Consider the following 144,179-nt stretch of genomic DNA (forward strand, 5'->3'; position numbering starts at 1 on the left):
TGTTGGCGGGGATGCGGAGAAAGGGGAACCCTCCTACACTGTTGGGAATGCAAGCTGATGCAGCCACCCTGGAAAACAGTACGGAGGTTCCTCAAAAAGTTGAAAATAGAGCTACCATATGACCTAGCAATTGCACTTCTGGGTATTTATCCCAAAGATACAAATGTAGGGGGCGCCTGATGGTTCAGTCGTTAAGCAACTGCCTTCGGCTCACGTCATGGTCCCAGGGTCCTGGGATCGAGTCCCATATCGGGCTCCCTGCTGCGCAGGAAGCCTGCTTCTCCCTCTCCCACTCCCCTCTGCTCTTGTTCCCTCTCTCGCTGTGTCTCTCTCTGTCACATAAATAAATAAAACCTAAAAAAAAAAAAAAAGATACAAATGTAGGGATCTGAAGGGGTATGTGCACCCCGATGTTTATAGCAGCAATGTCCACAATGGCCAAACTGTGGAAAGAACCAAGATGTCCATCTACAGATGAATGGATAAAGAAGACGTGGTGTATATATACAATGGAATATTATGTAGCCGTCAAAATGAATGAGATGTTGCCATTTGCAATGACATGGATGGAACTGGCGGGTGTTATGCTGAGCGAAGTAAGTCAAGCAGAGAAAGACATGTATCATATGATCTCACTGATATGAGGAATTCTTAATCGCAGGAATCAAACTGAGTGTTGTTGGAGTGGGGGGTGGGGTGGGAGGGATGGGGTGGCCGGGTGATAGACACTGGGGAGTGTATGTGCTGTGGTGAGTACTGTGAATTGTGCAAGACTGTTGAATCACAGACCTGTACCTCTGAAACAAATAATGCAATGTATGTTAAGAAAAAAAAAAAAGAAGAAGAAGAAGAAGGTAGCAGGAGGGGAAGAATGAAGCGGGGGAAATCAGAGGGGTAGACGAACCATGAGAGACGATGGACTCTGAAAAACAAACTGAGGGTTCTAGAGGGGAGGGAGGTGGGAGGATGGGTCAGCCTGGTGGTGGGTATTGAGGAGGGCACATTCTGCATGGAGCACTGGGTGTTGTGCACAAACAATGAATCATGGAACACTTCATCTAAAACTAATGATGTAATGTATGGGGATTAAAATAACAATAAAAAATTAAAAAAAAAAAAAAGAACTCATAGTGACCAAAAAAAAACTGTTTAGCAGGGCAGACTGTATCAGCAGCAGGAGTACTTTTAACTATATTAAATAAGGAGCACCAGCACTCTGGGTACACGAGTTTAAGATCTCAGTTAATTTCATCGCCTCCCAGGCATACCTTAAGAATAAAACCACTGGCTCATAATTCTATTCCCTTCTACATTTCCGTACCCACCAGCCGTGCTCTAGTTAAAAAGTTGTCATTATTTTCACTCCATTTCATTTGTATATCCGAGATGCTTTCCTGCACAGAGTTATCGCACAAGGTGTTTAAAATTGTTTTTGTCAGTGCTTGGTCTAGAAATTTGTATAGGCTTTAGTACAACTCTGTTATACCATACACTCTTAGTTTTATCACATAGATTTAGTAGATCTTGAATTTTTAATTTTTATTTATTTTTTGTAAAGATTTTATTTATTTATTTGACAGAGAGAGACACAGCAAGAGAGGGAACACAAGCAGGGGGAGTGGGAGAGGGAGAAGCAGGCTTCCCGCTAGGAAGGAGCCCAACGTGTGGCTGGATCTCAGGACGCTGGGATCATGACCTGAGCCTAAGGCAGACACTTAACGACTGAACCACCCAGGCGTCCCATAGAACTTGAATTTTTTAAAGAACCTCTGGAGGGAGAACACTTCTGCAAACACCTTGATTTTGGACTGCTGGCCTTCAGAACTTTGAGAGAGTAAGCTTCTGCTCTTTAAAGCCACCAAGTTTGTAGTAATTCGTTACCATAGCCACAGAAACTAATAGAATTTTACTTAAAAAAACAATTTACAGGAGTAGACATTTGAATAGCTTCTCTAAGCCAAGAGGTGGTAGGACAGCCCTACTGAAAGACTTTCCACACACCCTGGAATAGAAAAAAGGCATTTCCCAAAAGGAATCTGGGAAGTACTAAAAAACAGATGATGGAAGGATTCTGGGAAGAAGAAATAAGCAAATAGACAAAAGAGTTCTGCTGAATTCATGAATTCAATTATTAGCACTTGCAAAATTAAAGTGATTTTAAATGTATCCTTCAGAAATCTCTTATTCAAAACATTAAAACTGGCATTATGGCAAAATCTTTAATATCTGATCCATCTATTTTAAAAATAATAGTTTGATATTACTTTAAGAGATATTAAAATACATTTTATTACTTTTTTTTAAGATTTTATTTATTTATTTTAGAGAGAGAGTGAGAGAGAGAAAGAGCACAAGATTGGGGAGCGGGAGAGTGAGAAGCAGACTCCCTGCTGAGCAGGGAGCCCGATGCGGGACTCCGTCCTGGGACTCCAGGATCATGACCTGAGCCGAAGGCAGTCAGTCGCTTAACCAACTGAGCCACCCAGGTGCCCCATTTTATTACTTTTAATTGCATATTTTAATGTCTCTTGTTTTCAACTTGGTTACTTTACTGACTTTAAAGAATTGATATCTCAAAAATAGAAGGTTTATCAAAAGCACCATTATGATCTTGTGATCACTAGTTGCTGTTCAATATTAATCTTTAAGAAAGTGGAAAACAATTTTTATGAGTTTTGTTGATTTTGATGTTTTTGTGTTGCTTATAACCACAATTCTCTCGTTCAGTTTCAAAAAAAATGCTAGTGATTGAACTTAAATATCACTATGATAATATTTCACACCTTTCTTTTTCCAATCTTTTTCTCATAATACACACCAAAATTAGGATCATTTGTATCTCCTGATTAAAGAGAATATATTTGAAAAGAATGTTAAGTGTTTCCTATACTTTTTAAATCAATTGCCACTTACTTCTCATTTAATAACTGTAGTTGGGGGCTGTAATAATATTCTTTATTGTCATGAGTGGTATGGAAAACTTAGGGTATGTGTGTCTGTCAAACCTCACAAATTTTTCAGAATATTTTAATTTTCCTAATTATATTAAGCATTTTATTTTCAATATACATTGAAGCTTCCTCTTCTAAGTATGTAATTTACCTTTAAAAAACAGTCTTTACATTTAAACATACATCAAAATATAAGCAAAAAATTATACAAAAACCAATTTTTCCCCAAAACTCATGTTACAAAATATTTAAGGCAATAAAGCATATTCATGTGTATATAAACAAAATAATAAAATAGTCATTTGCACAGTCAAAAATTATATAAAATATATTCAACAGATATACTTATTTATCAAAATACTACCTATTTCAGCCAAACCACCAAGATTCGCACATCTAAGCAAAAAATAATTTTAAGTTCACATAAATTTGAAATTATTCCCATACCTTTCAAGAAAATTGATGTTTCAAGGGACATATATTTTGTTTGCACTACCATATACACAAGTAAAGGTTTCTATGTCTAAGTTTATCACGAAAAATTTTTGAAAGCATAACCTATTTCTGCTCTTCTAGTAAAGTCTGGTACAATTTTGCAATAAATTTCTAAAGATCAAGTGTGATATCTGGTTAACAATACGGTGTAGATTCACTGTTTTTTAACAGTGGATTTATTGATTTCATTGAGATGATATCGAGGTTGCTCCATGTATTCGAGGTGAAAGCCAGTACATACCACTGCAGACACCCAACCTGCTTCAACCAGAAAAATACCCAGTTTTACCTTTCTCCTATGATATTGATATAGCATTCATACTTTATTGGTAGTTTTTCTAAGATTTTTATTGATAAGTGTCTTGATTTAAAATTCTTAGGAAAATTAGGGACGCCTGGGTAGCTCATTTGGTTAAGTGTCAGACTTTGGCTCAGGTCATGATCCCAGAGTCCTGGGATCTAGTCCAGCTTCTGACTCCTTGCTCAGCAGGGAGCCTGCTTCTCCCTCTGCCTACAGCTCCCCTGCTTGTGCTCTGTCTCTTTGTCTCTGTCTCTGTCTCTGTCTCTTTCTCTGATGAATAAATAAAAATCTTTAAAAAAATAAAATAAAATAATAAAATTCTTAGGAAAATTAATATAGAATTTTGAATTTTGTTTATACTAAGAACTAAAACTTGAAACTAGGACTTACATATTCTTGCAGTAAAAAAGGGGAAAAGCTGAATTGAAATATAACCAGCCTAAACCCCTAAAATATATATTTATTTTTCAAACCTAAAAAATAAGTGGTAATTATGGGGCATCTGGGTGGCTCAGTCGTTAAGCGTCTGCCTTCGGCTCAAGTCACGATCCCAGTGTCCTGGGATCGAGCCCCATATCGGGCTCCCCGCTCCGCGGGAAGCCTGCTTCTCCCTCTCCCACTCCCACTGCTTGTGTTCCCTCTCTTGCTGTGTCTCTCTCTGTCAAATAAATAAATAAAATCTTTAAAAAAAAATAAAAAAAGAAGTGGTAATTATATGTTGTTTAAAAAAGACCAAGGAAATGAAACTATCTTTAAAACTAACTGGAATGTAGGAAATACACACATTAAAGAAAAGCAAAAATTTTATAGTTATTTTAGGTAGAAGCCAATGATAGAGATACCAGTCCACTAAGCTAACAAACATAAAGAACGGGAATATATACTCCTTCATGCCACCGAACTATTGAGAGATCAGGAAACATGTTGAAATGACTGCATCCAATAATTCAAACCATGTTTCTCCCTTCCTCTCTCTTGCTCTTGTTGTCCTCTCCATCTTTGTATTTCATGTTGGCATATGTCTAATTCATAGCTTCCACATGGTCTATCGAAATTAAGTTTTCTACATTTTGCAAAAAATAGGACCACAAACAGTTCTGTGGTTAAATCCATACTCTTCCAATCTTTATAATCAGAGAGGAATAAGAAGTATTCCTGCTAGCCTTGGTGAATGGGTGAAGGAATCTGGTGGAGTCTGATTGCACTGGCTTGTCCATCCTTGTATCAAAGTTCAAAGGCTAGGATGCTATGATTGGTTCACCTTGTGTCATTCACCCATTCTTGTGAAAAATGGCATCTGCTTCCCTAGGAAGGACTGGAGTGGCAGAGAAAAAAAAAAAAAAAACATATGGCAGTTGTTATACCCGGGAGCACTATTATTATAATAAATAAATCAAAACTATATTTTATTGTGCTTTGATGATCAATTGCTTGAGAATTTGACTTAATCAAAGGAGCAGAAAACTCCATCTAGTGAATCTGTTTCTTTATTGACAGGAGAATTGCAAATGGAGGAGTTTTTTTGTTTGTTTGTTTTTATTTTTGTTTTGAAGATTCTGTTGGCAAAAGCCTTAGAGATGTTAATTCCCTTTGGCACAACTTTTAGAAATTTATCCTAAGGTAATAGTGTTAGGTAAATCCAGGCTTACTTGTGGTATTTTTCTTTTTCTTTTTTTTTTTTTTTTTTTTTTTTACATTCTCTTAATACAGGAGCAGGTAGTGGTGTATAAATAATTTTCTTCCCTGATTAGATATTTTAATGTTAGATAACATCTATTTCCCCTAAGGCCCTCATGAGACAAATTTTATTATGCATTTCTTTCTTCATTTCCTTGCCTTCTAAACCTTTTGTATAGCATTTATTTAACATTATCTGCCACTTTTTTTTCCCCTAAAAGGTGGGAGAAAACTCCTTTCACAGTAAAAAAGGAACAATCTGTCACCTTTTTACAGATTGAGGTCAGTATGAGAATGTTATTCCCATTAGTCCTCTAAAAACATCACTTTAAAAATCAGGTTTTTTAAAAAGTTATTTTTCTTTTACAAAGTCCGAAGTAGGAATAGTACCTTCTAGTGATTGCTAGGTTAACAGTTTTACTCACCTTATCTCCATTATCCTCTTAAGGACTAGATTTTTTTAAACAACTTTACTAGTATTCCTGCTGTGTAAAGCCATTTTCTTCTTTTGAATTTGATTGTGAAGGCCTATCTTGAGTTTCAACACTGAACAATGGATACTTGATGGTGGGAGCAGATAATAGTGTCCTGGAAAGATTTTAAGGACTTGACTATGTCTCTCCGAGTAGCCTTTAACCTAGCACCAGACAAGTAAGATTCAGAGATTAAAACAGATACAGTAAAGCATGGAAGGGAAGAAAATTATGCATCACACATGCATGCAGGAAATCAGTAAAATAAATGTGAATAAATCTACCTCTTCCATAGTTTTCCAAACTTACAATTTATTAAAACATTATTATAAGGATATTTTTTTTTCAGCATATACATGTTATTCAGATAAACATGATTGGCAAATACTAGAATAAGTGTCACTTTATGATCATGATTTAAGAGTCTGTTACCTCTAATTAGGTTATGTTCACATTTTACAAATTCGGGGTATTATTCTTTTAGTTACACCGAAGCTATTAATGGCATGTCCAAAATTTCATCACAAGAGTTTGGGTAATAAAGGGGTTTTTACTGTAACAGACTTTGATATTTATTTTTCTAAGCCATACATTCTACTGTCACATTTAATTTCATTGTGAGCTTATTTTTACTAAGCTGAAATGGTTATTGTTTGTTTGCTGGCTTATTGTTTTAAGGCAATTGAAAGTGTGCCACTGTCCATTTAAAGGAAGGTGGGGATGGGGATAAAGAAACACATACATGGTAAAAAGCCTTGAAAAAAAAAATAAGAGTAATGACTGGTTAATTAATCCTGCATAATTTTGAGGCAAACTTGTTGCCTTAAAAGCCAAGTTTACTGTTCTTTGGAATTTTTCATTTCCTTTGCCAAGGCCCAGAATAACTACAGAAAGATTGTTGATTAAACGCTACTAAAAGTCATATCTTTCCAACCTTATTTATGAAAAACTTGGGCAATTATAGCCCCAAAACATTGAATCAGGATAGGAAAATGTCCAAAAGACTTCTAATCTTCCACTGCTCTTCTTACTTGAAAGTAGTAAATCATTTAATAAAACTTTATACCAATAAAATGGTGAACTGACAGTGATTCAACTAAATTTTAAAGACCCACTTTCTCCACCTCTCTAAATATATTGTACTCCCTTCCCCCACCACTATCCTCTCCATGTTCACAATAGAACTTAGTGAATTCATTTCATCACTGTGGTGAGGAAATTCTGAAAGGTTCTGAAATTCCTGGATTAATGAAATTGGGGTCTGAGAATGGTGTTAATGCATGAAGGACGAAACAAAAATGTGGGATATTTTCCTAGCCATTTTAACACAGAATTAAACATTTTTGAAAACAGAAATGACTGAAAATTTAGACTATATTGTGAAAACCGTAAGTGCCATCAAGTAAAAACAAAATAAGGTAGATTGGTATAGAAAACAAATGCAGGAATCATGATTTTAAATTTGGTGAGCAAAATTAAGGGCCTGAGGAAGGAAAACAGATTTCGTTCAGCCTAAGAAAATGGACTGCTCTGTGGATTTAAAAAGCTATTGTGTTACTTTTCTATCAAATATATTAGGATAATACAAATTTGGTGTGAGTTTTTATATGTGTGAGAGAAGTGACAAAACAAGTTTCTTTCATTTTTGTTATCCACAGATTTGCACAGATTTTCTTGCCACCATAATTACTCAATCAGATTTTGAGATTCTTCTTCTGTATGTCTGCTTTTTGCCTTGAGTTGCAGTAGTTTGTTAAAAACTTTATTGGCCATTCTGATCAACAGCTAAATTTGAGAACAACATTAATATGCATAAAGAAAACATGGCTATTACATTAAAGATACAGCCTTTAGGGCACCTGAGTGGCTCAGTTGGTTAAGCAACTGCCTTCGGCTCAGGTCATGATCCTGGAGTCCGGGGATCGAGTCCCGCATCGGGCTCCCTGCTCAGCGGGGAGTCTGCTTCTCCCTCTGACCCTCCTCCCTCTCATGCTCTCTGTCTCTCATTGTCTCTCTCTCAAATAAATAAATAAAATCTTAAAAAAAAAAAGATACAGCCTTTAATTTGTACTTTCTTATACAAACTACAAAACCCTTTTTTTTTTTTTAGATATTCATAACATCTCCAAATACATAGGGGTTAGTGTAATCTATTATATCAGTTATCTCACACTATTATCATCCTCAACTTATTTGTATAAAACAATATGAAACCACTGTAACCCCTGATAATTTTATTTTGTACATCAAAACACATAATTTCATCAATTGAAAAGGTAAGATTAGAGTGTAAGAAGATAGAATTAAGTGAAGTGTTCTTGAGTTTTGTGAGAAATTTGCTACTACTTGAACACTGCTTGAAGCTTTGATTTAAATATTTTCCAAGAAATGCACATTTCTTGAATTTCCATGAAGTGCCTACTAACAAGCTGAAATTTTACCCATATTTTGGAAAATAGAGGCCTCATCGTCTGTGCACATTTTTAAAGTATATGATGTAGGCATTTATTGCTATCAGCTTTTCTCTTAGAATTGTTTATGGGGCATCTCAGAAATTTTGAAAAGTTATATTTCCATTTTTGTTTATCTCAAGGCATTTTTTGATTTGTCCATTTATCCTCTGGCCCATTGATTTCTCAGTAGCATGTTATTTATTCTCCACATATTTGTGAGTTTTCCAGTTTTCTTTGTGTAATTAATTTCTAGTTTCATACCATTATGGGTAGAAAAGATGCTTGATATGACTTCAGTCCTCTTAAGTTTATTAAGACTTCTTTTGTTGCCTAATATATGATCTATCTTGGAAAAGCATTCATGTGCACTTGACAACAGAATGTGTATTCTCTTGCTTTTGTTAAGTCCATCTGATCTAGCATGTTGTTTCAGGCCAAGGTTTCCTTATTAATTTTCTGTCTGGATAAACTATCTATTATTGTAAGTGGAGTACTAAAGTCCTCTTCTACTATTTTATTGCCATCCATTTCTTCCTTTATGCCTGTTAATGTTTGCTTTATATATTTAGGTGCTCCTATGTTGAGTTCATAAATATTTATAAATGTTATACCCTCTTGTTGGATTGACCCCTGATGTAGTTTTGGAATATAGGTGAGATTTGGTGGGGTGAGGTCCAGAGCCAATGGCCAAGAAAAAATTCTTGAGGTGTCTTTGGTGCAAAAAGGTGGTTTTATTAAAGCATGGGGACAGGACCTGTGGGCAGAAAGAGCTGCTTCACCGGGGTTATGAGGAGTGGCTGATTATGTACTTGGGAGTTGGGGGAGGTAAGGAAAAGGGAGGTTTCAAAAAGATTTTTATGTGTTAAAAAAGACTCACAGGTTATTTTTCCCTCTAGCAAGGCATTAAGACAGTTTGGAGCTTCCTGGATGAATGTCATACATATTCCACCCAGGAGTGGGGGTGTGTTGGGGGGTGGTTGCAGGGTGTCAGCTTGTAATTTGTGCTTAGCTAGCCTTCTGCTCCCTCTTCAACCCCTTTATCATATGAAACACTCTTCTTTGTCTCTCTTTAAGTCTTTGTTTTAAAGTCTGTTTTGTCTAATAGAAGTATAGCTACTCCAGTTTTCTTTTGGTTTTCTTTTCATTGAGTATCTTTTTCCTCCTTTCACTTTTAGTCTGTGAAACAAACAAACAAGCAAGAAGTCTCAAATAATCAGCCTAACCTTATACTTCAAGGAACTAGAAAAAGAAGGACAGTAGAAAACCAAAGTTAATAGAAGGAAGGAAATAACAAAGATTAGAATGGAAATAAATGAAATAGAGACTTAAAAGACAATAGAGAAGATCCATGAAACTAAGAGCTGGTTCTTTGAGAACATAAACAAAATTGACAGACATTTAGCTAAACCTAGACTTACCAAGGAAAAAGAGAGAAGACTCAAATAAATAAAATCAGAAATGAAAGAGATGTTATAACTGATACCACAGAAATACAAGAGGTCATAAGATATTGCTGTGAACAATTATATGCCAACAAATTGGACAACCTAGAAAAAAATGAATAAATTCCCAGAAACATACAACCTACCAAGACTGAATCATGATGAAACAGAAAATCTGAACAGATCAATTACAAGAATGAGTTTAAATCAGTAATTAAAACATGCCAAGGAGCAAAATTCTAGGACCAGACACGGTCAGTGGTGAATTCTATCAAACATTCAAGAAGAATTAATACCAACCCTTCCCAAATTCTTCCAGAAAAAGAGGAGGGAACTCTTCCATACTCATTTTATGAGGTCAGCATTACCATGACACCAAAACCAGACAAGGATGCCACAGAAAAAGAAAGTTACAAGCCCATATACTTGGAGAACATAGATGTGAAAATCATTAACATATTATTAGCAAACCAAATTCAACATTACATTAAAAAGATCATTCACCATGAGTGGGATTTTTTCCAGGATGCAAAGATAGTTCAACATTCACAAATCAGTCAATGTGATATACATCACACAAACAAAATAAAAGATAAAAAAAAACATATGATCATCTCAATAGATGTAGAAAAAACATTTGACAAAATTCAACATCCACGTGTGATAAGAACTTTCAACAAAGCAGGTATAAAGTGAATGTACCTCAACATAATAAAGGCTATTTATGACAAGCCCACAGCTAACATCGTGCTTAATGATGAAAGACTAAAGTCTTTACCTTTAAGATCGGGAATAAGAAGAATACCCCATCTTACCACTTTTATTCAAATCATTATAAGAAACCTTAGCCAGTGGTATTAGGCAAGATAAAGAAATAAAAGGCATCCAAATTGGAAAAGAAAAGGTAAAACCATCACTATTTGCGGATGTCATGATATTATATCCAGGAAACCCCAAAGACTCTATTAAAAAATGTTAAAACTAATAAATTTAGTAAAATTGCAGGATATGAAATTAATACACAAAAATCTGTTGCATTTCTTTAATAGTGAACTATTAGGCGAAATTAAGAAAGAAATATGGTGCTAGGAAAATTGGACAGGCACATGCAAAGAATGAAATTGGACCACTACCTTACAACATACACAGAAATTAACTCGAAATGGATTAAAGACTTACATGTAAAACCTGAAACCATATAACTCCTAAAAGAAAACATAGGCAGTATCCTCCTTGACATCAGTCTTAGTGATTTTTTGTATTTGACTCTAAAAGCAAAAGCAACAAAAGCAAAAATAAACAAGTGGGATTACATAAAGGCAGAAAGTTCTGTACAGCAAAAGAAATTAGCAACAAAATGAAGACGAGCTATTGAATGGGAAAAATATTTGTAAAACATAGATTCGATAAGCAGTTAACATCCAATATATATAAAAACTCAACTCAGTAGCAAAAAATAACAACAAAAAAAACTGATTAAAAAGTGGACAGAAGAGGGGCGCCTGGGTGGCTCAGTCGTTAAGCGTCTGCCTTCGGCTCAGGTCATGATCCCAGGGTCCTGGGATCGAGCCCCGCATCGGGCTCCCTGCTCGGTGGGAAGCCTGCTTCTCCCTCTCCCACTCCCCCTGCTTGTGTTCCCTCTCTCGCTGTGTCTCTCTCTGTTGAATAAATAAATAAAATCTTAAAAAAAAAAAAAAGTGGACAGAAGATTTACATAGACACTTTTTCCAAAGAAGTCATACAGATGACCATTTCATATACATGAAAACATGCTCAACATCATTAATTATCAGGGAAAGCAAATCATAACCACAATGAGATATCATCTCACATTTGTCAGAATAGCTATTATCAAAAAGACTAGATATAATAAATGTTGGAAGGGTTGTGGAGTAAAGCGAACCCTTGTGCACTGTTCGTGGGAATGCAAATTGGTGTAGCTGCTATAGAAAACAACATGGGGGCTCCGTAAAAATTTAAAATTAAACTACCATATGACTCAGGAATTATACTTCTGGGTAGTTATTTGAAGAAAATAAAAACATTAACTGGAAAAAGTATCTGCACCTCCATGTTTGTTGCAGCAGTACTTATAATAGCCAGGTTATAGAAACCACCTAAGTGTCCACTGAAGGATGAATGGATAAAGAAATTGCAATATAGGGGCACCTGTGTGGCTAAATTGGTTAAACACCTGCCTTCAGCTCAGGTCATGATCCCGGGGTCCTAGAATTAAGCCCCATGTTGGGCTCTCTGCTCAGCGGGGAGTCTGTTTCTCCCTCTCCCTCTGTCTCCTGCTCCCGCTGCTTGTGTTCTCTCTGTCAAATAAATAAAATCTTAAAAAAAAGAAATTGTAGGGGCACCTGGGTGGCTCAGGCATTAAGTGTCTGCCTTCGGCTCAGGTCATGATCCCAGGATCCTGGGATCGAGCCCCGCATTGGGCTCCCTGCTCAGCGGGGAGTCTGCTTCTCCCTCTCCCACTCTCCCTGCTTGTGTTCCCTCTCTCTCTGTCTCTGTCTCTGTCAAATAAATAAATAAAATCTTAAAAAAAAAAGAAATCGTAATATATATCTATATATACACAATAGAATAGTATTTAGCCATTAAAAATAATGAAATCTTGTCATTTATAACAACATGGTTGGACCTCAAGAGCATTTTGCTAAATGAAATAAGTAAGACAGAGATCAGCAAATACTATTTGATCTCTCTTATATGTGGAATTAAAAACATACCAACAAACAACAACAACAGTAACAAAAACAAGCTATAAGATACAGAGAACAGGGTGTTGGTTGCTAAAGACAGGGCCTAAGGGATGGAAGAAATGGGTGAAGGAGGTAAAAAGATTAAATAAAAATTTGATTTTAGGTATAAGATAAAAATAGAAGCAATAGAACATACTAATTACCCAACTGAAGAAAAATAAATAAGACCTTGAAATAAAAAATGCATATATATGATTGCCAAAGAATCTGAATGACTCGCACATTCTCATAAGAATGTTGAATGGTACATCAACTATGTACCATCCAAAATGGTACATCCATCTGACCCAGCAATTGAACTACTGGGGATTTATCCTGAAGAAACAAAAACTATATTCACACAAAACCTGTAAATTGATATTAATAGATTTATTTCATAATAGAACCCACAGAAAAACATTGACCTTCAATAGGTGAATGGATAAACTACTGTGGTACATCATACCATGGAATACTCTTCAGCAATAAAAAGAAAAATTATATTGATACACATAACAGCTTGGATAATCTAAAAGGAATTATTCTAAATGAAAAAATTCCAGTCTCAAAGTATGCATACTACGTGAGTCCATTTATATAGCATTCTTAAACACACACAATTATAGAAATGGAGAATGAATCATTAGTTGCTAAGGGTTAGTGGGGAAGAGGAGAGGTTGGATGTGGCTATAAAATGGTAGCACAAGGGATCCCTATAATGGAACTGTTCTGCATCTCATTGTGGTGGTGATCATATGAATCTATACATAAAATTATATAGAATTATATACTCACAGTCACACATATACACATGGGTGCATGTAAAATCTGAATACTTTTGATGGATAGTATCATTTGTCTGTTTGTGATATTATACTGTAGTTTTACAAGATGTTACCATTGGGGGAAAAATGGGAGAAGGTGTGTGAAATTTCTCTATTATTTCTTAAAACTGCAAGTTTATCTGAACGTCTCAAAGTAAAATTAAGTAATATGGCTATTAGAAAGCAAAAATTAGTTCTTTGAAGGCTTGTTTATGACTCATGAAAAACGTTACACAGTTTAACCTGTCCAGTTACTCACAAACTTTTTCGCTTATTGCAGTAACAGCAACTATAAGAACGGTACAATGTATGTTGTAAAATATATGAAATATTTGGAACAGTCCATTAGCCAAGCTATTAGATTCTGTGGTAGATTAGGTCATTGTTCCACAAATATTTTTCCCTTCCTCTTTCCTCTATGGATTTTGGCCATAGGACTTACTTTGACAAATAGATTGATAGAAGAAATGTGAGGAGAGGCTTGAAATGTACTTGTGTGGTTGGGCTTGCCCTGTTCCACGTCTGTCTTTACCCTGAGAAGAGCATGAAGAGTATGTCCCAGGAAACCCACTGGTCCCAGAAGAATGGGAAATAACAAGGAACAGACCTGAACCAAATGCACGCGTAAGAATTGATCACAACCTTAGATCATCTCCAGCCAAACCACAGGCATAAGAGTACGAAATCAAATCTTGATTTGCATGCCACTTCTTTTAGAGTGGTTTGTGATGCAGCCTTATTGTGGCTATAGTTGACTAAAACAGAATAATCAATGAAAATATATTTCAACACTGTGAGAATATGGCTTAGCTCAAACAGAATATGGTATAGAAGCATATGTCGTAACTGACAATTACCAAATATCTGCCTTCTCACAGTTGAACATGACAGTTTTCTTTTTTTTTTGATTTTTTTTTTTATTTATTTATTTGAGAGAGAGACTGAGATAGAGAGAGCATGAGAGGGGGGAGGGTCAGAGGGAGAAGCAGGCTCCCCGCTGAGCCAGGAGCCTGATGTGGGACTTGATCCCAGGACTCCGGGATCATGACCTGAGCCAAAGGCAGTCATTAACCGACTGAGCCACCCAGGCGCCCATATATGACAATTTTCTAACTATAGATCTTGATTTGGTAGTCTTTATTTTCCTCTCTTAATGCTTTATTTTTCCCCTGCCCCTAACTTCAAAGGCTTTTCAAAAATTTTATTGGAACTATGTTTACAGTTTGGTTTTTCGTTATGAAAGTAGAAGAACAGTATGCAAATTGATAACCTCTCCCTCAAACAGTTAATTTGATTTTTACACTGATCTAAGTGCCATGAGAAAATAACTTTGTCCATTCTGTTTACTACAGTGTCACCAGTACTTAAGCATTTAATAAACCTAAATATGTATTGAAAGATTATTCAGTCTCCTTAGCTTCTTGCTCCCCTAGTTTTTTTACTGAGTTGTTTTTTAATATTTCACTCCATGCTTCTATAGTCTATATTAGTGATATGAAAATTGCTTGCATTTTCTGGAAAACATTGTTGAAAATTTTGTTTTTTGTACTATCTTGTAAAATCACCTACATGGCAATTTCTCTTAATTTTTATTGGAAAGAGAACAAATATTTCTTATGATGAATTGATGTGATTTATCCACCAATAAAAGAAACAAAAAACATAGCATTTTCTAGTTTGTTTTGGCTTTTAGGGATATGAGTCCAATTTAATGCTCAGTAATAGTAACTCTGCAGTGCTACTAAAAATATAAGAAGCATATTTTTTTTAAAGATTTTATTTATTTATTTGAGAGAGAGAGAATGAGAGAGAGAGCACATGAGAGGGGGGAGGGTCAGAGGGAGAAGCAGACTCCCTGCCGAACAGGGAGCCCGATGCGGGACTCGATCCTGGGACTCCAGGATCATAACCTGAGCCGAAGGCAGTTGCTTAACCAACTGAGCCACCCAGGCACCCAAGAAGCATAATTTTAATTGCCATTATTTATTGTAACTAAATGGAATAAAATATTTTACTAGTTAAAATACTTATAAATAAACAAAAACCTTGAATTATTAAACTTTCTGAAATAAATATTATTTTATCAGTATAATGCTTTTATCCTTCTAAGAAATACTTCTGAAGACCTATGGTTTGTCTCAAGCACTGTGCTAGGCTGTAAATGTATTGAAGTAAGCATAACAAAATCATGGAACTTACTTTCTTTGGGGCAGACTAAAAAATAATATCTGGTATGCAAATAAAGGATTATGTGATTTTTTAGAAGAGAATAAAATGCTCTTCAGATTACCTGCCAGGGAATGTGGCCTTTTGGAATGAATATGGGAGTTTGGATCAGGCAGAGTATGGCAGATTGAGATAACACTTGACATGTGAAGGCAAGACAAAAGAAAAGGAAAAACTTGTGAAAAGAGTTGTGCCTTGTTGAGAGAAGTAGCAGAATACAGGAAAGCTGTAAGCTAAGAGATGGGTTGCTTTGAGAATTGCAAAAAGATACCTAGACACTTGTATACTAAATCAAGGAGGAATATTGTTTGAGGTAAGGTTGGAAAAGTAAGCCCCGCTAAGGTTTTCAGTTTAATTCTAAGTATAAAGTGAATCTTTTGAAGAAATCTGAGTAAGGAAATTACATAAACCTACTCACAGTTTCTTAAAGTGACTGCCGATTGTGGGGAAAAATTACTGGAATAGAGTAAGTAGGATTCTCTTGGAATCAGGAAATGAAATATTATGTAAAGCTTAATGTTAACAATGGATAGAAATTGATAAAAGTTGTTTAGTTGAAGTCTAGAAACCGGCCATTTTGTGGGGTTTTTTTGACAGTTCACGTGATGCCTATTTGTTGATTTCTTTTTTTTTTTTTTAAGATTTTATTTATTTCTTTGAGAGAGAGCATCAGCATGAGCCAAGGGAGGGGCAGAGGGAAAGGGAGAAGGAGACTCCCCTCTGAATGCGGAGTATAGGGGCGGCTGGTTGATCCCAGGACCTGAGATCATGACCTGAGCTGAAGTCAGATGCTTAACTGCTTAACCACCACCCAGATACCCCTATTTCTAGTATGTCTTGGTAATTTAAAAAACAAAACACTTCAGATGAAATTTTTTTTTCTTCTTGTGAATTTCTCCATGTGTGATTTTACTGTCTAGATGGAACATATTAACAGCATATGGTATGTAGAATATGAACTCTTCCGGAAATGTTCCCCATACAGACATCTCTTTTTAACATTCCCTAAACTATATTGTAATATTTTCAAACATCTTCCATTTTACACTCTTCATAACTTCAACTCTAAAGTTGAACTAGAAAAATACTTTAAAATACTTGCTGCATTTAATTGCATCTAAAATGTGTAGCTTTAAGTCACCTCCAAAGTGATGTGCAGTTAGCCTAGTGAATATATCAGTATACAAATGAGTGGAAACAGACACTTTTGTACTTTTATGGGTGCATTATTCAGACAACAGCAGGTGCGTTCAAGGTGGTATGGGCATAGACAACACACTATTCAATTGTACAAATTTTACTACTACACTTGGGCAAAGATCAGTGACTTTTTTTTTTGTAATGTACCTCAATTCTTTCATGAGATTTAAATATCAAACTTGAGAAACTTAAGTGTCAATAAGAAACTTATTGAATCAATTGATGTTTATCATCATCTGAGTAAGTTTTACATATTTAAAATTCATTCCAGAATAGTTACATGTAAAATTTTTATATCATTTTAATGTTATGTACATTTCTTAGAACCTAATTTTAAACTCTGAATAATCAACTGCCAGATTAGCAATGACCTATATGGTACTTATTTTCCATCACTGTTGCTGAAATCACCATTTTCCTATGGTACCTATAGATTGATCTCTTGTTATTTGGACAGTTACTGTTAGTTGAAAGTATAATAATAACTGAGTATATGTTCTTCCTTTCCTCAATGACTGATTCATGAAGGAACTTGAAAACCCTTGGAATATCAAATTGAACTAATGAATCTTTCATTATCCGTTCTATTATAAACTTTTTATCTCTTGAGTAAATACCTAAGTTAAAATCTAGCATTCACCAAGCAGCCTACTGTTCGTTCTTATGTTAATGAGGAGGCTAATTGCAAATTTCCCTAGGTAATCTCAGTGTCAATTATTCATGAACCACTGACAACAGACATGACATTTTCCAATGACAGCTCTCAATCCTTTTGCTTACAAGTTTTAATATGTGCTAGGTGATTTAAAAGACTTTAAACCTAAAAGGTGTCAAAGTAAGTTAAAAGGGGGAAAAAGTTCTGAAACTTGAATACCTGATAAGTTAGTTTTGAATTTATAAGGCTAACATATTTTAGAATTTGAAAAGCTTTTTTCTTTTTAATTTGAAAAGCTTTAAGGGAAAAAAGAGGAAACGTTATTTCAAACTTCTTTTTAATCACATTGTTGGATTAGTGTTCTTAAATAGAAAATATGCCATTCCAAAAGGATTCTGTCTAATTGATGTATGTAACTACAGCTTTTTTCCTGAATCACAAATAAGATTAAATTGCAATGTAAATTAATACAAACACCTAAGTGAAACTTGGCCCTATAATATTCACAAGTCTTTTTTCATATAGCTGCTTTTCTCTATAGTCCACAAGTTCTGAATGCTTCTATTTGTTGCATCTTCTGCTCTAGCGCTGCTGCATGCAATTCATGGTCTGCTGTTTGGAAGATGAATTTGTCTTCAGCAGTAGTTGTTTTGCATTGTAGTTCCAAGTTCTTGCATTCCTTTGGGGCAATTTCATGCTTGCCACTGTCCCTGAGGTTCCTTGGTTTTCCGTGATATTTTTAATAATCTTATGATTTAAAATCTTGCTGGCACTGAATTTAAAATTTGTACACTACACTTTTGTCCTTTGATGGGTCCGGTTCTTTTTCCACTCTTAGAACATTATCAGATCAGGGGCAGAGTTTTTCTGGTCTGCATTTCAAGCAGTCAGCCCACTGAACGAATATGAGTTATTTTGACTTAATGTTTACTCTACAATATTTTTTTTTACTACTGATTTAGCCAGCATTTTTATAGCTTAGTGTGTGTGTGTGCTGGTGGTATGCATGCTCACATGCATGTTGAGGGGTTCCCTTAGTGTTTTCTGCCATATTGATTCGAAATCTAAAAATATTAAAAATTTATTTAATGTTCTCGATAAGGACAACTAAGCAAATTGTGTCATCAAAAAATGTTTTCAGGGGCGCTCGGTGGCTCAGTCGTTAAACGTCTGCCTTCTGCACAGGTCATGATGCCAGGGTCCTGGGATCGAGCCCCACATCGGGCTCCCTGCTCCGCGGGAAGCCTGCTTCTCCCTCTCCCACTCCCTCTGCTTGTGTTCTTGCTCTCGCTAACTCTGTCTCTGTCAAATAAATAAATAAAATCTTAAAAAAAAAAAATGTTTTCAGGGCATGAAAACATAGTTTAAACTTAGTTTGTTTAATCAAATAAATTTATAGAATATTTTAGTGACTATTACAAACTACTAAAAATCCACTTCTTTGGCCCAAGATATGTGGAATTTATAAATTTTACATAAAGGGCGGTGGATTATGATGTGGACATGCCTAATTATGCTGCAGCTCAAACCACTTGTTTGTCATCCTATTGGCATAGGCCAATAGTTACTGAATCTAAACTTATCTAGATCTTTGTATTTAGTCATATTTCCAGTGTTAGTTTAATCCTCTGTTTCCTAATTTTTTTAAAGATTTTATTTATTTATTTGAGAGAGAGAGAATGAGAGAGAGAGAGAGAGAGAGAGCACGAGGAGGGGTGGTCAGAGGGAGAAGCAGACTCCCTGCCGAGCAGAGAGCCCGATGTGGGACTCGATCCCGGGACTCCAGGATCATGACCTGAGCCGAAGGCACTCACTTAACCAACTGAGCCACCCAGGCTCCCTGTTTCCTAATTTTTAATTCCTGTATTTGTGATACTCATGGCCATCGATCTTTTCCTATTATAATTTATTAAGAAACATTTTTAATCAGATATCCATGATCATATGCTTAAAGTCACTGCCATTTTTTAATATATACAAATGCATAGATATTAACATTTCATGAATGTTATGTAATGTTTTTACAGAGGGTGGTGAATATAGTTTTTAACTAAATATCCAAAAAGAATAACAAAAGAATATAGTTGAATGCTTATAATATTCAAGAATAGAATCATACTATATTTGAGTTAATCCTTAATATACCTCGAGGGTTAGCTGCAATTGTTCATTTAAATGTGAGATAATGAGACTTAGAGATTTTAAAGAGTTTTCCCAAAGTCTCATAGTCAATAGCTAATAAATGGATGAGACTCTATTAAAATTCTGATCACTCTAAAAACAAACACTACATTCTCTTTCTTTTCTCTCTCTCTCTCTCTGTATTCTGACTAACATAAATAAATATGAATTTATTGGCAATATTTAAGAAAGCTAATAGAGGGGCGCCTGGGTGGCTCAGTTGGTTAATCGGCTGCCTTCCGCTCAGGTCATGATCCCGGGATCCTGGGATCCAGTCCCGCACCGGGCTCCCTGCTCCGCCGGGAGCCTGCTTCTCCCTCTCCCTCTGCCTGCCTCTCTGTCTACTTGTGCTCTCTATCTCTCTGTCAGATAAATAAATAAAATCTTTAAAAAAAATAAAAAAATTAAAAAATTAAAAAAAAAAGAAAGCTAATAGAATTGAGGAAAGCCTAAAGTAACCAGGTCTCAGGAGACATAGGAAAAAAATGGAAGACTAAAGCTTGCAGAAGCAGAAAACTGCCTTAAGAGTCCATTAAGGGTGCTTCTGTTTTCAGTGCCTTGGCTATTTCACTCAATCTTTGAATTCCCAGGAGAAAGCATTTGATTGGCTTTTGTTTGATAATCTGACCTTCTTTGAACCAATCACCAAGGAGATATGGTGCTTTAATTAATCAAGCCTGAGTGAACCTTGGGAAAAAAAATAATAATAAACACACACACATGAAAGGATAATGTGACATGAGAAAAGTCCCCAAGGAAAAATCTAGTTCAAGACCAGAAGAAGCACAAGACATGTTAGATAATCAAGTAAGTTTTTGGAGGGATTGGCTTTTTCTTCTCCCTAATGTAGTGTTAATCTTTTTCTTATGGATATATTATAAAAATCCCAAATATCATAATATTAAACATTTTCTTGTTATAAATGTCAATATTTTGTTATAAGTATTCCAAATGTCTTTTTAACTTAGTTGTCTTCTTCCCTTGATGTGTTAAAGATTTTTAAAAACTTTTTCATTTAGGGGCGCCTGAGTGGCTCAGTCGGTTTAAGTACCAACTCTGGATTTTGGCTAAAGTCATGATCTCAGGGTCATGAGATTGAGCTCTGAAATGGGCTCCACACTGGATGTGGAGCCTGCATAAGATTCTCTCTCTCCCTTTGCCCCTTTCCCCTCGTGCTCTGTCTCTCTCTCTCCCTAAAATAAATAAATCTTAAAAAAACCCTTTTTCATTATTCCAAATTTTTAATTCATCTTTTTGTAGTTCCTGGAACATTGTACTTTGAAAGAAATTCTCCTTCAACTGTCACATAAATATTAATGTGTAATTTATCCTAGTTTTTTTTTGTTTTCATTTAACTTATATATTGTCAATTTTATTATGACGTAGATTTGTTTAAACATATAGTATGTGATAAAATTCTACCATTCTAAATACCTAATGAATTTTGACAGCACAATGTATTGAATAATCTTTTCATTCCGTAATGATTAGAAATATAAAATATATTTTATGAATTTCAAAGGCATACTAGAATGTGTTTTTAGTTTTTAAAAATATTCTCCATTTATGTGACTTTAGCTAATTATGTAAACATAGGTATAAAGATAGGAAAATAGGGCGCCTGGGTGGCTCAGTTGGTTGAGCGACTGCCTTCGGCTCAGGTCATGATCCTGGAGTCCTTGGATCGAGTCCCGCATCGGGCTCCCTGCTCGGCGGGGAGCCTGCTTCTCCCTCTAACCCTCCCCCATCTCATGAACTCTCTCTCTCTCATTCTCGCTCTCTCAAATAAATAAATAAAATCTTAAAAAAAAAAAAAACTTAAAAAAAAAGATAGGAAAATAACATGTGTTTCTTTTTATCTTGGAAAACATTTGTTCTTTGAATGTTCCTTTGTTGTATTGTGATAACTTATTATTGTACTAAGTTATTTCTTTTTTCTGTAGGAAATGTCTCTAATCTCACTAGAGATATCAAGTATAATTATACGTAGATTTCTTTTCCCTAGCTGGTTACTCTTCCTCATCTTGATCTTTGCTTGAAGAGTTAGTTTCTCTCAAATGCCTAATGAATCTTGACTTTTTCATTAAAATTTATGTACAATAGATAGTGTGGATTTACTCATTTGGGCTGGTGTAGTTCACATGTAATAGTCAAACTGAGCAAGAACTTTGTGTATATTTTAGAGTACGTGGATTAGCAGGCATCACTCTATACTGAAGAAGTAGTGCTAAGACATTTAGATTGTCCTGCTTGCTGTCATGTGAAAAAATAAGGAGAAATTTACTTTGGGATAACAATATCCATCTCAGAAATTCTAGTCCTGTGGAGAATCATTCAGTTCTTCAGTGAGCAGTTCCGCTAACCTTGGGGAAAAGAATAAGCATTGGCAAATATTCCCTTTGTAGTTAAAGAGAGGAGAACAGAGAGAGAGAGACAGTAAGGGAGGATCTGACCAGCCCCGTTGTTCCAAAAACATTCCTTCAATTTATTCCCATGATGACCGTCCTTCATTTTCTTACTTTAAAAATCTGATATAGTTATTTCAAATGTGATGTCTCTATAAACTCAACCAGAAAGACAAACTTTTACATATTCTGTAGGCTTCCTTGAAATTGTTCTTGAATATATACGTATATATTTATATATATCTTCAGTCCTGTTCTGGACTCTGGAATCCTTCAGAGACCCATGAAGACCTCTGTTCACCTTATGGCCTTTTCAGATTCTTAATTATAAAATAACTACTTTTAGATATCACTATTGCCATTTCAAAAGTATTTGCAGAGAGGGGAAATACTCAGTTGTCAGTTTTGATCCTTATGATTTCTGTCTAGTCCCAGAGCAGAAATTACAAGGCCTTCTTTCATGATTGCTTGATTTTTTTTTCTTTATTTACTTTTTCTTACTCAAAAGGATGAATATGGAAAATAAAATTTATAGTTGCAAGCCCAAATTTTCCCTTCTTTTCTTTTGCCCTCTTAAGGAAAAAAAATAAAGATCGGGTAAATAAGATATGATTGAATTAAATCTGGCTTGATTGATATAAGTCCAGGTAACCATTACACACACACACACACACACACACACACGTATTTTCAATATAGACTTTGGAAACAAGGAATATATCATGGAGGGGTATACATATGTAAGTACTGTACATATTTAATTGTTGTGGGAATAGGCAGTGATTAGAGAGACATAGGTGACCATTCTGTATACACTGTATAAAACTGTTAAAGAGTGACCCACCCTAGGGTCACCTAGGTGGCTCAGTCAGTTAAGTGTCTGCCTTCTGTTCAGGTCATGATCTCAGGGTCCTGGGATCAAGCCCTGTATCAGGCTCCTTGCTCAGAGGGGAGTCTGTTTCTCCATTTCCCTCTGCTCCTCCCTCCAGATCATTTTCTCTCTCTCTCTCTTTCTCTCTCTCTCAAGGAAATAAATAAAATAAGAAAAAAAAAATGAGCGACCCACCTGAATGCAAACTGGTGCAGCCACTCTGGAAAACAGTATGGATGGTTCTCAAAAAGTTAAAAATAGAACTACCCTATGATCCAGTAATTCTACTACTGGGTATTTACCCAAAGGATACAAAAATACTGATCTGAAGGGATACATGCACCCCAAAGTTTATAGTAGCATTATCAACAATAGCCAAATTATGGAAAGAGCCCAAATAACCACTGACTGATGAATGGATACAGAAGAGATAGATAGATGATAGATAGATAGATAGATAGATAATGGAATATTATTCAGCCATCAAAAATAATGAAATCTCACCATTTGTAATAATCTGGATGGAACTTGAGTGTATTATGCAAAGTGAAGTAAGTCAGAGAAAGACAAATACCATATGATTTCACTCATTTGTGGAATTTAAGAAACAAAACTGATGAATTAGGGGATAAAAAAAGAGAGAGGCAAACTAGGAAACAGACTCTTAACTAAAGAGGACAAACTGAGGGTTGGTGGAGGGGAGGTAGGCAAAGGGATGGGCTAGATGGGTGATGGGTATTAAGGGGGGCATTTATTGTGATGAACACTGAGTGTTGTATGTAAGTGATGAATCACTAAATACTATACCTGAAACTAATATTATACTGTATGTTAACTAACTGGAATTTAAATAAAAATATGAAAAAGAAAAAAAAAGTGACCCACCCCTAAAATGCATTCTCAGTTCTCAATAACAGATTGGTAAACTGACAAAAGCTATCATTTAAATAGCTAATTTAATTAACCAAACCTACCATTTCAACAAAATGCCTTTTTTTTTTTTTTTTTTACTCCAACCATAACAAACTACTTGTAATTTCTCATTCATGGTGTGGTACTTCATATTTCTGGGCTTTTGCATAAGCACCTCACACAGAAAGACCATTTAACTATCTTACATCTAATTTAACTCATCCTAAAACTTCTGGAATGTCACCCAAATAAACCTCCATACAAAATGTACATAGGTTTCCCTCTTTAAGGCATGCTGTCCAGTCATCTGGAGTTGGCTTTTTTGTTGTTGTTGTTGTTCCTCTGATTTGTACTCTCTTAGATAGAAAGTCCCATGAAGTCCCGTGTTTAGATTGATTTTGCAGCCCCAGCTCCTGTATGGTGTTTCGTACACCATACTCTTCAATAAGTTTGCATTGAATAAATCCATCAATTGTGCTGCTGTTATTTATTATTATTTTCTATCTGTATCCATGTTTGCATGTTCTTGCAGTCTATGTCCTTTCCTTGTTACCCCATGCACCTAATACCTACATTTGTCAACCATGTGATAAATCCCCTGGCTATACTAATGCTGCAACATTAATCTGGCATTATTCTGCTTCTCTTTACCTCTTGTCTCAATGTTACATTTTCACTTTGCCCAACTACACATTAATAATTCTCAGGGCTTAGGGGAATTTAACCTTTGGCCATGGAACAACAGTTTTAATTATCTCACTTTTCATGTTAATGGTCTTCCAGGGACTGCTCAATGACCACAGAGCTACAAGGTCTTGCACTTTTCAGTTTGTATACTCATTTAATTTATGAAACACCTTGGCTACCAAGATTAGAAATCAAAATGGCCACTGTAGTTACCAGTTTCTATAATACAAACATATTGAAACAAAAAGCTTAAAGTGATAAATTAAAGACCGCTTCCATGCAACTCTTCCCACCTTCTTTCTCTTTAGAAACTGAAGCATATGCATATTCACCCACATAAACACACTCCCTTTCCTATTCTGCATTTTGAATAAAGAAGTAATAGGAATGAGTTATGTGTGTTTGTCTATGTGCATTCATTGTTGCTACTGTTTAATGACAAAAGGAAATGTGCCCTGAAGAAGAGTAATGGACTCATTCTGACTGCCACACCTCTCTTATCTCTCTGAAATTTTGTTCGATTATCCCACTCTTCTTTGTTATAAGCAAGGTGCAAAATGTTATTTATCAAACTATTGATAATAATGCAAGTATCAAAAGCCTTTTAACTCTTTCTTTTAAAGATTTTATTTATTTATTTGACAGAGAGAGACACAGCGAGAGGGAACACAAGCAGGGGGAGTGGGAGAGAGAAAGAAGCAGGCTTCCCGCGGAGCAGGGAGCCCGATGCGGGCCTCGAACCCAGGACCCTGGGATCATGACCTGAGCCGAAGGCAGACGCTTAACAACTGAGCCACCCAGGCGCCCCTTAACTCTTTCTTTTAATAATGAATCTATGTTAGAGTAACATTATTAGTTTTATAAAATGAAGTTGGGTGAGAGTTAGTGTATTTTAGTGGTTATGTGCATTGGTAAGAAGTCAAATAAATAACTCAAATGTTGACTTTTATGCTTAAATGTGTATACTTGTGAAATTTTCCTAAACTCTACCTCTGTTTCTTCATCTGACAAACTCAGATGACTATAATAGCAATCTTTACACAGGATAACCCTAGGGAAACGAAGTCATTTCAAGGGAAACTCAGTCAGGAATTGTTGCAAAGAAAGCAATTTCCAGATGCTGACCCCCAGAGGTACTCTTTTATAAAATTGACTTGACTGAAAAAAATTCTTGTGATTAAGGCCTCCTATGGATTGTCCTTGCTCATCTCTGCTTTCACAATGTTCTCTCTTCCATGTTAGAAGAGAAATCCATACTCCTCACTCAAGTGGAATGTTACCATATTGCATTTTCCCAGGTGCAAAAACTTGAGGTCATTAAAAGAGACTGGGAAATACCTATGTTTCCTTTAAGTAAGGCACCATATCTGGCCTCATTTATTCTCATTAAGAGATGCATTTAGAATAAAATTTACTTGTGTTAAATAATCATTTACAAATTTTTAATCTGTGCATACATGTTTGAGTAATTACATACTAATTGTTATTATTAAACTAAATCTGGTAGGAAATTCTTTATTTCACTGAAAATTCAACATTAATTATAATTTAAGAATATGTTTGTGTTTCAGAGAAGTATGGTATGGTAGTTGATAAGATTTTCAGTCATAATAGAATAGAGTTAAATTCTGTGGGAAGAAATGGAAACGTGACTAAAGGGAAAGTTAAAACATACAATGTCATTTGTTAATAAAGAGCTTTTTTTATTTTAAATGAGTGGTGTTTTGCATCAGTTTGCTATGGCGTTTACATGTCACTGGATATTATTTTTAAAAATTGATGTCAGTATCTAATATGCTCATAATTTTGCTGTTTTGGTTACATGATATAATGCATACAAAGCAAATGACACAGACCTTAGCACTTATTAATGCCTACATGTTTATTTTTTTTAAGATTTATTTGTTTATTTCAGTGAGAGAGAGAGAATGCAGGGGGTAAGGACAGAGGGAGAGGGAGAAACTCAAGCAGACTCTGTGCTAAGCCTGAAGCCCAACGTGGGACTCAATTTCATGACCCTGAAATCAGACCCTAACTGAAACCAAGAGTTGAATGCTGAACAGACTGTGCCACCCAGGAGCTCCCGTTTACTATTTTTTTTAAAAACAGTAAACTAAAATATAAAATATATATATATATATATAATTAATTTTAGAAAATAAAATAACATGACATTAAAAAAGACATATTTAAGTGCCATCTAATAATATAAAATTCATAGAAGTTTCTTCCTTTAGTTAATTGGACATGTTTTAGAAATTCCATGAATTCCATATATTTAAGAATGATATTCAGCTTCAAAGTGTGACACTAATCATTCCTATTTTATAACTTTTGATCATAAAGTTATAAATATTGTGGCAAGTAAGTATGTTTCAGTCTACACAACTTCATTTAACTTATGCGTCTTAAGTATAGCTCTGTTTCCTTGAACAACTTGTCCTCCCCAACTCCTTCCATTAGTTTCAGGTGAAGCTGCCTATTACAGAGCACAGGGATGGGCCTATGTCCTCTGTTTTGCACAGAGCTATGCTAATCAGTGTCTTTATATTTTTAGGTCAAGGATATAAAGATGATCCAAGCCATACTTATACAAAGTTTTCCCTAGAATTTTTAAAGTAGGGCTAGTGAGAATATGTTCTTTTCTTGTTGGTGGTGCAGTAATTAAAGAACAGATTTCAGAGGTATTCTGAATATGCACCAGGGAAAAGTCAAAAGCAAAGCTGGATGATGATGGCAAGGGATTGAAACACAAAGAAATTGAGTGAGAGGGACAGGCAGAAATCAGAGTAGCCTTGGTAAAAAAAGGAATTTCGTATAAATGACTTATAATTTGAACAGAAAAAAAAAAAAATTAGTAACATTCTATCCTCACCGTAAGATCTTGTTTGTTTTAGATGCTATCATGTGCTTTGTGTTGGGAGTCAGAAATATTTGGTTCCATCACTGGTCAAAATTGACTTGATTTCTGACAGAGGGAAACCTGTTTCAAAAAGGAAATGTAGCAGTAATGCAATAGTGAAATCATTATTAGATATTCTGAATATTTTACCCTCTAGAACATCATGCCTTACAATTTACTCACCTTTGAAACATGAACATAGCATACAAGAAATAATATTAAACAAGATGAATTGATAGTTTATCAATCTGCTCCTTGAATCTGTACTCAATCATTGAATCTGTATTCAAATAATTAACCAATTGTACTATTTATTTAAATTAATTCATAAGAATAGTATACTTTACTTAATAGATAGAAACTATCAACAAACCATAGGTAAGTGCTATTATTTCCTGAATGATCAGAATTACATTTTCCATATTTTAATTTATAATACAAAGAGAGTAGCATACAAATCAAAAACCATAAAAATATATGTGAGATGCTGAAATTATTACATTAATAGCCATAAGTTATAGTCCATGTCAGTTTGAAAATCCTGCTCATGGATTGAGATCAAATGATATTTCTAAATCTTAACTTGAAATTCCACAATATATGGAAATATGGTCTATGTGGAAATAAAGACCAAACTAGCTTGGTCAGAATATTCATTCAAATAGAATAGAATTATAAGATAGAATCTATTCCACAATGAAAGAAGTTGATTGAAATATTCAGCCTCTATGAGTCAGAATATATTAAGGAAACTAAACCAGTGGCTAAGGATACTTAAATATGTAGGGTACTTAAGTGGAGGAGTGAGTACAAGTATTGTTGTTTACTTATCCATCAATGTCACTTAACTACAAAGAGCCCAAGAGCTTTGAAATTTGCTACATTTGTATCTGTCTACTTTAGAGACTACATAATCGGATTAGCAATTAAGGGAGTCTAAAAGAAATGAAAAGTGTACCAACAGCCCAACGTGACTAGATTGTTTTATAATATCCATTTGTACTGCAAATTCATATAGTAGATCTGGTAAGTTTACTATTCAAGGTTGTAACTAAAAAATATTGGCCTTTTAAACAGTCTCATTCTCAGACTTAATTATGCCTATAATTTTAATCTTCTTTTGCACTGTAGATTAACAATAAATGTTTTCTAATTTTTTTAGATAGTCCTTTTAAGAGTTTTTGAAACTACCGCTAAGAAATTAAATACAGGGTTGACTAGGTGGCTCAGCTGGTTAAGCGTCTGCCTTCTGCTCAGGTCATGATCCCATGGTCCTGGAACAGCCCTGCATCAGGCTCCCTGCTCAGTGGAGAGCTTGCTTCTCCCTCTCCCTCTGCTGCTCCCCCTGCTTGTGCACACCCCCCCCCTCTGTCAAATAAACACAATCTTAAGAAAGGAAATTAAATACAATAAGAGAGATACCCATGTAACTGAAGTTATTTAAGACAAATATCATTCAGAAACTAAATTATACGTGGGTCCACATGTTTTGAATTATTAAGCACTAATAGTTAAGTCTGAATCTGCTCAGTTATCACATTTATATAATGAGACTTTTTAAATGACACTTTCAAAGAAAATGACTTATGTTTTTTGGGGGTAGTAAAATTGAGGTATATAAATATTGATTTTTATAAATAACTAAGGATATTATAAACATAATAACATTATTACTGATGTAGCATGTAACTAATGCCACTATTCTAATTTCTTTTTTAAAAAGCACTATATTTGATTCTAAATTTTATTTACTTAAAAATTAAAAAAAATATTACCGTTTTAAAATTGGTATTTTTATAATATTTTCTTTTTGACATTTTTCTTAGAAACAAGTGTGAATTTATTACACCACATTGTATTTAACAACATTTACTATAAATGTTTCTCTACATCATTATTTTAAACATAATACTTTCTTTAAGCAAACAAAACTATTTTACCCAATAAATGAATTCACACCAATGATTTTAATTGTTGCCCATGGAGGGGAGCTATGATCTGACTAATCTAATTGACTAAAATAGAAGTTGTCCTAACTACACTATACTTACAAACCTTGGACTAATCTGGCACTCAGAAGGAAATCATCATCTCAGTTGTTAAGAGAGAACAATAACAAATGTCTCTTTTTTGAGATCAAATGTGGCAAAAATATTTCACAATTTGAATAAAATAGCCTTAAGTTTGCTGTTAACATATTCTTCAAACCTCTCTAATTATCTGGATATTGTCTCAGTGAACTTCACCAGTAAGACTTGTTGCAGAACGTTTAGTAGAAACCAAGAAAGGCATAAGGGGAAAAAATAACAATTTGGCCAAATTATCATTTGAAATTGAAATTTGTCATCAGCCAATTAAACATGACCCAACAAAAAGAAATCTTTGTCAAATTGGAAAAAGTAAACTTAAAGAATGACCATTGACTAGAAAGATTATGAATATCTAGATTGGTAGATTGTTTTGGTTATTTCAAAGGAGAATGAAACAAAATGAAAAATAAATATAGGTTAGAAATCTGACTTCCAATATATAGGACAGCTTATTCATAAGACAAATAATTTAATAACCAAATTCTACAGTGCCTCTACAGTGAATTGTTTTGTGATTCAAATAGATTATTTAAAAGCACACTAATCTAGAGGATAATTTTTCTCCTTTACCACCATTGCAAATCCAGGTGAATAAAATTCTTTTTCCGAACAGAATCAATTTCATCAAAGAACAGGCAACTTACTATATGGATGAAAACTAAAACTGCCAATCAAGTAAGAAAATTTATAACTACAATCCTTATGCTATTAGGAATAAGCTGAAATGTGAAATAAAATATGTTGGGTTTTCCCGATTAAGCGGAAGCAATGAATTTGAATGCTTTACTTTCTTTTTACCCTTTTAAAGAGTTTTTCCAAAAATTTGTAGAAGACATGTAAGTTGCTGAAGAACATTATTACAATCTTTACAAGTTTTATTCTAAAATTGTAGTACTAATATGGGACAGTGTTTCTTAAAAAGGATGATTTAATATATATAATTATATTTAACCTAAAGCAAATGTTTAGACTATGTGTTTTTACTGGGAATAACATGAAGTATTTAGGACTTGAATCACATTTTTAAATATTGGCTACCTATAACAAAACATTTGCCATTTTTATATTATCTCTTATAATGCAGTTCAAATACTCCTCATATGGTATTGTTTTTGGTAATATCCCATATCATTTTGCTTAAAAATACAATATCCTTAATATAATACCTTAATATATACAGCAATGTGAGATATAGAAAAAAGTATTAATAAAAGAAACAATAGAGAAGAAATTCAGCATTTCTAAAGAAACATTTATCTTTAGAACTTGATCGACAAGTAATCCTCCACTATATGGAAGAATTGATTATCATAAGAATATAAGAATTAAATCAATATAATTCTACATGTCAAAATTCTAATAAGAGCCTCTTAGGGATGAAGAATCTTGGAATGACAACTCCATATTTATCATAAATTTAAAGCGTGGGTTACTCCGTTTGAGGGAAGAATACATCTGCCTGAGTTTTCTAGGATTGCCGTAACTCTGTATTATAGATGAGATGGCTTAAAAACAGAAATCCGTTTTCTCACAGTTCTGGAAACTAGAAGTGCAAGATCAAGGTGTCAGCAGTTGTTATTTCTTCCGAGTGGCCACTCCTTGACTTGCAGCTGACCACATCTTCACTGTGGCCTCACGTAGCCTTTCTTCTGTGCAAGGGCTTTCCTGGTATCTCTCTGTGTATTCTAATTTTCTCTTATTATAAAAACAGTCCGGTGGAAGGAGGGTTCACCTTAATGACCTCATTTACTCTGTTACCTAATCTTTAAAGGCCCAGTCTCCAAATACAGTCACTCTCTGAGGTACTGGAGATTAGGACTTCAACAAATGAATCTGGAAGAAAACAGTTCAACCCATAAAAACATCTTATGTTGTTTGCATTAAGGAAATGCAAATTGCCTCAATTGTTTTCTTAGATACCCTCCAACCTGTGATACCAGAAGGAAAATAGAACAGTCAGGAAATATTTGCAAGTACCTTCAAAGAGTATTTAAATGACTTTAAATTTTGTTTTAGAAGATCTGACCACTTGTTTAAGTTGATTATTTTAATGGAAAACAGTAAAAAGAACATTAGAAAAAAGCTGGTAACGCTTTGTTAAGAGGTGACAGTAAGAACACTCATTCCAACAGATGAGCCTGGTACTCTCTTCTACACATCAAAGTTGAGAGATATATTGAATCTTCCTGTATCACATACAACCTATAAATTATTACCTTAATTATGACTGAAAAATACAAAGTACATTGGCCTAGTTCTGAAGACTGGGGAAATGGTACAGGTTGTGACCCAGAAGACCCATCTGAACCATGGTATCTTTCACAGTGCTTTCCACAATATTTGGACTCCCACCATGAAAGACTGGAGTTCTATTTGATAATCTAACATCTTTTAGGAAGTGTAACATGAAATGGGCAGCTCAGAGTGAATTCACATGTCATGAAGACATTATAAATAGTAAAATTTAGGCAAGAGAATCTAAAGTCAAATTATCGTACACTGTAATTGCATACATTTTGTGGTGCATGCTATCATCCACTTTATTCATTATACACTAATTCTTCTGTTTTTTAAAAGAAATATAAGTGGCTATATGAAAATCTAAGATGCAAAGTTGAAAAATTGTTTGAAAAATCAGTTGATTCTTCTGCATAAAAAGGAACATGAGTTACAAATTTCTTCATAGCATTAAAGTTGAAAATTCAGGATTCAGGGCTCTGAACTAAGATTGAGATTGACCCTCTTTATTCTCAATTTGATTAAAAGAATTAAGTTTATATTGTATTTATCTATTTATATATATTTGCATTAGATTTCCTTCAGAAGTTGTATGGAAATTGTTTAGTGCTTTGGACGTCTTAGTTGACTTAAATAATATGAAAATGTTCTGTAGTAACAGGTGTGGATCTTCAGCATAAGAATACATAATGATACCAATAAGTGGCATTACAATTGCTATTATATTGCTACAAAAGTATGTACTTTTTTCCTTCAAGATACAGAAACTCAAGCATGAGAAAAGATTTTCTTTTGTAAAAAAGCAAAAAGATTTTAAAAGGCAATTTTAGAAATAAAATTATGTAGGTTATTTAAAATTAAGGAACATTATTTTTATCTGCTATTACTCATACAGAATATATGTAGTAAATGTTAATACATACATTTAGTGCATTTAGTACAGCATCTTTACAACCTAATTTTCCCAAAGTTAAACTTCATAATCATACTCTGAGAAAACATATTATCAGGTACAAAAAATATATTGCAAAAATATTTTCCTAATGGCAGATAGAATTGTTATATACTTAATGTTTGTGTGTAAATGTTATGTTCACTATTATAAAGCTGTAGCTATTACAGCTAATACATAGAATGCTTTAGAAAACATCCACAATCAATAGAATGTTTTCTACCATACTAAATTTTGCACGTTTCAGAACTAGGTAAAACATGGTTTCTTATTTATTTATAACATTATAAAATGAAAGGAACATAAAGCTTTCACTAAAGGTATATTTATATATACTTCTGCTTTTTTATAGAAACTGAAGAATATCGCTTCTATTTCCTTTTCAAATGTTTAAATCCCCATATATATTTCTTAAAGTGCAAGAAAAGTCAAATTGCAGAGGAAACTGATTTAACTTTTACATTAGTTTCTTGTGTGTGAGAGAGAGCGAGCAAAAGTAGGTAAAAAGAAAGATAGGCAGACACATAGGTAAGTAGATTTCAGATTGAAGAAAAATGTACCTTGCAAAGAAAAGTGGTCCTTTAAAAGTAGTGAGTTAGTGTCAGTTTATTACATACATGATTTCAGAGAATATTTAAAAGGTAATTTGATTTTAAAACTTAAATACATAACTTAATATTATGTTGCATGTATCAGATATCTATTACTACAATAAAGCTATATGATAAAGTACTACAAAATCTAAGTACTAAATATATAGTACTAAATATATATTAACTCATGAGTCTGATTGGCCTGGGTTTAATTGATAGCCTGGGCTCACTCAAATATCTCTGATCAACCATGGGTCATCTAGATAGCTCTGTTGACTACAAGTGGGTTTGCTCACTTTTTGGGAGAACATCTGTTAGTTGACTAAGATGTCCTTGGCAGGAATGACTAGGGAAACTTAAAACACTGTAATTCATATCCCATTTTCTGGCAGATTGGCAGGCACAAGGTTTCATAAAAGAACAAGAATGGACAGATCCAATCAGGGAGGTGTTTTTGAACCTCTATTTGCATTATATGTGCTCATATCTTGTGAGAAAAAGTGTCACCTGGATGAATTCAAAGTTAATTTTGAGTTCAAAATTACCAGGAAAATATATTTCACTTTTTTTGTTTAGTTTTTGGTAAAAGAATAGCATTGTATGACAAAGGGCATGGGTACAGCATGAGGTGAAGAACTGAAGCCAGTAATATAATCTACAACCAGAAATTAATCTGACAATTTTGGAGTTCTTTAGAAAGCCAAAAAAAAAAAAAAAAAAAAGCAAGCAAGAAAAAAAGTAATAGTAATATCTACTAGCTTTCACATGGTCAACTCACTAGATTCCTCAAAAAAAAAAAAAAAGAAAAAAATTTTCAGTATAAGGGTATGGGTTTTAAGTATGTTTATTTATAATAGAAATTTAATTATCTGATATTTATTGAGTACATGTGATGGAAGTACAAAAGTTCCTGTTTTTCTTTTGTTTTAGTCTTTAAAGAAATACAATTTTCCAATGGCTAAAGTTTTTATGAAGAGGATAAAAAATACAAAAAAAAAAAAAACAAAAGATTTTTAAGACTTCCTCAATTTCAGCGACCCTAAAATGATGGTATTTAACATTTCATAACAAAATTGTAAATCTTTACCTAGGCTTACATACTTCTAGAAATAAGGTGAGTGAGTGGATGGATAAATAATTGGAAGGAAATAAAAATAAAGCCTTTTCTAAATTTGGAATCACACTATAGTAAAAGATATTTATATTTTTTACAACTATTTAAAGGATATTTGTATTTAATAAAAGAAAAATAAATGTATATCATAATAAATTTTCTTCATATAAAATTTTCTTTATTATTATTTGCCTTTATAGGTTAATTTTATATAGAAATAGAGATATATAGAGGAATAGATAGGTACAGAGATTCACAGATGACTATTCTTTAAGACTATATATATATTTTTTTAGAACAATTTTAGGTTTATAACAAAATTGATGGAGAAATACAGAGATTTCCCATATACCTTCTACCTCCACACATGCACAGCCCTCCCCTTTATCAACATCATTCACTAGAGTGGTGTGGTATTTTTTTTTATACCAAGGATGGACCTCTGTTGACACATCATAATCAACCAAAGTTCATTAGGGTTCACGCTTGATGTTGTACATCCTATGAGTTTGGACAAATTATCAATGTAATATCATGTATAGTATTTTAACTGCCCAAAAAATCCTCTGTGTTCTACCTATTCATCTCTCCCTCCCACACCTGACAACTACTGGCCTTTTCATTGTCTCCATATTTTGTCTTTTCCAGAATGTCATATAGTTGGAATCATACAGTGTGTAGCCTTTTCAGACTTGCTTCTTTCATTTAATAATACCCATTTAATGTTCCTCTATGTTTTTCATGGCTTAATAGCTAACTTCCTTTAATGCTGAATTGTATTTTATTGTCTGATGTACTGCAGTTTTCTTTATTCATTCACCTACTGAAGGACATCTTGGTCGCTTCCAACTTTTGACAATTGTGACTAAAACTGCTATAAACATCGGTGTGCAGGTTATTGTCTGGACATGAGATTTGACCTTCTTTGGAAAAATAACAAGGAACACAATTGCTGGATTATATGGTAAGATTATGTATAGTTTTGTAAGAAACTATCAAACTGTCTTGCAAAGTGGATATATCATTTTGCATTTGACCAGCAATGAATCGGAGTCCCTATTGTTCCACATCCTTGCTAGCATTTGGTGTTGTCAGTGTTCTGGATGTTGGCCATTCTAATAGCTGTAAAATAGCATCTTGTTTTAATTTGCATTTCCATGATGACATATGAAGTGGAACAAGTTTGTATATGCTTATTTGCCATCTGTATATCTTCTTTGGTGAGGTGTCTGTTAAGGTCTGGCCCATTTTTTAATCAGGTTATTCTCTTGTGAAAATAAACGTTTGTTTATTTATTTATTTATTTATTTATTTATTTATTTATTTATTTATTTATTTATTATTTACTTACTTACTTACTTACTTTTTGGTATATTTGGACAGTAGTCCTCTATCTGATGTGTATTTTTCAGATATTTTCATCTAGTCTGTGGCTTTCTTCTCATTTTCTCAACGCTGTCTTTTGCAGAACAGGTTTTAATTTTTATGAAGTTCACCTTACCAATTATTTCATATATGGATTGTATCTTTGGTGTTACAGCTAAAAAAGCATCACTATACCCAGATCATTTAGGTTTTCTCCTCTGTTATTTTCTAAAAGTTTTATGGTTTTGCATTTTACATTTAGGTCTATAATCCATTTTGAGCTAATTTTTGGGAAGGTTATAGGTCAGCATGTAGATTTATTTTCTTGCATGTGGATGTCAAGTTGTTTCAGCATCATATTGAAGAGGCTATCTTTGCTCCGTTGGGCTACTTTTGCTTTTTGTCAAAGATCAGCTGCATGTATTTATGGGGGTCTATTCTAGACTCCCCATTCTGTTCCATCAATCTATTTTTTTGCCAATACCAAACTGTCTTAATTACTGTAGCTTTATAGTAAGTCTTGAAGTTGAATGTTGTCAATTTTCCGAATGTTGTCAATTTTCCAGCTTTGTTCTTCTCCCTTAATAATGTATAGGCTATTTGGGTCTTCTATATTTCCATATAAGCTTTAAAATCAGTTTGCCAGCATCCATAAAAGAAGTTTCTTGCATTTTGATTATTGAGTCTTTCTATCTGTGAACATAGAATATCTCCATTTATTTAGTTCTTCTTTAATTTTGTTCATCAGTGTTTTATGGTTTCTCTCACATAAGTACTGTACATATTTTGTTAGATTTATACATATTTCATATTTGGACATGCTAATGTATGTTTTTAATTCCATTTGTTCATTGTTACTATATAGGAAAGCACTTAACTTTTGTTTCCTAACCTTGTATCCTGAAACTTTGCTATAATTGCTTATTAGTTACACAAATTTTTGGATGATTCTTTCAGATTCAGATTTTCTACAGACAAAATCATGTCATCTGTAAAAAAAAAATCACTTTCTTAAATTTTTTCCTTACAATATGTATACCTTTCATTTATTTTTCTTACCTAATTGCATTACGAGGACTTTTAATATTAGCAAGGACTTTTGAAAAAAGTGGTGAAAAAAGATATCCTTGCCTTGTACCAGATCTTAATAGGAAAGCTTGAAGTTTTTCATCTTTAGGTATGGTTAGTTGTATTTTTTTGTCAAATAGTCTTTATCAAGTTTAGAAAAGTCCCCTCTATTCCAAGTTTATTGAGTGTTTTTTATCATGCATAGGTGTTAGATTTTGTCAAATGCTTTTTCTGCACCTATTGATATGATCATGTGATTTTTCTTCTTTAGCTTGTCGATGTGATATATTACATTAATTGATTTTTGAATGTTGAAACTGCTTTGAACACCTGGGACAAATTCTCCCACTTGTCATGACATATCATTAAATAAAATGCATAAATCTTAACTGTTTAATTATATAAATAGATACACCTGTATAAATTCCATCCCTATCAAAACATGTATCTTCTTGTAACAACCGAGCACATCTCCTCCAATAAGTGAATCCAATCACCACTGCATAACATTCTTACACCTACCCTCCCTCTTGCCTATGAGACAATTACCTTTTTAATTTTTTTCACCATTGATTAGTTTTACCTTATAACTTCATATAATAGAATTATGCAATAGGTACTATTTTTTCTCTAACTACTTTTCCTCAGCATAATGTTTGTGAAATTTATCCAAGTTGTTTGTACCATTGGTTTGTTGTTCCAGTTTTTTTATTAAAAATCCATATTAATGGACCAAATATTTCAAATTATTTAATTAATATAATTTTCCAATTTTGCATTTGCTTTATTTTTCACTTACTTTTGTATATATTAGCCATATTTTAGTTAGGATATTAGAAGATTGTTGGGTACAATGAGCACATTCTGATTGCTTATTCTGAAGTCTTACAAACTTGAATACCTTCATTTTGTGTACTCTAATTCATGGTCACGTTATTTGTCTCAATATGATTCAGACTGTCATAGTTGTGTGAATAATGTATTTACCTGGCTATCAGAGTGATTAGAGATTAATTAATGTATTTTACTATATAATAAATAATTGCTACTTTTCTTACTACAAAAGATATACTGTTACTGATATAATATAGTTTTCTTTTTAAACTGGGCTATTGGTTTATATTATAAATTTCAAAATACGTTTTTTTTTAATAAGGGTGCACTTTCTGTTCACTAGTAGCAAAAAAAAACATATGTGTTGATTACTCAGCAATGGTTAGGATAAAGCAGTTGGATTCCTTTAGAATAGTTATGTTGGTTAAACCACATTTTGTTTCCTCAAATATTCCATTATTGGAATTGGGGAATGATAAAATGTTTTCCTACTCAACAAAATTTCCTTTGAAGTACATATTGATTAATCTAAAGCTTTTACCTACAGCATTTTAAAATGGTAAATTAAATGGTAATAGAACCATTATTTCTTTAATCATGTATTGAGCTTCTAGTTTATAAAAAGTAATAGACCACAAAATATCAATTTAAGATGGAATAAACTAAATTTCTATAAACAAAGGGATCACAGGCAGTGAAGGAAGTAGACATATAAAATGGTGTTACAGAGTCTCAAAAAAGGCAGAAGAAAAAATTAAACTGGAGCACTGAGTGAAATACTCTATAGTTCCTTGTGTGGTACTTGTTGAAAGTAGTCAAAGTGGGAAAGTCAAAAAATTGGTAGGAGGGAATCCAAATATTTAACTTGTAAGCTAAATTTTTTAACAAAAGTAAGGGTTTGCAGGACAGTGAAGGACCGCGTGTATCTGTTGGCATTTGTACGTGTATGTATGTTGCGGTGTGGATGACATGATCTTTCTTTAAAAAATAGGAAATTAGGTTTTGGATGAGAAAATAGACCGGGACATAATTACTGATAATCTTAATAATCTAGAGATTTAATCATTGGGAATTGGGTCCATAATAGTATGAAAATATTTAGTCAGACTTAACCACAGTAATAGTAATTAATCATTAATTAGTAGAGCCAGAGAGACAATGGCTCAGGGCTCATTTTATATATTTAATGCCAAGATATCCTTGATCTCAGGGTTAGGAGTAAAGCATGGCATAGGTAGGGTTGAACCTACAGGTGATATCAAGTCCTTACTCTGAAGACTGCATTGATGCAGAGAAAAAGATTTAAGCAAGTTCATATTTAAAATTTGTGAATAAACAATGTATTCACATTGTAAATATTAGATATTTGATTTTATTCAGCAAATTGGGAAAGTGCTATTGAAAGAATAAAGTTAAAAATTAATATAATGAACATGGTACCTAAAAGGTGTTCTTTTTCTAATCGCAGGCTTATATATACCAATCAAGAATAAAGTTATGATTCATAATATTTTGTTTTATGAGTACAATTTCTAGAGAACTTGAAAAAAAAGACTATTAGAAATAGCTAAGGACAATTACCTGGAGCTTATTATACGCCAGTTGCTGAACTAGGCACTTTATAAATTAGTTCATTTATAGAATAACTCAAAGAGGGAGTCAGGTTCAGATACTCAAATCTGGAGTGGCAGAGATCAGTGCCACAAGACATCCAGTGTGGTAATGTAATGGATCTCATAGGAGCTGGTGCGAGCCAGGAGAGAGTTCTCCTCTTTATGAAGGGCGGGGTGCCCTGGAATGGGTTTGCCCCGAGAGAGGGGCCCATGCCTTGGAAAAAAAAAAAATATTTTAATTAAAAAAAAGAATAACTCAAGGAGACCATGTACAGTTAGTATCTATAGTAATACAGATATGGAAATATGGAAATATGGAAATTAAGTTAGAAAAAAATCATTAATTCACCAATATCACACTGATTTTGGCAGTAATGAAAATCACTTTTGAGATTCAACCTTCAGATACAGAGGCAAAATAAAAGTGCAGTTGTGCTATTATTACAATAAAAGCTAGTTTAGTTAAACACATTGAACTTGGCCACAGTTTTTTATCTTCCCATGAGTAGGTGTATCTGTTTTCATGTTCCTTGAATCTGGCCTGTCTTAACTTGCTTTGGTCAATAATGAGGGGCAAGCGACATTGCATCAGTTTTAGAGCTTAGGTCTCAAAAAAGTTATACAACTTCACTTTCTATTTATTTGCAACAGTGTCCTTTGTCCACCTTGCATAAACAACCCAAAAATAGAAGAGAAAGAGAGAGACTGAGGAAGAGATCAAGAGAGCCCCAGTCACGGAAGCCGGTCCATCGGAGCCCTGCTGCCAACCTAAGCACCAGCTGCATACCACCCCATGAGGATGTCCAGGTGAAAGCAGAAAAGAAACTACCCAACCAACCCTCAGAAACTTTAGAAATAATACATTATTATAGAGCTCAAGGTTTTGGGGTGGTTTGTTATCAGTTATTGATAACTGAAAAAGTCACTTTTTTGTTTGTTTTTTTAAAGATTTTATTTATTTATTTGACGGAGAAAGAGAGAGCGAGAGCAGGAACACAAGCAGGGGGAGTGGGAGAGGGAGAAGCAGGCTTCCCGCTGAGCAGGGAGCCCAATGTGGGACTCGATCCCAGGACCCTGGGATCATGACCTGAGCCGAAGGCAGTCGCTTAACGACTGAGCCACCCAGGCGCCCTGAAAAAGTCACTTTTTAAAAGAGGGATTTTAAATAAAATAGCAAAGAAATTTAGGCATGATTTCAAGAGGCAATCTGAGCTCCACTTTCTCTTCCATGTTTTTTTTTTTTTTTTTCCATTTCTTAGAAGTAACTACTTCAGGTGATAGAGTTAGTGAAGATGAGATATTTTATCTTACTTTCATTTCCATAGTAAATCAGTTGAGATTAGTAGAAAATAAATATCAGAAATTTATGATCTTCCTTCTTATCAGACCAAGTAGGTGCGAATGTGAAAATGATAGAGAAGAATATATGTAATTGTTTCAATTTCTTCAATGAATTGACTAAAATATAGAACAATCTTCTAAAAACTCAGATTATTAAAATGATGTTTATCATTGTGTTTACAAATTAGTACACAATAAGAACGTTTTAAAAATGACAAACATTTAAGTATATTTAGTTAATTAAGTCATACTAATGAGATAATATTTAATGTATAAATTATTTGCTTTATGTTTATAATTTTGTGTATATATATCCTATATATACATAAATTTTGTACATACATTACATATAATACGTGTACATTATATGACATAATATACACATAATGTGCACATAATCCTACATATATAATCATATAAATGTTATGTACAATTTGTTAGCCTCATGCAACTTCTTCTGATACCTCTATATCAACATTTACTTTTAATATGTGTGGTGTTTTTGTTTTTGTTTTGTTTTTTTTTAGAGAATGTTGGGGAGAGGCAGAGGGATAGGGAGAGAGAGAATCCCAAGCAGGTTTCATGCCCAGCATGGAGTCAAGTGCAGGGCTCAATCTCACAAATCCAAGATTGTAACCTGAGCCAGAATCAAGAATTGGACTCAACCAACTGAGCCATCCAGGCACCCCAATAGTGCATTTTTGATATATCATTGCCAAACCCTCAAAGACATTATATATAATTGTACATATATAAAACAAAATTCAAACTATACTTGATTAACAATTTTTAAAATTATATTATGTTGTTGATATATTTAATATTTTTCTATTAATTAGCTATTTATTTTACTGGTTCTCCCATAAAAATAAAAATTTGATTGTTTTTATTTTCTTGACTAAACCAAGGCAGAATCTTCTAGGCATTTGAAACCAATTTTTCCAAACACTAGTACTCTCAACTCTCTAAGCATAAATCTATGGAAATACTTAAGTGAAATACACATAAAGTAGTTGTCAATGCAAGAGAACTGAACCATGTACTATGCCAATTGTTTGGTTTATAACATGAAAATAGAGAAAGATTCTAAGTAGAAGAAAAAGAAATGAATATTCACAAATTAGAAAAAGAGCAGTGAGACAAATTTCATAGGATAATGGAATTGTATTGAATATTAAACCTATTAATATTCATAAAACACTTAGAACAGTGTCTGATATGGGGTGCCTGGGTGGTTCAGCTGGTTAAGCATCCAACTTTTGATTTTAGCTCAGGTCATGATCTCAAGGTCGTGAGATTGAGCCCCGCATTGGGCTCCACACTTGGCACCAAGTCTACTTGAGATTCTCTCTTTCCCTCTGCACCCCCCCGTCACTCAAATAAATAAACAAATTAATTAATTAATTAATTAATTAATTATTAAAAAAGAACAGTGGCTGATACATATGTAGTGCTATATACATATTTGTTAAATAAATTAAATAATTCCAGAACAATGAATAGAATCAATAGGGAATAAAATGATTAAGAAAGCATTCTTGCAGTTATGTATAAGGAAGAGTAAGCAAGAAAACGTAAGCCCAGAAACTATTATATAATCCATTCATGAGTCAAAATAGACTATATTCAATCAGATAGTAACTTTTTTTTTTTTTAAGATTTTATTTATTTATTTCACAGACAGAGACACAGCCAGAGAGGGAACACAAACAGGGGGAGTGGGAGAGGGAGAAGTAGACCCTCCGGGGAGCAGGGAGCCTGATGCGGGGCTCGATCCAAGGACCCTGGCATATTGACCTGAGCCAAAGGCAGTCGCTTAATGACTGAGCCACCCACGCGCCCCCAGATATTATAACTCTAATTATAAATAGCTACCTCAAAGCTCAACTAGAATTTTTTAGAATTTACCTGTCTCATGAATTCACTTTAAATTGACTGAAACAATTCTAACTAAATGTTGCTTTCAGTAAAGAATGGATTTTGAATAATAAAAAGAAAATTGGGCAATGAAGTAAAAAAAAAAAGTATTAAATCATGGAATAAGCCCTTGAAATTAAGATACTATTAAATAGAATTGATTTGATGACTCAGGTGTCAAGAGCTATAAAACCAGAAGACAGGGACAACTGGTTTATTAAAACAAATCAAATTAGGGTGCCTGGGTGGCTCAGTTGGTTAAGCGACTGCCTTCGGCTCAGGACATGATCCTGGAGTCCCGGGATTGAGTCCCGCATCGGGCTCCCTGCTCGGCAGGGAGTCTGCTTCTCCCTCTCTCGCTCTCCCCTCTTGTGCTCTTTCTCTCTCTCACTCTCTCTCTCAAATAAATAAATAAAATCTTTAAAAAAAAAAACATCAAATTATAGGCCACAAGCTGGAAAAATTCATGCAAACTATTGTACTAGTACTTGAAAACCTGGTTTTATGATTTAAAATCACATAACAGGAAGCACAGATAGAAGCAATGATAACATGCAAAAATTTCCACTTGAAACAGACTATGTTCAATAATCATAGTAGACTTCTAATGTATCCAAGCACACACTCTAAGCAGTAGAAGCAGCTTGCTTGCCTCTCTCAGTGATACATGCTCTGATTTTGTGTGTCATTGCATCTCATTTCAGATGTTGGCAGCATGTAATAATTTGATAATAAATGAGAACTTCTTTAAGCACATTAGTTGGATGCCAACAGCAATTGGTAACCTTCCATATTTATTTTGTTTCATTCCATTTATAGTTACACTTGTAATCAAGAAGGGAGTAAACCAATGATGCTTGGGCAGACATAACAGCATAACCTGAAAAATAGTGGAAGCCACTAATCAAATGAAAATTTTGTTTAAATGTTAGTGTTTCAAATAAAACATATTTGTATTTGAAACCCTTTTGGTTGGTAAGGTCAAGTAAAATATATTAAAAATGTTATGTCAAAAGTGAATTTAACCAAAACATAAATCTGAGGCAAATGATATTATGAATGATTTTTAGTATAAATATACTCTTTGAAATATGCTTCTAACTGCATATAATGGATGCAACAATATAGAGGATAGCAAACTATTCAACGTTTTTCTAAGATACAAAAGTTATTATGGAAATAGAATGTCATAACACAAGGTACTTAAATCAGTATAAATTATGAATACTAAATATTAAACTAAATTATAGTTCTTATGTCCTTTTAGAGGCTACATTTTCTTTCTGAACTGTATTGCTTCAGTGGGTTCCATTGTGTAATGGTTAGCAGTCTGGACTCTGAAATGTATTGCATCTACTGCTCTTTTACATTGAACCAATCTGAATAAAAACACATTGTGCTTAATTGAGCAGCTAAGTATATGAAAATGGCTGTCAATCAAGCAATAGCAAATGGCCAATTTCAAAATAAAAAATGGTTTAGTGAATTTGACTATCTTTTTTTCTTCACAACAGTTTGTATGTAAACAATTTCATAATTGCTATTATTGGTATGGTTTCAAAATGCAATCCCTATATGCCATGAATGTTAAAATTAAAGCTTACTTTTCTTATACTGAAGTATAGTTAATGAATAGTAAGATATTTTACAAACAACATATTCATCTCAAAGTAGATATTAAAAGAGATATCCATATTGTCAATACTTATTGTCTAAGCTTTAACATCTTTAGAGAGCTATAGATTCATTAAAATTATAAGAAATGTCCATTTTACCTCAACATATAAAAAACAAAAAAGATTTTAAAATAAATATTTCTACAATTCTTGGACCTGGATAAATAGCTCTTGTTAGAAAAAAAAAATTAAGGATACACACTTAAGCATTTCACAAAGCAAATTCCCTCTCTGCCCCCCAATACATATTCTAGGGGATTCTTCTTATTTTGTGCTGAAAATATAGTTTTTTCCTTTACTACATCTAGCATTAAGAATACTCAGATATGATTCCAAAATTTGAGACACTTGAACTATTTTTGGTATAGCACACGAAATTCTTCAGGATCTTGTCTACTCTCCATCATCACATCCCATTACTCTTTATATGTACTTCTAATATAATCATTTAATAATTAAGTAGAAAACTACTTTTGCTTCCTTAAATGCATCACGTTATCTCTTGCTTTAATATTTTATATATGCATGCCTTCTAGAATGTCTCCCTATGAAACAGCCATTGAAATAGGTTTTGTGAATTAAATGGCAGTGGTAAGATCCTGAAGCATTTTGGCCATAATGAAACAAGTAACTACGAGACATCCAAGGGGCCTGGTTACCATAATGGAAGTTAGCCTAAAGAAAAAAGTGGCTGATCAAATCAGAATGGTTTAAGACAAGTAGAGTTGACCCTTGAATAATGGGTTTGAACTGTGTGGATCCGCTTATATGCAGATTTTTTTTTCAACAAATGCAATATAGTACTATAAATGTATTTTCTCTTCCGTATGATTTTCTTAATTACAATTTCTTTTCTCAAACATATTTCATTGTAAGAATGCAGTATATAACATATATAACTTACAAAATATGTGTTAATTGACTGTTTTTGATATTGATAAGACTTCTGGTCAATGGTAGTTAAGTTTTGGGGGAGTCAAAAGTTAAAAGTGCATTTTCTACGGGAGGGGTGCAGTGCCCCTTAACTCCTGTATTGTTCAAGGGTCAACTATAGATCTTTGTCAGTTGCCACTCCTGAAAGTGAAATAAGCTGGCAAACATTTGAAGCTTTACTTCATTTGTATATGGGAAAACAATTCTCTATGCATTGTGAACAGAAGTTTCATGTACCAAACCATAATTTTGTGTGTGTGTGTTTATGTGTGTGTATGGTATTATATATATATAAAATGACATTTTGTCACAGATCTAGAAATTAAGGGGTAAAAGATAAAGTTGTTCTTCTCATTATTACCCTTAATTATCCACTAGAAAAATTGGTTTATAGGTCTTAATATCCAAAGGAGGAACAATTTTAACAGAAGATACAACAGCATTTTTATTGAGCTAGAAACAAACAACCTTCTGTTACTTTGGGCTACATCTGTCACTGAACCCCAAAGAATGTGGTTCCTATTTTGACTTGACTATCCATTCTAATTATCAAGTGGAACTTGGGTGTTACTTCATAATGGCAGCCAGAGTTAGTAAGTAAGAAATCCAGGAGGATCTTCTGAATTGCTTCTTTTTTTTTTTTTTAAGATTTTATTTATTTATTTAGAGAGAGCATGACTGGGGCACTCACAGAGGGAGAGGGAGGGAGAGAATCTCAAGCAGACTCTGTGCTGAGTTTGGAGCCTGATGTGGGGCTCGGTTTCATGACCCTGACATCATGACCTGAGCAGAAATCAAGAGTCAGACGCTTGGGGCACCTAGGTAGCACAGTCGGTCAAGCATCTGCCTTTGGCTCAAGTCATGATCCCAGGGTCCTGGAATCGAGCCCCATTTTGGGCTCCCTGCTTGGTGGGGAGTCTGCTTCTCCCTCTGCCTCTCACTCGTGCTCTCTTTCTCTCTCATGCTCTCTTTCTCTCTCATTGAAAGAAAGAAAGAAAGAAAGAAAGAAAGAAAGAAAGAAAGAAAGAAAGAAAGAAAGAAAGAAACCTTAAAAAAAAAAAAATTCAGATGTTTAACTAACTGAGCCACACAGGTGCCCCTGAGTTACTTCAAGTTGAAGTTAGCAACTGCTAGCAGTTGAAGTTACTGGAAAACTGTAACTCAAAACAGTCAGAACCACTAATGCATAGATACTTCACAGATGAAAATTTTGTTTATCTGGTAAGTTAAAGAACTATAAGTCGATTAGGACTGGATGAAAACAATAAGAAACTAGAAGTATAATGGAAAAGAGAAATAATACTAACTTCTCATAAATTCATGACAAGTGCAGAAATGAGAACTGCTGTATTTATGCATATTATCTTGCTCGCTTTGATGTGTATATATCTGGGCATTTTGCTGATATATTAATTATATATATTTGTATATTTTATATGTTATATATGTATGTGCATGTATAGTTATATATTTGTGTATATATACTAAATATGTACATACTTATATATACTTTACATGTACCTCATTGTTATATATGAAGTATAAAATACTTCAGTAGCATTAATATATAATCATTTGTAATATATACACATTCATTGGTGATAAAATTATTTATAGATGCATTTGTGCAAGTGTTTATACTTTCCAAAACTGTTATAAAAATCATAATAGTTGATCAATGGGAAGCAGAGAATATTCTCTCTTTCTGAATTATAGATAGAATAATCACATTTAAACATCAAATTTATGTAACATCACATCAGAATTCTAAACATCACAATTTATTTAAACATGAACTGTTCTGTATAATATATGATCAAGTCATCACATAAAATCAGTTTATATAACTGTGTTTTAATAAATTATTTTAAAGATAAATGTAAACATTTTATTTTTCTTTTAATTTTGCTTCATGTATTAGTAATAATCAAGTAGGAAATAAACAGAGTTGTGGCATCCTGTTTGGCACTTGCATCCAAGGTGTTGTGAAGCATTTCAAATACTGAGTGTTGAGTATTATGAAACTATTGAAAAGAGAGCAAAAGCATATTCTTAAATCTGTTAATGAGAATGGCAGGTGGACAACTTTTAGATAGATGAATCCAATCATACTGAAATTTACTGGGAAAATGAAACTTGTTAAGAATGTGATGATTCTACTTCTTATTTGTGAAAATAGTTCAAACTTCCTTTCTTATTTTTTTCTTCTTTTATGTTCCTAGTGAAAAATAATATTTATTTTCCTACTTTGTTTTCGATTATTGAATACACTTGTACTTTTTCTTTAAAAATCTTGGCCTTAGGATTCTACTTAGTTATCAGTATCAATAATATCTTGATTTCATGATTTCACGAAGATTTACATATAAATGTTTATTAAAACACTAATATAAAATTACAGATATTTTTGGAATGAATAAGATCACTGGCAAATAACAATTAGCTTGGAAATAATCGTTTGGATAGTATTTATTAGATTTTTTAGTTTTTAAAAGGATTTGAATTTCTTTTAATAATGTCTGTTAAATCTATTAATAACATAGTTGTAGGTGTTCTCTGTCCTAAAAAAATATCTGCTTATTTCTTATCTTATGATTAGTATACTAATTTTCTTTGCCAGAGTGATTGAATATGTGACCTGACTCAATAACTTTAACACACTTCACACTTTGGAAACTCAACTCAGTATGTATTTTACTTAATACTTTATATGAAATTGGCCCTGTGCGAAGTACTGTACTAAAGTGTGGGTACCCAAAAACAAGAAACATAATCATCCCCCTATAGGAGATGTTTGAAATAATGATACGATTACCAAAGGAAAAGGATGTAGAATAAGAAAAGGAGCTAGACTGCAGCATAATTCTATGGGAAACTAATGGATGTATAAGCATAAAAATTATTGACATTTTAGTCAGTAATAGAAAACAAGTCAGTATTGCTTCTATCAAAATGCGCTGAGAGAAAAGAATCGCCAGACTATCTGAATTGGCGTTCTCAAAGCAAAGTGTTCTTTGAAGAAAAACTGCTTTCCTTAATAATGAGAGGTCATGGAGAATGTTTATCTGTGTCAATGAAAAGAGACCTGATCTTAGAATTACAGAAAAATTTTCTAAACACCAAAGTTAAAGGTAAGTACAAAACAGATATCCAAACTGGGAAGAGGAATGAAATATATAAGAATTTTTGTCTGTGATTAAAATAGAATCAGAATTTCATCATAATTTTTTTTTTCTACAAAACTGATTGCTAATAGAAAGGAACAAAAGTTCAGATATCCAAGGGAAAAGAAGTGCGGCCCAAGATGTGTTAGTGTTAGGTAAAGATATACCTATGTAGTACCTGTTTGTCGTATTAATAAATAATCCATAATATCTAAGTAAACTATCGTTAAGATAAATATATTGTAGAAAATAATTTCAATATGTTTTAGAAATGTATCAAGACTTTTATTTCCAGTCATGACATAATATTTTGTATTGGACTAGGCCTCTCCTAAAAAAATCTATATAAACTGACATAGCAAAGAATTGATTTAGTTCTTCTTATGCTGGGAAATAACTGTTTAAGTACCTTACAGTATGCTATTTAATCCATAATGGAAAGCTCCTGCTTTAGTATTAAAGAAACTGAGATTTAGAAAAGCTTAAAAACTAGACTTTCTTTCTATCTATCTATCTATCTATCTATCTATCTATCTATCTATCTACCATCTATAAATTTTGACAAAGCTGTTACCTGGAGTTTAGTGGGAATGGGTGGTCTTACAATAAACAATGTTGGACCAAATATCACGACTGAAAATAAAAGTAAGCCATTATTGCTACATACACAAACATTAATGCAAACAGAATAATAGTCTTCTATTTGAAAGCTAATAAATGTCTAAAATATAAAATATAAAATATAAAAGAATATATTTGACTTTGTGGTTGAAAATATTTCTTATAGCATACATGAAAACCACACTAACAAGAAAAGAAAATATTCATTAATTAGACTTTCTTAAAATAAAGACTATCGGGTCTTCAAAAGACACTATTTAGACGGTAAAAAATTCAGGCCATAGATTGGGATACTATATTTGAATACCTATATAAACAACTAATTCATATGCAGAATATATAAATAACTTGTTGAGCTCAACAACAAAAGAGAGACAATTCAGTAAAAATATGAGCAAAAACTTGAATGGACACTTCGCCTGCAAGAAAATGAAAAGGTTCTTAATATTCGTAGACACCAGGAAATCCAAATTTAAACCACAATGAAATATACCATGTACTGAAAAGAATGGTTGAAATTAAATTGATTAACAATATCAATACAGAATATTGGCAAGGATGTAAAGCAACTAAAGTTTGAATCCATTGCTTTAGGTTGATAAATTGATGCAACCACTGTGCAAAATGTTTGATATAACAACTAAAGAGAAACTTACAGACACACTCTTAACCATTAATTTCACAACTCTCCCACGCATGCATACCAGGGTTTTCATAACAGCTGCATGTTTTATGAAAAGACATCAACAGCTTTTGTTCCAAATTATCTTTTTAAGGATATTTATATAGCAAAATTCTTGCAAGATAGAGATGGTAGCTCCCTGCAGGACAGAGCAGATTTGTTTCCTGATGAAGATAATAAAGGAAATTTCCTCCTCTGGGACAAAGATTGGGCAGAACTTCGAAAAAACCCTTATGAGTTTAGGTATCCTAAACCCATCATTCTTCACCTGTAACACAAGCCCACTTCATGGGCATTACCCATGTGGGCCTGTCTTGGCATCATGCCCATGGAACTGGGCTGGAAGATGGCAAAGAGAACTGACAAGAACATGAAGCTCATACTACCTGCTCTATCATGAGAAATAAAGTCCTTTTTCTCTGACAGAGGAGTATCCTGTCTTCTGCCAGGACAATAAGACTACAGCAGGCTAACTGATCAGCTTGCAACTAGGGTAATATCTCAGGTCTTTCATAGTTCGTTTTTTGTTTGTTTGTTTGTTTGTTTGTTTGTTTTTAAGATTTATTTATTTATTTGAGAGAGAGAGCATTCATGGACAGGGACAGAGGGAAAGAATCTCAAGCAAACTCCCGCTGGGGGCTTGGTCTCATGACCTTGAGATCATGACCTGAGCTGAAATTGAGAATTGGATGCTTAACCAACTGAGCCACCCAGGCACTCCTCTTTCATAGTTCATTTTTTTTAAAGATTTTATTTATTTATTTGATAGAGAGAGAGACAGTGAGAGAGGGAACACAAGCAGGGGGAGTGGGAGAGGGAGAAGCAGACTTCCCACCAAGCAGGGAGCCCGTTGTGGGGCTCGATCCCAGAACCCTGGGATCATGACCTGAGCCAAAGGCAGCCACTTAACGACTGAGCCACCCAGGCGCCCCTCTTTCATAGTTCTTGACACAGGAAGTAATCCAAATGGCCATTATGGTAAAATTAACAAACAGCTACATTATAGCATACACATATAATGAAATTTAACATAATAATGATTTTTTAAAAAAATAAATACTTCTATATCCCAAAACATGGATAAATATTGAGTAAAATAAGATAGACAAAGAGTAATTTGTGACTCATTTATATGAATTTCAACAATGGACATATGTAATATATTATGATGAAGATCAGAATCATGGTCATTTTTTGCAGTCATTAATAGGGAGAAAACATGATGAAGACTACTGAAATAACAGAAAGAGTCTATATTATATCATGAAATATGGTTGGTTGTGTTTATCATGCATAAAAACTCATCAAATCCTATAATTTAAATTTTGTACCTTGTATAAGTTGTATTTAAAAAATTAAACAGAAAAGTATGAAAATGAGAACCTTATTTACCAAAATATATATGATATAGTCAAACTCCTTAATGAAAATATTCATTGCCTAATGTCTGTCCTTAAAAGGGAATGATAAAATTATAGTAAGTCTTCAGCACCAAGGGTAACTTTTTTAAAAAAAGTGAAGAGAAAAGTAAGAAGACACTATTTATTAAATAAAAATAGATAAAATTCTACTTGCCATTTTTATTGCCATTATAGCCAGAACTCTTCTAAGAATGTCAATGATAATATTAAATAATTAAAAAAAAAAACTTTTAAGGTTAAAAACTTGAAAAAGAATTTTATGGAATGTAAGACAAAAATCAGTTTCACAGTTCAACGAGTTGTAGAAAGATTATTATATATTGCCAGTTTTTCTTTAAACATGGAACACCTTAGCATCTTTATTTTGCTAATTCACATTGCATATTTGTTGATACTAGCAAAATTTTAGAAACAAAAATCTATTATAGAGGGATTGGCTAAATAATTTATAACACCTCCCTCGTAATAATATATACTTCAGTCACAGTAGTGTTAATTTTATTCCATATTTCTTAATATGTAGAAATGACCCTAAAATTTTTATTTAAACTTCAGTTTAAAATTTCAGTGTACAGGCATGATTTCTTACTTATTAATAAGTATGTAGGTGCTTGGAAAGATATCTTTACATATAGAAACACACATGCATTTATATATAAAGAAAGTAAAAGTAGTAGTACACAAAAAAAGGATGTTGAATACAGTAACTTAGTATATTATTTTAATTTCATAAACCTGATTATTAAGTTTAGTGGATATATTAAGTCTAGATCCTTCAAAGAAATTATGTATAATGTCAAAATATATTATTTGGGCTTTCAGACATATTTATATTCTATATAAACAGTTACTTATATTAAATATTTACATTTTATTATATTATTTTATAAAGGAGATTTATAATAATCTATAGCATTAATAAGTTTTGAGTAGATAAGTTTTAAATCAGTTAAAAATCTGAGTAAAATTTCCAAAATAATAGCAGTATTTATATTCAAAATTTAGAAAATATTGTATTATCTCATTTAAATATTTTTGTAAATTTATTTACAAGCTACCTATATAATTTCAATAATTCAAAAATCATTTTTGTTTAAATTTGGAGAGTAATAACATCTTCCAGCTGGATAGAACAGTAAGGTAAGATGAAAACAGCAAGTAAAATGAAAATAGAAAAATAAATTAGCAAGTAGCAGGCAATTAATACTTTTTTAAAGATTTTATTTATTTATTTATTTATTTATTTATTTATTTATTTATTTATTTATTTATTTTAGAGAGAGAGAGAAAGAGAGCGTGAGCGGGGCGGGGCAGAGAGAAAGAATCTGAAGCCTACTCCGCACTGAGCAGGGAGCCTGATGCGGGGCTTAATGTCATGACAGCAAGATCATGACTTAAGCCAAAACAAAGAGTCAGATGCTTAACCCATTGAGCCATCCAGGAGCCCTAAAAATTAATACTCTTGAATCTGGGAATTTAAGCAAGTTAATTTGATACTTTAAAATTCTTTCATCCCATTTGTTTGGGTGTAGAACACTCCTATCTATAGAGTAATATGACTGGCTTCTATCTCCAACATCTAGTTGAACCATTTACTACTCTCAGAGGAATAAATGAATTGGTCTATTTTTTGACCAACAAAAAGAATTTTAAACAGTGATTCTGGATATAAATAAGAAATATCCATATGGTTCTGCCACTTTACTAAATCTGATTTTTTTTTTTTTTTAAGAGTTGACTCTGTGGAGAGCTTTAATTTTAATGCCCTCCAAATTTCTTTGCTTTAGGTACATTCTATTTTTTATGCCTATCCTCCAATACTCTGTTCGTATTTTCTCATTATGAACATTTACAATACATATAACTAAGATAAATAAAAATATGTTTTACAATATCTTTGGTGCTTTTATTAATCTCATAAAGTAACATCAAAGATAGGAACCATGTATTAAACACTTCAAGTTAACTCAAAAGGACAGATTTTTACTGTCATATATGTTGCAGAACCTTCTCTCAGAAGAAATAGCAAGGGGAGAGGTAATGGCTTTTTTTTCTCCAGGATATGATATTCCTCTTAACAGCCTCTGAGATGTAGCATTATCAATAGTTAATTGAAATTTCTAACCATTTTAATTGTCCCCTAATACCTCTCACTGCCTCTATTTGTTTTAAATAGCCTACTTCAAACATATCGACTTACTTAAAATTTACATATCTGATAAAAGCACCTAGAATTTTTCATATCGGAAAAAGGAAACTAGGTTCCTAACTTAGAATATTTGTTTTAATGCTTTTGCTCATCATTTTTGTCCCTACAGCAATAGGCACAAAATCTGCAGAATATAGAATCATCAAGTGTTGTTGGTAGAATAAATTTGTGAATGAGGAAAATGCAGAATACATTAGTGGTATTTCAAAGCAATTAGCTGAGAACACAAAACAACCAAAACAAGTCCATTATGTAATCACCTAGCCATTCAGAGCTGATCTGTATTGAGAAATGACATCAGATCCCGGCTAAGGAAATGAAGAAAGAGATAGAGGTGTGAATTGATAAAGTATTATCATATTGCAGTTCAGTTTTCTTTAATAATGGGATCTCTCACTAACCCTCATTAAAAATTAAAATCTTGTGTGTATGTTGAATAGTATTGCCTGCATGAATGATAAGGCACCGTAGAGGAAATTACCAGCTGATGTTGTAACTGAGAAAGGAAAAATCTATGATGTCATTTGGCATGTCATGCACAGTGAGATTGGGAAATACTGTTCTCTGAATAGGGAAAAATGCAATTAAATGATGCCAAGCCTTCAGTAAATCAGGGGACTTTCTAATGTAGGGTAAACATGGTCACAGAAGAGAAACAACCAAAAGTCAGTGAATGTCAAGAGTCTAGAAGTACTATCTACATTGGCTGTGCATGCCTCTTTTTCACAATCTAGTTTTCTTTTTCTTTTCTGTTTTTTTTTTCTTTCTCTCTCCTCTCTCTCTTTTTTAATAATCTGGTTTTCTTATTCATTTTAATTCACTATCCTAAAATTGTCTTTTTCTGAAATTATGTATTAATAATAATTGGCAAAAAAAAAAAAAGAAAGTTGAGAAAATCTAATTTAAATTTAGCCTAAACACTAATTTTGTCCAAAAAGCAAACCAGAAAAATGTCATAGATATTAACGTTTTCACTGGTATTTATTGATCTATCTAGTGTTGAAGTCAGTATCGTTCCAGTTTGCTTCTGAAACTATTTACCAACATTCTCCATCTTACAGTAAACTTCCATACTTCTTTCTTATTATTAGCTTAATTAAATGATGCTAAAAATTAACTATTATTAAGGCATTCTTACCGACTCTTTTGTTAATTATGCATTTGTGAATATATTTAAGATTCTGGTTGTAGATTTTCTGCCATTAGCAAACTATGTCCTTCTGTGCTGTTTAAAGTTGACAGCTGTAAATATTACATAAAGATACACCAGACCCTTCTGAGTTAGAATCCAAGAAAATACAAACTGGTAATGGGTTTTACAGAGCAAAACTAAAACATAAAGAAAAAAGTTCAGAAAGATCTAATATTTTCTTCTTAAACATTCATTACATTAACTATTCCTCTTTGCATTAAAAATAATTCAATAGAATGCCAATATGATGTTTTCAATATTTTATTACTCTTTCCTTTTCCCTGATTTTTTTCTCCCTTTGAAGATAAAAGAGGTATTTTAATTGGGATGCAATGGGAATAAATTCAGAATTAGCATATGTTGGTGTTCAATAAATGCAGTTTTAATTATAACCTTTTCCTGTTTGTTTCAAAGATTCAGGAAAAAAAACATATCAGAGGCAAAACAAATATTTCTAAACATTTTATATTTAATGATATACTGCCCTGAAATTCACTCTGATGTGTGTATGCATATATATTTTTTTAATTCTTAAAGCCTGCTTATCCATCTAGGTGGGGAGGAATATCAAAGAATATATAGAAGTCTACTCATTGCTTTACATGGACTAGGGAGAATGTTTCTCCCCCTGAGCATTAGAAGAATTGGTCTGTAAAATACTCTCATGAAAAAGACCTAGAATTAGTCAATCAGTGCCCCAGGCACAGTCCATGGTGGTGGAAGCTGGAACTAGAAGTCTATCTATAAAACTCAAAGACTATAACGGACATTATTAGGATTTAGAATTTTTTTTCTAAGGCACTTACACAGAGGAGAATAAAGTGAGTTCAAGCATTTCTAGAAATTTTAGAACAACTCAAGAAAATTTTCTTCACAATTTTGAAAGGCAGAATTGAGGCTAACAACTACAGAAAGATGTCTGTGTATTTCTATTATACCAATTTAGAATTTCAGATAAGTTAGTTCTGAATACTTACATGCAGAAAACTATGATATGTTGGATATGTATTCTCAGTTTCAAAATGCACGCAAACATCTAGATTTTTCTTTTTTATTTCCCACCTATTTTAATATTTTACATTGCCCTGCCTTCAAATATCTTTATGGTGGACATCTTTGATTTTATTGATAATGGGGGGGGAGTCAGCAGGCCATTTAAGGAATATTAGCAGACTTTTGATAAGCCATGATGAATTAAACAGAATAAAGTTTTAGTCTCAACCAATTACATTGTATCTAAAAATATAGATTCAATTTTTCTATATATAGCCATACTAGGGAAAATAATTTAAGTTTAAGTTATATGAAGTCATAAAGAAATAAAAACCTTTACCATATGATTTAACTAATGTACCAATGATTTGTTTCTAACTGTATTCATGAATTGGGTGATTGGATCTCATGAGGCATTTAGACATAAATGCAACATTACACACAGTTTCTAGGTTTCCCAGTTTGGCAATTTATCATAAATTCCATACATTTGCAATTAAAATTGGAGAAAGGAAACAAATGCAGTACTAATGAAAGAAAAACACATTACAATGAAGTTAAGAAAATAAAAGTTTACTTTATATAAATAAGCAATTTAATTTAATTTGTTTAAGGTTTTTAAGAGGACTTTGGGCCCTTTAAGAGATTCAGAATTGTATTAATACTTTATATAAGGTTTAATTGGGCTTCAAAATTTCTAGCTTTTATTTAGCTAAAATCCAGATCTATCTCTAGAACTATCCCAAAACTTTTTTTTTTATCATGATCACTGTATTTTTTTCAAAACTGTATGTATATATTTCTAAAATTTTAAGTATAAAAATAATTATAGAATATATGTTTTCACAAATAATATTAGTTTTCCTGGGAGAGAACTGAATATGTTCAATTTTGTGAAAAGGAAAGCGTACAATACTATCTTTGCATCCTCTCTCTGAGATTGAAGAAACTCCCTTTCTAAATAAGCTTTCTGTTTACCTTTCTGTGTACTGCTTTTTGTAGTACTACCAGCAAAGAACAATCATATTTTTATACAGGAAAAATGTAGAAGGGATTGTGAGAGTAAGTCTGACCTAAACCAGGAAAAAGCAATTGCAGGCTGCTCCCTGAACTTTTATAAAGTCAATTTCCTAAACTTCTATTAGCCAGGGCTCTAAAAATCCCAAGAAAAGAATAAAGTGCATCTAATATTCTCTCATAATTTGACAATGTGTTTAATAGATTGAAAGTAATCGATAATTTTGTTACAGAAAGAACCATGGTCAGAAAATAAAACAGACCTGCTAAATATGCTCTTTCATTAAAAAATTGCAAATCAATGATGTTTCTGTTGTATAGTGTCCAAGTAGAAGTGACTGTAATTTCTAATTAGAGTTACTCGTTCAGTATTAAACATGGAGGGTAAATCAGAATACGTTTTAAGAAGTTGGCCCTGGGCTCAGTGTTATAAATATTTAAATCACTGATTTCTATGATAGAATATAGTATATTTTTAATAAGTTTATACATGACGGTGGCTTAGAGGGAAAGGATAACACCTTGAGTGAGAGGAATACAGTCAAGAATAATCTTGATCATTTCAAAAAAATTAGTAATTTCCAAAAGTGATAGATGGATACATAGATCATTTATTTTCTTTTGTCAGTTTGAACGTTTTATGACTAAGATTAACTAAGTCAATTAGAAACAAACAACTGGTAGGAAAAAACTTTAATTTTGGGTGTTATCCAGTAAACTACTAATTATTGTCCTTTAGCATTCATTCATAAGTCAGAGTTTGTATACACCCATTATTATAGGATTTATCACACTGCATTATGATCACTTCTTTTTTACCAATTTTCAGCAGTTATAGGAGTATACATGGTACTCTAGGAAAGGGTTGGTTCTCTGCTTTAAACCATAGGGTGGAATCTCATTACAGAAAGGTGTTGAAGAACTGGGCTGAAAATGAGCTTTTGTCATTTTGTTTTGACTTAGTTTGGTTTTATCTTTCTCTGCCTTCTTTAATACGATAGAATCCCTAAAACATGACCAAAAGTGACAACTGATGACTGCCACCCAGAAACCATAATGCAGAACATTGGGGACGGTATGTGCTCTGGTAAGCGCTGTGAATTGTGCAAGACTGTTGAATCTCAGATCTGTACCTCTGAAACAAATAATGCAATATATGTTAAGAAAAAAAAAAAGAAGAAGAAGAAGGTAGCGGGAGGGTAAGAATGAAGCGGGGGAAATCGGAGGGGTAGACGAACCATGAGAGACGATGGACTCTGAAAAACAAACAGGGTTCTAGAGGGGAGGGGGGTGGGAGGATGGGTTAGCCTGGTGGTGGGTATTGAGGAGGGCACGTTCTGCATGGAGCACTGGGTGTTATGCACAAACAATGAATCATGGAACACTTCATCTAAAACTAATGATGTAATGTATGGGGATTAACATAAGAATAAAAAAAAAAGACAAAGAGAATTTTGAAAGCAACTCTCATGTATAAGGAAACACCCATGCTGTAGATTAAATATTTGCTTCATCCCAAAATGCATACACTGAAATCCTAATCCTCAATATAGTAGTATATGGAAGTGGAAACTCTGGGAGGTGATAAGATTATGAGGGTAGAATATTCATGAATGGGAGTAGAGCCCTTACAAAAAGACCTCTGAAATATCCTTCATCTTTTCTGCCTTGATCTTGGACTTCCCAGCCTTCTAAACTGTGAGAAAAAAATTTCTGTTGTTTATAAGACATCCAGTGTATGGTATTTTGTTATAGCAACCCAAATAGACACTTTGGCTATAGACTATCAGCAGGTTTCTCAGTATTACCTAGCAGAGCAGACGGAAACAGGATGATATATTTAAAGTTCTAAAAGAAAAAACAACAACAGAAAACTACCAAGCAAGAATACTTTACCTGGCAAAACTGTCCTACAAAAATGAAGGAGCGATAAAAACTTTCCAGATACACTGAAGATAGTTCATCACAACTAGACCTGCTTTATAAGAAATTCTGAAGATAGTCATTCAAGTTGAAACAAAATGAAGCTAAATAGCTAGATAAAAGCATCTGAAAATATAAAGCTCATTGGTAAAAGTAAATATACAGACAAATATAGAATATGGTAATACTGTAATAGTAGTGGATAAATCACTTTTAATACTGATATAGAAATTAGAATACAAAAGTAAAAAAAAAACTAAAACTATAAAAATATATTAATGAATATACAATAGAAAAAGATGTAATTTGTGATATCAGTAATAAGGTGTGCAGGGGAAGAAGTTAAAGTATAATGTTTTGTATATGATTGAACATAAACTGTTACCTTAAAATAGATTGTTATAACTATGTTTTACTCTGAAACAAATAATGCAATATATGTTAAGGAAAAAAAATAATAAGAAGAAGGTAGCGGGAGGGGAAGAATGAAGTGGGGGAAATCGGAAGGGTAGACGAACCATGAGAGATGATGGACTCTGAAAAACAAGCTGAGGGTTCTAGAGGGGAGGGGGGTGGGAGAATGGGTTGGCCTGGTGGTGGGTATTGAGGAGGGCACATTCTGCATGGAGCACTGGGTGTTATGCACGAACAATGAATCATGGAACACTTCATCTAAAACTAATGATGTAATGTATGGGGATTAACATAAGAATAAAAAAAACTAATGATGTAAAAAGTGAAAAAAAAAACAGACAAAAGAAAATGAGAAAAGAATCAAGACATGTAAATATTAAAAAAGAAAAAAAAACAAAACTGATGAAACACAAAAATACAAGAGAGAAAGGGGGACAGAAGAACTGCAAGACAAAAAACAATTAACAAAATGGCAATGGTAGGCCTATCTGTATCAATAATTACTTTAAATGTAAATGGAATAAACTCTCCAGTCAAAAGACATAGAGAGGTTGAATATCTTTAAAAAAATAAACTATATGCTGTCTACTTGAGACACATTTTACATACAATGACACATATAGGCTGAAAGTAAAATGGTAGAAACAGATATTCCACGCAAAGAAAGAGAAAGGGTGGCCATACACATATCAGACACTGTAGTCAAAAACTGTCACAAGAGACCAAGAAGGTTATCATATAATGATAAAAGAGTCAATCAATCAGGAAGATGTAGCAATTATAAACATATATGTACTCAACATTGGAGCATTCAAATATATGAAGCAAACATAGAGCAGAAGAGAGAAATAGACAGCAACATAATAATCGGAAAATTTAGTATCCCACTTTCAATAATAGTGTATCCAGACATAAGATCAGTAATGAAAATGATTTGAATAACTCTATAGACCAAATGTACCAAACAGATATGTATACTGAACATTTCATCCAACAACAGAAAAGTACACATTCTTCTCAAGTGTATAAACATCATTTTCCAGGAAAGATCACACATTAAGTCACAAGTCTTACCAAATTTAAAAAGATGAATTTATACCAAGTATGTTTTCTTATCACATGGAATGAAACTAGGACTATATAGCAGAAGGAAAACTGGAAAATTCACAAATATGTGGAGATAAAACAATATACCATTGAACAATCAATGAGTCAAAGACAAATCAAAAGGGAAACTAGAAAATATCTTCAGATAAAAGAAAATTAAAGCAAAAAACATACCAAAACTTTTGGGATCCAGCAAGAGTAGAATTAAGAGGTAAGTTCACAGCGTTAAAAACCTATTTTTAAAAAAGAAGGTCTCAAATAAACAAACTAATTCTATATCTCAAGGAAGCAGAGAAAGAAGAACTGAGCCCAAAGGTAGGTGAAGGGAGGAAATAATGATTAGAGCAGAAATAAATGAAATGGAGTGGAAAAATGATAGAAAAAAACAAAACCAAGAGCTGTTTTTTAAAGATCAACAAAATTGAAAAACCCTTCATCTAAATAAACAGAAAAAAGGGAAAAGACTAAAAAAAAAAAAATCAGACTCAAACAAAATCAGATATGAAAGACATCACAACTGATACTACCAAAATAAAAAGGATTTTAAGAGACTGCTTTGAATAATTACATGCTACAAATTGAATAACCTAAAAGAAATGGATAGGCACATGGATACATATAACCTATCAGGACTCAATCATAATGAAATAGAAAAATCTGAACAGACCTACAACTAATAAATAGATGAATCAGTAATCAAAAACATCCTAAAGAAAACCAAGACTAGATGTCTTCACTGGTCAATTCTACCATACATTTAAGAATAAGTAACATCAATCCTTTTCAAACCCATCGTATAACACCAGCAATAATTACCCTCATACCAAAACCAGAAAAGAACACTATAAGAAAAGAAAACTACAGGTCTGTATCCTTGATGAATATAGATGTAAAAGCCCTCAACAAAATTCTAGCAAACCAAATTCAAAAGCATATTAAAACAATTATATACCATGACCATATGGGATTTATTCCTGGGATATAAGGATGGTTCAATATATGACCATCAATGTGATATACCATATTAACAAAATAAGGGATGAAAAATCACATGATCATCTGAATAAATGCAAAAAAAGTAACTGATAAAATTCAAAACACTTCCATGATAAAAACACTTAACAAATTAATAATACAAGGAAATTGTCTCAATATAATAAAGGCACTATATGAAAAGCCCACAGCTAACATCATACTCAACAGTAGAAAAAATAATGCTTTTCTTATAAGATCAGGAAGAAGGCAAGTATACCCACTCTTGCCACTTCTATTCAACATAAGTCCTAGCCCTGGCAATTAGGCAAGTCAAATTAATAAAAGGCATCAAAACCACAATAGAAAAAGTAACTTGTTGGCAGATGACATGAAGTTATATGTAGAATACCCTAAAGATTCCATAATAAAATGGTTAGAACTAATAAACAAATGCAGTAAAATTGCAAGATACAAAGTCAACATGCAAAAACCAGCTGTTTCTGTATACTAACAATGAAAGAAGGATACAAAAGGAAATTCAGAAAATTTGATTTACAATAACATCAAAAAGTATAAAATATATACAAATGAACTTACACAAGAGGCAAGAGACGTATGCACTGAAAAGTATAAAACATGCCTGAAAGAAATTAAAGAAAATACAAATAAATGGAAAGACATCTCATATCCACAGATTGGAAGACTTAATATTATGAAAATGTCTATAATCCCCAAAGTCAACTATAGATTCAGTGCAATCTTTACCAAAATAGCAGTAACATTTTTATTATAAAAATAAGAAAAACAATCCTAAAATTCATATAAAACCACAACGAATCCTAAATAACCAAAACAATCTTGAGAAGGAGAAAAAAGCTGGCAGCCTCGCACTTCCTGATGTTGAGATAAATTACAAAGCTAAAGTAATCAAAACAGTATGGTCCTTACTGGCATAAAGATATTAGACCAATGGAATTTAATAGAGATCCCAGAAATAATCTACACATGTATGGTCAGATTATCTTCAACAGGATGCTAATAATATACAGAGGGGAGAGAATAGCATTCAACAAATAGTCTTAGAAAAATTGGATATGTGTTGGGGAAGATCATCAAGAAGATATCACTGCCAGTCAATTCATGAGCTAGATCTGGGCAATTGGAGGTTACTCACTTTCTCCCCTATCCTTGGAATGTGTGTTCTACTTGTCTTCCCTACACTCAGAAGCCGCTCCAAGGATACAGCCTTGAGATAGAAATGTGGTGTTGAGGCTATCAGAACTGGGTATGTGACTTAACTTAGTTAAGATCTCTATATAAACTTTTAAGATTCTGGCAAGTGGGTGTGGAAACTACTTGTCTTGCAGCCATCCAAGACAAGCCTGGTAAATAAGTTGCCTTGTTCATTAAAACTGTCACCTACCAATCTGGAGTGTTCTGCCCCTTTTTTTGGTCTCTCCCTGCCTTCTGCTTTCAGATTACCCTAGGGAGGCCCCCTAGAAGGTTGCAAACCAGTAATAGCTATACATAAAATAATGAAATTGGATCTTTATTTTACACTATATACCGAAATCAAGCTAGGATGGATTAGGGCTTAATCTTAAAATCTGAAACTATCCTTGGAGAAAACATAGAGGAATACTTGGTCTTGGCAATAATTTCATGAATTTGACACCAATAATACAGGCAACCAAAGGAAAAATAGACAAGTGGGACTATATCAGACTAAAAAGTTTTTATACAGAAAAGGAAACAAAGTAAAAAGGCAACCTATGGAAGGGAAGAAAAGTATTTGCAAACCATGTATCTGAAAAGAGGTTAATATCCAAAATATATAAGTAACTCCTATAACTCAATAGCAAAACAAACAAACAAACAAAAATAACAACCAATTAAAATATGGGCAAAACACTTGAATAGACATTTCTTCAAAGAAGACACACAGATAGGCAAAAGGTACATGAAAATGTGCTCAACATCACTAATCATCTGGGAAAAGCAAATCAAAACCACGAGGTATACCATCACACCTTTTAGGATGGCCATTTTCAAAACAACAACAACAAACAAACAAAACCAAAATAGCAAGTGTTGTTGAGGAGGTGTAGAAATTGGAAACTTTACCACTATTGGTAGAAATGTAAAATGGTTCAGAGAGTATGGGATTTCCTCAAAATTTTGAAAATAGAACTGCCATATGATCCACGAATCCCACTTCTGGGTATTTATCAAAAAGAATTGAAATTAGAATATCAAAGAGATATATGCACTCTCATGTTGACTGCAGCATTAGGTAGAAACAATCTAAATGTCCACCAGCAAACGAATGGATAAGGGATATGTATCATACACAAACAATGGAATATCTTTTCATTATTGAAAAAGGAGGAAATTTTGTCATATGTTACAACATGGTTAAATCTTGAGGACTGTATGGTAAGTGAAATAAGCTAGTCACAGGACAAACACTGCACGGTTCCACTTTCATGAGGCATCTAAAGTAGTCAAATTTGTAGACACAGAGAGTAGAACGGTGGTGTCCAGGGGCTGGAGGAGTAGGAAATGGGGAATTACTGTTCAGTGGGTGTAAAGTTTTAGTAATGCAAGATGGAAAATTTCTAGAGTTGTGTTGTACAGCATTGTGTTTTTAAGTTAATACCGTAAACTAAAAATTTAAGAGAATAGATATGTGTTTTTTACCACAATAAAAAATAGTAGTATATTTAGATAAACCAAGTTTTTTTTCACTGTGTATTAGTTATTAACTAAATTCTTAGAGTATCTTTTTTTTTTTAAGATTTTATTTATTTACTTGAGAGAGAGAATGAGAGAGAGAGAGCACATGAGAGGGGGGAGGATCAGAGGGAGAAGTAGACCCCCTGCTAAGCAAGGAGCCCAATATGGGACTCGATCCCGGGACTCCAGGATCATGACCTGAGCTGAAGGCAGTCGCTTAACCAACTGAGCCACCCAGGCGCCCATACTTAGAGTATCTTTATTTGTACTAGGACTCTAGAAAAATATGAATTTTGTATTGACTGACATTTTATGAAAATCAAGCACTTTCATTTTATTCTATAATCAGTGTTTCTTTGTTTTAAAATGTTTCTTTTTAGGCTTGTAAAATTTATTTCCTGTCTCTTACTTAGAACTTTATACAAGAGTTTTTAATGATTGCTTCTTTCTCAATTGAATATTTTATTGTCACAGACTTGGGATCTTGAGTGATTACTTCATTTAGCTTGATTATTTTCTTGTCCATGAACAATTTGTAGAGATTGGCTCTAACACAAGATAGAGTTTTAAGTACAACACTAAATCTTCAGGACACTTATAATACCATTTTGCTCAGTGTCCCTTGACAATCCTCAGAAATACGATTCCCCCCCTCGCCCCACTTAGGACCTAATACCAATGTTATGATACAAACATGCCATGAGTACTATTTACAGCAAACAGATGGTTAATTCTGTGATACTATTTTCAACAAATGTTACTACTTTTTTAAAAAAACAGATTTTCTAATCAACTTTATATTCAAAGTTGTATTACTATACTTAAATTTATCCATTTGTTTGAGTAGTATTTATTGAGAGTCTACTATTGTCGAGCAATATTTGAGGTCATATGATGTGAATTAGTTAGGGTGTCTGCCTACCTAGTTTATAGTGACCAATGAGGTGACATGGAGATATACATTCTAGTTCAAAGGCAATTACAGCACCGAACTCTGATAGGAAAGTGGACAAAAGGAAGTGGATTATTTAGAAATGTAGTTCCTTTAATTATAGAATAAAGCATTTAGATGAGATTATCTCTAAGGTCACTTCTGATTTTATGATTTGATGAGATTGTGATATAAGGATCACGGAATGTATAAGTACTATCTGCTGGTAGCACAGGATTAGATAATAAGAATGTCAGTTACAGAATTTATCCAGACACAATTTCTCCTGAGAATTGCTTTGATTGTTAACAGAATGATCTTATAGTAATAAATAGCAATAAAATGCCTCTTTTTCCTAAGTATTGTTCAAAGTTATAATAACTTAAATGAATTAACCAGCTTTGGAAAGGTCACTTTTCCAATAAATGGCAAATTAAAAAAAAAAAAAGGTTAATAAAATGATCTAGACTCATTTACTGTTACTTACAAGGGTTATTCTGTCTGACATCTATACGTGCATAATTATAGCCAAAGCTTTAAAATTGTACAAAATGCTTTTTGCCTTTTTCCCCCAGTCAGCAGAGCAAAGATTATATCTAAATGCTGCATTTTCACATGTTTGAAAGCAACCTCTCTTTTCATAAATGTGCAACTGTTTTGGTTGGAAACAGCTGCAGCTGCTGCTAGACATTTTCTGCCTAGAGATGTGCAATGCGCAGACAGAGTGAAAAATCTAGAGTGGTCTCCACATTGGGAAAAAGGGTCTTGCCTGGTGTTGAGAGCAGGTTGCTGAAAATAGGAGCCTATCATAATAGGTAAAAAGAAACAAACAGAGCCATGATTCATATTAGGACTGGTACATAGATACAAAATTTAGAATCCAATTTTTTTTCATTTTTTCCTGCAGATTTTTTTTATTATGTTAATCACCATACATTACATCATTAGTTTCTGATGTAGTGTTCCATGATTCATTGTTTCCATATAACACCCACTGCTCCATTCAGTACGTGCCCTCTTTAATACCCATCAGCAGGCTAACCCATCCCCCCACACCCCTCCCCTCTAGAACCCTCATTTGTTTCTCAGAGTCCATAGTCTCTCATGGTTTCCCCCTCCGATTCCCCCCCTTCATTTTTCCCTTCCTGCTATCTTTTTTTTTTTTTTTTAACATATAATGTATTATTTGTTTCAGAGGTACAGGTCTGTGATTCAACAGTCTTACACAATTCACAGCACTCACCATAGCACATACCCTCCCCGATGTCTATCACCCAGCCACCCATCCCTCCCACCCCCCACCAATTTAAAGAACAAAGAAACTGATGTCACCTGTTGCCTCTTCTTGCTTGCTGCCACCTGGGTATTTCATTAGGGGCTGGATCAGCAGCAAGAGCTACACTAATGGATGATTTTCATTATAATCCCTAGGAAAGCATTGGAGCTTCCTTTGAGGACACTTCTCAATTTAAATTCTTTCTGCAGGAAAAAAAAGAAAAATAAATTAGATCCCAGCTTGAAAGAAACTGTGTTTGTTTATGATTTGTATATTATTGTAAACCCCAAAATTGGTATAAAAGTTCTGTCTTTTTTTGTAAGGAAATCTTATTGAGTAACATGGAGAATATTCATCTTTGGAAAACAGAAATGTAAGGTACCAGATTTAGATCCAAGGAAAAGCCTCAGAGGCAGAATAGTGAGACTGAGTTGAACAACACCTTGTGTTGGCCATCCTGTTCCCTTACTGGGCAGTCAGGGAGGTGGAAATAGAGACAGGGGGATAAAGAGGTTGAGATGGAGTTAGAGAGGCAGAAATAAGAGATAGAGAAAGATAGAGAAAGAGATTGAGATTGAGAGAAACTAAGATATCTAAAATTCTAATTATATAGCAGATACAGGGAATCAAAGACAAGTAGGACATAGGCCCTAAGATAGTCACAGTGAATACTGTGTTAGACACATGGATAGATAAATCAGAAATCTGCGGTTGATTTTATTGTGGAAAACTAAAGGGGCCACACGATTGAGACTGAATGGATTCTAATGTAACTGTAACATGAGTTTGGAAAATGGGCCAGATTTATTCAGCTAAAATTGGAGGAGTATTTCTGGATTTAATAGTGAGTTAAAACTTCCTATAAAATCCCTTTCCTGGGCGCCTGGGTGGCTCTGTTGGTTGGGCGACTGCCTTCGGCTCGGGTCATGATCCTGGAGTCCCGGGATCGAGTCCCACATCGGGCTCCCTGCTCGGCAGGGAGTCTGCTTCTCCCTCTGACCCTGCCCCCTCTCATGTTCTCTGTCTCTCATTCTCTCTGTCTCAAATAAATAAATAAAATCTTTAAATAAATAAATAAATAAATAAATAAATAAAATAAAATCCCTTTCCTTCCCCCAACTGCTATTATTAGCAAATATACAAGAAAGTGGTGATTATTCCCGTTTAATAAATAAACACATAGAAGTTTATATAGTTGAGAATAGAGAAAAGAGGAACAGTTCTACTCTATTTCTATACATCTGAGGCTATACTAATAAGTCAATCCAATGCTCGGAATTTTAACCTATACCTCAAAAATGTAAATCTGGGTTCTGAGTAATCTGTATTGTTTTCTCTTCACAGAGGAGTAATAAGAAAAGCTCTAGAGAGAATAAGTGAAACAGAAAAACATTCCCACTTCTTTCCTTTTTGAGTCTTGTGCTGAAATATAAGAAGTCCAGGCTACCTTGCTGGTGAGAGAGACCAGGTGGCATGTCAGCCAGGGACCAAAACTTTGAGTAAAAAGCCACCTGAGGTCTTCCAGCCTCAGCAGTTAGAATCATCTCAGTGAAACCCCACATCTCTTGCAACAGAGAGCAGCCATCCTGCCAGACCCTATCTGCATTCTTGGTCCACCGAATGGTGACAAAAATAAAATGTTGACTGTTTTGAGGCATTAGGTTTCAGAGCTGTTTATACAATAATACATATTTAGAACAGTTTACTTAATCAACATACTATTTAAAAATAAGAGCAACAAACATTTTCAAATACTGTCTTTTAAATGAGGGAACACAGTATCTATCAATCATTTTTGGTCAAACTACTATATGATCAAGATTGAATTAAAGCATTTACAAATGGAAAAAAATAGGATAGAGGAAGTACTAGTTATGAGCATTGAATTCATTCAGAAATAATGATGCTACTGAAAATCAGAATTTAAATTATATGAACTTGGAAAATGTTAAAGTAATAACTAAGCAAATTGACAGTGAGAGCAGAGGAGATTAGAGAATTAGGCAATTGCTATTATTATCACTTTTCTAAGTAAAGAGTCAATTAAACCACAGAGCTTACATAAGAATTGTAATGACTACAACACCTGAATGCCTTTCAGACATTCTTAACCTTAGTGAGTCTGTCAGAAGTGGTACTCTTTATTTAATAGGTACATTTACTTGACTATCAACAATTTGCCTTTTCCGTTTAAACAAATATAAAGTTTATGCTATAAAATTCAAAATAATAATATGTACATTGAATAATGTCTGTAGCTATGTTGTCCAGTGCAGTGGACACAAGCCACATTTGGCTATTAAAATTAAAATCAATGAAATTATATAAAATGTAAAATGCAGTTTTATACTTTTGCTAGCCACAACTCAAGTGCGCAATAGTCCTACACAAGCATATCTCAGAGGTATTGCAGGTTTGGTTCTAGACCACTGCAATAAGGTGAATATTGCAATAAAGTGAGTCAAATGATTTTTTTTTGTGGGTCCCAGTACATATAAAAGTTATGTTTACACTATACTGTAGCCTATTAAGTATGCAATAGCGTTATGTCTAAAAAATGTACATATCTTAATTAAAAATAGTTTATTGCTGGAAAATGCTAATCATCATCAGAACTTTCAGTGAGTGGTAACCACTGATGACAGATCACCATAACAAATATAATAATAAGGATAAATTTAAAACTAATGTGAGAATTAGCAAAATGTGTCGCAGAGAAATGAAATGAGCAAATGGCATTGGGGAAAATGTGCTGATACACTTGTTTGAAGTAGGGTTGCCACATATTTTCAATTTGTAAAAAACACAGTATCTGCAAGGCACAGTAAAGCAAAGCACAATAAGATGTAGGCCTCTATGGCTAGTGGCTACCATCTTGGAAGTGTGGATATAGAGTGAAGTCTCTCTAATGTTTAATGTTAACAAAAGTCACTTGTACTACGATCTGGGGTGTTACTTATGTTTTATCTTTATATTTGTACTTTCTAAATTGTTTGAATAATTTTTGTTATCCTTGTATCATTTTTTTACAAAAAGAAAGCAGAAACTAGAATGATTTTTCCTCTTTAAAAGTCTAGAGGAAGATAATAGATATGGAAGATTATGATTTTAATTTTTGCATTTTTAGCATTTTGAACATTTTTTAAAAATATACTATGGGGTCCACTCAATTTTTCTGTAAACCTAAAATTACTCTAAAAAATGGAATCTATTGAAAAATGCAATAGGAAAAGGAGTGGGGAAAATATTCTTGGTAAAAGTAACAGTTTTTGAAAAACTTGGAAATGATGAAAATCATGGTGTATATGGGAACTTAACACAACTTCAATGCAATCTCTGGCTAGTTTAGTTTCTCTTTAGAAAAAGCAGCAGTAGCTGCTTAGCAATATGACACCCAACTTATGTGAGCACCAGGGATCTTGGCATTAAGTCTCTTCAAGCTATAAAAGAAGCAGAGGTGAAAAATAGTGATTGTCACTCACTCTCTGAGAGGCCTGATTGTGAGTGCCATTACAACACCACTGAGGAAAGAGTAGAAATGGGTTGGGGGTATATTTTGAAGAATGACTGCCAGTCCTACAAGAATTTAATTTACGATGATTAAGATAAAACAGTATTTTTAATATTTCTATCATGTCCATAAATTGCACCCCCAGAATTGTATAATATAGAAAGCACAAGCCACATTAAATAATTTAGAACTTAGTTTAAAAAAATATTCTGGTGAAATGGGGCAGCAATCATTTCTTTATTTAAAATCCTACAACATATAAGAATTTGGATGCTCTTGGTTCTCAGCTCCATTACCCCCACACTCCTCTGATTTGACCCAGTCTTTCTCAGTGGATTTCATACCTTCTTGGACTATAATAAGGAAAGAAGAAGCCATTTAACTTTGATGTAACCTGCTATTTCCCATTTCTGCCCTGCCCTACACAGACACAAGAGAGTGATCTGCAATTTTGCAGATGATTCTGGCCAAGCAATGATAGCATCCAGTTAATTACCTCCCTCATCTCCGATGCAGGCTTATCATCCAGTTTCTCTGTATATGGTAGATCCTGTCTCTGAAAGCAGTCCCTCTGCTTTTCAAAACTGCCCATTCAGGGGCGCCTGGGTGGCTCAGTCGTCAAGCGTCTGCCTTCAGCTCAGGTCATGATCCCAGGGTCTTGGGATTGAGCCCCACATCGGGCTCTCTGCTCAGCAGGAAGCCTGCTTCTCCCTCTCCCACTCCCCCGCTTGTGTTCCCTCTCTCACTATGTCTCTCTCTGTCAAATAAATAAATAAAATCTTTAAAAAAAAATAAAAAAAAAACCTGCCCATTCAGCCATTCTTTATTGATATATTGATTTCTTACAATTATTATCATTACTATTACTATTATTGCTGTTATTATATTTCTGCTAATAAAAGACAATGTTTTTTAGAAAAGAGTATATTCACGCATAGTATTTTTACCCCTAATTGTTCTCATCTGAGAATGCATAGTAACATTGTCAGCAGTATTAGTTTTGAGTACAAAATATGAGCTATATTGCTTTGAGTGAGTTTGTATTTGTATTTCTTATTCTGCTAAATTAAAACTCACTAGTCATTATGTGTGTGCTGGAATCAAGAACATCACTTTAGTGCATGACTAACAATGCTAATGATGCTAAGAACAATGACAACCGCAACTATGTAAGATGACTTTAAAGACAGAAAAGAGAGTGCCATGTGGCAACTCTCAAATTTCCCCTCACTAGCAATTAAAACTCATTTGAGAAAGAGAAGGAAGCTAAGCCAAGTTAGATTCAGAGTGCTGAGATAGAATCTGTTTTAAAAAAAGAGAGAGGGCGCCTGGGTGCCTCAGTTGGTTAAGCGACTGCCTTCGGCTCAGGTCATGATCCTGGAGTCCTGGGATCGAGTCCCGCATCGGGCTCCCTGCTCAGCAGGGAGTCTGCTCCTCCCTCTGACCCTCCCCCCTCTCATGTACTCGCTCTCTCTCATTCTCTCTCTCAAATAAATAAATAAAATCTTTAAAAAAAAAGAGAGAGAGAGAGACAGTACTGATTTACAAGGCCAACATTATGAAATATTTTTTTTTATTTCCAATTAGCCAACTGTCATGCCCCCTTTTTTTTTTTTTTTGTAACTGGTACTTGAGAGAACACCACCTCTATATTTGCATTAAACACACATATGAGGCACTAGAATCGGATATGTCTATAAATTTGATCTAGTTTTATAAAACATTTAAAGATATGTGGAGTTAATATTGATTCTTGGAAAGCAGCCGATCTCAGGAAAGGGTATTGCTAAAAAATAGTGAATCGAAAAATAAATATTTCTCTTTCGCTTAAAATCTACTATAGAGTACTGAATAAAAGAGCAGTGTTGAAGAGTGGTTTGGAATTAAATGGTTAAGACTTCATTTATCTTACATTCTCTTTAATACTTGCAATAAAAGTGAACCTGCTCATTAATCCAAATCCAACGCAAGCAAGGGAAATTATAAAGGTTTATAACTGGGAAATATAGACTTTCCTTATATCAATTAGAAAATAGGAAATCTTCTGTTTTGGTTTAAATATGTTACTCTTAACCTAAGTTCTGCATTTTTTGAGAGTAACTGGTGAATGTTGCCAAATTCAGTCTCTATAATACTCTGGCACAGGACAGTACCACTATGTGTGAAGAATAATCCGGGAGACATACTGCAGAATTATTGTAGGCGTGCGTTTGCTATTCTGCTCCTTCTTTAGTCAGAGTAAGAAGCAAATTATGGGTTAATTCATAAGTCAAATAGAGCTGAAGGCAAATCCTACCTTTGCTGCTACAATGCTCTATGATCTTAGATGAGATCTTTGATCTTTATCAGTTTGTTTCTTCTATTTAAAAAATGGGAAATTTTGAAAATATTTATTTAAATTCTTATTAAATTGCCCCTACTAATTCAAATTCTTTATTGAACTTCTGACTCAATTAAGCAAAAGATGAAATTTATACATTATTTGGAATTTCCTCAACCTTAATAGTTCAGAAGACAGACTCCACCCTCATCAACTCTGCTCCAGTGATAATCATTGCCAAGAAAATTGCAATGAGGAAGATTGTGGGCACAGCTTCTTTCAAATTCAGCAGGAGAGAATATGATGATTAATTAGTGATGTCTGAAGGTCCAGTAGGGTTGTGTATTTGCTAGTTATGTAAAACATCAATCATGGTCTTAAAGTGTTTTTTACAGATAGCATGTGATTTCCTGTTCATATCATAAGTTCTACTATAATACAGCAAGAAAAGAATAATTGATCTAAACCAGAAAGTTTAGATCCAAGGGACAATATGCTCTTATTAACTCTTTGATTTTGGTTATGTTTTGATTTTTGTTGGTCCTTTTTCATTATTTCTAAAATGAGATCAAAAATATCTATTGATAAAACTGTTACAGGGCATATATAAAATAATTTATGTGAAGACATTATGTCAATTATAACATATCTTAACACTACATATTCATTATTTTATGATATAGGTCATATTTACACTATTATATTTAGCATGAGACATAAATTTTGGTTCAGTTTTTTTACAACTGGTAAATGTAGGCTACTTTAGTTGGGTTATAAAGTCTTGAGCTCCTTAAAATCACTTACTTCTCAAACCACTGTAGCATTTTAATGAAAATTACTCTACATAAAAATGAATAGGAAAAATAAACCATTATTCTGGATCATAGTCAGGATGATGATGGGCATAGTTACTATTAAAAGGATAAATCAGATATTTACATTCACATGATTTCATCCATATTTGAATACATTTTATATTGTAATTAGTGCCTATTTAAGTATCAAAAGCATTTCATTTTCTTTTAGTTTTAGATAATTGATTTTCAAGCTTCTTAATTTCGTGTCTAAGGGAATTAGATATACTCTCTATGTAAAAATCTGTCTCCAAGTTTGGATAACAAGAACACATTTTAATTATCTTGTTTAAAAATATGGGTAAATTATAGGGGTACTTAAATTTATACTGTAGAAAGGATGCCACACCTAGAGTTTCCACTCTCACAGATTTTTCCCCCCTCTGTCACTTATGATTATTCCCTTTCTTTTGCCCTCTAAATGCAATTCATTAACAACAATTTTTACCACCTATGTATCTCTTCAATCCATTCATTTCTTTCTGCATTTAGTACCTGTGACCTAATCCCCAAATCAGCACTATTTTTTTTTCCTGGACTATTGCAATAACTTCCTAACAGGGTTATCAATATTTCCTCTGGCCAGTTTCCTAATCCATTTTCCGCAGTGAAGTCAGATCAATCATTCAAATAAATCAAATCTGATCTTGGCACACTTCCCTGCTGAAAATGGCATTTTGGGGTCTTATGTATGTCTCTAACCCCATCCAGTCCCATATTCCTCCTTTGCTTTCTCTCCTCCAGCCATGCTAGTCTTCATTTCCTCATACTTCTCCCTCCCTTCCCAGTAACTTTGCTCAGGATGTTACCTCTGCCTGGAATGTTCCTTCTCTCTCCATCAAATTAAATTCTCAGGTCAGAGAAGCATTTTTGGAATTTAGTCGTCACCACAATATAAACTTCCATAGAACCATTTCTCTTTTTAGTGATTTTCAGCACTGAAATGCTGCATGAATATGTGCAAATACATTAGTGCTCTCTATCCCTACTTTTGGATATGAGTGTAGTACATGAGGGCTGGATCTTTTTAGTATTTTTTTTTAAAGATTTTATTCATTTATTTGATAGAGAGAGACACAGTGAGAGAGGGAACACAAGCAGGGGGAGTGGGAGAGGGAGAAGCAGGCTTCCCGCCGAGCAGGGAGCCCGATGCAGGGCTCGAACCCAGGACCCTGGGGTCATGACCTGAGCTGAAGGCAGACGCTTAACGACTGAGCCACCCAGGCGCCCCTCTTTTTAGTATTTGCTCATCATTGGATATTCATCCCCTAGAAGAATCCAAGCCTAAATCAACAATAAGTAACTATTGGCAGGCACTTGTTCTGCACTGCAGATATGTTATTTTATTTAACCTACACAATATGACTATAAACTGAGCATAGATATTATTTTTAAAAATGAGGAACTGGAGGCAACAAGAAGACAAGTAAATTGTGGTGGCCACATAGATGGTAAATGGAAGAACTGAGTTTTGAACAAAAGCCCTACAGGACTCTAGCTCCAGAAGCCTGCTAAGAACCTCTACGATATACTGCCTCCCGGGGTAGACAGTGAATGTAGGTTGAATGAATAGCTGCCCTGCTTTTTAGGACAGTTATAAACCATTATGAAACAAGTGTGTGTTTCTACCCATATATTCAAAAATTGGATTTTTTTTAAAGATTTTTTTATTTATTCATTTGACAGAGACACAACGAGAGAGGGAACACAAGCAGAGGGAGGGGGAGAGGGAGAAGCAGGCTTCCCGCCGAGCAGGGAGCCAGATGCGGGGCTCGATCCCAGGACTCTGGGATCATGACCTGAGCTGAAGGCAGACACTTAACGACTGAGCCACCCAGGCGCCCCCCAAAATTGGATTTTAAATAATTTAATATATAGTTTAAGTTGAATAATATTATTTATAGCCTCTGAATTTGGTGAAATTCATTTGATATTTTTATGTGGTATAGTACAAATAAAATGTAATTGTGTTTACATAAGGATGGCAAAAGTCATGCAGTTTCTGTATGTAGGCTAAAACCTGCAAATATTTGAAAGCTTTCTTACATAGTGAATAATATTCAGATGTTCTGTAAAGGATTTTAATGGTGATATCTCAACATCTTATTCAGACAGAAATTTAACTTGATGATTTTCTTATTGATTAATGGAAGGTCAGTTTTTCTTTTTTTTTTTTTCCTGTCTAACCTGTGATTTTAGATAATGACATTTTTCCTCATATATAGTGTACCTTCTTAACGATAAGCACATAGACTTTATGTATTTAGATATAAATAAAGGAAATGTCCTATTTTTTGTATACTTGGTCTACTGGGAGAAACAGAAAAGATTAAGTGCAGTTTGATTAAGTGTGTAAAATGGAGAACAATAATTTATTCATGGAAAATTTTCAGGACCAGTAAGTGTTAGCCTGTTGAATATTGGAAAAAAGGTATTGTTTTTCTTCTTTTATAAAAATCATATAGTTGTAAGAGTTTTTATTTGGAGACCAAGAATAGTTTATTATGCCTCTAGGATAGGATGTGAATGATTTGATATTGCAGAGGTAGACAAGATGGGCATGGAGGTACTAAAAAAATAAGGTAAAAATGTTAGAATTGGCCAGATCATAATGAGACTTGATATTGTAAGGATTGTCAACTTTTTCCTGAACGTTAATGGCTATAAAAACATGCAGCAGACAAGTGACAAATTCATATTGTCATTTTCGTAAAATCATCTTTGGGAAGGATGTAAAGATAGATAGGGATGAGGGGGATATTTTTCCAGTATGGAATAGCAATTAGAAGGCTATTTTGGTAAACCAAAAATTATGAACACTGTATTAAGGTTGTTGCATTAGGTCTGAAGAGAAACGGAAGTATTCAACCTGATATGGTGACTTATTAAAAATGAGTGATGAAGGGAAGGAAGAAGCAAGGGTTAATATCAAATTTTGAACTTTCACAGTTGTTGGAATAGGGATGTGATATTTTTCTGTCTTATTGTCCCATGAAACCTGCCTTGGAATCTGTACATAGTGGGCTTTTCATTTCAGGGAGCTTTAGGCATGCTCTCTAATATAAATGATTTGATTTTAAATCTCAAAATAAATAAACCATTAAAACATGAGGCTCATAAAAACTCCACTTTCAGGTAAAGGCATTTAGGAATAAAGAAAGTAACTTCTGAGAGTTACATAGCTAATAACTGTCTAAACTAAGAGATGAATCCATATCCATCACTCTCCATGGAATTAATCACTATTGATCATTTGCTGTGTGAAAGATGAAAGGCATCAAACAATTAAGGAGATAATCGATTTTATTCAGGTTATTACAATAAGAAGTTCTCTCGATATTAAGTATTATTTCGAAGAAAAGGAGGGAGGACTGGGGTTTATGGAGCAGATTAACAAAGGAAGCATCAGAGAAATTTAAGGGAGAATGGAGGAATGATGAACAGCAGTCTTATTTGAAGGGTCGAAGCAGCAAATTCACAGAATATGCAAGAACAGGGTGGTCCTTTGTGATTAGTTATTTTTCAGCGCACAGAAGTGTAGGGGATTTCTTGACCATCGCTGTTTTCCAGAAATTCAGGCACAGATAAAGTTAAACATTGTCATTTGTTATTCAATTAAAATAATTTGTTAAAGTAAAAAAGCTATGCAGTAGGGATAACTTAGCAGTTCATGCTAAATAGAGGATGACAGTATATTTTTAGTAACCCCAATTAGTAGAGTTACTCTATGTAACATAATGAATATGTACATAATACATAGTTTATTCGAAAATCTCCACCTTTTTTCTTTTATTTTCCCTAGGTTTCAAAACATGTTTCCTGCTCTGTACTTGAAGTTTCTGTACTTATATTCTCTAGGAACTCCAAAGTCCAAATGCTCAAAACTAACTCATTATCACCTTTTCCAAAACATGCTTATTTTATATTCCTTCTACAAATATCCATCCAAATATTCACATTAGAAACCTCAGAGTGGGGTGCCTGGGTGGCTCAGTCGTTAAGCGTCTGCCTTCGGCTCAGGTCATGATCCCAGGGTCCTGGGATCGAGTCCCACATCGGGCTCCCTGCTCAGCAGGAAGCCTGCCTCTCCCTCTCCCACTCCCCCTGCTTGTGTTCCTGCTCTAGCTATCTCTCTCTCTGTCAAATAAATAAATAAAATCTTAAAAAAACAAACAAACAAAAGAAACCTCAGAGTGACCCAAGACTCCTCCCAATCTCTCACCTCACACAGAGAATCATTTGAAAAATTTTGTTCATTTTATAGCCTAAATTGCTCTAAAGTCTATTTTTAAATCTCCACTACAATTCTTTCACTATTTATTTTAACATTTGCCTTGTCTTCTTACTCTTATTGCCATCCTAGACCATTGTATCTCATCCACTTTGTTGCCAGTTAAGTAATGATAGAAAATAGTTCTTGCTTGCTCATTAAAAAAAGGAAAACAAGAATACATAATTTTCCATTTCTTATGAGATTTAACCAATGTACTGTTATATGCATTCTTGCATAATCACAAAGACCTTTATGCCATGGCACCAAATGGTTTGCCTAGCCTCCTCTGCTCTCACTTCACATCATTTTTTACCTCTACTCTGGCATTCAATATATACTTGCATATGCCTTCCACAGTATGTCTCCCATTCCTGTACACGAATGTCCTTCTCATCCATGTGGGGAATGCCTATGCATCCTGTAGGACCCAGCTCACAGTTAACTTTCTTTCATATGCCTTTGAAAACTATTGCTTTGGATATAAATTTGTGGGTCTTTTTATTTTCTAATGTAACCCTTTATTTTAGCCTTTTCTTCTCTAATCTAAATTGCGAATTAGTTGAAGGCATAAATTGTAGGCAAATACAGTATAAGAAGGTAGTTAAAGGCCTAGTCTCTAGATTACAGTGATTGAATTCCACTTCTGACCTCAGTAAATATTAATTGGGTAACTTGGGGGATACTGCTTAACATCTTCAGATCTCAAATTCTTCATCTATAAAATAGGAAAATTAATTAAAATTACCTTATAGGCCTTAGCTTTGCTTCATTTTATCTATGTGTATCAGTTCAAAAAATGCTCATTAGACAAGGTGCCTACTATAGAAGTAGTGATATTTTTGTCACCTTCATTATTAAAATTGTTATTTTTAAAATTTCTAGCACCTAATATAGTACCTATTAATAATAATAATGATAATAATAGTTTTATTGATCAGTAATGGGGTATCTGCTGGTGTGCTTTGTAATATTAACACAGTTAACTCACAACCACTTTCTGAGTTCTGTTTCATTATCACTCCTATTTGCAGGTGAGGAAACCAAGGCATAGAGATGTTGAATTGTGGAGGATTTAAACTCAGGCAATCTCACTTCAGTGCCCTTGTAAATAATCACTATAGTTGAATGCCTCAGTATGGAATAAAATATTAGATTATGAATGAATTTATCAAGTGTGGTTTGAATAAGACCAAAATTGAATGTACTTAAACTTAATACCTATACTTTAACTATTAAGTTCCTAGTTTACAATACAAAATTAAGGATATTACCTCTAATAGAGGCCACAACTATAATATGTGTACAATGCATAGAGACCAGTTTATTAGATTAGGTACTTAACTTGGATCTCAAATAGGAATTTAAGAGAAACAAGGAAACAGATCAGTTGCAACCACTTAATGTGCAGTGGTTAGTATAGGTCTTCGTGACTGAGGACCTAGGGTGATTGAACACTTGGTGTACAGAATAGGTACCTTCTAAGAAAGAAGACTCATCAAATTTGAAAAGTGGTTCTATTTTAGAAAATGAAAATTTTTTAAAAATTAAATAAAAAATTTTCGGAAATAATGTTTTGCCCATTCCAAAACTGAAACTGTTGTTTTATTTGGGATATAGTTTTATTCATTATAAACTATAATGAGGGGCACCTGGGTGTCTTAGTTAAGTGTCTGCCTTCAGCTCAGGTCAGGATCTCAGGGTCCTGGGATCACGCTCAGTGGGGAGTCTGCCTCTCCCTTTCCCTCTGTCCCTCCCTCTCTCTCTCAAATAAATAAATAAAATATTTAGAAAAATATAAACTATAATGAATATAATATATACTACATTATACATAATTATATTTATTAGAAACTATATGCAAATATACTATATATAATTATGCATTATATTAAGTTTTATTTTGGTGAAATTCATTCAAAATATTAAACTGACGTATTGAAACATAGGGTTTGTAAAGGTAATTCTTCATTTTATGACTGTATTTTAGATAGATTTATAATATTATAATATGTAAACCATAGTCTTCTTTTAAATGTTATCCCTGATCTCTCAAATTAGACATGTGAAGGACTGCATTATTTTAACACTTACAAATGTAGAGATTAAGAAGAAAGAATAAATACCCACCTAACATAATTATCACTAGTTTTAAAAGCCTTTTACCACTTAAATGAAAGATGCATGCTAATGTTTATGAATTTTGAATCTTTTAAAAGCCAAATAGTCATCAATCAACTCTATCTTCCACATGTACACATAAATTTAGCAACAGAATTTTGTTGTATTAAAACTCCTGATATACCCATACATATGTGTCATATATATTTATCTTATCAAAAATACCACATTTATTCCTCCCTCTTAAGCAGCTCATATTTCTATTCCTATTTTGGAAATGAAGAATCTGAGCTTTAGAATGATGAATTATGACCAAAGAACACATATCAAGTTAATTGGCAGAGACAGAACATGAAGACAGATACTTTGACTCAAGAGCAATAAAGGTTTTAATGAATCCTTTTATTTTTGAGGCATGTCATTTCAATTCTTATTAAATAAATATCATCTTATTTATGTTAAATAGATATTAAAATAAACAATGTAAGTCGTAAATATGCATTTTTTCTGATAGAGTGGATAGGAATGCTGCATTATGAAATCTTGGAAAATAGAATAATAATTCCATAGAACATCTATAAAGGTGTTATATTATCTAGATTGGCCCATTTGTTGAACTGGAATCGTAATTATTTGAAATGAAGAAAAGTACTTTTCTTTACAAAGCTTAGTGGACTTCTTTTTTCTTCTTTAATTCATAAATGTATTCCAAATATTTGTTCATTTATCCCATAAATATATTTGAGTATATTGTAAATGCCAGGCACTCTGCTTGAAGTATTCAGTGATGAATACCTCATGGTACCTGACTCTAGCTGTTCTTTATTTCATATCTTCATAAAAAGCAAACAGGTTATTTAAGAATGACAAGGGTAGAATTTTTGTTTTATTTTTTATTTATTCATTTTTTATTTTAAGTAGGCTCCACACCCAGCACAGAGCCCAATGTGGGGCTTGAACCCACCACTCTGAGATTAAGACCTGAGCCAAGATCAAGAGCCAGACTCTCAACCAACTGAGCTACCCAGGCCCCCCAGGGGTAGCATTTTTTTTTTTTTTTTAAGATTTTATTTATTTATTTGACAGAGAGAGACATAGCGGGAGAGGGAACACAAGCAGGGGGAGTAGGAGAGGAAGAAGCAGGCTTCCCCACGGTGCAGGGAGCCCGATGTGGGGCTCGATCCCAGGACCCCTGGATCACGACCCGAGCCAAAGGCAGACCCTTAACGACTGAGCCACCCAGGCACCCCCAGGGGTAGCATTTTTGAAACACTTAACTAAGTGTTGAATTGTTGCTGTGAGGAATAATAATATTCAGCTTCTATCCAAATTGGTTTTTTTGTTTGTTTGTTTTTTTGTGGATTTTTTTGGTCATCTTGGCTCTTAGTCTTTTCCTTATTTTCTCTCCTGTTGCATTTTATCCCACATTTGGATGGTTGCAGTGTTGCTAAACTATTATGCAAAATGAAAGAATTGCCATTTTCTATCTGAAATGCTCAAAGTTTACATATATATATATATTTTTTGTTGTTGTTGTTGTTTGAAGTTTTTATTTTAATTCCAGTCAGTTAAGTGTGGACACAACCCACAGGCCTCTTTCCAGTTACCTCCCTGCTCCAACACATACCTCTGCACACATTCACCTCTACTTGCAGATGTAGAGTAGTTATACATATAGACATAACATGCATATGGAGACTGGAAACTAATTCCAGTCAGTACTATTAGTTTCAGGTCAAAGGTTATATATATATATATATATATATATGATTGATTGATTTTAGAGAGAAAGAGAGCATGAGCAGGGGGAGGGGTAAAGGGAGAGAGAGAGAGAGAGAGAGAGAGAGAGAGAAAGAGAGAGAGAGAGAGAAGCTGAGCCGGGACACCTGCCATGGGGCTCGATCTCACTATCCTGAAATCATGACCTGAGACAAAATGAAGAGTTGGATGCTCAACCAACTGAGCACACAGGTGCCCCCCAAATTTATATTTTAATCACAACAATATATTTTCAAGATGTGTAACTTCCTCTCTGCTCAATTTCAGTTGCATTTGTTTCTGAGGATGGTTCTATCTAATCTGAGTAGTCTCTACCCTGGATTTTGTTCTTGAAATAGTTTAAAGAACTTTCTGATACCTAGTGAAAAGAGAAGGGCTTCTAAAGGAAATATTACAGAAAAAGTCCTGTCATTCTAAAGACTATGCAAATTCTTTCTCTTCTCCTACAGCAGTTAAGGGTTTTTATTATTTAACAATCTTGTTCTCATTACATCTAGGTTATAGTAGAGCAAAGATTTATGAAAAGGATATATAAAATAAGAATTTATAGATGAAAATAATAGTGCTATTATACCATGGGGGTCAAAATTCTTAATGGTTATTTTAGTATCATAGGAAAATATTAAAATTTAAACTAAATATAAGAAGGAAAATGAAAAAAAATAATAATCAGACATTCTAACTTCTAATTAAATATTATAAATTACCCTTGAAACTAAACAAAAAGCAATAAATCAGTAGGTATATGCAGATACTAGATAAACCTAAGGAAGTTTGCTCAATTAATTACTCATTGGCATTGTATAAATAAAAATGAATCAGAGAACACCCTATTTAAAAAGGAAAAACTTTATAATTTGCACTAAGATGGTAATCAATTGATAATGGAAACTAAGTATTTAGCATTTCTCCTACTTCCATTACATACAATTATGCTTTTTAGGGATTTTTTGGCTATTATTACATACTATAAATTGACAAGGGATCAATAAGTAGCCATGGATATAAAACACTATCTTCTTAAGTTGTTACCAAAATGTGTGCTGTGCCACATTTAAGAACTTTAAGATGCAACTGGCAATTTAAAAATCACCACGTAAGCGTATCATTCTTGCTAAGCAATTAATTACTTCCATCCCATTTAACTGCAAATAAGAAATGCAAATAAGAAATAATTTGGCTTTGCTCAGCTGCTTGAATATTTTTGTTTAAATGCTTTATTTTTTATATTGTTTTATTTATTTATTTATTTTTATAAAGATTTTATTTATTTTTTTGACAGAGACACAGCGAGAGAGGGAACACAAGCAGAGGGAGTGGGAGAGAAAAAAGCAGGCCTCCCGCGGAGCAGGGAGCCCGATGCGGGGCTCGATGCGGGGCTCAATGTGGGGCTCGATCCCAGGACCCTGGGATCATGACCTGAGCCAAAGGCAGACGCTTAACGACTGAGCCACCCAAGCGCCCCTTTTATATTGTTTTAAAGATCACCAGAAGTAAAAATAAATGTAAGTAGAATAATATGTTCTTGTGTTATTTAATGAACATAGAAGGTAATAACTGAAAAATACATATGGTTTGAGAACAATTTTTTTTTTAATTATTGTTTAGAATGGCTTTTATATTTTTGGCTTTTCAAAGAATTTTGATATCTCCATTTGTTCCTCCTGCTGTAGCTCCTTCCCCTGCTCCTCATCACCTCCCACTTTTCCTCCCCCTAAGAAAGATTTGGGAAAGAATGGAAAGTCTCCAATCACCCCAAAGCTGTGCACTAGATTCCTACTCCTTTATATGGGCTACTCAGTCATGTTGGCCTACTGTGGATTCAAACACTGGGTGACAGTTGTCACCTTCATGTTGTGCGATCTTCCCCATTAGGAAAGAGCCCTGCTGTGCTCAAGTGAGGGCATCCCACCTTCCTTTGAGGCCCCAGCCCCTCACTGTTGTATAGAAGACTTTCTCACAATAAATAGTATATTCAATACCTACTAAGGCTCAGGCACTCTTGTAGGTCACAGGGATAAAATAATGAAAAGAACAGCATCCCTTTCCTCATGTAATTAATATTTTTGTAGGTGGAGACAGATAGCAAAAAGCGCAATAAAGCACATTAGAGATTAGATAAACTCTCAGGGACTGCTTGTGAAGATGACATTATAAGGTGAGAATTAAATGACGAGTAGAGGGAATGACATGAAAATCACAGAAAAGAGTTTTTCAAGTTTGGGAGTTTTAAAGAACAAACTCTCAGGGAAGAAAAAGTGAGAGAAGGAAAGCCAGTGTGGCTGAAATTAAATACATGAGAGATGGGTGGTTAAAGATGAGTGTGGAAAAGAAGTGTGGGCACAACCCACAGGCCTCTAAAAACAATTGCAGTGTCCTGGTTGGAATGAAGAATTACCTCTAAACGGGCTTCAGGTAAGTCCTCAGAGAAGACTACCTTTTCTCCAGTGTACGTCAGAATGGAGGGCAAGTTAGTTTCCCAGTTACCTCCCTGCTCCAACACATACCTCTGCACACATTCACCTCTACTTGCAGATGTAGAGTAGTTATACATATAGACATAACATGCATATGGAGAGTCCAGTATGCGTGTGGGACTACTCACAAAGGAGTTGTTCTTCTGAAAATGCCATGGAAACAAGCTGGGCTGAAGGGCTAATGCTACCTCCAGTCACAATCACTGAGCTATGTGATAGAACACAAACCAAGGTTGTTCCAAAAAAGACTGCTAATGTGTCCAGGTTCCAGACCACAGTAGTGAAGGAGCTGGCTCTGTGTTCCACTCTTTATGTAACTTAAGCACCCACCTCAACTCTTAAGAGTCCATCTTCCAAAGTGGGATTAGCTAGACTTCTGTGTGCTCCCCTAGAATGCAGTGAGCAGAGGGAAACCATTGCCTCTGAAACCATTTACACCTATTAGTCTTTCTCTTTTTTTTTTTTTTTTTAAGATTTTATTTATTTATTTGAGAGAGAGAATGAGATAGAGAGAGCACATGAGAGGGGGGAGGGTCAGAAGGAGAAGCAGACTCCCCGCTGAGCAGGGAGCCCGACGTGGGACTCGATTCCAGGACTCCAGGATCATGACCTGAGCCGAAGGCAGTCGCCTAACCAACTGAGCCACCCAGGCACCCTATTAGTCTTTCTCTTAATGAACACTACTCCAGGAGGCCTAGTGTGGGTCCTTGTTTTCCTAATATTTTTGCGTCTATGCAATGACTATAAAAACAGAATTGTGTCAGGACACTGATGGAATGAAAACCTTCTTAAACATTGTCTACCTGGAGACCTTTATTGATTTAGCAATAAATGTGATCATTGCAGGCTAAGTACACACAACAGATGTAAAAAGAAAAAGGAAATTATATCAACTTCTGGAAGTAGAAAGTCTTATTAGAAAGAACCTTAAATTGGAGGCTATAAAACAGGTGTTCAGCTCTCACTAAGGCCCTGAGTAACTTTAGAAAATTCTTGAGTTTTGTAACAGTTGGAGACTTTAGAAAAAAAAAAATGTATTTATGTCCTTCAGCTGCAGGATTAAGGCTGGAACTAAAGATGCTAAGTGCTTTGCCAAAGGTACAAAAGAATAAAGTGAGGAAAGGAGCCAGATCTTCTAATACCCAGAGTTTTTTCTTTTTTTTTTCAAATTTTCAGTACATTTTTTTCCAGTGTTCTTTCTTGTATCATGCACTCATGGCTAAAGTTAGAGATATAAAATGCTTATGATATTTTCAGCTACATGAATGCTGAATTAACTTTTTAAGTAAATGCAATGTTTACTTACAGAACTCTACATATTCTACTACATAGGTGAGTGTTAAATAAGTTATATAGGCACAAATGTTTAATTATTGATTTCATTGAAATTCCAGTCAGATTGCCTGGAAATATGTTTGTTTGTTGGGAGGACTCATGAAATTTCCATGAAAATATTTTACACTAAGCGTTTTTTACTTTCTACTGTAATGCACAATATGAATTGCTAATTTGTTCGCATATGATTTTCAAAGGATAAATATCTAAATCACTATTTTTTCAAGTAAACTTTTGTGGATATATATTTTTATTTGTCTTTTTAAATTACATTTTAATTTATTTTCAATTGTTCATGGGAAAAATTACATCCTTAGTAGATTAATAGTATATTTCCATTAGAGCTCTTAACTTGTGATTTGTTTACAGCATCTCTTTATGTATTGTATGTACAAATGTATATATCTCTTTATGTATTAAAACCTTCCTTCTAGGGGTGCCTGGGTGGCTCAGTCGTTAAGCGTCTGCCTTATGCTCAGGTCCTGAGATCGAGCTCCACATCAGATTCCCTGCTTGCCAGGGAGTCTGCTTCTCCCTCTCCCATTCCCCCTGTTTGTGTTCCCTCTCTCGCTGTATCTCTCTCTCTGTCAAATAAATAAATAAAATCTTAAAAAAAAAAATTCTTTCTTCTAATTTCCATTTTGAGTGCCTTGTTCACAATGACTTTTTTCATCTAAAGAGAACTTTATATTTGCAGGCATTTTCCCCATTAATTCTAGGAAGGTTTTCTTTTTCTGTGTTTGAAATTATAATGGAATGATATTAATATAAGCACCTCAGTGCTTCCTCAACACATACATTTAGCTAATTATGAAACTTTTGCAATTTAATTTATTATATATTGAATTCTTACATAAAATTTTTTCATTTCTTGGTTTTCTTTTCTATTATACATAGTTGTCTGTTTAGTATTCCCTTTTACTACATTTTAGGTATTTACTTCCCTTGTTAGACTTGCTATGCATCTCAAACCTCACAGGCCCCAAACCAAATTCAATCCACTTCCTGCTTACTTCTAGCACTCAGCAGAGCCATTCACTCTATTAGGTAGATGGTGGCTTGTAGCACAGTTTCACAGTGTTTGAGGTAGATTTCTTGGCTACAGAACAGATTCCTGTAAGGCTGCATTCCTTAGACACACATCTCTCTTTCACCTCCCAAACCCAGTCCATTACCAATTGCCTCAAAAGTAGATCTAGTGGTGCCTGGGTGGTAAAATCCGTTTAGCTTCTGACTCCGGGTTTCAGCTCAGGTCCTGATCTCAGGGTTGTGAGATCCAGCCCTGCGTAGGAATCTGCTTGTAACTACCCCTCCCTCTGCCCCTTCCCCCCCCACACACATACTCTCTCCCTCACTCAAATATATATATATATATATATATTTTTTTTTTAACGTAAATCTAAATTGTCTTCATTTCTCTTCATCTCCATTATGAAGTCAAACGTTGTTACTTACTGGCGTATTATGATGGTCGCCCACCTGAGTCTATACCCTCTCCAAACTAGCTGTCTCCCATTGAGCTTTTCAAATGCAAAATTGTGTAACATTCATCCATCTTTAAATTCTTCATTGCTCTTTATTGTGTCTTTAACACTATTTTACTTTTCTTAATAACTAAAAATGTTCAGTTGGTTTAATTGACTGAAATATATGATCTGAATTATGCTATTCTTTTATTGACAAAAACTTTCTTTTTCTTTTAATAAGTATATTTTTATTTTAATCACTTTTTATATTCTATTTTAGACATATGTTGCTTTTGTATGTTTGTTTTTACAACATTGCTTGGCTTATTCTATACCTTGTTTGCATTAGTTCTGTAAATGTTCACTTTTTCAACATTTAATAATATGCTTAAACTTATGCTTTCCAATACAAAGGTTGAAAATTCAATCTATTGATCCCATGTGAATGACAAGAAAAATAGTACACTATCACAACCTTTTTCTTTCTTCATATCACAACCCCTAACATTTTTGTTTATATTTTTCTATACATTTTTGTCAGAGATTATTATCTTAAAGTAATATTATTACCTTATGCCATCATATTTAATCAACTAGAATAAGTTCATTAGTTAACTCTATAAACTTCATTATTTTAATTCCATATTTAACTGGAACCAGTACCCACTGTCAGCATTTTCTTTCTTACTCTGGCCTCCCATTTTGTGAATTCATTACTTTAATCCATGTTTAATTAGTTAGTATGCATCTTCTAATGAACTTTGCCGAAAGAGTAAATCAAAGAGTTTGGAATCTGTGTATTTGCAAATGTGTCTTGGTTTTCAATTTAGTCTTAAATTATTATGAAATTCTGGTGTCATAGGCTCTTATATGTGAAACTTTGCAAATGTTGTTTTACTCTTTCATGATTTATATGATGGCATTGAAGAAGACTGAAGCTTTCTTATAACCACCTTCCAAATTCCTGGCTTCACCTTTGGGAATACTTGTATTGTTTTTTGTTTGTTTTTTGTTTTTGTTTTGTTTTGTTTTGTTTTAAATCAATGAAATTCAGGGGGGCAGAGAAGGCTAGGGCTCTGCTCATATCTGCTTGGCACACATTGGAACAGATATTTTGGAAGTTTTGGTCATGTTTGTCTGTCTCTTTGTTTTCTATATACTCTTTACCTATCTATCCAAAACTTTCAAGCCTAGCTGGAAAATTTCTTTCAATGCACTCAAACATCCAGTATTCCATATATCCTTTTTATCCTTCTGTCAATCTTCATCACTTTCTCTAGAACTATCAGTTTTGCAAACAATTGTTCAACCTTTCCAAATACTGCAGGGAACAGTTTTACAAAATATTTGGTCCAGTGTGTGCCAAGCAGATTTCCACAGAGTAATTCAGAGACCCAGGCTCGTTATATCTTTGGTGCCCTCATCTTTAATTATATGCTATTTGTATACCTTGTTTTCCCATTTGACTTTTTACACATAAGTAAAATAATGTACATGTATTATTTTCATACAAATGAAGTTAAATAAAAGAAAATATAGTATTAGTATTAAAGTGACGAATACAAAGACTCCTTCTTAGATTTTAAGGAATTTAGAACTCCTGAATTGATTTACTGAAAAAAATATTTTTCATAGTTTTAAAAAGTGTGTTTTATAACATCTAAGAATGTTGATGTTGGGGCGCCTGGGTGGCTCAGTCGTTAAGCGTCTGCCTTCGGCTCAGGTCGTGATCCCAGGGTCCTGGGATCGAGCCCCACATCGGGCTCCCTGCTCGGCGGGAAGCCTGCTTCTCCCTCTCCCACTCCCCCTGCTTATGTTCCCTCTCTCGCTGTGTCTCTGTCTGTCAAATAAATAAATAAAATCTTAAAAAAAAAAAAAAAAAAGAATGTTGATGTTCATGACAAGGGTTCCTGTGTTCAAATACATTTGGGAAACTACTGTATTTCCTTTCTTGAGAGCCACAATTCACTTTGCCTTATTTATTTATTTATTTATTTTACTTTTATTTATTTACTTAATTACTTTTTAAGTAATCTCTACACCCAACATAGGGCTCGAACCCATTAACCTGTGATCAAGGGTAACATGCTCCACTGACAGAGCCAGCCAGGAGCCCCACTCACTTCACTTAAATCAGTTAGATGACTATGGAAGTCCATGAGGAGAAAAAAAGCATTTCACTTTTGTTTGATCCATTTTTCTCACAAACACATTTAAACCTAGACCACTTTTTTTAACCTAAAAATTATCTTGTCAAACACTGTTTATGGGAACACCGTATTGCAAATCCTGTTTTTGTGTGTGTTCTTGTTAAACCTACTTATATAGTATAGCTCAATGATTTTACATAAAAATATTGTATAAAAAGTTCTGAGTCTCGAAATATAAAAGGTTGCTCTTTAAGATTCTATAAATCCCTAATTCTATTTTATTCCTTTTTTGTCCAGGGATAGAAATAACATAGTGTTTATATACAGAGTCTACTGATAATACCATTTTTTATAAGCATTATTTCAACAGAAACTCAACTCACAAGTGATAGAGAACAGATATGGGGAACTAAATACACAAACCAGAGCATGACAATACGGTGCGGGTAAGGACTGCAAGCTTCAGAACCAGACAGAACAATAAAAAAAATCAGTGCTGTGTTGGCATCGGAACTACTGAGGGAAGAAGACAATGTGTTCAGAGGATTCATATCAAATACAGGTAGATAGTTATGGAAGTGAGAGCTGTATTCCAATAGATACTCCATTCTGCATTTCAGAGTGGCAATATGCAGAGTTTGTACCATTTCCTGACAACATGTGATAGAGTTCTTAAAGTCTTTCTAGTATAGGAATGCCATTTTGTTTTTTCCTTGTGTTTTAACAGTTCTATTGAGATATATTTTACATACCATATTGTACACCTATGTAAAGTATACAATATAGTTTTTAAGAATTATATTTAGAGATGTGCAACTACCACCAAAATAGAACATTTTTTCTATTTCAAAATGAAACTACATACACATTAGGAGACATTTCGCATTCTCATGCCCACTCCCAGCTCCTGGTTCTGGCAACCAATAATCTACTTTTTGTCTCAATAGAGTTGTGTATTCTGACAATTCATGTAAATGTAACCACAATATATGTGATTTTGTGAGGGATTTTCTTTCACTTAGCATAATACTTTCAAGGTTCATCCATATTATAGCATATTACCAATGCTTCAATTTTTCCCTATTGTTTAGTTAATCCACAAATTTCTAAAATATTTAATTTTAGTTGTTTTGCTAATTTTAGTTATTATTTTTGTAGAAGAGTTGATCACCTCTCCTAGAGAGATCCTCATTTCATCATTTTGGAAGTCAATCTCCTCATTTTGTTATCTAAACAAAATATTTTTTACAAGTTTAAGATATCAGCTATATTTTGTATTATTTTAGTATAGATTATCAGTGCATAATATTGTTTTCTTTTTATCCTTTCACTAACACTTTCACTAACATGTAAATAGCAAACAGTCCCAGAAAAGTAAAAGACAGAATTTTGGATCATATAAAAATGAGTGTGTATATCTATCTATCTATATCTCTCTATATATGTATATAATCTCTTAACAAAATAATATGTATTCCAGGTATATAATACTTTTTAAAATGCTTACAGTCCTACTTATAAATTGCAAAAGAAAACGGCTGCAGTCTTGTTATAAAATGAGCAGTATTTTGGACAGGTTCCCTACGGTTTTCTCTTAAAGCCCTGGGATTTTTTAAAGGTCAGCAACCAACTGGTTTGTCATTTGATACATAGGTGACTTGAAATAAATCAAAACAAGGAATGGAAAAATATTTTAAAATGAGAACTGTATAGTTGCCATCCAACAGAGAAGCTTTTATATGCTTTAGACCCATGAAAATATAAGAGGAGTTAAATGTTTTGAAAAATATCCATAGGGTGCTTTAAGATAATAAAGTACAAAAATATAATTTGTAAAATATTACACAAAAGATTTATGTAGTATTCAAAATGTAGATCTTTATCTTATGAGCAATTATCCAATGCCTAGGGCATTGCTCAAAGAGAAGTGAGTCCAAATAATGGGACCTCCTGTGTGTTATTTGACAAGAGAACTCTGCAAGGACCACAAAGCCAAAGAACAAAGCTACTTTCACTTGGAACTTGAAACAACTAATTGAGTTCCTAGATTAAACTTTTTTCTTGGATATGTATACAGCAGGGGCATGAAAGTTTGAAGGGACTTTAGTTCTCTGCTTTAATAATAAATAATTTCATCAATGTTAAGGATCAAAAGTGTGCCTGGAATGCAGGTCATTCATTTCTTCAATTAAAAAAAATAAATAAAGAGGAAAAAAACATCAAAGCCATAGTAGATGCTGGGGTGACAGAGTTGAAATTCATTTATATCACATAGGATACTGTACTCAGAGAACACTCAATACCTATTTTGCAAAAGAATATCATAAAAAGTATAATTATTGAAAATATAATATTCTAATACAAATTCTAAAATAGAAATGCCAATTCAAGTCCTAAAAGAGATAAAACTCTAAACTTGAAAATATTTGATTGGATATATACGAATTTAGGAATGCATGTTATTACTTTGATTACAAGTTTGTTATTAAAGGCATAATATAATTATGCACATATACACACATAAACATATGCACTTGTGATTATCTTTATTGGAAGTTGCATTGGTGTCTTTGAGATGTTAGCAAACGAAAATCCTTCCAAAATCCTTCCGTGAAAATCAAGTCTCTTTGGTTAAACAAATACAGTATTCTTCCTTTCCTTTTTTTCTTTTTTTAAGATTTTATTTATTTCTTTGAGATAGAGTGCACAAGAGAGCACAAGCAGGGGGCAGAGGGAAAGGGAGAAGCAGGCTCCCCACTGAGCAGGGAGCCAGACTGTGACTTGGGGCTTGATTCCAGGACCCCGGGATAAGGACCTGAGCCAAAGGCAAGAGCTTAACCAGCTGAGCTACCCAGGTGCCCCTACAATATTTTTCTTTATGAAATTCTTGGCTATCAGGATTATGGGGTAGAAGCTAAGCATGTTTTATTCATGATCCAGATCCTGGTATAGTGCCAGGAACATGGTAGGTATCCCATAATTATTTGTGAAACATATGAATGAATGAATCATTGAATGAATATAAATGCTATCTCAAATGTCCAAGTTGTAGAAAGAAGAATTTTACCGATGAGTTACCAGATCTGAAGGAATGTAATCAGTTAATAATTTCTTGGTAGATTCTAAAAGGGAAAATGTATAAAATCATAGTTATATGACCACTTTCACTTTCACTGATTTCAATGCTTTTTATATTTTATCAAGTGTTTTAAGACCCAGTGCTGAATTTTTTTTAATGGAGGATTATATTCTAAATTTTTTATTGGGTCTATGAACCAGTTTATGTGGGGAATTTGAGACATGGCGTGACTTACATCATTGTAAGTATACTAAGAAAATACATTAAAATGCTAGTATAAAATTCAAGATATAAAATCATGTGCCTTATCTAGAATTTATTAGAACATAGTAATGGAAAAATTATAAAAAATCCATCTCATGTTATAAACTAACTCCTCCTATCTTTACATAAACTTAATTAAAATTTATCCCAGTAGTTTATCAGAGTACAAGAAAAACAAACCATAATATTGACAACAAAAACAGTCATCAATTTGCAAATTTAGATGGTCTTTTTGAAATATTTTTAGTTGTCCTGCCTAAGTCAAATCTCTTATATTTCCTGATGCACACTTTCCTCACCTGTAAATTGGGCTGTTGGACTTCATAGATACCAACGTTCTTTCCATGCCTAATATTTTAGGTGATTTGTCAGTCACCAAGGGTAATTATATATTGGGTCTTTTTTACTTAAAATAATTGTAAAAAGTAGATTATTTTTGTAAAAATTAAAACTTTAATTTCATTTACAATTTTACTATTAAATTATTATATAATTAATAAATACAAAATTATTTTGTATAATATGCATATATATACATGTAGAAGAAAATTTGAAGTATAATAAAAATTAAAATTCATCCTAGATACTCCCCTGGAAATGACCAATAATTTTGCCTTTTTATGCTTTTTACACTGTGTCTGTGTGTGAACTAGAGAGAGAAGGAGAGAAGGATCTATGAATAAGAAAATATATTGTTACATCATGATGTTATTTTGCAATCTACTTAAGAATTAATTTGGGGGGCGCCTGGGTGGCTCAGTCGTTAAGCGTCTGCCTTCGGCTCAGGTCATGATCCCAGGATCCTGGGATCGAGCCCCACATCTGGCTCCCTGCTAGGCGGGAAGCCTGCTTCTCCCTCTCCCTCTCCCCCTGCTTGTGTTTCCTCTCTCACTGTGTCTCTCTCTGTCAAATAAATAAATAAAATCTTAAAAAAAAAAAAAAAAGAATTAATTTGGGAGGGGGGAAAGATGGTGGAGGAGTAGGGGACCCTATATCAACTCGTCCCTGTAATTGAGCTGGATATCTACCAGACCACTCTGAGCACCCACAAAATCAGCCTGAAATGTAAGAAGATCTGGATCTCTACAAACAGAATATCGCAGGCAGTTGGTTTCGAGGTACAAAGTGGGGAGCCGTGATTCCGTGGGCAGATATCGAAGGATAAACAGCACCGGGAAGGTGCCTGGCTGTGGGGATCCTACACCGCTGGTGAGTGACAGTCTCACGCGCTGGGGACAGGGCACAGACTCGCAGACCAGTAGCGGTGGGGAAAGGACTTTAGGGCACCCTGGGGCAGAAACCCGGAGCGGCGGGGGGCTGCCCGTGCACGAACTGGGAGCGGCTGGCGGTTTTAGAAGCACAAAGGGCAGAGATGTGCCCAGACCTGGAGGCAGGACTGGGGGCGCTGCGGAGGGGCGCACAATCCAGGATGCTGCAGTTTATAGCAGCATGGACAGAAACGGAGATGGTATGCCCTGGAGAGCTCACTGAAGAACAGACTGTGATCTCTCCGATCTGAGGCAGAGGGTTGGAAACAGTATCTTCTGCTCTGACTCGTGGAAGAGACGCTGAAAGCCACCAGGGAAAGCTGCCAGAGAACAAAAGCCCCCAAAACTGATTCCCGCTGAGCCCATCCCCGCCACAGGGGTGCAAGGCAACTCCACCCAAACAGGGTTGCCTGAGCAACAGTGTGGCAGGCCCCTCCTGCAGAAGACGGGCTGGGAAAACAGGAGGCCCCCAACCCTAAGGTCCCAAGAAAACAGGTGCATCTTGCTTGGGTTCTGGTCAATAATTTGGACTCTGTACATTCCCTCAAACACCCATTAACAGAATGACTAGAAGAAGGAGCCTCCAAAATAGAAAAGACTCAGAGATTATGACTTATGCTGCAGATTTACAAATGGATGCAGATATAACCAAGATGTTGGGGATGGAATTCAGGCTAGCAGTTGTGAAGACGATGGCTAGAATGGAGAAATCAATTAATGGCAACATAGAGTCTCTAAGGGCAGAAATAAAAGATGAATTGGCAGAACTTAAAAATGCTATCAATGAGATCCAATCCAATCTAGATAATCTACAGCTAGGGTAACTGAGGCAGAAGGGCGAATAAGTGACCTGGAAGACAATATAAGAGATAAAAAGGGAAAAGAGGAGGCCGGGAAAAACAACTCAGAATCCATGAAAATAGAATCAGAGAAATAAGTGACACCATGAAGCATTCCAATGTCAGAATAATTGGAATCCCAGAGGGAGTGGAGAGAGAGAGAAGACTAGAAGATGTATTTGAGCAAATCATAGCTGAGAACTTCCCTAATCTGGGGAATAAAACAAACATTCAAGTCCTAGAGGCAGAGAGGACCCCTCCTAAGATCAAGGAAAACAGGCCAACACCCCGGCATGTAATAGTAAAACTTGAAAATCTTAGAACCAAGGAAACCATCTTAAGGGCAGTTAGGGGGAAGAGATTCCTTACGTACAGAGGGAGGAACATAACGTCAGACCTATCCACAGAGACCTGGCAAGCCAGAAAGGCCTGGCAAGACATATTCATGGTACTAAATGAGAAGAACATGCAGACAAGAATACTTTATCTGGCAAGGCTTTCATTTAGAATGGATGGAGAGATGCAGAGCTTCCATGACCGGCAGAAACTGAAAGAATATGTGACCACTAAGCCAGCCCTGCAAGAGATATTAAGGGGGGCTTCTATAAAAGGAGAAAGACCCCAAGAGTGATCTACAACAGAAATTTACAGGAACAATCTATAAAAACAATATCTTCACAGGCAACATGATGACAATTAATTCATATCTTTCAATAATCCCTCTCAACGTGAATGGCCTAAATGCTCCCATAAAATGGCACAGGGTTGCAGATTGGATAAAAAGACAGGACTCATCCATATGCTGTCTACAAGAGACTCATTCTGAACCTAAAGATACATCCAGACTGAAAGTGAAGGGATGGAGATCCATCGTTCATGCCAGCGGACCTCAAAAGAAAGCTGGGGTAGCAATTCTTATATCAGACAAATTAGATTTTAAACTAAAGTCTGTAATAAGAGACACAGAAGGATGCTATATCATTCTTAAAGGGTCTATCCAACAAGAAGATCTAACAATTGTAAATATCAAAGCCCCAACATGGGAGCAGCCGTCTACATAAGACAACTATTTACCAAAATAAAGACTCATATTGATAACAATACGTTAATTGTAGGAGACCTCAATACTCCACTCTCAGCAATGGACAGATCATCTAAGCAGAAAATCAACAAGGAAACAAGAGCTTTGAGTGATACATTGGACCAGATGGATCTCATATATAATTACAGAACATTCCACTCTAAAACAACAGAATACTCATTCTTCTCAAGCACACATGGAACTTTCTCCAGAATAGACCACATACTGGGTCACAAATCAGGTCTCAACCGATACCAAAAGATTGAGATTATTCCCTGCATATTCTCAGACCACAATGCTCTAAAACTGGAACTCAGTCACAAGAAAAAAAATTGGCAGAAATTCAAACACTTGGACGCTAAAGACCACTCTGCTCAAGAATGTTTGGGATAACCAGGAAATCAAAGAAGAACTTAAACAATTCATGGAAATCAATGAGAATGAAAATACATCGGTCCAAAACCTATGGGATACTGCAAAGGCGGTCCTAAGGGGGAATACATAGCCATCCAAGCCTCACTCAAAAAAAAATAGAAAAATCCCGAATTCACCAACTAACTCTACACCTTAAAGAACTAGAGAAAAAGCTACAAATGATGCCTAAGCCACGCATTAGAAGAGAAATAATTAAAATTAGAGCAGAAATCAATGAGTTAGAAAACAGAAACACAGTAGATCAGATCAACGAAACTAGAAGTTCGTTCTTTGAAAGAATTAATAAGATCGATAAACCACTGGCCAGACTTATCCAAAAGAAAAGAGAAAGGACCCAAATTAATAAAATTATGAATGAAAAGGGAGAGATCATGACTACCACCAAGGAAATAGGAACAATTATTAGAAAGTATTATCAACAACTATATGCCAATAAACTGAGCAATCTGGATGAAATGGAGGCCTTCCTGGAAACCTATAAGCTGCCAAGACTGAAGCAGGAAGAAATTGACAACCTGAATAGGCCAATAACCAGTAACGAGATTGAAGCAGTGATCAAAAACCTCCCAAAAAACAAGAGTCCAGGGCCTGATGGATTCCCTGGGGAATTCTACCAAACATTCAAAGAACAAATAATACCTATTCTACTGAAGCTGTTCCAAAAAATAGAAACAGAAGGAAAACTTCCAAACACATTCTATGAGGCCAGCATTACCTTAATCCCCAAACCAGGCAAAGACCCCATCAAAAAGGAGAATTTCAGACAGATATCCCTCATGAATATGGATTCCAAAATCCTCAACAAAATCCTAGCTAATAGGATCCAACAATACATTAAAAGGATCATCCACCACGACCAAGTGGGATTTATCCCCAGGATGCAAGGGTGGTTCAACATTTGCAAATCAATGTGATAGAACACATTAATAAGAGGAGGAAGAAGAACCACATGGTCCTCTCAATTGATGCAGAAAAAGCATTTGACAAAAAACAACATCCTTTCCTGATTAAAACTCTTCAGAGTATAGGGATAGAGGGAACATTCCTCAAGTTCATATTATCCATTTATGAAAAACCCACAGCGAATATCATCCTCATTGGGGAAAAGCTGAGAGCCTTTTCCTTAAGATCAGGAACACGTCAAGGATGCCCACTCTTGTCACTATTGTTCAACATAGTACTGGAAGTCCTAGCAACAGCAATCAGACAACAAAAAGAAATAAAAGGTATTCAAATTGGTAAAGAAGAAGTCAAACTCTCTCTTTTCACAGATGACATGATACTTTATGTGGAAAACCCAAAAGACTCCACCCCCAAATTACTAGAACTCATCCAGCAATTCAGTAATGTGGCAGGATACAAAATCAATGCACAGAAATCAGTTGCTTTCTTATACACTAACAACGCAACTGTAGAAAGAGAAATTAGAGAGACGATATCATTTACAATAGTACCAAAAACCATAAGATACCTCAGAATAAACCTAACTGAAGAGGTAAAGGATCTATACTCTAGGAACTACAAAGCACTCATGAAAGAAATTGAAGAAGACACAAAAAGATGGAAAAATATTCCATGCTCCTGGATCGGAAGAATAAACATTGTTAAAATGTCTATGCTACCCAGAGCAATCTATACCTTCAATGCCATCCTGATCAAAATTCCAGTGACATTTTTCAAAGTGCTGGAAAAAATGATCCTAAAATTTGTATGGAATCAGAAAAGACCCCGAATCACCAAGGAAATGTTGAAAAAAGAAAAACAAACCTGGGGGCATCATGTTGCCCGATTTCAAGCTATATTACAAAGCTGTGATTGCCAAGACAGCATGGTACTGACACAAAAACAGACATATAGACCAACGGAACAGAATAGAGAGCCCAGATATGGACCCTCAACTCTATGGTCAACTAATCTTTGACAAAGCAGGAGAAAACATACAATGGAAAAAAGACAGTCTCTTCAATAAATGGTGCTGGGAAAATTGGACAGCCACATGCAGAAAATGAACCTCGACCCTTCTCTAACACCATTTACAAAGATAAACTCAAAGTGGATGAAAGACCTCAGTGTGAGACAGGAATCCATCAAAATCCAGAGGAGAACATAGGCAGTAACCTCTTTGACATGGCCCACAGCAACTTCTTTCAAGACACATCTCCAAAAGCTAGTGAAACAAAAGCAAAAATGAACTTTTGGGACTTCAAGATAAAAAGCTTCTGCACAGCAAAGGAAACAGTCAACAAAACAAAGAGGCACCCACAGAATGGGAGGAGATATTTGCAAATGACACTTCAGATAAAGGGCTGGTATCCAAGATCTATAAAGAACTTCTCACACTCAACACCCAAAAAACAAATAATCAAGTCAAAAAGTGGGCAGAAGATATGAAAAGGCACTTCTCTGAAGAAGACATACAAATGGCTAACAGGCACATGAAAAATATTCATCATCATTAGCCATCAAGGAAATCTAAATCACAAACCCATTGAGATACCACCTTACACCAGTTAGAATGGCAAAAATGGACAGGGAAAGAAATAACAAATGTTGGAGAGGTTGTGGAGAAAGGGGAACCCTCTTACACTGTTGGTGGGAATGCAAGTTGGTACAGCCACTTTGGAAAACAGTGTGGAGGTTCCTCAAAAATTTAAAAATAGAGCTACCCTATGACCCAGCAATTGCACTACTGGGTATTTACCCCAAAGACACAGATGTAGTGAAAAGAAGGGTCATATGCACTCCATATGGTCATAGCAGCAATGTCCGCAATAGCCAAACTGTGGAAAGAGCTGAGATGCCCTTCAACAGATGAATGGATAAAGAAGATGTGGTCCATATATACAATGAAATATTACTCAGCCATCAGAAAGGATGAATACCCAACTTTTACATCAACATGGATGGGACTGGAGGAGATTATGCTAAGTGAAATAAGTCAAACAGAGAAAGTCAATTATCATATGGTTTCACTTATTTGTGGAACATAAGGAATAGCATGGAGGACATTAGGAGAAGGAAGGGAAAAATGGGGGGGGGGGGCTTGGAGGGAGAGATGAACCATGAGAGACTATGGACTCTTGGCTATTGTAAATAATGCTGCTCTAAATATAGGGGTGCATGTATCTCTTTGAATTAGTGTTCTTGTGTTCTATGGGTAAATACCCAGTAGGGCAATTGCTGGATCGTCTACTTCTCCAGTCTTATCTTTAGCTTTTATTATGTTCTATAGCAACTTCCTTGCTTCCTCTATCAGAAAGTTGAGTAAATTTTCTTAACTCCTTGTTTCTGAATTTAGTCATGTGATCTGTTTGGCCAAAGAGATGTATGAAGTTCTGAGTGAAGCAGAAACTTGAAAACTGTTCGTGCACTTACCCTTCTCTTTGTGCTCACCTCTCTCTATTATTAAATTGTGCTTGCACTAGCCTGCAGAAGGAAGAAGAATGTAAATCTGAGACAATCCTATAGAAGCTGAAAGCTAGTCACCACCTCCCCCACCCACTCCCACACACAGTGTTGAGAACACAGCCAAGATCTACAGACATTTATTCAGCCACCTAGCTGGAAGCAGCTGAGCACAGATGCATTAATGAGTCAATCTGAGACATGAAGATTCACAAAAATTGGCCTACAGATTCATGCCTGAAAATAATAGTTATTGCCTTAAGCCAGTGAATTTGAAGTGGTATTTTTGTAGTATATTGACACATTCTGGTGGCAATGGATATTATAAAAAATGTTTCATTTAGATCTCTTCAGCCTTTTTAAAAACAGTACTATCGAGTTAGAATTAACGTACCATAAATTTCAAATGTTTAAATGTACAGTACAATAAATTTTAGTATATTTATAGAGTTGTACAATCATTACAATTATATAAATTCACAACATTTCCTTCACCTTAAAAAATGTGCTCAGGGGCGCCTGGGTGGCTCAGTTGGTTAAGCGACTGCCTTCGGCTCAGGTCATGATCCTGGAGTCCCGGGATCGAGTCCCGCATCAGGCTCCCTGCTCAGCGAGGAGGCCTGCTTCTCCCTCTGACCCTCTCCCCTCTCATGTACTCTCTCTCATTCTCACTCTCTCAAATAAATAAATAAATCTTTAAAAAAAAAATGTGCTCAGAAACCTAGGCAACCACTAATCTCACTAATTTTCTGCCTCTTTATATTTGCCTTCTTTTGAAATTTCATACAATTGGAATTATACATTGTGTGTTCTTTAGTGCCTGTCTTCTTACACATAGCATAATGTTTTTTGGATGAGCCATGTTGTAACATGTGTCAATACTTTATTTTTTTTAATCAATGATTATTATTCCATTGTACGGTATACTAATGGTTTATCTCTTCATCTCTTGATGAGTATTTGGGTTGTTTCCACTGTTTGGCTATTGTGAATAATGCCACTATGAAAATTCATGTGTAAGTCTTTGTACATGAGATTTCATTTCTCTTGTATATATATATATATATATATATATATATATATATATATATATAGGAGTAATCTTGTTGGGTTTCATAATAAGTAAATGTTTAACATTTCAAGGAACTGCCAAATTGTTTTACAACATGGCTGAATCATTTTTTATTCCCTTCAACAGTGTGTGAGGGTCTGATTTCTCTACATCCTTGCCAACGCCTGTTTTTTTTTATATATTTATTTATTTTTATTATGGACTAATAAAAATTTAATCACTTAGTATGATTAAATTCTGTATATCTTGGTAGGTATGCAGTCATATCTCATTGTAGTTTTGATGTCCATTTCCCTATCAGAGTGTCTTCTTCATGTTTTATTAGCCATATGTATATCTTCTTTAGAAAAATGTATTCTTCAGATTTTTTGCTCGTTTTTTTTTTTCTCTTGCTCATTGTTAACTGACTTGACTTTTTATTGTTGAGTGTTAAGATGTTTTTTATTCTGGATAGAATTCTATTGATATATAGAAACCATATATATAAATGTTTTGAAATTATTTTCTCCCAGACTGTGGGTCATTTTTTCACTTTTTTGATGGTGTTTTTGAAGATAAAACATAGTTAATTTTGACAAAGTCTACTTTGTTATTCTTTCCTAATTTTGCTGTCACTATTGGTGTCATATTTAAGAAGTCATCCCAAACCCAAGATTATAAATATATACTTTGTATTTTCTTCCAAGACTTACAGTTTTAGCTTTTATATTTAAGTCTACCATCCACTTTAACTTTTTTTTTTTTTTTTGGTATGGTTTAAGGTACAGCTCAACCTCAACCTCAAATTCCTTTTGTTTTTTTTATTTTTCCATGTGGATAACTAGTTGTCTCAGCACAATTTTTTTAAAAGATATTTTCATTCCCATTGAATTTTCTTGACATCTTTGTTGAAAATCAGCTAACTATAAATGTAAAGGCTTATTTTTTGGCTTTCAATTCTATACCATTGGTCATATGTCTGTCCATATGCCAGCCCCATACTGTCTTCATTGCTGTTGCTTTGTAGTAAGTGATGAAATTGGGAAATGTAAGTCCTCCAATTTGGCATTCTTTTTCTAAATTGATGTAGCTATTCTGAGTCCCTTGCATTTTCAGATGAATTCCCTGTAATTTGGCCTGGACCAAATACTGTAACCCCAATGATTGACACAGGCTGAGTAGTATGACTCTTACAAAGCTAATCAGGGTCTGTGCTGGAATTTTATATCTTAATCCTTTGAGAAAGAATTCTTCTTTACTTTGTGTCTCTAAGCTGGCTTCATAAAAATCTAGAGCTACTAAATGCCATTGTTACATGCATGAAATAGGACTAGACTATCAGTATTTACCAGGAGAGAAAAGTAAAAAAAAAAAAAAATATATATATATATATATATATATATATATATATATATATATATAGAACAACATTGATAAGAAATGAAGGAGAAATCCTGCAACTATTCATATCCTCCAAATCAATTAAACCTGACTTTTGTTCAGCTCTGCCTTTTCATGATTTAGTTTTGTTGAGCCACTCAATTCTTCTTGTTGATTAATTTCATTCAAGATGTATTTTTGTCAGAGGTTTCTAATTAATACAAACACTTGTACTAATTAGATTTCTCTTATGTGTATATCCCATTGTTTATTTCAATTGGCATCTGGGAAGTGTGAAGAAAGGCATCTATGTAAGGTACATATAATACTCAGGTCCAAAGTACTTCAGTTTTAATTATGATATAATAATTTTATCACCATCAAATGCTCCATTTTTATAGTAATTATGCTATATTAATAAACTTAAAAATATTAGTTGTTTTTTCTTAGAAAACAGTTTCTTGAACTTTGATTCTTAATCAAGTTATAAGTAATATGATTTCCAGATACTTTCGGTTATGTGATGAAGTATTTGATAACATAAATATTCTGTACAAATAAATTTAATGTTTTTCTAAGCAGTGTTTTTCTTCATGAAACTTGACAATCAAAACAACTAAGTAAGAGTTTCTAATTCTGAAAAGAATTTGTTGTAAACAAATACCAGTATAAATCACTGTATAGCATTTCTACCTGTTAAGATGACTCATTAATTATTATTCCATTTTTAGCTTTGAGCCACTGATGTATAATCAAGAACTTGGCAGAGACTGGATAGTTTGTGAAGCTATGAATCTACCAGCATTTCTATCGGCAATGAAGAGAAAGTTTTAGGATAATATTTCTTTGCAAATGAACATTTATAGAAAGCAGGGCTGGAAAGTTCAAGGTAGAAACATCAACTTAACAGACTGGAAGAGCAGTATTCTGCCATTATCTTTGCTACCATATTTCTAAAGATTACCTTAGAGTACCTTATCAAATATGCAAATCCCTGTTACCCATAGCTTGTTACAATAAACCAAAAATTCTGTTAACAACTACCCTACTAAAATCCTTTTAAATCATTCATCTCCAGATAGGAGTAATCTGAGCAGAATTCTAACTTTTACTCCTTCTTACTTACACAGGCCTTATATATATATATATATATTTTTTTTTTTTTTTGCTTCTGTACTTTTTGAGGAGGAGGGTAACCTTTAGTTTGAATATTCTTCATATATCATTTCTATTATCTAAATTGAAACCACGTTTTTTGTATTTCAAACTAGCTGCCTTATTATTCCCAATAAAAGTCATCTAAAATTGAATATTCCTATTTATGCTTTCACTATAACATAAAGTATCCTCTTATTTCATTTTCTCTGAATGTTTATGATTTTTTGTTTTGTTTTGTTTTGTTTTATTCTTATGTTAATCACCATACATTACATCATTAATTTTAGATGAAGTGTTCCATGATTCATTGTGCATAACACCCAGTGCTCCATGCAGAATGTGCCCTCCTCAATACCCACCACCAGGCTAACTCATCCTCCCACCGCCCTCCCCTCTAGAACCCTGTTTGTTTTTCAGAGTCCATCGTCTCTCATGGTTCATCTACCCCTCCGATTTCCCCCGCTTCATTCTTCCCCTCCCACTACCTTCTTCTTCTTCTTTTTTTTTTTTTTTTCTTAACATATATTGCATTATTTGTTTCAGAGGTACAGATCTGAGATTCAACAGTCTTGCACAATTCACAGCGCTTACCAGAGCACATACCCTCCCCAGTGTCTATCACCCAGTCACCCCATCCCTCCCACCCCACCCCCCACTCCAACAACCCTCAGTTTGATTCCTGCGATTAAGAATTCCTCATATCAGTGAGATCATATGATACACGTCTTTCTCTTTTTGACTTATTTCACTCAACATAATACCCTCCAGTTCGATCCACGTCGTTGCAAATGGCAAGATCTCATTCCTTTTGATGGCTGCATAATATTCCATTGTATATATATACCACCTCTTCTTTATCCATTCATCTGTCGATGGACATCTTGGCTCTTTCCACAGTTTGGCTATTGTGGACATTGCTGCTATAAACATCAGGATGCACGTACCCCTTCAGGTCCCTACTTTTGTATCTTTGGGGTAAATACCCAGTAGTGCAATTGCTGGATCATATGGTAGCTCTATTTTCAACTTTTTGAGGAACCTCCATACAGTTTTCCAGAGTGGCTGCACCAGCTTGTGAATGCTTACGATTTTAACCTTATCTACTTTATATTCCCACTGGCAGGTTATAAGGTTTCCAATTTCTCCATATCCCCTCCAACACTTATTATTATCTGCCTTTTTGGTTATAGCCATTTTAATGGATGTGAAGTGTTTTCTCATTGTGGCTTTGATTTGCATTTCCCTAAGGCTTTTCATGTGCTTATTATTCATTTGTATATCTTTGGAGAAATATCTATTCAGATTATTCATTTAAAAAAAATTGAGTTATTTGTGATTTGCTATTTAGTTGTAAGAGTCCTTTTTACAATCTAGATACAAGTCCTTTGTCAGATTAATGATTTGGAAATATTTTCTCTAAGTCTGTGGGTTGTCCTTTTACCTCCTTGTGTTTTTGAAGCACAGAACTTCTTAATTTTGTTGAAATTCAATTGGCCAAATTTTTGTGTCCTTTGTTACTTCTGAAAATTATTTTAATATATGTTGTGCAGAATCTTAGATTCAATAAAAGTTTATTGATGCCGTTTCGTCTTGATTTTTTCCACTTCACTTTACTTTAGGAGTCTCGAGTGTGGAAACCTTTTGGTGAAATGTCCATATTTCCTTTCAAATATAGGCAGAGGGTAATTTTTCTGCTTATTTGCAAATAATTCCTTGAAGATTCCTTTTTCTTTCAGTAAATGCAGAAAAATTAATCAGTAGCTTCCTTAGAGAGATGATGGAAACATCCCTTTTATTTTCCTTGGTTGATAAAATCTCTCCTTTTAACCAAAGGCTAGTAGTACTATTGTATTAATATTTGTATTTTACTCCAAATCTTGTAAATCATCACTATTGAATAGATCAATTAACTGACATTCTTCCTTTTAAGCCTTGGTAAATATAATACATTGTATTAAAGAAAAAATAGGGCACTTGGGTAGCTCAGTCAGTTAAACGTCTGCCTTTGGCTCAAGTCTTGATCCCAGGGTCCTAGGACTGAATACTGCATCAGGCTTCTTGCTCAGCGGGGACCCTGCTTCTCCCTCTGCCTGCTGCCCCCATCCCTGCTTGTGCTCTCTCTCTCTGACAAATAAATAAATAAATAAAATCTTTAAAAAAACTATAAATCCTGGTGCACCTAGGTGGCTCAGATGGTTAAGCGTCTGCCTTCATCTCAGGTCATGGTCCCAGGGTCCTGGGATTGAGCCTGCTTCTCCTTCTCCCACTCCCGCTGCTTGTGTTCCCTCTCTCGCTGTGTATCTCTCTGTCTAATAAATAAAATCTTAAAAAAAAAAAAAACTATAAATCTTTAAAAAAAAGAAAAAATATATTTCTTACTAGAGTAAATCATAATAAACATGTTTAAAAATATCCCTACCATTTGTGTAACACCTCATAATATTATTATTATTTTTTTAAGATTTTATTTATTTGAAAGAGAGAGAATGAGAGACAGCATGAGAGGGAGGAGGGTCAGAGGGAGAAGCAGACTCCCTGCTGAGCAGGGAGCCTGATGCGGGACTCGATCCCAGGACTCCAGGATCATGACCTGAGCCGAAGGCAGTTACTTAACCAACTGAGCCACCCAGGCGCCCCAACACCTCATAATATTCCACGTCACTTTAACAGGGCTTTGAATCATTTGACAATTTCAAATACCCAATTAATCGAATTAGCCAATGCTTACAATGTAAGAAACTGCATTTCAGAAATATAATAGTAATAAAGATATTTGAATTTACTTTAGTATTTTACAGTTTACAAAGGAATTTCACTGACTTTCTGGATTCTGTCACGGATTTTGTGAGGTGCTTGTGGAATAGTTCAATTTCTAGGAAAAACTAAGTGTTATTTATTAGCAATAAACTACTCAGTCATCTAAATAAATATATCTAAAAAATTTCATCTTCAGTTTCTAATCAAATATAGGGTATTATTTTTGTCATATATTAAATAAATTAGAGGGTAAGTAGGATGATAACTAGGCTGCTTTCAGAATATTGGATCACCAAAAGAACTATTACCTGGTTAGAAAATCATGCTTATAAATATTTCAAATTCATGTTTACTTGAGTAACAGAAAAATATTTACCGTTCTTGAAATATGACAAATCTTCTAACTTACCTAAACCAAGTTACAAAATTTAAATTTCAAATGCTCATGAGGAGAGCAGGGTGGTGGTTGGTGGTGGTGTGGAGAGACAGAGGGAAAGGGAGAGAGAGAATCCCAAGTAGGCTCCATGCCCAGCATGGAGCCTGATGCAGGGCTGGATCCCACAACCCTGAGATCATGACCTGAGACAATATCAAGAGTCCAATGCTTAATCCATTGAACCACTAGGTGCCTCAATGCTCATGATCTTAATGCTGTTGTTCCCTTGACTTGGTCCTTGTCCTTGTTGCCCAAGGAGTTGAAGTTTTTACTTGTGCCTTCTAAGTGTTTCCTGTTCCTTGTCCACTCAGACACTGTATTTAATCATTGCTTGCTTAACAATTTACTTCCCTACCTATTTTTACATCATCTGTGAAGTAATCCATCTAAAAATACATTGTTTTATATTTTCATATCTTATACTCTGTGATATTCTAATTATTTCTTTGCTTCCCCCACTTGGATATTTTTTGACAATTTCAGAAGTTACTTTTTTTTTTTTAACTGATTTACTATCACGCTAGTATCCCACCTTAAAAATAATCAGAATTTGCTGGTCCTCCCTACTTATAAGGAAACTAAAAGATCTTGTATTGCACTAGCCGCTTTTCATTGTTAAAGTACCATTGTAACAATGTGAACCCAAAGAGGATTCAATACTATTGAAGTGATAGACAATGCAAAATAATAGGCCTTTAATATAGGTAAAAGATTACATCTACAGGTAGACTAAAAGAAGTCTACAGGCAGTCAAGTCAAGTGTGGTGTACCGGCTTGACTCCACAAGCTCTAGAGAACCCAGGCTACTTCCAGTTCTCTAATCTACAATCCCTAAGATAGAACTTTATTCTCACGTTCCAAGATGACTGCTGGCATATCAGCCAGCCTTGTACTTTAGGTGAAGAGCACAGGCCCTCCTTTAAAGGGCTCTTCCAGGAGATTGCACAAAGTACTTTCACTTACATGGGAGCAGGGGAACCTTAAGCATGGACCAAACATCCCTGCAAGAAAACCTAGAGAAAGTAGTGTTTACTTGGGCAGCCGCTTTTTAACCTAAAAACTGAAGTTCTTCTTACTTAAAAAGAATAGTAATGGAATTTGAAAGGAGTGGCACTTCTGCCACAGAACTGGTGTTCAGGAAAGGAAACTAAGGCTCATTCTTGTTAAACTATTTGTACAGTTTTATACAACTTAATGGTATCAATTTACTCTGAATTTAGGAGTATCTGAATACATAGCCTTCTTATTTCTGCAGCATGTAATCTACTTCAAGGTAAATTTTGAATAAACTGATTCTAACCTATATTTTATTCCTTATCTGCTTTTTATCTCATCATATTTGTATTTATGTTTATATTTCTGCAGTATATTTCTTAATCAAAAAGTATCTACTGCCTCTTATATAAAAATTCAAATACTTTCACATTCTGCCTTTTCTCCTATAAATTCTACTACACAGGATGTTTTTCCTATTTGATGCATTTGTATTCATCTGTCTTCAGGAACTGTCATGTTTAGTTAGATCTACCAAGAAATATAATTATTTCCTCTATTGTATGCCCCACCTCACAGAACATTTCTGGCTTTTTGTAGTCATCAAGATTATGTCTGTCTATTTCTGCTATTATATTCTTTCCATTTGTAGGACAAAAAGCTTTGCCACATAGAAGTTGTTATGAGCTGAATGTGTTTCCCCCAAAATAAATCATATGGTAAAGCCCTAACTCCCCATACCATAGAATTTGACTGTATTTGGAGATAGGGCCTTTACGGAGGAGATTAAGTTAAAATAAGGCCATTAGTGTAGTCAAATTTTAATCTGATTGGTGTTCCTATAAGAAGAGGAAATTCTGACACAGAGAGACCAGGAGCTCTTGTACACAGAGGAGAGATCATGCGAGGTCATAATAGGAAAGCAGCCATAAGCAAGCAAGGAGAAAGGTCTCAGGGGAAGCCAAACCTGCTGACACCTTGACCTTGGAGTTCTAGCCTCCAAATATGTGAGAAAATATATTTCTGTTGCTTAAACCACTCGGTGTGAAGTATTTTGTTATAGCAACCCTAGCAAATTAATACAAAGCTCATTTAATGAACACTTAGCTAATGAAATGCTTACTAAAAGTCCTTACTTGAGAACAGAGAATATCTGTATTAAAAAATAAAGTCATTACTGTAAATAACAGGAAAAAAATCAGGATACATTTTAAAATTTATCACTCCTCTTGACCAAATGGTATTCAAGAACCTAGCACATATGCTTTCTTATCAGTCTACTTTCAGTTATGGGATGAATGAGTCACGGAAATAAAAGGCGCAGAGTAGGGAATATAATCAATGATATTGTAATAGCGCTGTATGGTGACAGATGGTAGCTACACCTGTGTTGAGCATAACATAACATACAGAGAAGTTTAATGACTCTGTCATTCACCTGAAACAAATGTAAAATTGTGTGTCCACTGTACTCAAATAGAAAACTCTTATAAGAGGTTTACATCATAGATCATAATAAAAAATATTAACTGTCATCTTACTTAATGGGCAATATTGAATGTGCTAATCCTTTCTCATCCTTTAGCCTTTAAATTATAACCTTTGACTATATTGCTTGATCAACGTATTTTACAACTTGGGCATACCAAAACCAGGCAGGACTAGCTACAAAATTTTAGGGGCCTAGTCCCACTGAAAATGCAGAGCCGCATGTTCAAAAAATATTAAGAATTTTAAGATGGCAGTAAGTGGGGCATTAAACCAAGTCAAGCCCTTCTGAATACAGAAGCCTGTGTGACAGTGCACCTCACACACCCTTGAAGCTGACATTGAAGTTTCCTGGTTATGGACTAAGACAGACATAAGCTGTGGTTTATCATTAACGAATGACCATTTCTTTCCTCTGGCGCTTTGCTAACCTGCTGATGACTACCTCTAAGGAAGCTTTCCCAGCATTACTGTCTTTGCATCCCATTTCCAAATAAACTGGAGCAGATGTCCTTTCACAAAGGACTACTTCCTACTTTTCCAGGTTCTTCAAGGATACTCAAATGACTCATATTTCCCTCCCCTTATAGGGAATGAGTGTGAATGTGCATATAAAACACAAACAGAAACGTCACCAGTACCATGTGTTATACAAATGTAAGACAAATTAGGAGGTATGTAGAAAGCTGTCATTTAGATAAATTCTGTTTTTTGACCAGCTATGCTCTACATTTTACCTGGTTTTCGAATATTCAGCAACTTATTAAATTAACTTGAAGTCAGAAAACTATTATGCTAATTTGCATTTTTAGCTCATGACGGTTTTTTGAAGTACAGCATCTATCTCTGCCAAGTGCAATGCTGTATGTTCTCAAAGCTGTAGGGTTCTGCACGACTCATTGCCAATCACTTATAAACTGCTGCAAAATTGAAAATCCTCACAAAGAGTTCCACCAGCAAAATCCTTAATGCTCTGATTATGAAACAGGAACACCTTTAAAGTGTTTACCTCAAAAAAGAACAAACAGAAAGAAAGTCGTGATGACTTTGCACATTATTTTCAGAAATAAATTATCAGGCAGTGCTGCTAAGTTTCTCTGAAAGCGGTTTTCTCATGGTTCCTCGATTTTGTGCACCCAACCACAATGAAAACAAGAGACTCTCAACTATAGGAACTGAGGGAAAATAGTATTTTGTGAAAATAGGAAAATAGGTTTCTGTTATTTTTAAATTACAACATATAACAATAGGCCTAAAAGTGACATTTTGAAGGTGTATTCTATTGCACATAAATAAAAAGTTCTATTACTATAGTTAGAATACAGATAATCCTCATATTGCACTCTAAGAAGGAAATGTCAAACTTGAATCAACTTGGTTTTAAAAATAAAGAGATTGAAAAAAATAAAAACAAAAATAAAGAGATTGATTATTTTACTTCAAATATGTCTAGAGAGAAAACAGCCCTCAGGCCCAGAAAATTAGGACTCTGCCTCTGGTTTTACGTGATCCTCTGGGTTTTTGTCTTCCTCCATGATTATTGTGAGGTCGCTGTAGCAGCTGTAGGCGTTACATGGAGAACCCCTGAAAAAGGATAGAGGCTTTTCTTTTTTTTCTTCAGTGTCTCCTAATTGGAGCAAAGAAACCTTTCCCAGGAAGCTCTCAGCAGAGCTCCTAAGTGGAATCATATATGGATTCATAAAGGAGTCACTATGGAGATCAAGCTAATTATTTGGGGGTAAGTTATCTATCAGCCTACTTACTCTAGGTTATGTTACAGTTTAAATTTAAAGTTTTACTGGTGCACCAATAAAAAAATATATATTTCTTTTCTACACTGAGTGGCCATCCTGGTTCAGCGTCAGCTCTGCACGGCATGTCATCTTCAGGCCGGGCCTAGACAAGAAGGAGCAGCTTGTAAATGAGCAATGACAGAGTGAGAAAGAGACTAGGGGAGAACTAGGCACTGACTCAAGCACAGGGGCACACTTATCTTCTCTTCACTTTTTATTGTCTAATGTAGTTCTCACGCCCAGGACTGACATCAGTAGGGCAGGGACCCGGACTTCCTCAAAAATAGGCCCCATAAAAAAGCGGCCTGGTGGAAAAAGACAATTCACATTTTGACAACAGAGCAGGATACCACAGGGGAAAGCCACTGCTGTTCCCTGGTAGGGTGTCTTTATCATTCATCGTTGCTCTTTACTGTAACTGCATTTTGTGGGACAGCATGTGGTACCATAAAAAAGGATAATTTGAGGTCTACTTAGACACTCACTACTAGACTAACCTGGCCATTCAACTTGTTTTGGTGGAAACATAGATGAGAAGGATATTTCTATTTCTGACACAAGTATAGTAAGTTTATTTTTAGTTGCCTATTTCTCAAGTTCCTTAACTTCTGCACATATTTTCTTTAGTTCATAAGGTTTGAATGAAATCATCGTTTCTTGATTTTGTTTGTTTTTATAAAGTAAAAAACACCACACATATCTAGGATTTCTCCTTGTAGATATCACCAGCCTTCCACTAGTTGTCAAACATAATTGAAAGTATCTGGGCGCCTGGGAGGCTCAATTGGTTAAGCGACTGCCTTCGGCTCAGGTAATGATCCTGGAGTCCCAGGATCGAGTCCCGCATTGGGCTCCCTGCTCGGCAGGGAGTCTGCTTCTCCCTCTCCCACTCCCCGTTTGTGTTCCCTCTCTCGCTGTGCCTTTCTCTGTCAAATAAATAAATAAAATCTTTGAAAAAAATAATAATTGAAAGTATATGAAAAGCAAGAATTATCTTATGTGGTATCTACCAAAGTTGTGTACATTTTCTTTTTCATAAAATGTCATTATATTTTATGTTTATTTCTACCAATGTGCTAGTGTTATGGAAACACCATATAGACCACTAAAATCCAGAGAAAAGGAAAGGAAATTATAGGAAAATTTCAACTTATTAAGAGGCTTGACAATTTCATGAAAGCAAATTAAAAATAAATAGAACAGAGAGAGGAGAGATGGGTAGGAAGTTAGTAAGAAAACATTAATATGGTTCATTTCAAATATAGGGGATTGAAAGGAAAGGAGAGACATAGAACTAATAGAAAATAAGAAAAAAACATTGCAATGAATGGAAGATCGATGTGATGGAATAGTAAAGAATATCACTAAAATCTTAATTTTAGAAAATATATTTTCTTCTGCCCCAAGACTTTTCTTTTTAAAAAATAGCCTCAAATACAGTGTGAAGGAGGTATAAATTATGCGGTATTGGAAGGTGAAAACTTCCCACGAGTGACTATGGGACATTTGTGCCAATTGCTTGTAAGAGTAAAAAAGGCAACATGCATCCTGGATTCAGCCACTCAGATAGATAAAAAGAATGCTCAAGCCATTGGGAATCTTGGAAAGTACCATCTCCACCTCATGATGTGTATGCTGATAACAAGAAGAATCAAAACATTACCCTCCTGGTCAATAAAACTTATTTCAGGGCATATACAGTGGAAAAGGGATTGCATGTGTTTGTTTGTTTGTTTTTTCTCCCTATATGTCCAGCATTAAAATTCTCTCTCTTCAATTAGGGTCTACCTTTTTGGTATTTAATTTGGTATAGTACATAGAGATACATACGTTTTCAAAAGCACTGTTATAGTTTTATTTTTTATGTCTCATATTTATTGTATTTATTATTTATATTTTGAGACTTTGTCATTTTCTATACGCTTTCTTGAGAAAAATGAATTTCCTATCATTTGGAGCATAAGACAAGGAGGGCGAACCACATGTATTAAGCTAGTATTTGTTTCCTATGAAATTCAAAGTTAAACACACATACGCACACACAAACACATACACTCAGAAATAGAAAACAGCTTCAATCTACTAGCTGCAGCATGTCTGAAGCTCAAAGGATAATTGAATTTCATGGACTTTAGCTTTTCTTGGATGATGAATATTTCATCCTCAAAAATAATAATTATAAAGTAAATGAAATAATTACCTAAGCTAAGCACAAGTTGATACAATTCCCTTTTGGCTCAAATGAATATGCCAGTATACATGTAAGCCTTTATTGAAAGAATATTACTTTGTGAAAAAAAAATCTAAAAATAGGACGTTATTATGACCTATAATAAGAAAATGATTTTGAGAAGAGATGAGCTCATTTTTTGTGATTTTTAAACTTGTAGTCTATGTTAAACAGAACTTAAGATAAAAATTACATGTAAAGTTGTTTCCCATGGCCAAGTGGGTTAACAATTCTGATACGTCTGTACATGTATGCTGGAATTTAAGTAAATGGATGGCAGATGGTAGGAATCAGGTTTCTCACTGTTGAGTGGGAATTTATAGGTAAGCAAGGGAAGGAAGCTAATGCTAGTCATATGGTAATCGATTAGAGTCCGAGTCATTTGTAAAAACTCATCTAAATTAATATAGATACAGATGGTTATATGGGTTACTGTACACACATATCTCTTCTTGCTCTATCAGATGAGAAGACGTAAAAGAAATGACAACCAGTAGCAATAAGCATGCCTACTGCCCTAAAGTTGATTTCTAATACCATTTTCCAATAAAAGGAACAGAGATCCTGAGAGAAATGACTGATTGTGGACTAGGACAAGAAATACACAAGATGAGTCTGGAGCATCTTTTACATAGGTATGGAAGAAAGTCTTCAGCAAACAAACAAATAAAAAACCACAATGATGGAAGTATGTCAAAGGACATAGGAGTCAAATAAAAGAACTCCTAATGGCCAAAGCTAGAACAATTAGAGTAATAAAGTCATTTTGGATTATGACCCAAAGTATAAAAATATTATCTGTGAGTCCCGGCTTACATAACTAAATAGTTGAATGAATTGTTAAATGGAGTGGGAGAGAAAAATATCCCTTTCCAAAGAATCCCAAATCAGTGATGTAAATCTCCACTCTAAAGGAGGGGCAGCATAACTCCCCATTTCTCAAATGGTGCATGGTGACTGCCTCCCAAAGAGTACATTATTAAGAGGGGAAAAGAATGACTTTACAGGGGAGAAAGCTGGGAAACACTATGCCAGCCAGGTGACCAAAGTTAATACCTATACTGACATCATGTTGATAGTATGTACCCTTCATATGATGAGATAAAAAGGACACTTTACGTTGGTGGTCTTCCTCTCAAAGAAATATAACCCCAGTGTAATGATAAAAAAAAAATGTAATAGAGGGGCATCTTACAATATCTCTGACTAATATTCCTCAAAACTATCAAGATTATCTAAAACAAGGAAAGTTTGAGAAACTGTCACAGCCAAGAGGAGCCTAAGAAGACATAATATAGTATCCCAGATGGGATCCTGGAACAGAAAAAGGACATTAAAGCTAAAACTAAGGAATTCTGAATGTACTATGGACTTTAGCTAATAGTAATGCATTGATATTAATTCATTAATTACAGCAAGTATACCATACTAGTGTAAGGTGTTAATAATAGGGAAAACTGCGCATGTGTGTGGGGATGGGGGCAAGTAATAAGAGAAATCTGCATTATGTCTTTAATTTTTCTGCATATTTAAAGCGTTCTAATAAAGTCTAGTCTATTAATAACAGACATTCAAATGTAATGTGGAGTAAAATCAAGACAAAATATATGCATTTTTATGATTCGATTTTTATGAAGTTTCAAAAAAATACAAGGCAAAACATAGCTATGGTGATAAAAGTAAGGTAATGGTTACCCTTGGTGGTGGTATGGACTGCAAGGGGACAGTAAAACCTTTCTGGGGTGCTGGCAATATTTTATATATTGATCTAGGTGTTGGTTATGCAGATGCTTACATAAGTAAACACTGTATGAAAATCATACCTCAATGAAGAGACAGACCCACCTTTTATTCTCCAAGGCTATCTTCTCACTCTCTTCCCCTTCCTCATAGCAGACTTCTTCAAAGTGTCAGCTACATGTTCTCTTTCCCCTTTCATTCCCTCTTCAATCCCCCGCAATCTAGTTTTAGTTCTCATCAAAAGACTAAAAAATATCACCAAATGTTATTGCTAACGCCAAGGGACTCTTTTCAGATCTCATCTTACCAGACCTAGAGACAGTCACTGTTATTGAACACTATCTCCTCACTGAAATTTTATTTTCCTTTGCTACTTGTGTAAAAAGGATTAAAGACAGTGCACATCTCATTGCAATATTGTTGAGATGAATTAAGCTTGCAAGATCTGTATGTACAGCTGTGCCTGGAACTTAAAATGCCACAAATTTTATATATACAAATTATATATATCCTTGACTGTTAAAATTATTAATTCTGAAAATATCAAGTGTTAGTGAGTAACAAGCTGAGAGAAATAGGGAGATGCATTTGCTAATCTTGGGAGTAAAACTTCATACAAGCACAAGGAACTTTTCTTTTAAATTATTTCTAATAGAGTCAAGGATCTTTATACATTTCCTGTAGTCTCATTGCTAGGGATACATGTTTATGTTTGAGAAATGTTGGCACAAATGACACCAGAATCCACATACAAAATGTTTGTAGAAAAACTGTATAAGTAACAAGAAGTAAGAACCCATCAACACATACTCATCAACAGAGGAGGGATAAATAATATGTTAAAAGACTGGAATACTAGAGAGGAATGAAAATTAACACACGACGACAAGAATCTTCAGATGGGTTACTCTAAAAATAGAAGGTTGAGTTAAACTGTCACATCCCAGAAAAACACAAAGTATTCATAATTTAATTAAAGCATTTTTCCACACTGACTTTCCTAATATTTAATAAGTAGTTCTTCTACATAAATTTAAATGTAATTATAATAAAGTCACAAATTAAGTTTCCTTTTTTCCCCATGACATAGTGTATTTTTTTTTAAAGATTTTATTTATTTATTTGACAGAGAGAGAGATAGCGAGAGCAGGAACACAAGCAGGGGGAGTGGGAGAGCGAGAAGCAGGCCTCCTGCCGAGCAGGGAACCTGATGTGGGACTCAATCCCAGGACTCTGGGCTCATGACCTGAGCCGAAGGCAGACACTTAACGACTGAGCCACCCAGGCGCCCTATAGTGTATTCTTTTCATAAAGTCATTAGATTTCATACATACTAAGGATATAAAAAAACAGAACTTGTTCAGGGCGCCTGGGTGGCTCAGTTGGTTAAGCGACTGCCTTCGGCTCAGGTCATGATCCTGGAGTCCCGGGATCGAGTCCCGCATCGGGCTCCCTGCTCTGCAGGGAGTCTGCTTCTCCCTCTGACCCTCCCCCCTCTCATGTGCTCTCTCTCATTCTCTCTCTCAAATAAATAAATAAAATCTTTAAAAAAAAAAAAAAAAACAGAACTTGTTCAAATATATATCAGATATATATACCTAGCAAAGAATAGGCAGACATAACTCATTAAACTATACTGCATAATTTTAATAACATTGGATTGCAAAGTAAAGATTTGAATAGAGATATATTTATCATGCCACAGTCTCTTCCTTATTCCTTGTTCTTTGCTTTTCCTAAAGGGGCTTGAACTTTTTGCCCAAATAATCTAAGCTTGAATATAAGAATGATACTTTTTTTCCTAAAAGACACGAATAAATGGGATATCAAGTATTTGGGGTTAATATTCTAGAACAAGGGCCCACAAACTACAGCCTACAGGCTAAATATGGCATGTTAACCACTTTTGTACTGTGAACTAAAAATGTTTTTAATTTTTTAATGGTTAAAAATCTGAGTAATATTTAGTGATGTAAAAATTATATGGAAGTCAAATTTTTGTCCACAAAAAAAGTTTTACTGGAACACAGCCACACTGATTCATTTACATATTTATCTATGGTAAAGTTGAGTGCTTGTAACAATTTAGTAGCTTCCTATACAGTTTATAATATTTGCTCTTTGGCCCTTTACAGAAAAAGATTGCTGATCTCTGGCCTAGACTATATTATGGTGATATCTATTCTTTTCTCATTAAATGTAAATACAATTTTACTTTTTTCTGTATAAATCAATTTCACAGGGACGATCTTCTGCCATTACTCAATAAAAGGAATTTAAGAGTCTAGTGTCTTGAAGTTGTATATTTCACATTCCTATCCTTTGGAAAACAGTGCTTAGTGATATTGATAAGTGTTCCATGAAAAAAATAAGTTTGGAAAACTCTGGGTTAAATGACGGTTATACAAGTTTTCACTGTATGATATTTCCTTACTTTTGACATGCCTATATATTTTGTGAATCTCCATTGGAAGATATGGCACATAGCATTTCTGACTTTATTTAACCACAGAGTTTTGTTTATGCTGTTATTGTCTGTGGAATCCACCTAAAAAACTATACTAGACATAAAAAAGATTTAAAGGAGTAAAAGCCTTGGAAGGTTCAGATACTTTTTCCTTCGATATAGTTGGAAATATCATATATCCGATTAATAAAATCCTTAAACTATTATAAATATCACTGTAGCTTTGGTTAGCCCAATTTTGGAAAATATCTGATCTGATTGTTTACCTTTTTGTTTGCTAGAATTTAATAGTATATTTGCAAAGCATGCCCAATAATTAAGTATGCTTAATATATTAATATGATGTAATAGAATTTTTCACTTAACAAAATAATCTATCTACAAAATTTTGATTTATATAGAATCACATGATTTGTTGTTAAACTCTCCTAGAATTTATTCTAGCCGAGGTTGTGCAGAATCGGATGTCTCCATTATTTAAATGTTTAAATGTTATCCTGTCATCCTTGAACAGATGAACATTAGACCTTTGCCTTTTCAACCTTCATAACAAAAATGCCTTTAATGCCACATTTTTTCTTTAAAAAAGTAAAACTTCCACCATCTTAATATATTTCTTCCCTTTTTATGCAGTTACTTTGTTTGGCAGGAAATGAGCTCACATTTCCCTCTGCTGAAGAAAGCAATCTGTGAGTCATATACAGTTTGAGAAAAGCATCACCTTATTCAAAAGATAAATCATATGATATTGTTATGCTGAATGAATAAGAAAGCATAAATTGAGAATAGATTAGATGATTCCATTATAAAGACATCAAAGTAAACTGATCTGAAGGGTACACTGTGAATGGACTAAAATTCAAAGATATTACATTGCCACCTAAGTCTATGGGAATCTAAGGAGCAAATGCTGATTTTCTATTATAGACTTTCAGAAGATTGAGAATTAATGTGATCTCTATTTTAGAAAGTTTATTATATTTATTACCCTCATCACATATGGAATAATATGATCGACTAAATGATTTTTCCTAGTACAATTTGTTTTAAAACCTCTCACCTTATCCATTAACTGATTAAATAAAAATCTTTGCGCTTTTAATACTTAAGCATTCCACTAGTTTTCTAGGGTTGCTCTAACAAAGTACCAAAAACTATATGGCTAAGAACAATAGAAATTTATTGTCTCACAGTTTTGGAGGCCAGAAATAAAAAATCAAGGCACAGCCACGTGCCCTTGGAAGGCACTTAGGACAGATCTTTTCCAGGCTTCTCTCCTAGCTTCTGGTGTTTCTTGGCTGTTGGCAGCATTACTCCAATTCTCCCATGAGTTTTCCATGTGTGCTTTTTTCTTTCTAGTTATCCCATTGTATTTGCCCCCAAATTTCATGGCAACAATGATCAGGATCAGGTTTGTTCTTTTTGTTTTAATTGAAATTTCAATGAAGCCACTGAAGACCCAGACTCATTAGGAACAGATGACACGATTAGTATACTAACTTTCCCCTTCTGCACTCTTGCTGCCTGTTCATTCCGTGACTCCTATAATTGCAGGGAAAATGTCTGCTTTAAATAAGTAAAAAAGTGGAGAGAGAGTACCAATTTCTTTTATTGAGAAAGCAAAATCCTTCCCCGATTCCCTCAACGTAAGTCTTCATAATTTCCAAATGTCAGCATCTAGCAAAAGGGTGAAAGATAATTTGGGGTGGCTAGAAATCACGAATCATTTCCTGCTTTTGAGCACATTCATCAGCCTAACCCGCCCCCCACCAAATCAGTTCTGCTGTGAATGAATAATGACTCTTTGGGGTCACCAAATCTGAGCATTTACTTTAGCCACTGTGAAATAATTGTAACAATGGGAATTTGCTGAGGTATGATGAAATTGAGCATGCTTTCTTTTGCTTCCTGTACCTCCAGATTAATCACAAATGGGATTTAAGAAATTAACACAAAAAGCAAATATTTAGGACCTGAGAGTGTCATCCTGGTTTTTGAGTATTTACTTTGTCATATTGATCAATCTATCATCTCATCAATTATATAATTATTTTCTAAGATTTATTTATTTATTTGAGAGAGAGGGAGAGAAAGGGCAGAGGAAGAGGGAGAGAATCTTGAAGCAGATCCCCACTGAGTGCAGAGCTCAAGGCAGGGATTGATCCCAGGACTCTGAGATCATGACCTGAGCCAAAACCAAGAGTCTGTCACTTAACCGACTGAGCCACCCAGGCACGACTCATCAAATACATATTGCAGTAACATTAAGCTTTTAAAAAAATATGAACATACACAGAAGTTTACGAGGGTGCTCTTACTTAAAAACAACATACTTCTTCTCCAAGTGTATTGTTATTATAAATTGAAACATATTTCCTCCTAATGATGCATTTTAACATGGCCCATTTCTTCTGATATGTAGGAAATATACTTGTTTAAATATTATACAGAAAATCAACATGTTCTAAGCAAAAATAATTTCAATTTATCATTGAAGAGAGCTTTTGAAACTTTCTATCAGTCTAGTTCTTTACTCTTACTTATGAATAAACAAATACTTCGTGTGTGGGTATTGAGAATTTTTGTCCTAATAATTTCATGTAGAATGAAGTTGTACATTGACATTTCTGTGTGCCACAGAGCTTTTTTTTTTTTTCAGCATATTTTTGTAAAATTTTCTGGGCGATAAAATATATTTACTTTTTGTCAGGATAGAACTGAATGGAAAAAAAGCCATGTTCTGTAAAGTTAAAAAAAGAAAAACCTGTCTGATAACAATATGCAAAGTACCAACTAGAATTGAATCCCTTCAGAGCAGGCAGAAGTAAAAATAAATGGCATTAAAGTTAAACACTATTGTTGAAAAGAGAACTTAATGAAAACAGTGAATTAAAAATAAGATGTCTTGAGGGTAGTAAAATGTCTAGGATAACTTAAAGCCTGTTAACTTTGTCTTATATTATTTCATATATATCATATAAATGGCACTGACTGTTCTTGGGAAAACAGTAAGTAATACTTACAAAAAATAATATTTTTCAACAAAGACATTGTCCAGCTACAATCAAACATAACATATCTAGATGGTTCAGCAATTCAATAAAATCAATTGCAAATAATTTGAAGCAAGTTGTATCAGACAGAATAATTCAAACTAGAAAATAATCCTGACAAAACATGTCTTCAAACATAAATTTGGCAAAGCACAAGAAAGTATCCACTTAAATTTTTTTTTTTAAGATTTTATTTATTTATTTGAGAGAGAGAATGAGAGACAGCACAAGAGGGAAGAGGGTCAGAGGGAGAAGCAGACTCCCCGCCAAGCAGGGAGCCCGATGCGGGACTCGATCCCGGGACTCGAGGACCATGACCTGAGCCGAAGGCAGTCGCTTAACCAACTGAGCCACCCAGGCGCCCTCCACTTAAAATTTTAACTTTAAAAAACCACAAAGATGAAGTGAACTATCTTATGGTATGTGAAGTGTCATAAATATTCCATAGTTTTTTTTTTTTTTTTCCATTTTCAGAAATGCAATATTCTATTCAAACAGCTAAAGCAACACATCATCATTTAAGTCAACAGAGATGGGTAAGTGTAAAACATCAGGAAAATTTTATCTCCAGATATAAGACTTATTTTTAATGTTCATTTTTGTTTTGAGTACAGACATACATGATAGTCAAGGAAAATTTTAAACCATAGAGACACAGAGTCATCCATTCAAGAATTCTTAAGTGCAATATATATATATAATCAGTTTAATGAGTAGTTTCAACTTAGTGAGGATCATGAAAATGCCATTTCCTGTAAACCATCCCTTTCCTGTGCTATTTTGAAACCCTCATTTGCATCAAGAAGCAGTCCTCTTAATACTTAATTTCCATTATTTTCTGTTTATGTTGCTTATTAAAAATGATTCCAATCTAGTTTAAAGTTCTAATCTCCAAACCATTTCGGAGTTTACTTACTCCTATTTCCATAGCAGGGCCATCTCTGGACTGGAGGCAGGGGACATGCCTGGCTCTGAGACACCAGCTCTACCCAGATCCCCTGGTGTGGGGCAAAAAGGGATTTGAAGGAAGTATAAAGATCCTCTTACACACAGTCATCTCGTGCTGAGAGAGGTGTTCTTACCTGTTTCCTATGTTGTCAGTTTCCCTCTGTGATGTTGGTTGACTTTCTGGATGTTAAGTGTTACCTATAGGAGACAGATGTCACTAGAGTATACAAGAAGATTACTTATAACATGCAGGCATGGGGCACCTGGGTGGCTCAGTCAGTTAAGCGGCTGCCTTCAGCTCAGGTCATGATCCCTGGGTCCTGGGATCGAGCCCCGCATTGGGCTCTCTGTTCAGCGGGGAGCCTGCTTCTCCCTCTCCCTCTCCCCCTGCTTGTGTTCCTGCTCTCGCTGTCTCTCTCCCTGTCGAATAAATAAATAAAATATTAAAAAAAAAAACATGCAGGCATGACCTAACTTTGTTCTTTACTATTCCCTCCAAATGTTTTAAGTAGGGGAATTTCTTCCCCTTATCCTCAGTGATAATTGGACAGATCCGTGATAAAGCTGTTTATCATTATTTATTATTTATTATTATTATTATTATTATTATTATTATTATTTTAGATTATTGTCATGTAATAAATACTCTGTTCTCTTTAAGTCACTAAGCACAAAAATGTTTTTTTGCTATTGTTTTTGGAAGCAGGACAGAGGACAGGAAGAGGACAGGATGGGCAGTTCACAGTGTGGTGAATAAAGATACAGCGCCATTCTGCCAGTTTTTATGAGTGTGGGTGAGGGGGGAGGTAAGGAGTAGATTCTGGCTCTATTTTTTAGAAGTTCCTTGACATCTCTTTTTAAGGTGTGAGTATTAAGTTCTCTCGTCCTCTGACTTGGATCTTAGCTGAAATTCCAGGACTAGTGGATACATCTCACTGTCTCCCACATATAAATGAGGTATTTTACTTTCTGGGTTGGGGTGCAAAAGGAACTAAAGTCTGTTTTCTTCTGGTATCTCTTATTCTATAACCCACTATACTTTTCCATCATTATCATATTCCAGAAAGTGTTATGAAGATTTTGTCACAAACTCAAAAGTAAAATAAACTTAAAATTCAACTCTACCATTCCATAATCTCATCCTAAGTTCTGGAAAGGGGATTTGCCTACATTTTCTTTTTAAGATTTTGCTTTGAAATTCTCCATGATAAATTTTTATGTATAGAACTATAATTAATAAGACTACCGGGGGCACTAATCATCTTTATTCCATATTTTTTCATAGCCATCTAATTGGTATGCATCATTAACTTTTAATACCATGTAAAATTAAAACTCAATCAAACTTTATATAACATTTAGAAAATACAACACATGGAGCACTTATTTTTTTCAAGCCATTTTATTGATGTTTCTAGGTTAACTTTATTCCTTCACACCTCTTTATAGTTTATATTTTCTTTTTTTTAAGATTTTATTTATTTGAGAGAGAGAGAGAGTGCACATGCACAACTGGGATGGGAAGAGGGGTAAGGGAAGAGGGAGAGGCAGACTCCCTGCTGAGCAGGGAGCCTGATGTCCAGGCTCAATCCCAGGACCCTGAGATCATGACCTGAGCAGAAGGCAGACGCTTAACCAACCAAGCCACTCAGGTACCCCTAGTTTATATATTCTTAAGGAAACACATTCAGTAAATTTCCCTCCTTTGTCACCTCTCTAGTTGGCTTGGATCAGGAGAGCATTGACCACCTCTGAGACATTTCCTACACCCAAATACCCTGATGTGAGAGAGAAAGGGGTAAAAAAGGCAAAGACCTTACTTAAATAGTCACACTTCACCTGTATTTCAACTACAGTATGCCAGAATGTTTAACATTTTTTTCCCCTTGGTTGACAAGTTCCTGAAATCTTTTCTCTTACCAGTTTATTGAGAGTCAAAACACAGAGATGTGTCCTGAAAATGTGTTTTTCCAGGAACTATTAATGGATGGTACTATTTTGAACTCTTTATTCTACTACATGTAGTTTGCCTGGATTAAAATATTTAGGAATTATTTCTTGAGATACCTAAAAATTATGTAATTATTGAATATCATTAATCAACATAATAATTCCCTGTTTTAAATAAAGTAAGCAATGCTTTAGAGGAAAAATTTTGCTAACATGCAATTCAGAGCAGGAAACAGTTCAATGTTTTAGAGACAAATAGAACTCAGTTCAAATTTTGACAATGGTAATTTAGTAGCAATATGATCTTGGCCAAGTTAAAAATCCTACCAAACATCATATATTACAAATATAAAATTAAAATAATACTTGTCTTATAGAGTGGGTGTAATAATTTAATTTAGATTACTTATGTAAATTATCTGATAAAGACAGCACAATTATTTTTTCCATTTATATTTTTAAAGTTTTTATTTAAATTCCAGTTAGTTAACATATGGTGTAATATTAGACTCAGGTGTACAATTTAGTGATTCATCACTTACATACAGCACCCAGTGCTCATCACAACAAAAGCCCCCCTTAATGCCCATCACCTATTTAACCCACTCCTTGACCCGCCTCCCTTCTGGTAACCGTCAGTTCGTTCTCTATAGTTAAGAGTCCATTTCTTGCTTTGCCTCTCTCTTTTTTCCCCTATGATTGTTTTGTTTTTTAAGTTCCACATATGAGTGAAGTCATATGGTATTTGTCTTCCTCTGACTGACTTATTTCATTTAGCATAATACTCTCTAGCTCCATCTATGTCATTGCAAATGGAAAGATTTCATTCTTTTCTATGGCTGACTAATATTCCATTGTATGTATATATACCGCCTCTCCTTTATCCATTTGTCAGTTGATGGACATTTGGGCTCTTTCAATATTACAGCTATTGTAGATAATGCTGCTATAAACACAAAGGTGCATGTATGCCTTCGAATTAGTATTTTTGTATTCTTTGAGTAAATACCTAGTAATGCTATTGCTGGATCACAGGGTAATTCTATTTTTAACTTTTTGAGGAAACACCATTTGCTTTCCAGAATGGCTGCACCAGTTTGCATTCCCACCAACAGTGTAACAGGGTCTCCCTTTCCCCACATCCTCACCTTGTGTTATTCACTTTAGCCATTCTGACTGGCATGAGGTGATATCTCATTGTAGTTTTGATTTGTATTTCCTTGATGATGAGTGATGTTGAGCATCTTTTCATGTGTTTGTTGGCCATCTGTATGTCTTCTTTGGAGAAATGTCTGTTCAGTCTTCTGCCCATTTCTTAACTGGATTATTTATTTTTTGGGTGTTGAGTTTGATTAGTTCTTTATATATTTAGGATGTTAACCCTTCATCAGATATGTCATTTGGAATTATCTTCTCCCATTCCCTAGATTGCCTTTCAGTTTTGTTGATTGTATCCTTTACTGTGCAGAAGATTTTTATTTTGGTGAAGTCCCAATAGTTTTTTTTGTTTTGTTTTGTTTTGTTTTTTTTGCTTTTGTTTCCCTTGCCTCAAGAGATATACCTAGTAAGAGGTTGCTATGACCAATGTCACAGAGGTTACTGCCTGTTTTCTACTCTAGGATTTTAATGGTTTCCTATCTCATGTTTAGGTTTTTCATCCATTTTGAATTTATTTTTCTGTATGGTGTAGGAAAGTGGTCCAGTTTCATTCTTCTGAATGTTGCTGTCCAGTTGTCCCAACACCATTTGTTGAAGAGACTGTCTTTTCCCCCATTGGATATTCTTTCCTGCTTTGTCAAAAACTAGTTGACCATACAGTTGTGGGTCCATTTGTGGGTTTTCTATTCTGTTCTGTTGATCTATGTGTCTATTCTGCCTTGTAATATAAGTTGAAGTCCAGAATTGTGATACTTACAGCTTTGCTTTCCTTTCTCTAGATTGTTTTGACTATTCAGGATCTTTTGTGGTTCCATACAAACTTTAGGATTGTTTGTTTTAGCTCTGTGAAAAATGCTGTTTGTATTTTGATAGGAATTGCATTAAATGTGTAGATTGCTTTGGGTTGTATGGACGTTTTGACCATATTTGTTCTTTGAATACATGAGCATGGGATATTTTTCCATTTCTTTGTGTCTTCCTCAAATTCTTTCATCAGTGTTTTATAGTTTTCAGAGTATAGCTCTTTCATATTTTGTTAGGTTTATTCCTGGGTATCTTATGGGTTTTGGTGTAATTGTAGATGGGATGAATTCCTTGATTTCCTCTTTCTGCTGCTTCAGTATTGGTGTACGGAATGCATCAGATTTCTGTATGTTGATTTTGTATCCTCCAACTTTACTGAATTCATGTATCAGTTCTAGCAATTTTTTGGTGGAATCTTTCGGGTTTCCTATTTAAAGTATCATGTCATCTGTAAATAGTGAAAGTTTTTCTTCCTCACTGATTTGGATGCTTTTTATTTCTTTTTGTTGTCTGATTGCTGAGGCTAGGACTTCCAGTACTATGTTAAATAACAATGGTGAGAATGGACATCCCTGTCTTGTTCCTGACCATAGAGGGAAAGCTCTCAGTTTTTTGTTTTTTGTTTTTTTTTTTCCCATTGAGGATGATATTAGGTCTGGGTTTTTCATATATGGCAAAAGATAGCAAATTGAAGGGCCTTAGTGGTATTGAATGAAGACTTTAAAATTATAGTTGTAAAGGGGTGCCTGGGTGGCTCAGTCGTTTAAGCGTCTGCCTTCGGCTCAGGTCATGATCCCAGGGTCCTGGAATCAAGCCCCGCATCAGGCTCCCTGCTTGGCGGGAAGCCTGCTTCTCCCTCTCCCACTCCCCTTGCTTGTGTTCCCTCTCTCATTGTGTCTCTCTTTGTCAAATAAATAAATAAAATCTTTAAAATAAAAATATAGTTGTAAATTAAGTAAGAAAACTGGAAGTTTTAAAGATTTATTTATTTATTTGAGAGAGCGAGAATGAGAGAGAGAGAGAGTACATGAGAGGGGGGAGGGTTAGAGGGAGAAGCAGGCTCCTCGCCAAGCAGGGAGCCCAATGCAGGACTCGATCCAGGGACTCCAGGATCATGACCTGAGCTGAAGGCAGTCGCTCAACCAACTGAGCCACCCAGGCGCCCCAGAAAACTGGAAGTTTTAAAATAAAGTTATAAAATAATTGTATAGGAATCTAATATAATTCAAAAGTCAAAGTGAAAGATCACATGCAAAAATAAGATTTATCAATGGTTTTAAGAAATGCCATGATCTTTAATTACTGTATTGAAATATATTCCAATAAACTAACATCTGTTAATTTCTTTGACATGATTTTAAAGCCTTTGCTGTGTATTCATAATGCTTTTGGCAAAGTTTGAGCTCAGTAATCATAAAATAATGTAATTTAAAAATTCCAAATGTTCTATAAGCCATCAAAACTTGTTTTAAAAATACCCTCACGTTCTATTAGTGCTTTCATTTTTAGTACTATCAATAAATATAAATGTATTGTCTAGCAACAAATCTGCTAAAAAACAGACAATGTAATAAAATATATTTAAATTGACTATCTGCCAAACTCATTTCAGTACTCTATAAATCTGTAAGTAAAAATCTGTTGAGTGCTACAGCACCTTCTTTTATGAGTTATTTTTATCATGGCTTTTAATATATTTTACCGAGTACTTGATGTCCATAAATATTAATATGAGTTTTATTTACAGCTTTTAGGTATTCTTATAGTAGATTATATTGATTTAGACAGACTTCTCAAGACATTCATTTTACAGTATTTAACATAGATAGATATTAAGGTTAAGGTTTACTATTTGTAGAACAGTTGTGTCTGAGAAGCATCACGTAAAGGAATAAAATAAAATAAAATGGATTTTTAAAGTGTAACACACATGATAAGGCACATGATATGGCCCTGAACTAAAAAGAGGTGGATAGGGAGTATTAAGAAGATGGTACTCAGAAGATATCATGGTAGCCCTATTTCTGTTCATTCTTTTTTTTTTTTTTTTTAAGATTTTATTTATTTATTTGACAGAGAGAGAGATAGCGAGAGCAGGAACACAAGCAGGGGGAGTGGGAGAGGGAGAAGCAGGCTTTCCGCAGAGCAGGGAGCCCGATGTGGGACTTGATCCCAGGACCCTGGGATCATGACCCGAGCCGAAGGCAGACACTTAATGACTGAGCCACCCAGGCACCCTATTTCTGTTCATTCTTGAATAGGGGGAGAAGAAGAAGGAAATCTGATTTAAATTGGGATTTCAATGTGAAAATTATACTTTCTGTCTTAGAAGAAGAAAACTAATAGAGTAGACAGTTAAAAATGAGCTGGAGGCAATAACTAGGTTATACATTAGAAACTTGAGGGCAAAACTTCCTGGTTTAGTGGTTTCCAAACTTCTTGGGCTAATGGATCAAAAGTCACAGGAGTAAAACAGGAGCTATCCTCTTCAACCACTGTCCCAGAGTAACCCGTGGCCTCATTAGAATTCATATGAATGTATTTGCATTGTAGTTCTCCCCTCCCACCTCCCAACCCCCATGGGGAAAGTCAGCTATGACAATTCCAGCAAAAACCTTGTAAGTTCAAAAACTCCCCCTCTGGATCATGAGAGGATCCCTTAGCTGATTGGAAACAATTTCAGTTGGAGACACCCCCAGGTATGACCCATAACCATGGAAACTTAAAAAGAAAAGATTCCAGGGTTCCTGGGTGGCTCAGTCACTTAGGCACCTGCCTTTGGCTCAGGTCGATGGAGCCCCGCGTCGGGCTCCCTGCTCCGCGGGAAGCCTGCTTCTCCCTCTCCCACTCCCCCTGATTGTGTTCCCTCTCTCTGTCAAATAAATATAAATAAAATCTAAAAAAACAAAAGAAAAGAAAAGAAGGAAGAGAAAAGATTCCCCTGACTCGGTGCAGTTGCCACCTTTGGCCTGGTGTGCTCTCCTATCTTGAAAATGTACTGTCCCAAATAAGCAGCTTTCTGCTTGCTACTTTCCTTCTGGCTGTCTTTATTCAAGCATGAATCCTCCTGTAAATCTTTCATGGGGAATCCAAGAACCTAGACCTCCACTGACACAATGCAAGCATCCACTAACAAAACAAGTTCAGCATTCAAAAGAATGAATGCTTTAGTAGAGTTCAGAGCCATGAACACACAGGGTATGTATGCAGCTAGGAAAAAACGACACCAACTTTACAACAGCCATATAACCGAGGAAGGAGGAAAGTATTTTTAAGAGCATGTCAGAGGAAAATAAAATATGCTTAGAATAATATTGATAGAGACATCCTATTTAATGTGTTCTTGGAGGAATTACACATGCAGAGACAGAATTTTTCACCAATAGCTGCAAATACCCTGTTTCCAGATATTATTTTGTTGTTGTTGTTGAAGGTGTTTGATATGAGTGAGGGACAAATGTGGGAAACATAGAAAAGGATCAACAAAACTTGAGGAACTGAAGAAAAGGAAGAATTTTGGCCCTACTAGAACAGAAAGTTACTCTCAGCCACATCTGCTTAAGAGTTTTCACCAATTACTTGTGAGAAATAGTTATCAATATAGTAACTCCTCTATCATTTGTAGTTGGTTTTACATAATCTTGCTTAAGTCAAACATGACAATATTTGCAGATCTTTCTTCCAACAACAAAATAAAATTGAGCACACACAATGTGTTAGCAGGTCTCTGTTGAGATTAATTGAAATAAAACGTGACCCTCAACTTCCAAGGGCTTCATAGATTAGTAAGATGTCTACTCTTTCTTTATGGTGTGGCATCAGCAATTCTTAATAATTTTTATCTTATTGAAATTCAGAGTTAAGAACTATATGCAGGGGTTTGTCCCCTTTTGTGCTTAAATTTAGACATTGAAGCATTGTATATTTGTGAACTCTGAAGATAAGACAGTTATTGTTGTTGTTGAAAACTGATCTCCGGGCTTCAGAACCAAAATATAACGCAAACACAGAATTTGGGATAAAGAGAAACAATGGCTTTATTGCTTTGCCAGACAAAGGAGGCTGCAGCAGGTTATGGCCTTCAAAAAACTGCCAACCCACAAGAGGAAGGGGCTGGAGGGTGTTATAGCGAAATACAGGATCTAGCTGGTTTTGACAGGAATTGTGTACCTGTTACCAATCTCCTTTGTCAAGTCTTTAGGGTGGTACTGGGTTCCTGAAACAAAAGGCTAAGAAAGGAGGAGGGGAGGTTTGTGGAAGAGAGGAAAAAGGTAACTTTAAAATCGAGCTTCTGGGGTCCTTGGGTGGCTCAGTTGGCTCAGCGGTTGCCTTTGGCGCACATCATGATCCCAGGGTCCTGAGATGGAGCCCCACATGGGGCTCCCTGCTCAGCAGGGGAGTCTGCTTCTCCCTCTCCCTCTGCACCTGTTCCTGCGCTCTCTCTCTCTCAAATAAATAAAATCTTTAAAAAATAAAATTAAATAAATAAAATCAAGCTCCCCTGAAGCATTAAGGTAGCCATTTTGACTTTTGTTAAACTTTATGCTTTTAAGCAGTTTTATTATCAGAAAATCTATATTTCAAAGTTAAATTATTTGAATTTGCATCTCATTTTTAAAAATGCACTTTTTGGGGGCGCCTGGGTGGCTCAGTCATTAAGTGTCTGCCTCGGCTCAGGTCATGGTCCCAGGGTCCTGGGATCGAGCCCCGCATCGGGCTCCCTGCTCCGCGGGAAGCCTGCTTCTCCCTCTCCCACTCTCCCTGCTTGTGTTCCTTTTCTTGCTGTCTCTGTCTCTGTCAAATAAATAAATAAAATCTTAAAAAAAAAATGCACCTTTTAGTTGTTGTTGTTCCAGTCAATTTATTTCCTGATGGGATCTAAATTTATGTTTTAGTCTAGACTTTCTTCATTAAATACCAAGCGGGTGTGTGTGTGTGTGTGTATGCAGGGTTTATTTTTTTTTTTCTAATTTTAATTCCAGTATAATTAATGTACAGTCTAGACTTTAGATTTATGTTTTAGTCTAGACTTTGTTTATTGATTGGAGTAAACTATGCTTTCATGTTTGTAAAAAATATGTTTTTTTATTTTGAAATATATCACATAGCACTAAAAAATAATATAACACAAATTATGCTAGTATCAACACCCAGATTTAATTATGTTGATGTTTTTGTGATTTTGATTTTAGTTTTTTTTCCAAATAAAAATAAAACATTAGGGGCGCCTGGGTGGCTCAGTCGTTAAGCGTCTGCCTTCGGCTCAGGCCATGATCCCAGGGTCCTGGGATCGAGCCCCGCATGGGGCTCCCTGCTCCGCGGGAAGCCTGCTTCTCCCTCTCCCACTCCCCCTGCTTGTGTTCCTTTTCTTGCTGTGTCTCTCTGTCAAATAAATAAATAAAATCTTAAAAGAAATAAATAAAACATTAAGCAGTTCACAAAAGCATCCATCCTTTCTTTCCTTCCACATTCTCCAGAAAAACTAAAACCTAAAGTTGATTTTTTTTTTACTTCCATACATGTTGTCTATTTGTTCAATTGTTTACTTTTTATCAATTACTATGCATCTCAACAGGAAAACAAGACAGAGATAGTGGTTGCAAACGAATGTTTCCTTACATGTTTTCCATGTTCTAAAGATACTAAATGAAGAAGTTTCTAACTTCAAAAAGTTTAAAATGTATTTTGTATTTTATTCCTAATAAATATGTAAATTCATAAAACAATATGCAAATAATTTAATAAGCACTTTAATTTGTGAAATACTATGAAGAAAATAAAATGTATGTGGCAAGGTTATATCTCAAAATATTTTATGTTTTTGATATGCTTCTCTTCCTCTTTGTGCCTTCACTCATTCACTGAGATCCATTTATTTTTTTAACATTATCTTCATCTAAAAGACAAATATTCCCAATATTCCCAATAACTTTGGCTAAAGTGGGTGTCACCAAGATTCTGGTGGCAACTTTCAGAGTGAATTTTAAACTCTTCTAAGCTGAATAAGACTGGTGAGTGTTAGCGTTGCAGCGATGGGGGGAGGACTCTAACTAGGAAGGAGGAATGGAAGTACAGTGCCTTCCATGTAGAGGGAAGATGGATTTCAGTATTGACCCAGAGTGCTGAGTAGGAATTTCCACTGATATCCACTGATACAGACTGGGATTTCCACTGATACAGACTGCCACTGGCAGGCAGCTGGTTAGTCTTTGAATATCCACTTACCTCAAGCTTCTGCTTAGCAGTCCTGCTCAGTAACCATTCCTACAACCTCCTATTAATGGTGAAGGACTTGGACACATTATACAAAAAAGGACATGAAAGAAGGTTCTCTCCTCTAATCAAGATAACTCAGGATGATGTTGAAACAAAACTATCTGCCCTAAATAGGCATATACATCACACTCCGTCTATGGTCAGAAAACAACACAAACAAAATAGCTACACCCGGAGGTAAATTAAAAACAACTAGATCACTCTATCTGGGTTTAGTCTCCATAAAAATATATAATTTAAACATTTCCCATGAATTATTGACAATTACATTATCTAATATCTAACTCAACACCCGAAAAAACAAATAATCCAGTTAAGAAATGGGCAGAAGACCTGAAGAGACCATTTTTCCAAAGACGACATTTTTATCCATATATGTATGGATAGAGAAAAGGGTATTATTCCATTCCATATATTACTCAGCCATAAAAAAGAATGAAGTCTTGCCATTTGCAAGGACATAGATGGACCTAGAGAGTATTATGCTAAGTGAAATAAGTCAGAGAAAGACAAATACCATATGATTTCACTCATATGTAGAACTTAAGAAATAAACATAAAGGACAAAGGAAAAAAGAGAGAGAGAGAGACAAACCAAGAAACAGACTCTTAACTATAGAGAACAGACATAATAACCAGATGAGAGGTGGGTGGGAGGATGGGTGAAATAGGTAATGAAAGGAGGGCACTTGTTGTGATGAGCACAGAGTGATGTATGGAAATTTTGAATCACTATACTGTACACCCAAAACTAATATTAACTGTAATTTAAGTAAAATATTAAAAAAAAAGACTACAGAAATTTAGAGATAAAATAGAGAAAGGAATTTGAATTAAAACTGTAGGATTCCGGGGTGCCTGGGTGGCTCAGTTGGTTAAGCGACTGCCTTCGGCTCAGGTCATGATCCTGGAGTCCCTGGATCGAGTCCCGCATCGGGCTCCCTGCTCGGCGGGGAGTCTGCTTCTCCCTCTGACCCTCCTCCCTCTCACGCTCTCTGTCTCTCATTCTCTCTCTCAAATAAATAAATAAAAAATCTTAAAAAAAAAAAAAACACTGTAGAATTCCTTTTAGAATTTGGTTTTAACAACTAGACTATTCCGCTTCCTCTCATGAGCTGTTTATATGTGCACACACAGACACATACACACACAGCAGTATTGAAACTAAAGTCATTATATGACAGATTGAGAAAGGGGAGAAAGTTTTTCTTTAGGATTTTCATTTAAGATTATGTGGATGGCTCCCTCACTTAATATCAACCCCCACCCAACATTTCCTATTCCGGTAGTAAATGTTCAACAGCCTCTGGGGGAGGATAGAGGAAAGGGAATCCCTTTTTTGCTTGTGCTAATTTCCAATTTCTATAATCTAAAATATTCTCAGTATGGCTTATTTCAAGTTACAATGGTTGAAACCTGAAATAGCTTGTAAAATTTCTAAAAACATTATAATCAATAATCAATTCTAGTGAGCTGATATGAACTAGTTACTGATTACAACTGTATTATTCTGCTTTATTTTTCACTGAAACACTATCAGCTAACATATTCTATATATACTGGTTAATTTTTTAAAGTTGTATCTCCACTGCTATCCATAACTAGAATATATGTTCCATGAAATAATGAGAATTGAGATATGATCTATTTGTTGACTGCTCTATCCTCAGCATCTAGAAAAGTGTGTAGCATAAAGCACATACTCGATAAATATTTCTGAATAAATGAATGAAATAATGTTCAGTTATTTTTAAATTGTATTACATTAAAGCCAATTCTTACCCTATTTTCCTGCCCAAACATCCAACTATACTTAGGTTGACATTGTTTTATTCAGGCTCATATGTATCTCTAATGTGATTTATTAAAATTATTAAAATAACTCTTTACACTAACATGAAGGCTAATTTATTTTCTGAGTTTATAAAGTAGAATCCTATATATTAAAAGCTTAATATATGCAATCGATGTCAGATGACTACACATGCCTTTGAATACATGTCTCCCCCCAAGAGTTAGGTTATGTTTATGTGCATATTAAATGGAAATGAAGGTGACAGTGAGACCTATAGAAGCAGTGGGAACCTTGAAAACAGACATGTGGACACTGCTATCCGGGATGCAGAGAACCACCCAGAAATGCAATCAGCTGACCCAGATACTGCATTTGATGTTTCCTTATGGAGTGTATTCTGATTTGCTGAAATCCCTAAGTGCTCATTTACGCAAACGGCAGTTACAGGGGAAGTTTCACTGTATAGAAAAAGTAAACTTAACCAAAAAGAGAATGAAAGAGATGATTTTTATCACTATATAATTTAACAATTGTATGTTAAAATATTTGTCAATGGTTATTCAAATCTGGGAATTATTAAAATGTAATTTTAGTGATATTTTAGATGAAGCAAAGAATGATTAAATTCTTATATGATGTGACTCTCATAGATGACATGGAGAAAAAAATTTCTTGGTGGGGTGCCTGGGTGGCTCAGTCTTCAAGCGTCTGCCTTCGGCTCAGGTCATGATCCCAGGGTCCTGGGATGGAGCCCCGCATCGGGCTCCCTGCTCTGCGGGAAGCCTGCTTCTCCCTCTCCCACTCCCCCAGCTTATGTTCCCTCTCTTGCTGTGTCTCTCTCTGTCAAATAAATAAAATCTTTAAAAAAAAAAAAAAATTTTCCTGGTGAGAGCTGAGCTAAATGTGGGGTCGGCTCTTTTACATATCATTCAATAGAATGTTTATTCTTTTTCTTTAAACTCTGTGAAAATACTGATTAATTTACCAATTAAACCACTTCTCCCCATAAATGTCAGCAAGTTTGCAAAGAATCTATGTCATAAAAGCATTTTATATTTAAAATGGTATATCTGCATGTTTTTGGACATATTATATGCAAGAAAGGAACGATTTAACTAAGGCTCTTCCAATTATCATGGACCCTCTAATGTATAATGATAAAAATACAAATTACTTTAACAACATTTTAACACTATTGGTACCATGACAACAACTAACCAAATAAATGAATATTTTGAAAAGCCCATTTAATCAACCACTCTCAGCATTGATTTCATATCTTATGCCAGTAGATAGTAACCTGTTTTGGGCAAAAGATTCACCTGGGTTGTTGCTTTAAAGTGAAGACTCCTGGATTGCCTCCTGATTCCTTCCTTAGTACGTGTGAGGTGATTTCAAGAAATCTTTTAACAAAGATCCCCTGGAGATTATGGTGCAGGAAGTTATGCACCTCTAGCTCACACTTTGGAAAACACTGCCATTCTCCATTGAAACTAGCCTTGTTGCAGGATAAAGACGACTATCATGGATGAGTGACCAAATCACTTAAGGAAAATTTCCTCAGAGATTTCGTGTTTGTATCTGTGGGAAGACCATTGTGTATGTCACCATAGAGAGAAAGAAGATGAGAATATTATGTGAAATCTTAATGTAAATGAACATCAAGCCTTGGGAATTTGTTTTAATAGATGCAGATTAACATCTATAAGAGACTTAAAAGATGATCAATTTATTTACATTCTGCAGTTAGAAAAAGAAACCTGTAACTTTTTTTCAAAATATTTTTGGGAGCTTGTATACTGCTCAGGAGACAATCATCTTGTAACTTAAATCATTAATTTATGTGGGCTATAATAAGTGTTCATAATACAAAAGTAAATGACAGATTATTATTGTAAATGCTTAAATGGAATTTTGAATGAGTGCAATTAAATATATAGATTATTTTTCTCTCATTCTCTTTTTCTCTCATAAGTAAGGTACTACTGTATTACAAAAAAGCTGCCTCCTATTATTTTAGTTTATCCTATAGGCAGAAATCAGGTATTCTTATAAGAAATAGCGTAGCTTGCTCTTGAGAAGCTAGTTAAATATAGCTACTGTGGAGCAGTCTGATTCAAGGTTTCTGAGATTCTGCATGGGTGAATAGCATTGCTATGGTACATAATGGCTGTCCCTACCAGCAGAGCAAATCTTAGCTACTAGATAAAAGATGTAAATTCAGGTCAGTGCTTCAGTACAAAAAAAAAAAAAAAAAATGTTATTAGCAAGCTACCAAGTTTTCCCTTCCCCACTTGAGGTAGTCATTTCTCTCTTTCAGTAAATTTGTATTTTAAAGGGCAGAATTTATCAATGTTAATTCAATAAAACTACACATCAAACTTTATAAAATTTCCAAATCAACACAATAAAATCAAATGGAAAGTATGCTCATGAACCATAGAATTAAGATTATACCCTTTTTATTTTTGAAAATGGAGCCCCATTAAATTATAGAATAATATTTTACATTATTTACAATCTTAAGGCAGGATAAGCAAAGCTCTGGACTTCAAATCGTTTAGAAATTCCTGTGTATTATATGGTTTCATTTAAATATATATACATAAACACACATACATATATGTATGTATATGTGTGTGTGTATGTGTGTGTATGTATTTTAATGAAGGAGATGCTCCAATGTAAAGGTATGCCTGCCTCCACAATTTTCCATCATGTTGACACATCTTGGAACAGTTTACATTGCTTTCTCACAAACAGAAATACTCAAGGAATTTCAAAGAATCCCTCAAAATAGTCCCTGGTTGTTCTACTACTAGACCTGCATATAGTTACAGTCTAAGAAACACACAAATAAAATGCAAGCAGAAAGGCACTTAAATATTCGCAAAGTATAGATGTATTTATTTGACTATTCTAATGCTATTTGTTGCATATCAATTTTCTTGTTCATAGGTTGTAGATGTAGATGAGGATTTCTATAAGACTGTAAGATATAAATTAATTTAAAAGATTTTACCAAATGTGATGGCCATGATATGTGCTTCTTTTGTCTCTGAAGTCAGTTAATTGATCAGGGGTCCATCTGCTGCTCTTTGTTTTTGGGTTTGTTTGTTTGTTTGTTTGCTTGTTTGTTTCTGTTGTACTTTTATTTTTTAAATTTAATTTTAAATTCCAGTATGGTTAATATCCAGTGCTATAAAAAATACACTGTTATTTTAGTTTCAGGTGTACAATAAAGTGATCCAACACTTCCACACATCACCTGGTGTTCATCACAACAAGTGCACTTCTTAATCCCCATCATCTATTTCACCCATCCCCAGCCCACCTCCCTTCTAATAACCTTCAGTTTGTTCCCTATAGTTAAGAATCCGTTTCTTGGTTTGTCTTGCTCTCTCTCTTTTTCTTTTTCCTTTGCTCATTTTTTGTTTGTTTCTTAAAGTACGCATATGAGTGAAATCATATGGTATTTGTTTTTCTCTGACTGACTTATTTCACTTAACATAATACTCTCTACCTCCATCCATGTAGCTGCAAATGGCAAGATTTCATTCTTTTTTATAATTGACTAATGTTCCATTGTATATATGTACCACAGTTTAACCATTCATCAGTTGATGGACACTTGGGCTGCTTCCACAATTTGGTTATTGTAAATAATGCTGCTATGAACATAGGGGTTCGTGTATCCCTTTGAATCAGTATTTTTGTGTTCCTTGGGTAAATACCCATTACTGTAATTCTTGGATCTTAGGGTAGTTCTATTTTAACTTTTTGTGGAATCTCAATCCTGTTTTCCACAGTGGCTGTACCATCTGCTGCTCTTTGAAATCCATGTCTGCCCTGAAGTATGAGGTCAAGCTTCTGATGGTCCGCCCCCTGCCATGCCTTAGCCAGCAGGGATACTGAGGCAAGCCTGTTCCTGGAGGCAGTAGCACTCCTCTGACAGATGACTCTGTCTTATGGACACCCTAATGGCGTTGCTAAAATTACCTTAGAACGGATGGAAGTATAAGATACTTAAACCCAGTCTCTCTCCCTTCCTCCTATCCTTCTTTTCTTCTCTCTTTTGCTTGATGAGAAACTTCAAGTGTGGCCTCATGGCTCTCCCAGGCTCCCTTCCCATTTTCTGTCACAGATATTTTTCTTAATGTACTTTTTGCATATTTAATCCCAATGTGGTATTTATTTCTAGGAGGACCTGAAATAATACACTCAAAATAAAAATTAGTTTTAGGGGCGCCTGGGTGGCTCAGTCGGTTAAGCGACTGCCTTCGGCTCAGGTCATGATCCTGGAGTCCCGGGATCGAGTCCCACATCGGGCTCCCTGCTCGGCGGGGAGTCTGCTTCTCCCTCTGACCCTCCTCCCTCTCATGCTCTCTGTCTCTCATTCTCTCTGTCTCAAATAAATAAATAAAATCTTTAAAAAAAATAAAAAAATAGGGGCGCCGGGGTGGCTCAGTTGGTTAAGCGACTGCCTTCGGCTCAGGTCATGATCCTGGAGTCCCGGGATCGAGTCCCGCATCGGGCTCCCTGCTCAGTGGGGGGTCTGCTTCTCCCTCTGACCCTCCCCCCTCTCATGCTCTCTCTCTCTCATTTCTCTCTCTCAAATAAATAAATAAAATCTTTAAAAAAATTAGTTTTAGATAACATGGGAAAATATCTTTCAATGATTTCTCTAATTTTTCTCTATAAAAGAAGGCAAAATTAAGCTGGGAAGTATCAGAAGCAAATTTATTTTTAGTGTTACTGAATGTGCATATGTGTATGGGTAGTGGAACATGAGGGTGGCACATGAAATCTGCAGTGAAATTGTGCGTGTAAATAACATGTTTTCCATCTGACCTTTACTAATTGTGCTCCCATATTTGCAACATTGCACGTAGATTATTTAAAAGAGTGCTCTGATATCTAGAGATATGTACTGTATAGATTTAACCATCAATAATAATGTCTACTAGTTTTTAATCATTTATTTTATTATTCACTCACCCAACATTTATGGGATATCTATTATGTGTCACACATTGCTAGCTCAATAAAACAAACATTCTGCTCTTACAAATCTTACCTTCTGCAGTGGAGAGAGGGAAAGGCAATAATAAAGTGAGACACAGAGTATGTTAGATGGTGAGTAAGTGCTATGAAGAGAAGTGGGGTAAGAGAAATAGAGAACCTTGATGAAGGAGTAGTAGGAAATGGAATTTTTAATAGAGTAGTCAGGGAAGTCTTCACTGAAAATATAAAATTTGAGCAAAAATCTAAAAGAAGTGAGAGAATAAGCCATGAAGATATCTGATAGAACATTCTAGACAGAGAAAACAACATGTACAAAGACTCTGAGACAAAAACAGGACTGCAGTGTTCTAGGAAGACAACAGGATAGCTGGAACACTGTGGAAAATGGGAAGTATGGTATGCTTACAGGAGTAAGACCTTCTAGAACCTCATAGACAATCTGTCAAGGCTACTTTCTTTCTTTGAATGGGTTGGAAAGCCATTGGAAGATCTGAGTAGAGGTGATAAACATGCTTAAAAAAAAAAGTGATTCCTGGGGCACCCGGGTGGCTCAATTGATTAAGCAACTGCCTTTGGCTCAGGTCATGATCCCAGGGTCCTGAGATCAAGCCCCACATCGTGCTCTCTGCTCACTGGGGAGTCTCCTTCTCCTTCCCCCTCTGAGGCTCCCCTGCTTGTGCTCTGTTGTTCACGCTCTCTCTCAAATAAATAAATAAATAAAATGTTTTTATTTTTTTTTTATTTTTTTTTTATTTATTTATTTTATTTGAGAGAGAGAGTGAGAGAGAGAGAGAACACAAGAGGGGGGAGCGGGAGAGGGAGAAGCAGACTCCCAGCCGAGCAGGGAGCCCGATGCGGGACTCGATCCCGGGACTCCAGGATCATGACCTGAGCCGAAGGCAGTCGCTCAACCAACTGAGCTACCCAGGCACCTAAATAAAATATTTTTAAAAATTTAAAAATGTAATTCCTATGTAGTATAAACACTAGGGGCACAAAAGTAGGAGGAAAACAGGTTGGGAGGCTACTTATAAACCAGAAGAGAGGTGGTGGTGAATTGGAAATAAATGAAAGTCTTGATAAAGAGAGAGTTTGCGTATATATTTTGTTAGTAGAAATTACAGGATTTGCTAACTGGTAAGATATGGGATGTGAGGGAAAGAGTTGAGCTAACAATCATTCTAAATTTCTGGCTTAAGCAACTGGAAAGATGGGGTGGCCATTTATTCAGTTGGAGTAGGAGGAGCAGGTTTGTGTGTATGGGAGGAGATCAAGAGATAGATTTTTAACACATTAAGTTTGAGATACATATGAAACATCAAAATGAATTTATTTAAAACAGGGAAACACAATTTTGGGGTCATTTGTATAGACAATACTTAATCCTTAAGATGGCCTAGCAAGTGAGTATGGATAGAAGATAGAAAAGGTTCAGAGTCTGAGAATTGAAGGATTCCAATCTTTAAATAGTATAAATGGGGATGCAGAGGATCCTTCAAAAGATACAATAAAGAAGTATAGGCTGAGTTAAGACAGGAGAGTGTGGCATCCTGAATTTCAAATAAAGAAAGTGTTTCAAATAGGAGAAAGGGAACAGCTATAATAAATACTGATGGGTGAAGTAAGATGAGAACTGAGAGCTGCACAATGGATTTAGCTCTGTGGAGATCAGTGCTGACTTTCACACATATTAGAAAAGAAGTTGGATGAAGAGTACATGAAACCACAAGGACAGACTTTAAAGCTTTTTCCTATGAAGAGAAGTAAAGAAATTGGTGATACTGGGTGGCAAAGGAAGTCAAGAGAGGCTATTTTTCTCTTTGGATGAGGAAATAAAACCCTATTTATATGCCAATAAGATCTGATTGAAAGGAAAACTGTTATTGAAACTGAAGGGGGGAATTGTGGGAGTGATTCCCTGAATAGAAGGTAGAAGAAAGGGTTGGGTTTGTTGCAGACTTTGTCAGGGCCCCATCGAATATGTCCATTAAACAATTCCCATCTCTCAAGATACACATATCTATGCCTGAAAACTTATTTTCTAGAGCCATGGAAGGCCATCTATAAGATGGGCTAGAAATTCCAGGGAATTAACATTTCCCAGCAGCAGCCCTCAACCAAAGACCTTAAACATTTACATATAAAATATTGATTTCCGGGGAGCCTGGGTGGCTCAGTTGTTTAAGCGTCTACCTTCTGCTCAAGTCATGACCCCAGGGTCCTGGATTGAGCCCCGCATCTGGCTCTCTGCTCAGTGGGAGCCTGCTTCTCCCTCTCCCTGCCTCTCTCCCTGTTTGTAGTCTCTCTCTGTCAAATAAATAAATAAAATCTTCAAAAATAAAATAAAATATCGATTTCCTTTATCCCTCAGGTGAATAGTTCTAAAGTGTGAATTTTTGTACTATTTCCTAGAAACCTCCCAGATGACTAAAGTGTAGTCATTCTCACTGTGGAATCTGGTTTAACAGTGTATATACTTTATTGGACTCTAGTGTACAATGGAGGTTTTAGATTTGGCTAAAAGTAGAGAGTCCTTTAGTTCCATTGGAAAAGAACAGAGTATGTGGACATAGATGTCCTCTGACATGTGGATAAATTAATGAGAGTTTGTATAAATACTCGTCTAGTTGCTTCTAGAATCTGGATGAAATTCAAAACTCATCAATTGAGAATGAGGGTGGTGGGGATATTTTGGAGGTTGGAAGGTACTAAATAATCACTTAGGAGGTGAGAAGATTGGGTTAGAGTAATGATTATCAGAAGTATTAGGCAACTATATGAGATTAGTGATCTTATAATTAAAGTGAGAACTATTTGCACCACTGTTCTTTTTTTCTTCAGTCACATCCTGCTACAGAGGTGCAGGTACAGATAGAAAGGTGGGTAGCCCTGGATCAGACTGTAGCTCCAAGTTCCCATACCTTCTGAGATATATATTTAAGCTTAGTATAATCCAAAAACCCTTCTCCTTAGTATTTTACTGCACCGTATGTAAGAATCAATATGGGGGCTCCAGAAGTTTGTGTTTCTGACATAATCCTTTCAAGCCCTCTCAAGAGGCAGCTATTTTATTTTCCCTCAATCATGTTTTGTTTTGTGCTGAGATATAATTGACATATGCATTACATTAGCTTCAGGTGTACAACATCATGATTCAACATGTGTATACATTGCAGAATGATCTTGAGTATTTTAGTTTGGTACTCCTGTTCATAATATTTCCTGTTTCCAAAAGATTTGGATTAGCCATGGATTTTAACTTCCATTACTATTTTTTTTTCCTTTAAGTAATGTTGACTTCTGCTATTACCCACTTTCTCTCATGTTCATATCTTAGGTATTGTCATTACCAAAAACTGTTCCTCCACCCAGATCTCAACTTAAAACATCTCACTCTCAGACAAACATCCTTAATTCCCACCTCACCCCATCCAATATTCCTTCCCCTTCAATTATTCAACACACAATATGATACTGAAAATTACTGATCCTAGCACCTTTTTTTTTTTACTATCCATGATGCTTTGTGTGTCATCATTTCTTTTCTTATTCAGCTGAAATTTTCTGATTATTATAATCAACCATTTATTTGAATCCTTAAATCTATTCTCCCTAGCAATTAGTCATGCTTAGCTTACAGAATTAGTCAAGTTAAGGAATAATCAAGAAATCCACAGATATTTTGTGTGTAGGTTGATAAAACATAAACATATAGAAAAATTGCTTTCTATTAATTTATCTATATTTAATAAAAAGTTTATGTCCATTCAGTGTCTCAAACACTACGAAATGTAAACAATAAAAGAGGCAATCCTATCAGAGGCTTGAATTTGATTTGTATGTGAGTGTGGGTCACAGGACTAGTTACAAAATTATTCTTATAAAAAGACCTATTTGCAAAATTATTCTTATAAAAATGTAAAATATGAACATTTATAATCTAATCAGCATATGTAAGAAATGACTTCCTGAAAGCTTATACTTGGAGTAAAAATTATGAATACAGAATGTCACCAATATTTAAGAAACAAGTAGAGAATGGCAAATATTTTAAGTAGGCTGAAAAAGTTTCCTCAGAGAAAGAGAAGGAAAACAATTGACGAAGAATGGAAAAGAGAGAAGAAAACAGGGAACACATTTAAGGATGAGAGAGTTTTCAACAGAGATGAAATGATGCAAATAGGTAGAATGAAAACTATAAAGTTTAATTTTGCAATAAGAGATCATTAATGACTTTTGCCAGAGAATTCTCTGTAGAAAGCTAATGCTGGAAGCAAAATTGTACTGTGATAAAATAGAATGGAAAGAAGTGGGAATTGTAAACATAGGCTCTTTTATCAATGCATTTGGTTATGGTGAGGAGGAAGATCATATTTATGGACAGAGAAAGATGAAAGATATTTTCATGTTCAGGGAAGGGTGTTGGTTCAATATCACTAAGTAGGAGACTCTAAAGAGCAAGAGATTAAAGTGTTAATGTTTTTTTGCTTTGCTCAGTTCCCTGGAAACCACATGATGCTTAATTATTTAATGTTGCTAGGGATTGCACTGTTAGACAACAGATATTCATCTACAGAAAATCCTCTTAGAGTCCCAGGTTCTTCTACATTGCCAGTATTAGGGTTTTTGACTTCTGAGAAGATATGTGGTTGATAGGCTGTCACAGTATTTCTAAATCTTGCCATCACAAGATCCTTGCCATACTATCACAAGAGATGATTTACATAAGTCACCAAAAGAGAAAAAAAAAAGTAGAAACTCATAATACGTGAAAATTTTACGTCTTATTCTCAGGGAGGGAGAGGAATACACATACTTGGTTATCCGTAATGGCTCAGTTGGCTGAAAGGTAAAAGTTGACCATATGTGTCCCAAAGGACAAAAATTTCAATTAAATGTCATAAATTCAATCATCTAGATTATAAAAGAGAGTATTAGAACGTTTCCTCACTTTGGAAGAAATTAGTAATCACCTTCATATAACATGACAGTGTTCTGTGGTTTTTTTTTCAAGATTTATTATTTATTTATTTGTTTGTTTGTTTATTTATTTATTTATTTATTATTTATTTTAGAGAAAGAAAGTATGGGCAGGGGGAGGAGCAGAGGGAGAAGGAGATAATCTCCAGCAGACTCTGCGCTGAACTCAGAGCCTGACGTGGGGCGCAATTCCATGACCCTGAGATCATGATCTGAGCCAAAACCAAGAATCAAAAGCTTAACTGACTGAGCCACTCAGGTGCCCCAAACATGACAGTATTATTATTATTTTTTTTTTCTTTTAAGATTTTATTTGAAGGGCGCCTGCGTGGCTCAGTCGTTGGGCGTCTGCCTTCGGCTCAGGTCATGATCCCGGAGTCCTGGGATCGAGCCCCGCATTGGGCTCCCTGCTCGGCGGGAAGCCTGCTTCTCCCTCTCCCACTCCCCCGCTTGTGGTCCCTCTCTCACTGTGTCTCTCTCTGTCAAATAAATAAATAAAATCTTTAAAAAAAAAAAAAAGATTTTATTTGAGAGAGAGCAACAGGTAGAGGGAGAGAGAGAAGCAGGCTCCCCGCTGAGCAGAAAGCCCAACATGGGCTCGATCCCAGGACCCTGGGATCATAACCTGAGCTGAAGGCAGACGCTTAACCAACTGAGCCAGCCAGGTGCCCCATGACAGTATTCTTATAGTATAAGCAAAATGTATTTTTGCCTCCTTCCCCACTCTGGGTTGTATGAAAAAGTTTTTCACTTTTGAAATAAAAAAATAAGCCATTTTAAGTATATTTGACTATTATTTAGTATTATATTTAGTCAAAGTTAATGAATCTTGTCAAATAAAATCCAATGTACACTAAAAACATGTTGGACCAGTATCTGTTTCTTTTTGTTATGGATATCCATATCATGCTTTATATAATACCACATTTATTAAATAGGTCCTAAAAAAGAGAAGGAAATTATCCTGATATTTTCACAAAGTTTCTAAAAGTAACATCTAATATATGTCTGAGGTAAACAAAAATAATGTGAGCAGTCTTCAAAGTGAACTAACTGCATAACTTTTTTAGAAAAGTCTTCAGATGATGCCTGCTTTCTTCTTTGAATCTGTTTAGAGACATACAAATGATAAACTGTGTCACTTTGTATTAGTTGTTTGGACCTAAAATCTTTATTCATTCATTTTATTGAACACTTACTATGTAACTACTCTTCTGATTATCGTTTTTAGAGAGAGTAAGCAAAGATGGGATGAAGTAGTGAAATCTGAAAGAAAGCTGGGACCAGATCCTATAGCAACTTGTAGATCATGACCAGCACTATGTATTTGCTCTAAATGTGATGGTTTGCACCAGAAGGACTTGAGGAAAGAAATTATTTGATTTGTTGTTTTGTTGTTACTGTTGGTTTGTGGGAATTTTTTGTTGCTTTGTTTTTTAGTACTCTGGTGTTTCCTGAAGAAATGAAAATAGAGGGATGGAATAATATATTAGTCTCTAGGGATGCCTAAGAAGTTACCATAATCTGGGTGACTTGAAATCAACTGAAATTTATTCTCTCACAGTTTGGGAGTCTAAAAGTCCCAAGTCAAGGTGTCAGCAGGCTCAGACGAAGAAACTGTCCCAAAGCTTCTCTTTTAGCTTCTGGGGTTATCTGCAATCTTTGAAGTTTGTTTGGCTTGTTGACCCCTCACTCCAATCTCTGCCCCTATCTTTATCTTGCCTTCTTCTTTTTGTGTTTTTCTGTGTCCTCTCTTCTTTTCATAAGAAAAGATCATCATTAGATTCCTAAATCCAGGAAGATTTCATCTCAAGATCTTTAATTATAAATGAAAAGACCTTATTTCCAAATAAAGCTGCATTATAAGTTTTCAGGTGAACATATATTGGGAGAATGGGCACTATTCAACCCTTTACAGGTGGTAGAAAACAAGAAGACTAGGTAAGAAGTAATTTAAATAATCTAAGTATAGATTATGATTGTGTCTTGGACTATAATGTGGTATGGTAAGACATGATTGTATTTAGAGCCAACTTGCTGAGGTAGTGGGAAAACTCAAAAGTGGATGCAATTTGAGGTCTGCCTAGTGGATAAATGGTAACAAAATTTATTCGGATAGGAAAACCTAAGAGAGAGGTAGGTTTTCAGGGAAGAACATTAACATTTTTACTTTGGACATTTTAAATGTATGATATGTATTAGACATCCATTTTGAAATACTAAGTTGAAAATTGAATATTAGAAAG

Source organism: Mirounga angustirostris, unplaced genomic scaffold, assembly GCF_029215605.1.
Source record: "Mirounga angustirostris isolate CCGP_5_RB_7025 unplaced genomic scaffold, mMirAng1.0.hap1 SCAF_2, whole genome shotgun sequence".
In the NCBI taxonomy this organism is placed as follows: Eukaryota; Metazoa; Chordata; class Mammalia; order Carnivora; family Phocidae; genus Mirounga; species Mirounga angustirostris.